The sequence below is a fragment of the Columba livia genome, chromosome 7 (assembly GCF_036013475.1).
Source record: "Columba livia isolate bColLiv1 breed racing homer chromosome 7, bColLiv1.pat.W.v2, whole genome shotgun sequence".
Lineage (NCBI taxonomy): Eukaryota > Metazoa > Chordata > Aves > Columbiformes > Columbidae > Columba > Columba livia.
In genome coordinates, this window is record NC_088608.1 from 13,937,321 (window position 1) to 14,081,499 (window position 144,179).

At 37.3% G+C, this 144,179-nt stretch overlaps 1 long non-coding RNA gene across 1 annotated transcript; it reads left to right on the forward strand.

The window, feature by feature from the left end:
• The first annotated feature begins 13,136 nt into the window (after positions 1–13,136).
• Positions 13,137–114,524, forward strand: LOC110366121 (uncharacterized). Its single transcript, XR_010473908.1, has 3 exons — positions 13,137–14,098; positions 17,027–17,157; positions 114,397–114,524. It is a non-coding gene; the product is annotated as an uncharacterized LOC110366121 (long non-coding RNA).
• Positions 114,525–144,179: the final 29,655 nt, after the last annotated feature.

Below are 144,179 nucleotides of genomic sequence, written 5' to 3' on the forward strand. Positions count from 1 at the left end.
TTGTCTTGTAGGGGTATAAATGTAATTACTTCAAAATTGTATCTACTTTTGAACATTTATTTGAAACCTTAGTATACACTGTTCCTCTTTTTAAGTGATGCATTTTTATTCTTTTAATTAATTTTTATTGCTACTATTTGCTTAATTTTAAGAGTCACTCTAAAACCAAATTAAAAATAAAAGTGATGCATTAAAAAATGAAACAAAACACACAAAAAACCCACAAAAAAATTAAAAAAAACCAAACAAACAAAAACAACAATCAGCCAAAAAAAAACAAACCAAACCAAAGCAAAAAACAAACCAAAACAAAACAAACAATGAAACAAACAAAACAAAACCAAACCAGAAACAAATACTGCATACCTCTGTGTAAACAGGAAACTGAAGGTAGACAACATGCCCACATGATTGCAACATTAACAACTAAAGCTCCCGCTTTTTTCTGTAGTTTCACAAAGATCCTTGCTGATTCTTAAAGGTTTTACACACCTCCTGTCTACACTGACACTTGACAGAAGTTCAGATTCTTCATGGAGATGTTGCCCATGGAATATATTGTATGATGAAGAAAATGCTCCAGAATTCCCATGTGCACTAGTGGGACCTAGTCCTCAGTGGTTATAATGGTCACTTGGCATTGCCTTTTGCAGGCAGCTGTGAGCATATACTACCTGAGCTGCAGAGGAGCCTGTATGAGCCCATCAACAGTGTAGCCAGCACTACCTCAACTCTGTGCTCAGAATAGTAATTTGTTTTGCACAGCCTTCTGGCTTAGCTTTTGGAGCTGTCTTCTGACCAGGTGGCCAAGTAAAGCCATGTTCCCCTTGTGCAACCACAAACTCACAGACAAGGTTTTCAGACCAAGGTTTAGTGCAGCATCTTTCCTCATCAACCTCTACTTCATTTGGAAGAATGAAACTAACCAAACTCCAGTGTCTTGAAGTCATATTCTGCCCTTTGATTCAAAATCTTAGAGAGGTAAACTCTCAGCTCTGTAATTAAAACTCCTTAGTCGCTGGTAGGAGTCAAATAGGCAATTCCCATATGAGCAACATGTTGTTAATATTAATGTTTAATTCTTTGTGCATATATCTGCACATAAGTAGAAACATTCTTGTTTACTTTCTTGCTCTATCACAGTTCATCTTGTATTATTTCTCTTCTTTGTAGTTTGGAACAATCCATCTTCTAATGAAGAGTCAAAGACAGCATGTCTGAAGCAACCAAGCACTCACTATGAATCTCAAACACCAAGTCAATAGTTCACTGGAATCTGCTGCTTGGAAATCTTCCTTGCAAAAAATGACTTTTGTTGCTAGTGCGCAGCAGTGCATAACATCCAGTGTGAAGGATGTAGGCAAACTGCTGATGTCATATCAACAGTAACAGACACTAAGATCACTTGGAAGCTGGTTAACCTTAGGCGAGATGGTTGGATCTTCACAATATTTGTAAAAGAGCACAGAGCTTGCATACTGGCCAAAATGATCACTGGTGCAGTGACTGTAACTGATACTGTCTAACAAGTGCCCTTGTTGAAAAATAAAAGACTGTGTGACCCAGCACCTCTCTGACAGACATGATATTCCAACAATCCACATCAATCTCCAGTTAAGATTTATTGTCACAACTGACTGACTTGTAGTAAGACACAGGCTTGGAAACACTATGTGTTGCATCTTCCATTGAAATTACTCTATTTTGAAGAGTGGTAACTGTCACTCCACTAATTGTAATAAAAGCCAAGAATACAAAGATTTACAAACATATTGCTTTATTGCTACTGCAACAATGCTTTTGTAATCAACAAAAAACCTACACTGTAAATGTATTTTATACTTTTCCAGGTAGAAGGTTTTATAACATTTTATAAATGTCGAGAAAGGTGGGGGAACACAAGCAGGGGGGAAAAGCTGGAGGAAGTCTGGTCTATTTCTTTATTTTTGTCTCTTGACAACTGCATTCAAGAGATCAGAGTGATATTTGTGAATAAATGGCATGACTTCAAAACTAATAAATTCCTCTGAGAAGGAGAATTGAAGAGGCTTGAGCAATTTGGTGCTAGAGAGGAGGCATTGTAATTGTGAAACAAACAAAAACAGCTTCTGGGCTGTGCTTTAACATGTAGACTCGGGAGCTAAAAAGATATATTTTTGATAAAGTATTTCTGAAGCAGCTTAGGTGGGTGCTTGAAGCAGATTCTGGCTTACACAGTGGTGCTCACTCTTTCTCCAGCAATAGTTCGTCCAGAAGGACATCGATAGTCACTGTCGCCAGAGAAATTAAGAAACTGCAGAATCGTGGTAGCACCTACTTGCTAGGCAAGCCACTGATGAAGAACCCCTGCCAGCAGCATGCAGAGTGCACTGGAAAAATTCTGACTCATCAATGTGCCTTTGCTGTGGTTCTGCAGTCGTTAATACTGAACATCCTGGATCCACCAACACAGCATTTTAAATTTGCTTCAAGCATACATGTATTGTTGCCTTTCTGCTGAGTTTAGGGTGTGGTTTCACATTACAGTGTCCCTGATGCTACTGCAGGCAGTCACCAGAATATGCTTTACTTCTCTGCCCCCCCGTCTGCATTCCCCCCTACCCTCTGGAAACAGTGGTCCTACACTGATGTCATACTTGGCAGTGGGAGTGAGCTGCTGACAAAAGATGGAGGAGCAGAGCTATTATTTTAGCAGCAGCCTCTTGGTACTATGAGGTTACTGTAATGTGAAACTGGATTCTTAGCCAGAATATTTGCCTTTGGGACTATGCGTCTGCTCAAGCAATTAAAGTTAGAGTGCTGCAGGCAGGCAGAATCTGATGCAGTGTGAAGCCTGATGCAACAAGTTCACCCATCTGAGTATTTTTAAACAAACTTGAACTAGCAGTGTGGCTGATATCAGTTCACATAGCTGTGACATTTTTGAAGCTATGTTACGAGATCGAAAACTGAATTTACTGTATCATCGAACCAGAGCCTTAGGCACAATGCCTCTCGAGGCTGCTTATCAGCTGGTGGACCTTATGCATATCCCATTGCCCAAGGCAGAGCCTTAAAACCTCTGGATTATTAGAAGAGAAAGAAATAACATAAGCAGAAATGTTTCATATTTAGGTAGCAGAAAGCTTTCTGAAATGACCACTGCTCTTAGTATTAACCTATTCTTAGCATCAGCCTCCACATGTTAGCTGCTGGTGGATACATCTCTAATTATATACCCTTAACTTAGCTACACTAAAGCAGCTCTGAGACATCACAGCAACTAATTAACATCTTTATTCTGCCCTTTTACAATAGAGGCATTGTCGTTTCTGCTCAGGTCTAAAAGAAACTAATTTTTGAGAAAAGTTTGTTATTCCAGTCCATTTAAATGTTGCTTTGATTCGGGTTCTAGAATGACTGTTCTTTGTCCCTTACAGTAGACTCAATTCCTATTTTTATTTTTTTAGTGGGGCAAAATACCTATTACTACAGTTTCCCTCCAGATAAAACATGGGGTCTCAACTGTGCTATGTATTCCTTGCCTTTCCTTAACTCTTGATCTGCTTGATTTCAGCTGGAGCTTATCACAACACTGTGAATATTTCTATTTGAAAGGTGGAAGAGTTTGTCTTGAGTAAATCTGTAATAAATTTGCTACTTACTTAAGCCCATTTAAAGCCAACAAAAAGTATGTATACACCCAGAAAGGTACAGAGTTTCTTCAATGCTTTGCAAGCATGTTTTATTCAGACATATGATCTAGGCAGAATTTAGCATAAGCTTCTCTCATTGTGGGCTATTTTTCTCCGGATTAGCTGCTCATAAGAAGTGCAAACACTGGCAGCTACCACAGGACAGGTGGCAATCGTTTATGTGGCCACATCACTCTTGCTTTTTTGATGGATGTGTGACTGTCATTCATTTTTCTGACAGACATCCATTTATCCATCAATTTATCTATTACTGCCCATGATTACAAGCACGCGTCTTACTAAAGAACCTGAGCAAATACCTGTATGAACAAATTCCACTCTTCTTGCATTGCTGTAGAAATATGTTGGAAGGAAGTTTCATACAGGTGAAAAGCAATTCAGGGCCTAAAATTTTGGTCTTTATGGTCTGGATCTTAGATTCTGCTTTCAGTAATTAAAGTTATCCCAAATTTTGAGATGGCCTGCAGAAATGAGGTAGTAAGTTGAGCCACTTCTCTGTCTACAGATTTTTCCTCACTGACCCTTGCCCATCTTCTTGCAATTTCTGGGAAAAAGCAACAAACTGGTGATAGCTAGTAATTAAAGTAGCTAAATTTGAACACATGACAGAAGGAAACTTGAATGCTTTCACTTTGTTAGCTTACAATTTAGTGCTTAAGGATAGTGTCCTGTGTTTGTAGAAAAGCAGATCTTGCAGCCGAAAAGTTAAATCCTACTGTTTGGGATTTTTTCCTCTGAGCATGTTCTTATTCAGCACCATGGTGACAAGCTTTCCTGATCCTCAGAATAAATCCTAACAGGGAAGGGGCAATATACCTTTCTCTTTGCTTTACATACTTCCAGGAACCCTCTGAACTGTAAAACCTTTCTATGCCTGCACATCAAAGCTGATTTGCATTTTCCGTGTATGTTGCCTTGTTATAATCTGTATCTGTTCCTTTACCTTGCAGTGGGCTCTCAGCCACATTAAGACATATTCGAAAACCGGTGAGAAAAAAAGAAAAAAGGAGTTAGGTTTATGTATTTAAAAGAGAACTGCTCTTATTATCTCTTTAGGCCAAAATAACAATGTTAATATCTGAGATCCCAAGAGGAGCTAACTGACCTGAAACTGCCAGCCTTGTTCACACGTTCAAACAGACACAGCCTCATTTTCTTTACTTCTGGAGTAGGTACTACTCAGTATGCAAAAGCATGAAGCAGCATAACACAGTATGAATAGACATGGGCTTAGACTCTGCTGTTTGTACTCGTGATGATTAATATTGTACCAGAGCTGTGTGAAAAATGGATTTCTTTGTTTGTCAGCCAACAAAGTAAACAAATGGGAAAAAAATTGGTGACTGAGTAAATATTCAATTCCAGGCATTTAATTTTTTTTGGTCTTCACTTTATTTATTTTTAAAAGCAAAATTTGTCTGAAGACAATTCGAAAAGAAACATATCAAAGTATTCTAGGTAGAAAAAGACAAAAGGAAAGGGCTTGCTTTCTTTGTGAACTCAGTTTACTCAGGCAGTCTGTTGAAATTCTTTTTAATTCATGTGTTAAACTGCAATTATCTTGTGTTTTTTGTGTCTTACTGTTCTACAGCCTTTGCACTGCTAAGAGCCTTGCCTCTGCAGTGTCGCAGCCTGCCAGTCCCGGAGGCTCTTATTGACAGCTGCCCCAGGCTGCCCTCCCCAGGCCTGAGCTTTTGGCCACCCCAGGCAGAGCGCATTGGCCAATGGCACCTGCCCCAGCAGTTGTGTCTTGCAATGAGAGCCGAGTGCATCACCAGCACCTTCTGGTCGAATTTTTCCTTAAAACTAACTCTCACTGTTACAGTCAATGTGTGCCATCAGTTATGGACTCTGCTAGTAACTGTCTCAGCATCCTTTCTGCCATGCCGTGTTTCTGAAATCTTGTGACTGAAATATTATGACAGTTTAAAGTCCCTTTTACCCAGACTCTGAGTGCTTCTAAATGTGATGGGTATGTGTGGGGAAATATTTGCTTCAAATGTAGCATTACTTACCTTTTGAAAAAACAAATTAACAAAGAGCTTCCCATCTCCAACCCACATAACTTTTACCTTTTGGGCTCACACAGTTTGGTTCAAAATTATTTTACAAGCTTCCTTAAAAGCAACTTAACTCACTTTGCAAAATACTAAATAATAAACCATGAAGAAAGATTAAAAATAGAATTGAAGATTTGGGGCATAGGAAAAATGGTTGCCCTGACAATACTGCTTACAAATATAGGTGAATAGGTCTTGGGTCACGATCATCCTTCCTCCTTGCTTTATTTCACAGCTCAGTGCACTACGTCTTGTGATCTCACTGGTGTGAGGTGGCCATTTAAGGGTGATTTCAAACACTGTGTGCAGTTCTGAATATATCACAATTAACAAAACACCTGCTCCAAACAACTGTGCTAATCTGCTAGACACATCCAATGAACATCTTAGGCAATCCTTAACAGCTCTTGTGTTTTTAGCTGGCAGTATGTAATCTGCTGATTGTAAATTTGTCTTTGCTGGGCAATATAAGAGACAATGAGCTGCTATTCACCTTGAAAGCAATCTGCTTACAACTCCTGCCATAACCTTGGTCCGTGGGCTGCTAGGGCTTCAAGTGTGCATTTTGAGGTGGAGGGAGGACTCTCTTTAGCTTTGGAAAAAAACATTTGTGGTTTGTCTGGTCAGTTGCAAAACATAATCTGTATTAACTGGTACACTAACATAATTCAACAAGCAGTATTTTCCACTGAGAGAAGATACTGGATCCTGATAGATTCTGATCTGTGGAAGACACTGCAAGAACCAACAATAAAATAAATAACCAGAAACAGCAGGTGGAGTCATTGTGAAAGGGCTATTACCTTGTCTAGCACACTACTTCTAATCCTCTGCAATATTTGACCCAGTTTGCACAACCATATAAGATGTACCTTGTAACTCCTTCTCCAGTACTGCTTTTTGTAGCTTTCTTGGAGCCAACAGAAAAGAGTGCGAGCTATGGTTTTCTATGCATGAGATGTTATGCACGATGATGATAAACACTTTGCACATTTTCACTTCCTTTCTCATAACTTTGTATCTCATAGTGTTAACAGAACAGGTTTGACCTGCTTGTGTTTATCTGTTTTGTTATTTGTGGGTTTGCTTTATCTGTGTCATCCCTCCGAATTGAAACATTGACTTGGTGCTTCTTGTTACCTCAGATAAAATCTTCATTATTGCAAAATGAATTTCATTCTGCAGTGTTAAAAATTCATAGCTGTCTACATGCATAAGCACATAAGCACCAGACACCGCTCCTGCTGCTACTTCATAAGGCTTCATTGCATGGAGGAGCAAACACAAGGCACAGCTGATGACACAGGATCACAGGACTCTCTTAAGACTTCCTCCAGTCACCTGCTTCTTGACAAAAAATATCTTCCCTTTCTTTCTGAACACCCCAGGGCAGGGACCTGTTGTTGAACAGATCTGCATTTGGTGCCTTCAACATTCAAATGCTTTGTTTTCACTGTTCTTTACCTGTTCTTTATCGCCACCTGCCCCTCCTTGCCCCCCACCCTGCTTTGCAATGCAGTAGCCTTAGTTCTTGATGATGACGGGGCATGGAAATGACAGTGCATGGTCGGTGACTACTTGAGATACCATTTAATCGCTGATCTTTAGCTTATATGCTCTGCCTCCACACATTTACCCTCATTGATGTGACAGAACACCACTCCAGGTTTTCTGAAAGCCACTGCCCCATTTTCTAGAGGACAAAGGATGCTGAGAGTGCCTTTGTGGGAGGTTGGACCCAGACACTTGCAGTTCTTATCTTATTGCCATTCTCCTGTCCAGTGGTGTCATGCAATGGAAGGTCTTACAGGATCTTCTTCACTGCCTTGGCACTTCTTGAGCACCATGGTTGCTCTTGTTAAGGAAGGACAACAATGGTGCACACATTCAGGTACACTTAGCTTTGTTGTAACTATCAAGGTGAAGAAGACATGGAGGATGAATCATACCAGACAGTAACATAAGCATACACCTGAAGCCCCCCTGCATGCTCATCCAGCTTGCACTGAAATCTGGACCACTCAGGCCTTTAACCATGCTCATTTCTTCATCCCAGTTCAGTTATTGACCCTTCCTGCCCGTGGTATCCATGGACATCTCTGCTCTTCCCTCAAGAGAAAAGCTGTATTGCCACAAGAGTTGTGTAATAATCATGCTTATATGCAAACACTATAACCCAAGGTTGTAATTACGCTGCTGAGATTTTAAGGTTTCAGTGAGCACAAAACTCAGGTATTTCTACCTCAAAGGTAGAGGCTCCCACCAGCTGAACTGAAGAGCTGTTCTGGGAGATTTTAGTCCTCTAGGACTTTGTGGGCCACATAGAACAGCTACGACTTCATTTAGGAGAAGGTACCAAAATCCATACATACTATCCTACTCTTCCATAATTCTCACAACACTATTTATTCCATAGCACCTTCACTCCCTGGAATTCCCTATATATGCATTCTCCCCTACTCATTTAAAGTGCTCCTGGATATTATTATCATTGCCCACCAGGCTGAGGGATTTACTAAATGCATCATCCTTGAAACAGGCTGCCTTTTTTTTAAATTTTAATTTTTTTTTTTACCCTTGAGAAGTCAGCAAAAACACTTAATTTCTGCACCACAGAATATATTGTTCCAAAACTTTGCACCCTGCTGATGGGATAGCTGATGTCTCCATCTTACTCCTCTTCTAGTGCTCTCTTCAGAGTCTTTCTCATCTGCTTTTCCTTGCAGAACAGACTTGACAAAAAATTACAGCCTGCATCATCAATCAGTTGAGAGCTCAATGCAAAATAATATGGTCCCAAGTGTGTGAGAGATATTTCCATTCAAAATAAAAAAAGTGTATAATTTTAATACGGGGATTATATACTGAACTTGCAACACCCGTTCTTTATTAAAAAAATAAAGCATATACAATTAATTTTGGCAATAATGGCAAGTTGTCTTCTATAACAATCAGGTTTAATTGTTCATTCTGACACGCTCCAGCATTCTATTAAACACAGATTACTCAGGACTGAATAAATGAATACAAAGTAAGTCAGCCCACTGCTCTGCACACATCAGTGGAAATAATGAATTACATCATTTCATGAAAATTCATAAAGGGCCAGGGAAGGTCAAGAGCTTGTTATAATTTCATGTTGACCATTTGTGCGCCAGTTTTATAGAGCAGAATATGTTCTGGAAATGCCATATTTCTTGTATGAGAGGTCATTTTAATTTTTATACTGGATTTTTTTTTTTCTAAATGAGAATTTTGTATAATTCAGGTGGCAGGATATTTGATTTTAAATGTTTTAAAATTCTACAGCCATATTCTTATTTGCTAAGACATACTTAAAAAGTGATTTTTTGTTGTTGCTCGTTAGTGTGTGATTGATTTTGCTGGTGAACACACAGCAGGAGACATATATCCACCAGCAGAGGGAGTGTGTTGTTGGTGAGGTTTTTTTTTTTTTGTGAGTTGCTTTTGTGTGTGTGCATTTTGTTTTGTTTTCATTATTCTTGCAGAACCTTCAGATCTCTACTGGTAGGAGGACTCTATTTGCTAGATACTAGCGTGCAGTGACAGCAAGATGAAATCCTTGCACTGCTGGTTTCAAATTTACATATATACAAAAACTTATTTGAAAAAATAGCAAAGTTTGTTAGGTTTGTGCTTTAACAGATTTGATTAGTTTGTAAGAAAAAGCACATAAGGATACTGTGCACGTTACTGCCTTATGTACTAATAAACCCTGTGCAGCTATTACGTGGGTAATGTTCTGTAAAAGCACACAGTATATAAATGATTCACATGAACGGTGTTCAGTTTACTAATCCCATCAACCTTCTTGTTCAGTCCAAGGAACAAACTCACGTTTCCCGTAATATCCCAAGTCTATAATTGAATAGATAAAATGTACTTTTCCCTTTACTCATTTTTTGACATTTTTGGAAGTCTATGCATTTGAAAGTTGTTAAATTCCTGGGAAGTGGAAAAGAAGCTGCTACTAATGGTGTTAATGGTCCCCAAAGAAATATTTACCCTCTAGTGCATTTAGGAAAGTATTGAGAGCTCTAGAATACACTATGTAAGATTTTCATCAGGCTGAATGCAGGTCATTCAGATAACCATTTAAAAATGCATATCAAATAAAATTAAGAGCTCAAACTGTTGCTTTGCACAGGAATATGACTGTAAATTACAACAGAATTATCAGTACTATTTAGGTCTGTACACACAGGAGTTGATCCAAAGTCTCTTGAAATCATCAAAGCTCTTTACTGGCAATGGAAGCCCTAATACCAAACCCCTACTTATCTGGGGAAATCCCAGTCCTTTGTGCATTATTTTTACCATTTATATTTCAACACGCTGTGGCCCTACACTGACAGCCTACTCTCCCTTTCTCAGCTTCCCACTGTATGCACACATGGTACCAGACAATTGGGCATGGATTGACTCTGAAGCTTTCATCAAATAGTCTCTCAGTTCCGTGGGGAGAATGCCCAGTAGTATATGCCAGCATGAGAAAGGATGTTCACTGTGCCCTACAGCAAGAGATCATCTCCTCCCCAAAGGAAACACAAGGCTGCACATTTTTGTAGCACAGATATCGCTTTAAAATGTGGCCACATGCATTTCAGGGTCTGTGGCTCTCTAGAACAGATGGGGCAGTGTCACGATTTCTCTTATCTTATCCCCGTACATTCTCTTTGCCTGTATAGGCCACCAACAAATCTGTCAAGGTTTAAAGCAAGACTACAATAAACTGTGGCAGATGCTCTCTGTTACCCCCTTAGATTGAAAAGATCATAAGGAAGATAAGGAGGAAAGAAGAGAGAATTAGACTTCAAGTTGGAAGGGTTTTAAAAGGCTTTACTTACGCTACTAATAAATAGATAAAATATACAAAATATACAAAACCAATCTTGTATGCCTGATATGGAGTTGGCATCACTCCAGCGGCGGTAGAGCTATGAGCTGGCTTGGCTCCAGCAGCTGCGGGGCAGGCACCCAGAAGTCATGGGCAGGACTTCACAGCAAACCAGAAACTGCATTCAGGGTTGCAGGGCCTCGAGCCTAGCATCACAGACATGGGTGACAGGGTCCTCTCCGGATGCCGGCCATGGTCGAAGAGAGCAAGACCCTCATGACCTCTGCTCTTATATAGGGGGTATGATGATTATGGGATTAAATACTCGGTCAGGTTTAGTCACCTGTCCTGTCCGCCTCTCCTGTAAACATGTCCCATGATCAGTTAACTTTGGTTACTACAGTAATAAATCTAAACATTTAATTACTATTAAACATTTAGCTTCTTCAGCATTCCATTGGTCATCTTATCAGCTCTGAGCACAGTGTTCGAGAAAAAAAAAAGTGCAGCTAACTTCAGGAAAGCGCAGTTATTGAGAAGAATTTAGGTGAAAGGAAAATTCACTGAAAGAGAAACTGGTCTTGTTTTTAACAAAACCAGCACAGGCAGCTTCATGGCCCAACGAAAGGAGCACAGGCTCAGCAAAGTTACAAGAAAATGTGTTTGGGTGAAGGGGACTGGGACTATCACACAACTATAGTAGGTAATTCTCAGGTATCTCAGGTCTGAATAATTTCCTACTATTGGGGTTTAAGAGAAGGCTTGAAGGAAAACTGTGTAGCATCTGCCTAAAATGGGAGGTCTCTGAAACATTCTTCTGAAGCATCTGTCTACTGATAGGCCACGTAACACACAGGTGTGTGTCCTGATGACAATACCAATGCTTTAAAGGGAAGCTGCGCCAGATGTGGAGCTGAAATTCACTTAGGCCAAGTTTCATACCACTAGGCTAGTAAAGACATCACTGTCTCTTTTACTTTCTTTGCTAAAGTTTGTCTAATGCCTCCAGAGATGCCAGTAAGTGCATGAAGGGTTTCTTCAGAAAGTTATGCCAATGTTCAGGATGCAAACTGATGATAATTGCAATTTTTCCTGTAAGCTGTTTCCTCTTCTGTATCTGCCACTAGCCACTATGAGCACCCATCTGCAGGTTGTCTGAGGACCCTGACTTTGGGATATAGCAAACACTGCTTCAAACTCTATAATCCTATCTATTCCAGAAGGCTGTTTCTTTCACCCTGGACCAGAGCAAATCTTGAAGCAACTCAAAACTGGATTAATCAAACAGAAAACAAGCACAATGTTGTGCCACGACAAAAACAAACAAACAAAAAAACACACCACACGTACAAGTGATCAAAAGGCACTTCTGCAGTACAGGATCCTGAATCCAAGTTATGTTTCTCCTCCCTCATACACTATATCATGTATTCTTTCATTAATTATGATCTCACATTGTGTAATCTTAAAGTGATTAATTACTTCATTCATACACAGTGGGCACACAAGCTCCAGTCATTAGCAATGCCATGTGTTCAGTTCATGCCACAAATCTTTAAATAGAGTTTTGGTCTGCACATAATGCTGGTGTCTTCTGTAGTATCTTGTACAGACGTTTGGAAGTCCTTTCATGGAAGACAGGCATACTGCTCATTAATTTTCTAGCTGTTTATCAGTCATACTGTCAGGTCCCCATTATTTCAATTGCATGACTACAATAATTAGTGTCTTTAGACCTCCTTAGCCTTGCTCCAGGCTATGGTGCTGACTTCTGTGGGGTTTAAAGGTTATTCCATATGAATGTGTGGTTATTTATCTCCTAGGTGTTGTATTTTTAATCTTTAGTGAGGGTTTTCTACCTGCTTTAAACCAACTTACAAAAAATAACATGCATCTCAGAGGCACCAGAGCTTCCAGCTGAGGAAGCTAAGTAGGAATCATCTCACATTATTATATTCAGATTCATTAGCTGGATGGCCTGGTAGCAGTGAAGCAAATCACAGAATACCTGGACGAGTAGAATGTCAGTTTGCTAACTATGCTTGACTGATGCTCAGAATCTATCTCTTCATTTTTCATAATGTCTCACCTTCATTCACAAACTGAACAGATGTCTACTACAAAATGCACACCAAGACACTGACAGCAAACCAAGAAGATTACATCAGGTTGAACATATATCCATTAAAAATTCCAACCCTTACCTCTACTCATTAATTATCAACTTTAACATCCTCATAATCCGAACTCATATTACAAGCTTCAGAACTTGTCCCTGCAAAACACTGTGAACATTACAGCATATTGAGTATTCAGCCATTATAAATTCCTTATCATGAGTATTGCCATGAGAGTATCTCCTTTGCGGGAACAGCAAGATCAGGTGATTGCTTAACACATGCCCCCCCGCAGCTGCTCCCATCACCTCCCTCGTGCAGGACAGTCCTTCCAAGTGGCGTAGACCCCAGAAACCTCTGAGCGCTGCCTTCTCAAGTCATCACCTGCATCCCACCGTCTCCCAGGGCCACCGCAGCCACGGCATCAGCATCTCCCCGAAGGCTGCAGGTGTCCTGCATTTCCTCAGTTTCAGAGTTAAGGACCCAAGGGCTCAGCCCGCCCCTGACAAGCTTCCTGGGAGCACAAAGCCCGGGACACCCCACAGCATCCGCGGGTGTCACGGCCCGGGGCGCGGCTCACGGCCCCGTCCCTGCTCGTCTCCATCGCCCTCCCACCTGGGAGCCCACACGGTCCCCCCGAGCTCCGCTTCCCGCCTCTCCGCAAGCACAGCGCCGCCACGAGTTCCCAGACTCGAGGCTCCTTCTGGCGTCTAAATGAACTTTTAATTACCGACGCGGGTGTTCAGAGAAAAAAAAAAAAAACAAACTGAGCACACTCTTCGTGAGGCGCCCTTCTTCCCCGCCCAGGGTCTCTTTCGTCCATACGTCCTCGGCTATCCTTGCTGTCGCTGCGCGTTACACTCGGCACCTCCCCAGCCCGTCGGCGAGGCGAACGGGCCGGAACGGCGTCCGCCGGCCGCTCTGCGCTGCCCCCTGCTCCGGGCGGGCTGCGGCCCCCGGGCTGTCCCTGCTCCGCGGGGCTGGCCCGCGGGCCGCACCCGCGCGCAGGGCACCTCGCGCACGGAGCGCGACCGCGCAGCGGCACGCGGACTCCCCTGCGCGCGCCGGGCCGTTGCCAACGGCTGGAAGCGGCCGTTGGGGGCACGCGGCGGCTCCCAGCCCCCGCCACAGCCCCGCAGCGCGGCTGGGCACCAGCGGGACCGGCACCACGGGGTTCGTTCCTGAAAAACGTTTCTCACAAATATTCGTAACGAGCCCTGGGGCTGGGTACTGCACCGGCTCCCTGCCCGTTCTGTTCGAAGCTACGCTGGGCATCTTCATGTTGGAATGATTTTTTTAGGCTTTGCCGGTTCTGTAGCAAACCTTGCTGGCCTACTGCTGAGCAGAAGATAGTATTAATGACCTAAAGTAGGTTTGCTTTCCTAACTAGTATTTATTTTAAATGCTTTGTTATTACCACGGGAAAAAAAAAAAAAAAAAAAAAAAAAGAGAGAGAGAAGATTTATAAAAATCAACCACCTGAAATTAAAGCTTATAAATTTGATTAAAAACATAGGCGGGAGTGAACTTATGCACTTCTGTGGAAGAGGTAGTCTACAAAAGAGCAGTGGGAGACTTAATCTCCTAAAAGCTGCTATCCAGCTCTAGACAAGCACTTGAAATGCTTCCAGAAGTCGCCTGAGTGCTGTGGGTGTTTTCCATTGTCAGGGATAAACCAGCAAGACACTGACATGAAGTGGTTTACTGCTGTAATTATGGCCAGTGCACTGTTCCATTTAATTTTCCTTTATGATCAAAAGACAAAAAGCAGCTATAAAAATGAAAAAGAAAAGAAAACTGAACTAGAACCACCAGCCTTGCAGGGTTTTGAATCCTTGTGACATGCCTCCTGACTGTAAATTGCAAGATAGGAAATATCTAAAGGGTTTGATAGATTATTTAACTGGCTTGTGTTTTCTGTGAAACAAGCTGAAAACATACGGGGAGAGTCCTTTCCTCAGTTTCTTCACTTTTAAGTTTCTGACTGGCCTACGTGAGTTCCAAAGAAAATAAAACAATTTCTGTCTAAGCATGTACCAAATAAATTTGTTGGAGTTCGATTCTCCAGTGAACATCAGAATTTACTATTGTAAACATACAGTGGTGAAAAAACAAGGAGGGGGTAACTTGTAAATTATATCGAAGCAGGTTCATAATTATCTTCAATATGTCATTCTAAACATGGCACATGAGGAGGCAGGGTAGAGAAAAGCTGAGTATCTCATTAGATTCTGGACTGGAAATGGACTCTTCAAACCTCTTTATGAACCTGCTCTCTCTAAACAATAAATTTTGATGATTAAAGTTATGGCAGCTCATCTCTGATTTTTGTTTATCCTCAAATACAAGAACTCTGCTTATTTATATATAGATTGATTTTGCAACCTAATTGTGCTGATGAGATGACATACTAAAATTCTACCTAATAAGTGCACCATTTGATTGCATGTGTTTTAACCCTAGTTAACCACGCTTTGTCTAATTAAGTAATTGGGTTATTTACATAAAGTGTTGAAATCTAAATGCTGTTCTTCAGCATGATATAATTTTGTACACCTAAGTTGTCAGAACACTCGTATTACTTTGTTCTTGAAAAATTAAAAAAGGTTTTCAGCATCTGCAGCAAAAATAAAATGTATTTGAAATGCATAAAAATATTATAAAAAACAGGACTATTCAATGAATAAAAATCCAAGCAGGAGGTGCAAGATTTTCAGACAGTAATCCTAAGTGCAGCTGGGAAACTGTATGAAAGGTTAACAGGGGATGAAAGCGGTCTATATAAGAACAATCTGTGTGAGAAAGTAGTCAGGAAAGCATTTATGGTTAGCCCCTTTATACAAAGGCAATGACACTATAATTGTATGTTACTGAAAAGCATACTGTCATGGCAGAAATAAGGACAATAAAAAAGTGGTGCTTCATTTGTCATTAAAACATAGGAATCCTGTTTTACCCAGGGGAATATCACCTGGTTCCAGAGCCTGACTCTGTTTCTGTTGAAATTAAAAGCAAAGCTGCCATTAATATTGATAATATAAGGCAGTAGGCTAGTGAACATAAAAGCCAGTGCTCTACACATGTATTTAAAAGGTGTAAGTTCAAACTGAAACTCTTTCTTCGTATTCCTCCTTCCTTTTGAAATACAGCAGTGTGAGAACCCAGATGAAAACTACTCTGAATTCTGTGAGTGCAGGATACAGAAATGAAATTACTTGGCTGCAGAAAATATTGGAAAAAAGCAGAGGTTTCAGCCCCACAAAATGCTGTAGCAATTTGACTAAAATAGATTCCAGAGCTGAGATGGGCCTGTTTGAAACTATGCTTTGCAAAATCAAACTCTCAACCAATAGTGTTTACAGTTTATGCAGTAATTGTTTTGCTTTACATAGCACTGGAGGAAAAAACACCTGGAATTCTCCTCTATTACATATACTGTATTATGCTGGTTCTTACAGTATGGAAGCACACAGAATGAAAATACAAAGAAGGGCAACAAAAATGGTCCACAGAAATGAGAGATATATGAGCTAACATGTAGGGAGCTAAACTAATATATGACTGGGAGAAGAGCAGCCTCAGGGGAGACATCATCAAAGTCTATAAATACCTTCTACAGTCTATAAACACATTCAAGGTAACCATAAAAATAAAGGATAGAAATATAAAGCCTCAGAAGATGGCACGACAAAGATCAATAAGGTAAAGCTAGAGAGGGAAGAAGTTTAAGGTAAAACATTGGGCAACAGATGAACTTCAAATAGGCCTGGTAATTAGATGCTGTCCCTACTGATAGTCCAGAGCAAGGCTGAAGTCATGGCCATTATATTTTATAATAGATGCACCTCTGAATTTCAGGATGACTAAAAACAGAATGGGCCTTTTTGAACCAATGTCTAGACAAAGAATTAATAACATGGGTTTGTTTTTAAATGCAAGATAAATATATTTCTTTTATACAGAAATCCATTATGGAGTGCATGAAGTGACAAAAGAAACAGGTTATTTTTAAGAGCTTTTCAAGATGAGCAACAGAGTGCTTACCTTCCTGCCCAGATGTATCGGAGGGGCACTGTCATACTCATTCTCACCTCTTCATGTTTCTACTTCTGGGTTTTGGTGGGCAGGCTGAATCCCCAGCCTGTAAAGATAAAGCTTACGAAGAATCTGAGAGAAGCCCTAATCCTATTGAAGTCAGTAGCAAAACTTTGGTTACAGCAGATACAGGATTTCACCCTATGGTTTGTATTTCTGTGAAGGTACTAATTAATTTTGCTATAATATTTGCCTTTTTAGGGCATGAGTTTGTAGAAACCTGTAGGAGAGCTTCTTTGCTGCTGTACCAAGATGAGAGACAACAAACAAGCCCAATCTTCCTTGGATTTCAGTGGCAAAGGATGAGGTGTATGGCTCTGTCCTAAGCAAGAGTAAGTGAAATACAGACAAGAAACTTCTCCTTTCCCTGTCTTTCCACGAGACACAGATACATGAACCAAGTCTGTGATACTGAAAAATATATATTTTACATATAATCAAGGTCCTTCCACTTTCCTTTCTATTTGCTGAGGTAATTTACTGGTATCCTCCAGAAGCTGGCAGTTGTCTGTACTTCTTTCAGGAGTTGAGACTCCTCAGGAATATGTACAAGCTACCTTTGAACTAGGTTATGCTGGATTCCATATAATAGTTTGACAATGACATACATTGGTTTCTGACTTGTGCATAGAGCCGCTATCGATTCACAGGCTGCGGCTGCTCATAATCTCAACAAGAAACAAACAATAAAAATTTATTGTAATAATAACTGATGGAGTTACTGAACACAGGCATTCCCCACTGAGTTCAATTTGAGATATCAGTGCATGTACACTGTTAAAATCTTAAAATTAAGAACGACATGTCTCAAATTGGTAAGCCAAATCAATGGACTAGTTTGACTGAGTTGATCTTAATCTGCTTCCCAAGTTCACTCAGCTAGTATTTGGCAGAAATATAAACTCTGTAACTACCAAGCACTAGAATAGGTTCACCTACTTTCTCCTGATAACCAAAGGACAACTGCAAAAATGCTATCAGCTGAAAGTTGGAAGGAGATTTAAAAAGAGAAAAGTAGCAATTTCCAGTAGTGAAAACAAAGTTTGTGAGTAGTAGAAATGAGAGTAAGATCAAAGTTGGAAGAGAAATAAGAAAGCAGGAGACACAGTCAGAGATGACAGGAGATAAAATATATGAGTCATTGAGCAACAGAAATGTAGCTATTTTAAATTCTGCACTGTGATAAAAGGAAGGGTTCTATTCTGACTAACCTTTTTATTCTTTTCTCAAATTACACGTCAGAATGCAAATATTTATGTATGCATCAGTATTGCAATCTTCAATATTATTTTCAGAAGAAACATTCCCTTCTGAAAATGAAGGTTAATAATAACACTTTATGATTCTGACTGAAGAACTTCAGTTTAGACAGTTGGGAAACATCAGAAGCTTGGTAACTTCAGCTTCTTCCCAGCCAAAAATAGAGTTCTGTACCGGTCATAACTGGTCAAGATCAATGGTCAAATTTTGCTTATAGTAAGCATCAGTCACAAAGAATTAGGGAGAGAACAGGTTGCCAGAATGCAGTCAAAGTAATTCTAAAGTTGATTCTGCTGGGATTTGGTTCTTCTCAGTTTAATAACAATTCTTTAATTTCTGTTTTGCTAAAACACTGACATAATAATTGACACAGTAAATTATGGAAGTCAGCATTTAGCAACAAATTAGGAAAAACTGTCTCTTCTGAGAGTGGTTCTGCCTTTGCCTCAGATTAGGGACTCATGAGAGTCACCTATTCCAGATTACTTTTTTAGGCTTCTTCCCATTTGGACCAAAAGGATATGATTTAGAAGTGAAGGACTAGTCTCAAATACCAACATAATAAGAGGGAAGTTGCTTACCCAGCTAGTACCTTACTTTAAATTCTGCTTCTGTTTTGGATGCATTCCTAGCTGTAGGGAACTCTTAAATTGCCAGGATTAACAATCCTAAACTCTGAACTGTTACAGTATTCCATTCTTAAAAACAAAATGAAAAGGAAAGATGATACTGGTCCAGGTAACAGTTTGATGTTTAGTACACTTCTCCAGCGTGTGGTAATATGGACATTTTATGAAGACTTAGCAACAAATACAATAGATCCATGTTAAAGAATGGCAAAAACTTCAGACATCTCCTCTATGCTTCCAAGTGCTCACGAGTTAGAGGAAGCTGGTAATGCATATCAAAAACTGTGAATGAACAATGTGTGACACTTCAAAGCAATATGTTCATGTAACAAACTTGGCCTGGGTTTGGATATTGGTGTGTATTAAGGCCAGAAGTCCACACAATTTATTTCTTCAGCGTATTTTGTGTCTGGAGGTTTCTCTACTTGGTCTTTTGTCAAAAAAGAGTGGAACTATTGGGCAACAATTAGAAAAACACAGCAATATGACTTGGAGTAATAATATAATCATGACTTCTTTAAATGAGTGATCAAGTGAAGCAGTACTGTTGTACCAAACCACATATATTTGAAAGATTTAGTTGTGAAGTTATTAACTCCATCTTGTATGAAAGGTCCACTAACCTTGGTAAGGTGTAACCTTGTAATGAAATCAGAAACAAGAATCAGTTGTCATGGTTTCTAGTGTTATAGCAACATTTTAATAGAACTGCAGAGATAAAACAATTGAATACAGAAATTTAAATTACCTTCTTAAACAGTGACACTGGTAAAAAGAATGCAGTAGGTATAAGCATTGGAAAATAGTCTCCTGCTAAAAAAAATTATTTTTTTTCTGTCATATATCTGTCAATAATTCATGTCTTAATGTGAATGTTTCTGTATTGTTTACATCAGTAAACTTAAAAAAACCCTATCCATATTATGTGTCAAAATTGAAAGAAAAATTTTGGTCTTTGTAAACATGACCATATTTCAATTTTCTCAAATACAACAAACTAGTTAAATTGTTCCATGTACCCTTTTGAAGAATGGAATCTTTGTCAAAAAGCTCCCTTGATTTCTAAAAAACACAATGAAATTTATTTCTTATCAGTCAATTTTTTCTTACAAAAAATCTATTATTGGTCTGATCACATAGCATTTTTAGAGCCACTGCTTCTAGCCAAGTGGAAAATAGGGCCTGGTTTTGTTTGTAAGCTGTAGTCCAATTTCAGGATGTTTCCAAAATGGGGAGTTGTGTGGGTTTTTTTGTGTGTGTTTTTTTTTTTTTTTTTCTTTCCAGTTTCACTGCCTCTTTTCAGGCTTCTTTCTCAGAAGGCTGAAGATAAGCAAATTGCCAGTGAAATCAGCTTTGCTGAGCCAGGGTCCCTGGTTGATCTGGAATTAACATCGCAGGGAAATTATTTTTCTATTACCAGTTTTGAGGTGCCCTTCTAGTTCCCCTTGCATCTAATCTAGCTAATGTCATGCTAGATAACTAATACCAACTCAAGACTATATAAAGCAGTTTATCAGAGAGACATATAAAACTCAGACCTACAGAAGTATATGGTAAGCTCATCTGTCCAAGTCCACATGTCTTAGGGAAGTAAATATTTATGACAGTTAGACCTAAGAAGTTATTCTACAATAAAATAAAGCAAAATCGTTGTATAACCTTTTGAAGCATTCTAATAACCTTGTCTCTCAAGGCAGTTTGATCACTTCAGAAATACTCTTTAAATCCTTTCCATTCCACCTTTATCTGCTTTATGATTAAAACATTTTCAGAGGTTTTGGTGATGGATCCAAAGTTTCCTCATCTTTATAAGTAAGTCGATACTTGCAAAGATACAGAATTAATGCAAGTTACAATCCCAATACAGATCAGTACTTCTAAAAAACTGAGCACATTTACATACTCAGTGTTCCTTCATGAAGCTGATAAATTAAAATATGCTGAGAGCCATCCAAGGGTTTTATACTTAGGGAAGAATGTGGCTTGACTTGTAATTGTTCTTTACACTTCTATAATCAGTACTGAGAGAAAAACACAGCTGAGAAACACAATTGTGTTGAACATATTATACCTCTTTTGCCCTCACCATATGGAAGCATAAGTTCAGAAAAAAAGCACTGTGTCTGATTATGTCAGATTCAGCCCAGGAGGATACTTTGGCTCAAAACCCGTCTGTGCTAGTGACATGAAACAAGAAGAAAGTGTTGCAGAAAATTGAGAAAAAAAAAGAGGGATTATATTGGCTCATTTAAATAAAAATGCCCGATTTGTGAAAAAACAAACAAAACAAAGCACAAAAATACAAAACCAAAAAGGTACATAAATCAGGGGGAAAGTACAAATTTGAAAACTGTAGTGTGCGGGAGAAAAATCTGTTAAAAATCTTTTTGAGAGATTATTCTCTGTCCTGTCTAGACCCTTAGTTTCCAGCAGGCTCAGAAACAGTCAGCTATGAAAGTCAGTAACCTGGGAAGCATGACAGACTAGGTGGCATGGAATGTTAGATGTCTGCAGAGTCAATCAGCTCATGAATCAGCTCATGCATACTCAGTCTGGGTTTCCAAAGAGTCAAAGAAGCCTTGTACAGTTTGAGCCTTCAACCAAGATGTCAAGAATCCTTCAGAAATAAGCAGTGGCTAAGGCCACCTACAAGACACTGGGATCTGAAGTACAGGGAGCCTCACAACTCCTACAGGAAAATGGGCAGCCTGGGGTCATGGGGATGCAAGCAAGCATCCCTGAGACCCCATGAGGCAAACGAAGATCTTAGCCTTTGACTCTGTCAGATCTGATTTTTCCAGCACAATACTCTTTCTGTCAGCCAGCTCCTGAGGTACTTTTGTGTGATGCAAAGCATAGTAGCAAAGCAGATCAGAGATCCCTGATGTAGCTCCAAATAAGCTGACATATCTTGGATGATAAAATATCATGCAGAGAAATTAATTTGGCTTCCTGAAGCAATAGAGACATATCAACATGGCACTGTGTGTTGACTAAGTAAGTCTGTCTCTGAAGTGCTTAATCTTAGCACTCTAGTGGGTGATTCTTTTCTTTTTCCTTTTAAAACCAGGGTTATCTGGAAGCTGGGCTCCTTCTCTACACAGAGGGTGAATATTTAAAGAAATTTTTCTTGTCCTGCTTGATTTCAAATGTGAAGCTAAATTTATAATTGAATGAAGCTACTGTAGTGTTTCCCATGGTTTGGTTGTTGGCATCCTAATGAAGTCACACAAGACCCACTCTCACTTTCCAGAAGAGCTGAAATTGTGAAGTCTAGATTTTCTTAGCTCTTTACGTGTGACTTCGTTTTATTGTCAAACTTTTATGACTCCCCCAGTATTATTTGTCAACTGAGATATAGGGTTTTTTTCTTTTTTTCCACTTTAGTGTGAAAGCACAGAGCCTTTTCACTCATACTGCTGTAACACTAGCTCGATGCTAAATGTGTTTGCTCCTAGTAAAGAAAGGTGGGAGAAGAGAGGAAAGTAAAAAAAACAGTTTGCATTTTGTGATATTTTTTGCTCTCTAGTGTTATGCCTATCCCTCAAATACAGAAAAACAGAGGTCCTCCGTTAAGAGACAGCTTCATTTATTAAGTGATTAAAGTGTGCAACAAGTATTGCTCACAAAAAAAGAATGAAGTTTTGCAAATCTTGACCTCTGCTGAAAGAGGTTGTAAAAGAAAAAATGAAATGTACAATGAGAAATATGGAGTGAGTCTGTGGGTATATTTGCGCATGAAGGGTTTGTCCAGAAGTCCCGGATGTACATTCATCTGGAAATCCCAGTTGAACACGTGAATTTCTCCAATTTTGCCTGAGCAAATTTCCCAAGTACACAACAAAAATTATTTCAAGAGACCTTGTTCTGAAAAATCACACCACCTGTAGTTTTCTTGAATTTGAGAGTCTAATAGGAGATACACTTATAGTTTTTAATACTTATTTGGGTTGGTACACCCTTCTCCCAGGAAAAATAAACAAGATTCCTTTACACATGAAGCTGAAATGCAGTGTTGATGTCTGTATTTTACTTTGATGAGTAGTTCTAAGTGTTAGATTTAACATTTTGTGTGGTTACTTCAGAGGAGTATGTGTATACTTTCCACTATTTCTCAAGTGTGTGACTCTGCAAGATTGCACTCTGAATATGTTTTTCACTAAGTTGCATATTTTAACAGATATATAGTAGGGCTATTGTGTTGTGAAAAGTGTATTTTTGGTTCCTACCTTTGTTGGATTTGTTTGCCAAATGCAACATGTAAGTGGTAAAGTCTTCAGTTAAAAAGCTAACTAACCAAAATACAGGTTGGTGTGGACTGACTGAATTGTGATTTTCAAATTTATTAGATAAGGTAATCTGAAAAACAATCTTTTTATTTCTGAAACATGTAAAACTGTTCTATTTCAAAGCAGACGAAAAATTTCAATTTTTAAAACATTTAAATTAATTAAAATAGTGATTTCTAATTTTCCCTGCATATAATTATTTTCCATTTAAAAAAATGAAAATGTTCTGAATATAAGACGACATCTTTTATTTTGGGTCAGAAAGTCACTTGGCCTTCTTGGAAAAGTCATTGTTTTTTTCTTTTATTTTTGGCAGAAAAATATTTTCGTTTTTCATCATCCTGGCTCAACCTATGAACTTTTCTGTTAATATTCCAAGCTTCCCAGAACTGGCACTAAGTTAACCACTATTAGGCCACCTCTAGTCCTCATTTACCATTGTAGTGATGAGACTGGTTTGAGAATTGTGGCACTGTGACTGCTGAATGATTTTTTTTTTTTTTTTTTACATTTCCTTACCCTGTACACTACTTAAGCTAGGAGATATTGTAAATTTGGACCTTCAAAGTTTTGCTTGCACTCACTGGGAGTATAAAATTGATATAAAAGAGAATAATTCTGGGACTGAAAATGCAAGCATGATTAACGTGTTTGGCACAATTTAGGGTAGTTAACATACATATTAATGTGTGGCAAAAAAAAAATACATTTTACATTATGTCAGCAGCTCTGGAAGATGAGGCTTCATTTCATTGAGTAAAATATCACTGTCCTAGCCAGGAGGAATATGCTATTGCATTTCTATAGTTCTGAGTTGCTTCTCTAATTTCTGTTGTGATTTTTGCACATTCAGATGATTTCTTGAACTTTTCATAATTAGATTGGTAGGAGGAGAAAGGATCTTTGTTGTGATACACTTCTTATTACCAACACAATAATTAACAGGAGAGATTTTCTGCCTTTTAAGCTTCCTCATTAGTTGTTGGGAGGGTGAAGGAGCACTGTACAACAAATCCTTCTTCTCCCATTTCTGGCAATAAAGTCCATGGTTGTTTCTTTTCGTGGTTTGTTGTCAAAAAAGTACATGATTCTCCTCCCAAGATTCCATATGCTGTCGTCATTTCCTCCACAAGAGGTGTGCACGCAGTGTAAGTTAATAGAATGGCATCAATATAGAAACAATGCAGTAAGATTTAATGGAATCATATTACAGCTAACCATACACTTATCATCCTAACCAGTTTTGTTCTCTAAAACCTTTTTTTACACTGATGGTAATAGAAATTTTATACAATAATAGGTTTTACAGTCAACTGTTAGGGTCCACCTGCTAAGATTTGAGAAGGTACTAAGGCTCTAGCCAAATTATCTTTAGCAAACAGAAGTCATTAGTGTCTTGGTAAAAGGATTTTCTCCGTCTATGTGTGATTGCATGTGTATTTATGGATATACATTTACTATGAATAAAATATAAAGTGAAACCCCAACTGTAAAAAACTAATTGCATCATTTAGAATATTGAAGGACTAAGAGAAGAAGAAAAACCCACAAACACAAACACACCAACAATGTTTACACATCGTTTCAGCTGCAGCTTGTAAATAACAAGAATGACTAAAATTCAGCAAAATGCCAACTGGTTATTTACACTAAATAGAATGCAGAAACATATGCATTTAACTCCTCCCCTGAAAATACCCTTTTCAGCCCATTAGCTCATGTAGGAGATTTTATTGGGTAATCATACATAATAATATTTCACCTTCCTTTTCTTCTCTCTTCAGTCCCATCTCATTACTTTCTCATTATGTGTTACTGAACATTTGTTTATAAGGTCATTGTAAGGAGGTGCCATGTATCTTCTGCCTGTTTGATGAGGTACATTATTAAACACTGAAAATAGTAAAAGCTATTAACTATGACAATTTTCCTAAATGCCCCTTAGAAGAGTTCCATGTCTGGCAATACCAGATTTTACACTGATGCCTCTATGACTTGAGTCTATTTTACATTACATTAGAGAATGTTTGTAACATTTCATCCTTGGTTTGCAACAAGCTCAATCTCTATGGTACTGCTCCTTTGCAGGCTACTGAATAAGGTTGTGGGGAAGGTAATAAGAATGTGCTGAGCCTATGCCAGAAGTCCCACTACTTGTTCAATTATGTTCTCTGTCTGCTGTCATAGCTCGATCTCCATCACACTATTTTAGGAAAACAAACAAACAAACAACAACAACAAAAAACCAAACAACAAAACACTCCTAATATTATATGGAAGGTTCATGTAGCTTTCTGAATGCGATCTGCCTTCTGAATCCAGAACAATAAGCAAGTTCTGCTGTGAAAACAATCAACTTTTGAGTACGAACAACTGTAAGATACCACACTCTGTTGTCCCTTCAGTTCCAATGAGCTCAGTGCAATTGCACTGACATAACTGAGAGGAGAATTCAGTCCCCTAAACTTCTTAGCTCAAACCCCAAGCAGTGATTCCCCAAAAGTAAAAGCCAATGATACCAACCAGTGATCTTTGGTCCTTTCCAGTTTGGTAGGGTAGCTTTTTGCCAAAACTGAGGAATGCAATTTTGGCATGTTTTCAATTGAAAAAAACCCCATAGCTCTCTGACTGATTATTTCAAGAGTGGTGAAAAGGTGTGTAACACTCAGGCCAGTTGTGCACTTTCAAATATCTCCATTTGACTTCTAGTTTTAAAATCAGGTTGAAAGCAACAACTGTAGCTAAACACTCCTGTGACTGTCTAAGCCTTTTAGCATTGAAACATTTCTGAAGGATTTTATATTTGCAAGAGGGAAACATAGCATAGAATTACAGAATTCTGGCTACAGAAGTCTTGATAGACAAATCAAAAATTGGATTTTCCATTTACTTTTATCCCAAAAGAAAGAACAGTATTACTTCAGGTCTCTATCAAGTTTTTTATGATGATTGTTGTACAATTGATTCCCACAGCAACCCAATAAACTTGGTGTCATTGGAACAAAAACAATACTCTTTCCCTGAGAAAGTTAATTTAAAATGTACTTTCTAACATGTCTTTTATTTTTCCTAGACTTCCTAGTTTTTAGGTTTTTGTTTTGTTTTGTTTTTTTTCTTCTTCAGTTCATGATCTAGGTAGCATTGGTAGCATTTCATTGTTGATTTTTATTCAGGAACATTTCAAATTGTAGCATTATTGTCAAGTCTTTTCTCATACCATTCAGTTGCAATCTCCTTTCCAGTATCTCTTCAGCAGCTGAGGTGAAACATTATTTCAAAGTCATTTCAAAGTCTGAGGCCCACAGGTTAGCCTGCATGGATACTTTTTGAAAGCGATTGAAACAGGCGGTTCCAAAAATCAGTTGGATCGCATTGCACCATGGAGGTCCCCACCTCTCAGTGTTTATGAAGATAGCATGTTAACTTCCAGATTGCCTCACTTAGGTGACTAACTCTAATTTCTTGATTTTGGACATATGGCCTGAAGTTCTACAAATCCATTAAATATGCCCTTTGCAAAGGACTTTATTCTGAAAAGAATCCTAAACACTAAAAGAAGCAAGGCATGAGTTTGGCAGAAAGCCCCATTATGAAGAAAGGCCAAAGGAAGATGAGGGATCTTCTTATTGAAATATGGCAAAAAAATAATTTATAGCGTCAGTAGAAACAAGGTCAGGCATCATAGGAGGATTACAGAGATGAGCATGGTCACCTTATTAACAGACATAGACGAAGCTGAGACATTTAATACTTCTCCTTGGTCTTCAACACCAAAGATGGACTTGGGGCCCCCATAGCCCTGGGTTAGAGAACCATGTATGTGTGAACAATAAACTCCAAATCGATTCAGAACTTGCGCGGGATTTGCTACTCCAGCTAGATCCCTGCAAGCCGATGGGGCCTGATGGGATTCTTCCGGGATGCTTAAAGAGCTGGCTGACATCATAGCGAGACCTCTCTCCGTGATTTTTCAATGCTCCTGTGAATCTGGAGAGGTCCCAGATGACTGGAGGCTGGAAAACGTTGTCCAAATCTACAAGAAGGGCAAAAAAGATGACACTGGCAACTGTCAACCTCACTTCTGTTCCTGGCAAAAACCTGGAGAATCTGGGATTTATTGGAAAACATCTGAATGACAACACAGTCATTGGTGCCAGCCAACACAGGTTCATGAGGAGAAAGTCTTGCTTAACAAGCTTAATTTTGTTCTATGACAAGGTTACCTGCCTAGTTGACAAAGGGAAGCCTGTACATGTGATCTTTTTGGATTTCAGTAAAGCCTTTGGTACTGTCTCTCACAGTATTCTCCTGGACAAGATGTCCAGCATACAGCTGGATAAACACACAATGCAGTGGGTGAGCAATTGGCTGATGGGCCAGCATTCTGTTTGACAGCAAGTTGAACATGTGCTAACAGTGTGCTCTGGAAGCCAAGAGGGCCAACTGTGTCCTGGGTTGCCTCAAGCACAGCATTGCCAGCCAGGCAAGGGAGGTGATTATCCCACTCTACTCCGTACTGGTGCAGCTTCACCTGGAGCACTGTGTGCAGTTCTGGGCACCACAGTATAAAAAAAGATACAAAGCTATTGGACAGTGTCCAGAAGAGGGCCATGAAGTTGGGAAAGGGTTTGGAGATGAAGCTGTATGAAGAGTGACTAAAGTCACTTGGTTTGTTCAGCCTGGAGAAGAGGACAGTAAGGGGAGACCTCATCATGGTCTACAGCTTCCTCACAAGGGTAGGAGGAAGGGTAGGCACCGAGTTCTCCTCTCTGGTGACCAATGACAGAATCCAAGGCAATGGCAGGAAGATGTGCAAAGGGAAGTTTAGGTTGGACATTAGGAAAATGTTCTTCACCCAGAGGGTGAACAAGCTCCCCAGGGAGGTAGTCACGGCCTCAAGCTTGTCAGTATTCAAGAAGAGACTGGGCAATGCCCTCAGACACATGGTGTGAACTGTAGGGTTGTCATATGCAGGAGTTGGACTCAGTGATCCTTGTGGGTTCCTTCCAATTCAGGACATTCTGTGATTCTATGGCACATTTAAATGAAACTAAGGAAGTTCTTGACAGCCTTGCCAAAGCATTAATGAGAATGGGAATTTTGACTTTCATGCCATCACCTAATATCCTAATTATGCAACAGCAGCAGCTGGCATATCAAGATGAATTCATAAAGAATATGCATTCTCTTTTGGAGGAAATCTTTGGTTGTTGTTTGGTCATCTTAGTTTGTAACTTTCTGGGATGATTGTATACAATTTTTGAATAGTCCTTGAATGAGATAGTTCAGGATGCTCTGTTGCTGATAGTAAGTCGATAGTTGATTTCACCATGTATTCACGTGTAGGACAGGATGTGTTATTTCACTTACATTTTAGCTCCCATACTTCAATTTGGAAAAACAGATGGAAAAATCAATAAAGGAGGAAGACAAATTCTCTTTACACATAATTAATTTAGTGGAGATACATCTACAATTTTTTTTTTTTTTTTTCCTCTGGTCTGTGTTGAAATTCAGCATTTGAAATTACCTAGTCAAGTCATTGAAGTGGATTCTCTAATAGTAGTGGTGATGAGCATCACTGCAGAACTGAAAAATGTGCCTGAACCATTTTCCAGCCTGCTTGTTGAGAGTTAGGGTAAGGAGAAAATAAAGTCAGATGGGATCTCAGATTGTGTAGGCTGTAGTACTGTGACCATGAATCTTGAGCTGTTTCTGTCTGGATATGCATAAAACTCTGTGTCCTGAATAATCAATCTGTGATTTACAGTGATCTTGCCAGTATTTCATTCTTAGAAGCTTTCAAAGCAGAATGAGCTTAAACAAAATTCATAGCACCTGTTACATGCTTTTCTTTCATTGGTTCTAGCAGCTCTTTTCAAAACTGAGAAGTTGGTCCATTTTCTACGAGGCTAAACTAAAGACTTAATTCAAGTTACAGAAGTTAAGGTGTAACAGCACAACAAATATTAAGTGATGTGGAGACTATTCCCAATCCTATTAGTTTACATGGTATTATATAAATGTAAATACTTGACTTAATTTACTTTAAGGAATCCTTGTTCAGTATAGGCATGTTCTTTGCAAACTAAGCTGGAGAGGGTACCGTTGGTCTTGGACTAAAATATAGTCATAGACTATATATCCAGATGAAACTATGGAATACAAGTAGAACACAAAAGCAGGGCTGCTACTCCCTTAACTCACTATGACCCTGTTCTCTATGATTTCAGACAGAATATGAGTTCTGTTCAGAGGCAACACACTATGGGGCAATCTGCAATCTCTGCGTTATTCCTAAAAGAGCCTTCATTTTGTATTAGTGTTTTTGCTTTTGTCAATATTCTTGTGCCTTTGAGAGCTAACGGGGAGACTTTTGGACTTGAACAGGGTTTGGATCAGAAATTTTGGAGATAGAGATTGTGTACTATTGTAGAAAGTACTTCTGGCTGTGTGCACATAGACAATCAGAGCCTGGAAAAAAAGATATGGTGGTGGTCTGTTTTTAGGGTTGATTGTATTCAGAAGTATTTTAGTGCCTTAGTCTAGAGCAATTCCTTCTATCCAAGGAAATGACTCTTTAAAGATTTTAAAGAGGACTGTTTTCTTTTTTCAACATAAACAAGATGATTTTCTGCTTCAAAATATGGGCCTCTTCTTTGTGCAAAGGAAAACTCTGCTAGATTTTTCCATGAACTGGTTATAAAACTGATTCCTTATTAGGTCTGTGTTGCCTTATTGCAGTGATTTGCTGAAGCTTTGCATAACGGTGACAATTTCGACTAACAGAATGGGGATATCTTAGTCATACTGGTCATTATTTCCTGGTAAGAATTTTTGCTCTCTTTCTCTTATTACCTTGACCAGATAAGCAATATTCAGAATATTTTTGAGTCACATCTGTCACAAAAAGAAATAAAAGACTTGGCCAATCACAATCTTCAGCACAGTTCAAAGAAAAATGTATCTGAATTCCTCTTTCCCTGATACTGAAAAAAATGCAAGAGGTGGGAAACACCGTCTTCATTCAGTGTTCAGATACTCTTCTGAACCAAGGCTTTGGGCACCTGTAAACCCTAACTACACACACAGCATGTGCTCACAACCACTCTGCTGTTCCTGTATCATATGCCAACATAAGGAGCACATCCCAAATCCTCTGGACACATATCCTGTTCTCAAACCACATGTGCAGTACATGCAGAGAACAATAGGTGCTGCTTCTTGCTGCAAACCACATGCAAGTAGGTGTCCATCTGGCAAATTCAGGACAGAAAGGTATCACTTTTCTAGGCAATGGGAACTCTGATAGAATGGCAGAGAAATTTTTAAACAGCCTCTGGGAGAACAGAGAGGTCAGCAAAATAGCAGAACAATATTGTACTTTAAAACTGTCTTGCACCTCTGGGAAAGAGAGTTGTATGAGCTGTTGAATGTGTTACATTACATAAAGATCAAGAAGACTTATGTTTCATGACATAGTAAGGACTCAGAAAAAATATCTTGTCTATTCAGATCTGATATTCTCCCTGGCATGCACTTTTACTTCTGTTTCATAATGAGACAAAGAAGTTGTCCTTGAAGGATTTCACTATTAATACATGACAGTCTAAATGAACTATATCTGTCTCATATCTGTCTGGAACCTGTACAAGTCCACAAAGGGTTATAAAATGTTTTGGAAAATGAGAGACAGATGACTGATTGGCTAGCGACTATTTTGACAGTTCCTATTAGACTATACAAACACAGCTTGTGATTTAGCCTATCAGGTTGGTACTGCCCTGTGGAAAGGGGAAGTGAATGAACGAGGAAACACTAGCACTCAATTTGAAAAAAATCTGAATATTAGGTGCACCTTCAGGGAACTGTATCAAGACTGTAATAGTTAAAAACGCCCTCTCAGGAATTTTCACTCACAAAGAACTTGGCCTTTTCTTATAGGCAGATGATTTTTCCCCTCTTGATCTGAGAAGATCCAAAAACTAGAAAAAAAAACACAGTGAACTGAGAATGATTCAGGTATAGATGAGTTTTTAAAACCTTTATCAATAGTATTTGAAACAAAGCTTACGATACAGAGGAAAAAACTGGGGATGGCAGCTGCTGAAAGTAAATAACTGAGATGGGACAGATGATTTGTTCTGCCTTATGAATGTCCTTGATGGTTGCCATCAGATAAATTGAGTGTTGGCATAATTAAGCATCCCGGACTTCAAGTTTTGCAAGAACATATTCTGTTACAGAAAGAACTGATTTCTTTCACACGGGAATCATTATGAGACAAATATCAAGGTTCCCTCCTAGGTCTGCTCTTTCTCCAGGCAGTGCAACAGTTTTGTCTTTCTTATAGGAAGGTCAGAACTGCAGCAAAGATGTGTTGGACGGTTGCTTCACTGCATCATACAATGTGCAATTCTACTCTGAATGCGCTTCACCAAGTTGTAAAAACCAAAAGGAAACATTCAGGGGTTGGAAAGATCTTTTGCAGCCTTCTTCATTCCACATCATCAGCATTTCCCCTCCATAGAGAAATTGTCATAGCTGGTAATAATTATTAATAATAGCAGTAGCACTACTAATGAAAGATATCTGTCATCATAAAACTTAATAAATTAATATGGTTCCATAAACTTAATACTTTATCATTGTATGTACTTTGCTTCTTGAAAGTTCATTTTTTCATGCTATTTTTTTCACTGTGTGTCAAATAATAGAAGTGGGAACCACTAAAAACATGGTTTTTAATACTGTTCTATATAAGTTCTTCCCGTTTTTAATTAAGATGAAGCCCTCTGACGCTCTCTTGTGCACTCACTCTTTGCTTGTGCACACAGTACAAACAGTACTAAGAGTTTTTCATTCTGTCTCTCTGCATAGAATGTTACTTCTCAAATTAGACATGTTAATCATTCTCTAACAGCCCTGTCTTTCAGTTGGCTCAAAAGAGAGCCAAGGCAATGAGATCAGACATAACTATATACCTGCAAAGAACACAATAAGCACTATATGCAAATGAAAAACGCTGATTCACTGCTAACTTTATTTCATATAAACTTGGTAGCCTTAATTGACTTAACTTTTATAATGTCTTTCATAAAGAATGGAAGACTGCATAGCCATTGGTAACGCAGATTATGGTTCTTTAGTGGTCAAAGAAAAGTCTAATGATGCAGATACTAGACCTTTAATTTACTTACTTGAAGATGTGTGGATATTTGCTAGGGCAAAAGAAAAACTGGGGGAAAGATCTGTTCCAGGTTTTTTTTTTTTTTTTTTTTAAAAAAAGCCAAAAAGCCCAAATACGTGATTATGGCAATTATATGTGTTAAATCTAATTTACATTCCTGCATAATTATAGTGTATATATAGGGAGAGAAAGGATTCACTGTGCGTTTTAAGAACAACTATGTCACGAGCAATGAGAAAATATTGACAGGCAAAAATGTCAGTGCTTTTTTTAAAGCAGAATTACAATTTTGCAAGATGATGGGAATTTAGCAGATGCGCTGTGTTAGTGACTAGAACATTTGATACTGTGACATGAGCTCTTGCTTGAAAGATTAATTCCATATTGGCTTCAATTGGAACATTGTGCAGACTGATACTCTGTTTAAAGTCCAAATAGCAGGAAAAATAAAGTAGATGAAAATGGCAATATATCAAACTTCAAAGAAGTGTTTATGAAATAGTGAAGTTGTGAATGGGAAGACTGGTCTGATCTGGCAATAAATAAAGTATTAAAAAGTGCATTGGTCCCATCCTCCAGTGTAATCACTGTGAACTTGGAACACAAAGGAACTTGCCACTTGGCAGGATAATGCTGTAAAAAAAATTAGACTTAATTTTGAAGTAGCCCAAGTATGCAGGTGCAAGTCCAAGAGTGCCCATACATACCAGTAGTAAATATGTTTGTAAGTGCATTTTGCACAAGGCTACACATTGGCTTCTTACATAAAAGAAAGCACAGTGAAAGCATTATTCAGAAAAAACACTTGCACAGAGAGAGCGTGAATCTGAAGAAGAGTTGTCGTTGTTCCTAGGCCTTTTCTTGTTCCCCGATTTGGGTAGACAGCCATCCCTATTTAAGGTGGTGAAACTAAGGCAAAAAAAAAAAAAAAAAAAATCTGTAAAATAGCACATTCATAAAGCTACATTCACCCATAACCAGGAATGCAACTCCACTTTCTCCTTTTACTACATTAAGGCTTTCTTCCCATCTTGCCAACATTTTCAATGTTTACTTTTTTACAGAAGTACAAAAGTAATTTTTTTTGCTCTACAGCATTCACTTTTCTTCAATGGCTGGCAAAGCTTAATAACCACCTTTCTTTTTCATAGAAGTAAATTGCTTCAGCTGTGCAAGTTATTGACGTTTATAAGAACAATCATGTTCAGTAGGCTTTATCTGTGGATTTCAGAGCAACCAAACAATGAACTGAACGTGACTTTTATTCGTTTTATTTTTAGGGGCTGTGTCAAATGAAGGATGGGGAAATTCAGTAATTTGAGCAATTCATTAATCTTTACTAGGAGTTCTCTGCCATAGTCTCCAAGAAACACACTCTCTCTGGATTTGTTACTCAGAAAGTCTGATTTAAGTGTGCTTTGGCTTATTCTCCTGCACTTTACCTTTTGCTGTATTTCTTTGATGTTTCTTTATTCTCTTATAACTCTGATGTATTGTGTGCCTCAAGAAATCCAGAGAGAGATGCACACTTGTCTCTGATGGTATATGACAATGCCGCCTCACAAACTTCAGGCTGTTACAGAAAGCATATATTTCTGCAAATGTAAATGAAGAGTTCTATAGCTACCATTTTGGTTTCTGACTTGTTCAGTGGTATCATGTTTGTTGACTGTGGGTACATGTATTTCTATGGCAATGAGTTACTTTCTCCAAATGAATGCAGATAAACTTTTTTAAAGTAACTTCTGTAACTGTTGACAGGTGTATATGCTGCTCCAAACCACCCTTCCCTCACAAAAGTCCTGGCAGCTAAGACCCTGGGTGAGAAATGCTTTGCATTCATGTATTTCCACTAGTGGGTGTTTAATCACCCCTTCTTTTTCTCTTGGATTTATGTTCTATGGTAATCAAAGCAGTAAAGCATAGAGACAAGGATATTTCAGTTTTCAGTCAGACTAAAGAGCTTCACAGCCCCTTTATTTATAGAAAGGGCAACCTCTGCACTTCTTTGAAACAAGTCTCAGCTGCTTATTCTGTTTTTGTGGTTTTGTGTGAGTGAGCAATTCTAGTCAAGACTGCAGTGCTTGATTCTGATTAATACTCTCGTATACTGATATCTACTCTAAAGTGGAATGATGTAAAAAGGCAGTAGGAAAAATATTACTTTGGTCCAGTGGAACTATGTCAGCATATTGATGCATGTGAGAACAAACTCAGATCCCTAGGTTTTTCAGTTATAACTGAAAAGTGATGGGAGTGCCAAGACATGATTAGTTGGAGACCACATAGGAAAAACTTCAGTGAATCAAGACAGAGATTCAACTAGCTCTGTAATGTGTTGCAAATACTTTCTAAGCCCACAGATACCTGACCTCTTTAACAGAAAAGGACCATTAGGGGAAAAGTCAATGGTCAACCTAAGTTATACATTTGAGTACAAGGGCATGGGGTTGGAGACTCCTGCAGTTTACAGCATGCACAGGAATACCTTTTATATTTTTCCTAATAAACCCTACAAATGTCTTTAATACTCCTTAGAAAATTCTATACATTGGTCCCTACTGGTGTTCAAAGAGTGTGATAACTAGGTGCCATTTTACAGAAAGGTACCAGAAAGATTGCAATAGGCAGAGATAGGCAAATCTGCTTTCTAATAAAAACTGAATACAGCTGGTGTCTGTTTACTCTAAATGCATTTTATTTTCCTGCAAGAAAAAGGAACCCTTTGACTGTTCTTGTTCTCTACAGAAGCCACCACAGTGTTAATGAAGTTTGTTAGCTGTTGATGCTCTTGGAACTTTTTTATGGTGGGTGTTGGGTGGGATGTGAACAGAGGCAGTTTTGTAGAACACAGTCCAGTAAAGCCTAAAATTTGGGAAACTGCTCAAAGATTAAAACTTTCATGTATTTTACATAAATATTTACCTGTTAGGCTATAGATCACAACCACTTCTCTCCTTCCTCAGGAATCTGACATCCCACATGTATCTCAGATAGTCTGCAGTAGAGCCTACAATGTCATTCAAGCAGTGTTCAGCTGGCTGAGTAGCACTAAAATGTGTGCTTGATTTGCCCATGCCTAAAAAACAGCCTTATTCATTGCAATCAATGCTACACCAAGCATAAAAAAATCATCTATGTGTCTCTGGCTTTTATTGCTATTCTTATCTGATAACAGAGGTAACTTGGATGCAAGTTCTTTTGAGTAAATACTTCTTACACCATCATCTAATAGTGTGGATATTCATATTAATACTAATACAAAGGGGATCTACTGGTCAAAAAAACTGTAACTGAGGAGAATAAACTAGAATTCTTTAGTTTTTAGGGTTATTTTGGAAAAGTTAAGTCAGTGTTCCAAATCTGTCTGGTTTGACAATACAGAGATCCCTTGGAACAAGAACACCAACTTTACCATAGACTGCTTTGCTGGAGAAGCTCAGTTCCATCACACAAGGAACACTTGAGACAGTGGAGTTGAAGCACAGTCTCCACAGACAATTAATTCTGCAGCATCTCAGACTGCCAATATCAGTATGTCCAATTAGATCCATCTGCACAGAGATTTCAACACATGCCCTCAGGCAAGCAGATTAGCACCATACCATCATTTTCTCAGGCAGCAGCCATGAGTAGTGTTTTTAGCTATGAGTGAACCAGTTTCTGCCATGTAGATCCCCTGAGGTTTAGATGATCCACAGAGATTTTTGTTGTCCTGGCCTCAGTTTTTCTAAAAAAAAGTCACTGTTGAATTTCTGCATGGAGAAGGAACAACAAGCTATTTTTTTCACCAGAGTGACATCCAGTGCAATACAGTTTAGGCTAGCTATTAAGAAACGGAGAAGGTGGGCTCATGTGCCTGTTCTCAAGACTTTCTGCATTTAACACTAAACTTGTTAAAGCACAGCAGTAGAGTTCCTGGAATGGAAGCCCTATTATGTACAGAAGCCTAATCTGTCTTACACTTGCTCCAGGTAATGAATGTTTTGGTTTTGTATCACTTTCAGTGCAACTTTTGAATTGGGTACTGATGTGTCCAATTCTGTAAAAGACATACTTGAGGACTTGGGCAGGTATAGAAATTTCAGGAACCTGAGGACATTCCAAATTTAGATGTAGGACAGGAATCATCCCAAATAACTGTGCCCATCTGGAAGACAACCATTAACTAAGGTAGTTGTGTGCACAAGCACAGGCACATTGCAAGAAGAGCCAGAGGCCACAAATGCAATTGCAAAAGCAAGTTTTATTTTAGTTACCTCTCTACTGAGGGATATATCAAAGCCGCACCTAAATTCCCAGGCAGAGGAGACATAAGCGGGGATGCAGGCGCTGGTAAATTTAGCCCTGCTGGAAGATCGCTAAGCCGGCTGCGCTCACCTGTATTTCAAGGCTTAGAGCAGACACAGCCTCTTGCTGTGCTCTGTTCTTTCTCAAAACAAAGCAGGAATCTCAGACATGATAAGGTACCGTAGGGTTTCTATCAGGCCTATTGTCTAACACAGAGGTTCTGCTTATCAAGAACACAAGGTCAGTAAAACAATTAGTGTGATGCATGTGCTTTCTTTATACCCCAGCTGCAGGTCACTTGAGTGTGTTTACCTTTCTCCTCATCACCCAATCTTCTGCAATTCCCATACAGTAGTCATCTGTCCTTTTGTAGCCAAAGGATAGAGAATCTGGCACTCCAGAACTCAAGTTCATCCCTTCCTAAGATAGTTGTGGGAAGAATTGCTCCTTGGGAGTTTCTGTTTGTATGTGTAAATGACAACAAGAGCCATAGCTCATAAAATATGCTTTTATATGGCTAAAGTTTGATTCGATGAATGTCATACCTAAAATCTGCCTCTGGGTGCCAAGGTTCTTTGCAAAGACAGTCCAAGTTTGCATACTAAGATAACGAAATATTTGTTTCCTGATGCACGTGGTATAGTTACATTGCTTAAGCCTGTTTTGAACTACTGTAGAAGTTTGCAGCCATTTTGTGTTCTGTTCATCTGCAAGTTCAGAGTATTCTCAGTCACTCTGTTTTTAATCTTCTTTGCTGCCCTTTAAAAGTGGAAGTAAAACCTAGCATTGAAGCAATGTGCTTTTGTCTGAGCGAAGAGCAGATTCATCCCTTCCCTAAAACACAGGAGATGAGTTCAGTTAAGGGTTCATTACTGCTTCCATATGCGAGCATGGCAAAAATAGTGGGAGGCAACAAGAGCATGAGAGAAAAAATAGGGAAGAAGAGACTAGGATAAAAGAATAGGATAGGAGTGGCAGTGGAGAAATGCTGATTAACTGACTGGTTTTGTCACAATCACTCAGATATATCTGCTCGTCTGGGTTTCTTGGGAAGAGTTTCAATAAACACCTAAAGTATTGTGGATTACTGTCCCACCAAAATGCATTTTGTCTTGTATAATAAAAGCTTTCTGAATTATTTTGGACAGTATTCCTCTCTGTAAGCATGGCTCAGTAAATACTACCCAGTTTAAATCTACACAGATGTCCTGGAAATGGGAAATCAAATGGTGTTCTTTCTAAATCCTTATTACCACAAACAATTATTTTATAAAAGATAGCCAAATTAATCAACTGATAATTCTGATGGGATGTGACAGCCAGCAAACGACAAAACAGCATTTTTTCTGCGGTTCTGAAAGCAGAAAAACTTTGGTAATTGGAAGAGCCAACAAATGTTTAGTCCAATTAACTCGGAGAGCACATTCACTGAGCAATAAGGTGTTACACTTACCTAGTGTTATGTCTAGTTTTCCTAACTTCGTGTTTTTTCTGGCCGTAACCGGAAGAAGCAGCGGTTTAACTTAACCTTCACTTGAAAACCTGTTTCTGTTATGTGACACATGGTTGTGGTCCTTGGGCTAGACATTAAGAGAATGCCTCATAGTCTGTTTTTAGTAAGAGGATCTGAGAAGCCATTAATAAACTGAGACACAGAACAAAATGCTAGTAAAAGCAGAACTTTTTCCAAAGTTATTCACAGTTAGCCATTGGAGGTTATGATATATTTTTCTGGAATAGTATGCGGATACTGTCTTATTATCAATGAGATTATGGCTAATGTGCATACCATACAGTAATGAGCTAATGTCGGTACCACACCTCTCACTGTTAGACTCTCTTGGTACTCATCTTTGGCCAAAATTGTTTCTGTGGAAACCACTTACTAGTTCTTTAAAAGGGAGAAAAAAAATGGCTATTGTCATTTATATCTCTGTGAAAAGCTGATTTAAATTAGTCCATCCAAGTTAGTTCTTCCAGCTTGGCACTGTTCTCACTGTAGGAGGTGTAGAGTTTCAGTAGCACACATCTGTTTGTAGATATGTGCCTAAAGCACCCCATGGTTCCAGTACTTGTATAGGACTATGCAGATAAATATAATGTATCAGTTGTCTTACTAAAATAATGGACTTCCTTTCTCCTATTCTGAAACCCTTCTGATTTCACCTAGATCTCTTTTTGTTTCTTGTCCTGATGCTACGTTTCCAGACCAGAGCTTTGTGTGTTTATTCACTGGTTTGCTTTCACATTTGAATCAGTGCTGACCAACATCTTCTTTCTCCACATTTGTTCTTACTTGATTAGAGATTCTTCCAAATACTTGACCAATACTTTACCAAAGACAAATAGGTGTTTTCTTGTTTGTTGGTGGCTTTTTTCTCCCCCCTCAGTTTACAGTTTTCTATTCTGTGCTTGAACTTGACCTCTTTATTCTGTGGTGTTGTTTTTTTTTGTTTGTTTTTTTTTTTTTTTTTCCTGTTTTCCTCTATTCCTCTTTTTCCTCTTTGCTGCCTCCTGTCTGAATGGACTTTGTTAGCTGTGGAGATGATATTTTTTTAAAAGACAGATTTAAGACCTGTTGATTTGATTGTGATAGAGACACCAAAATTATTCTGACTGTCTTCTTATTTCTATGCACCAACAGATACATAGGCTAGCATGGTATTCTCCTATAAGGTTGACTATGGGCTGATGCTCTGTTATCAAGGATGTTTAGCATGCTGTAAGATGGGATACAAAAATTTGTTCACATGTAAAGACCACTTTCTACAGAAGAGATAGGATTGGCCCTTTCAAAAAACTGTGGCACCCAGAAGAAAATAATTCTGTATTGAATTTATGCTCTGAGTATGTGACACTTGGGAATAATACAAGCCCACCTCAGATTAGGTAGTAATGAAAAATAATTGGACTCAGAGTTCATATGGATAATTTCTGTTATAAACATTTCTTGTTGCTTTCCATATTTCCACTTCTATACTACTTGTCTTCCCTGTGGATGTATTTTCTGTATTGGGAATTGGGTGAAAGCATTGTGTTTATGTCCAGTTGATGCATAAAGAAGTGACACCATATGGAAACAGCAAAACCTGAAACTAGCATGTTATCTAAACAAGGCATGAGCTAATGACTTTTCCAGTATCTCTAGTACACTCTTCACACTTTTAGATAGCGTAATTTACACTGAAAAAGATACAGTGGCACTGAGAATTACAGCATTGGGGTTGTCAGTTAAATGCCTGCCTGAGTATTTAGAACTTGTATTATATTTGCTGCTCCTTGCTGTCTGATTGGCATTCCAATGCTTTTTCATTTTGTGTTTACTTCAGCATGACCTGATGGGATAACAGAATTAGAAACAATCAGTCAAGCTACTCTGGTCAAAAGCAGGCAAAAAGAGCAGAGAAGATGATTGTAGTTCCTCCCACCAAAAAGAGGAGGAAAAAAAAAAGCTATGCAATGGCTGAAAGTCTCTCTTCAAAATTAAAGCCTAGCTGTACACATATACACATATAACACGTACAACTGTCTTCTTTGTTTCTGCCTTTTTTTTTTTTTTTGACAGCATTACTTTTTCTAACTGAAAGACTGCATCTGCCTAAAATTATTTATTGGTAAACACCTGAATATAATTTACTCTCTTACTTAGCACTCCTGGATCCACTCTTCTTAAAAGCCAGCAGATTAATGCAAATCCTTATCAGCTGTGTTCTGCTTATTGCAAGTACTACCCAGTCACAAAACAAAGGAACATGACTAGTTTCATGTGATCATAGCAGACCCCTTAGAGGAAAGAACGTATAAAAAGGTAAAGAAATATTAATAAACATTTTTAGTAGTTTGATTCATTTTTGATATTATGTTAGAATAAGAAGTAGACAATGGTAGGTGGGAAGAGATGTAGGATACTTTTGCTGTATTAAACGTTAACTCTAGGAAGTAGTTTTGGTGGTGGTGAGTTTTTTTGTTTGTAGTTTTTTTTTTTTTGTTGTTTTTTTTTTTTTGTTTTTTTTTAGTTAGGTCAGGTTTGGAGCTTGAATTTATAAATCAATTTTCTCTATATTCCTGTTTATTTTGTTAAGCCACAGGTGCTTTTTATCTTGTAGATCTGTCTTTAGAAGACTAGGGAATAAATTCAGCTTAGGTTTTCAGTCTTAAAGCTGTGTATATTTAAGTTAAGAGACCCTAATTTTAGTTTGGCTGGGGTTTTGGTGTTCAGATACAACAAACAGCTATTACTGAAATATAGTGGGAGTCTGTTAATGGAATTTTTCTGATGGAGTGTTTCTTTAGTGTTTGGCTGCTTCCTGCAAATGGCTTGAAAAACGAAGAGAGGCACAACAGAATCTGTGCAGTTAGGCTCAAATAATTTCTTTAAGTGTATGTGAGAGAGGAAGACAGTATTAAGCATTATAAAACCCAACTGCTCTCACTTGGAGGAGAAGTGTCTCTGAAAGGGGAAGAATAGTTGATTGGCTCTTTATGAACTTTGATCTAAAGTTATTTTTCATTAGCTTGTACCTGTCTAAATTGTTCTTTACGTGGCAGAAATGCCTAGCATGTGCAGACTGATAATAGTAATTTAAAACTATGCAGACATTCTAAAAAGATGGTGGTGTAGCTCTGTTGGTTGCTGTCATGGAGGCACCCCAAAGTTAGTTTTAGGTGGACAACAAGTTTCAAAACAAACTTTATTCTGGCTGGAAAAGCTCAACCAAAAAACTGACCAAAACAGGGTTTATACAATTAGTTAGGACTTCAACAACATAAAATACAGGTTTGGATATCAGTTGAGGAGATTATTGGGGTGCAGCAAAATGATAATAATGAGGATCCACAGTGTGCATACACACACTCTCATAAGAAGCACACCAGAGCCCTCTGGCTCCATGGTACTCACTCATCTGGGTTAGGCAAGGACTCATGCTCACCTGGTTAGGCAAGGACTTATTCAAGGATATATCCAGTAAATTATCACTCACCCAAATGAGGAGGTAAGGTGCTCCCAATCCCAGGAAGTTTCCTTAGACAGTATTCTAATCTAAGGCTGGGCTCTGGCTCAGCTGACCTGCTGCTCCAAGAAGACCACACAAAAGGAGTCTTTGGCAGGAACCCCATTTTATAGTCTGATCAGATTTGGCTGTGGGTATTCCAGAAGCTTCTCAGCTTCCCTGTCAACCAACTCCGGGTCCCACAAAAGAGCCATTAACTGCCCCATTTAAAGCTCCAGATCTCAGAGGGGCATGTGCAACTGCCACACCAGTTCTCAGCGAGGAGGGAAGTGCAACTGCCACAGTTGAAGTTTTACTAATAATGCAAGGCTTTTGTATGAGAGGTCTTTTAGATTAGTAAAAATGAGATCAAGGTTTTGATGAGAGTTACTTGAGAAAACAGCTTTTGGAGGGATATTTAATATTTTTAGTACTCAAATTGAAAACAAAACAAATCAGAGGATCGGAAGGGCTTTCTTTTTTTTTTCTGCTAGAAGTGTTTGTATTAGTAGTTGTGGTTCTAAAAATATTTAAGAGTTAAAGAGACTCTATTTTGTGCAAAGAATAAAAACATAAGTAAATGGCTAATGCATACTATATTTCATGCCTTCTGATGTGGAGACACCAGAAGCATGATAATATCAGCCAGTCTGTGCTATATACAAGTTCAAATGGTTTCAAGGGTATCAGTGCTCTCTTAAAAATACTTATTCAGTGAAAGAGTCACATTTTGACTGTAGAGATTAGAAATGGAAGGAGAAAAAGATATTATTATTATTAATTATTTGCAGTGTGCCCAAAACACAAACAGCTTATTTCTTGTTCTTCCTATCGTTAGCTGTACTCCACAAAGGGCAGATAAAGTTGCCAGACAATCTGAATTTCTCAGCTACTATGCGTATGAAGTAGGATTGGGTAGGAACAGAAGAAAAAGCAATAGAAGTGGTGTAGCTGATTACTATTAAATATTTTCACTGTGTAGGGACCTGGAAGGTTCTAATGTTTTTCACTGCCAAGCCAAGGTTCTGTTTGTGAGTACCAGAAAAATGGGATCCTCTCTGGATGCTGTCATGCAAGAACTTTCTTCAGTAAGCTTATCTATTTTCTGGTCAAGAGTTGACCAAGAACAAGGAAAATGAAATTATTGGGAGAAGAAGCAAAAAGCTTTGCAGAACTAATAGCTATGCAACATGTTCTTTAAGGTTATGTAGTTGCACCTTCTACATTTCCATACATTCAGTCATAAAACTCTGTCTATTTAGTTGGGCTTGTCATGATTTCTTTTACCATTTTACTTGTGACCTCACAGCTTTTATATTTTATGTAGATATAATCTGCAACACTTGACCTTATTTAAACATCAGTGCAGTTTGTCAGGCAGAGTTTACTATCCACTATTTTGATTTGATCCTTAAGCATAAATTAAGTCATTATTTGGTTTGGGGAAGTAGCTGAAGTCTGCTTGTTTTCAGAGTACCTGCTTCAGAGTTCAGACCATTTAATGTTTTTCTTGGGCATGAAACCTATATCAATATGAGGACTCTGACCCCAGATAACTGAAGGAGTGGTAAACTCCCTTATTGATTACCCTGTCTCCAAACAGAACACCTTCATAACCTTCCTTAACTGATGTCAGTGAAAATTATTAAGACGTATATTCTTGCCAACTCTTTCCTACCTATTTTCTGTATGTCTTTTTGTTTTTATTTGTATCAGAGTTTACAAAGATTTTTCTCTTTTAGTAAACTGCATTATATGAAAAACAGTTTGAAAACAGTATGGAAACAGTATGAAAAACAGTTTTGAGGGATTCACTCATGCTTCTTTAAGCCAATTTTCACCTTTTGCTCTGTTGTTGGAAATACTTCTGTGTTTTGCAAATGTGTAAATAAAATGGGCATTATTGGACATTTACACCTAAGCCTGTACTCAGATGAAGAGATACACTTCATTCCTCAGTGCTTTGTGACATTAGGCAGCCTGAATTAATGAAGAATTGGTTAGTTTAAGGACCCTTCAGACTCCATGATAAAGATATGAGGTAACTGAGAACTTATAATTATAATCAAAGGAAGTCTGACCAGATTCCTACTACACTGGTTTGATTGTTCTGGATCGGGTGTTGGAACAAAAAAAATTATTCCTCTAGCTAATTTCATAAAGAAGGGAATAAACTTGTTAGTGAAAACACAGCATGAAGACAGATGCTTCAGGGAAATAGGAACGGTATTTTAAGGGGTATCGTTTGAGAAATAAGTTTAAGTAATAACTTCGGTCATTGTGGTTTAGACTAAAAAAAATGAGGTTTATCTGTATCTGTATCTTTACCTGAAACTGGATATTTCAACTGCTGATACTCAGATGGGATCAACAGGTTTGGAGGACAGTGACAAAGTTTGTCAACTGTAAAATGTTTCTCACAGAATCTGTGCACGGAATCTGTGGAGAGAACTTATTGACTTACAATTATCTATTCTATGCATAGTTTTTCTCTAAATTGAAAAAGGCTGAGTTCCACATACAGTATATCAGGATGTTCTTACAAAAACATTGTTCTGGAAAAAAAAAATCAGCTTTTATATCAGAATTCAAAAGCTTACTAATTAGCATTTATACAACATTGTTATAATTCATGTTGTTTATCTGGTTCCTGACTGGATGATGATATAAAAACTTGTGTCACATACTGTGTAATTTATAAATGCATAATTTCATGATTTACGTCAGAAAAAATATTGGAAATTCTAATTTTGGGGGAATATTTTGGGTTTTCACCAGAAAAAATTATGTATGTTACTTATAACTATTTGATAAAATTGAGTTTACTCTTCACACGTGAAGTTAAGATAATTTCTTTTTATTTCTCTCAGACTTGGTGATTGAAAGGCATTTTCACACCCTGTGTTTTTGTTTACATGTTCATACATTTTGGAAGTTGTGATACTACTTTAGAATCCTAAAATAAAGTTCTGTAGAAGACTTGCTGAAGCTTCCTTAAAGCTAAAGCTACCACATGTTACAGACATGTCTAATCTGCTTTTACACAGATGGTAGAAATCTCTAAGCCTGCCTAAGACAATTTATTCCAGTTTTGCCTATTTTTCCAGTTACAGCCTATTTCCTAGTTTAATCTGTCAGATATTTTAACATACATGTAAAGATGACGATACTTTTAAGTATTGTCAGTACCTAGAAGGACAGAGATATTGGATTATGTTTTTTCCTGAACCTGGATTAATCAAGCATCTTTCAAAGTCCTGGTTAGGGAAAACAAGTAAATTAAAATAATAAGAAATATGATCATAGCATAGGTACACACCTAGCTTTCGAATATCTATCTAAGATTGTGCCACTACAGAAAAACATTTTGCTACACATATGTGTTATGTTTCTTGGTGAAAACAGAAGGAATGCATTTGTTCATTTCTTCTTCTGCAAGATCGTCTGAAACCAACAGATTTCACTGCAGAACAGACTACATTAAAAAGACTGACTATGTATTTGGTTATACAGTTATTTAAAGTAATTACATAATATGTAAGTATTATTATCTTTGGAGGCTCAGTGTGTTTATTCAGAATTTTTCTGCATCTCTGATGCTACATTATCTTCCCTAATTAGAAAAGAACATATTTACCTATCATGTTTTATGGGGTTATAAATGAAGCTGTGTTAGTAATAAGATGCAACCTCATTACAGCTAGACTGTGCCCATGTGTATCCCAGCCAAGCAGAGGAGCATAAGGAACCTGGCTTGCCAATTTCTCAGCCCATGTACTTCTTGGATGCTGGCAAACTAAAGTCTCGTGCACTTCTTCTACTGGATGTTTCAAAAAGATGGACCCAAAATGCTGTGTGTTGTAGGGCTGAGTTGGGTCCATCTTTTTTGAAACACCCTGTGTTTTGCAGACAGACAAGAATTAGACAACACTAGGTGAAACTCAATTGTACCTTTAGGTTATGGTGTCTCTGCCCTGAGAAGAAGGTCAGAATACAGAGAGAATGTCTTGTTGCTTGTTTCTGGTTTATGTAGTATGGGTAAATGACACATCAAAGAGTCTAAGTCTTAATGAAAATATGCGAGTTGTCAGTATCAGTAAGTAAAAACCAAAACAAACAAAAATGCCACCAAAAAAACCCAGCTATTTGAGGAAGAAAATAGGGGAATTTTATGGTTTACTCTTCAACCTAATTGCAATTGTTATAAAGCCAGTTGATATTTTAAATAATGAGTGAAATTCCAATTGATATATTTACCCTGACTGTCAGAACTACTAACAACAGCTTGAACATAGATGGAGTTTTCACTCTGTTTCATGTAACACCTGCTGCAGATGAAAAAAATGAAAACCAGCAAGGGCTTCTTAGATGAAGGTCAGGGTGGTTGCTGGACCTTCAGTAGTTCAAGATGAAGAGAGGTTGGGTACTTTTGCATATCGGAAGTGCCCTGTTAATCACCGAGAAGAATGGCCTTCATAACTTGAACAGAAACTCTGAGCTGACTGTGAGCTTGTATTTTGTTTTAAATCCATCTAGCTAAAGAAAGGCACAAGACTATTGAATAGACCCAAAATTATCAAATTAGATTTCTTCTAAGTGCATGAGAGGACTTGCTTGTTCTCATGAAGAGAATTAAGAATAGTTCTTTTGTGTCAGCAAAAGCAATGATAGATGGGGGAACAGTCAAGGCCTGATGGTGTACATTATTTCTTAAGTCCTCTGTAATGAAAGAAAAAGAACATTTCTGAATTTGCATTGGAACTGGGTAGCAACAAAGTTATCTAGCTTCATTTCTTTCACCTTACAATAATGACATTCACAACATTCAATAGCATAGTCATATATTGCTTCTCGAGTAGCATTAGTAAAAACTAACACCATGTCTAGAGATCTGCTTGTTTGGTTTTATTCAGTTATAAGTATGTATAAAACCAGACATACCTAGTCAAATCAGAGGTCTGCCTGACATGATTTCCTGTGACAGTGGTCCAAATAGATGGTCATGGGAATTTACAAGAGCAGGAAAAGTATATGCAGTAAGTATTACATACCCTAGCCTACAATCATAGTACATCATGGGCAGGGCTGTGTGTATTTTGGTGTTCATGTGTGTCTTCCAATCCTTCCATGGTTAACACAATACTGCTATGCAGTTTTTCAGGCTTGAATAAGGCTCCATTATTATGGTGCTACCTTAGCCCTAGATTCCTGTATGTGTAGGACACCTTCCTATTTTTTGTAACTGGAGAAGAAATTTCCTATCTTCAAATCCTCAACTTATTTGATATCAGAGGCAATTCCAGTCTTTCTAAGGCAGAAGACTGGAATATGACACTGAGAAGACCAAAGATGGGAAAGAAGGAAATTGAGAAGCCTAAGCAGAACAAGGCTGTTTATAAGAGTTTTGCTTATAGGCACAAAATGATCATATCATCAAGTGACAAGACTTCCATACAGGGTAATTTGCACAAAGAATGGAATGGTGAGTGCTCTAAATAAAACTATTAATTTATTCTACTAGGTCTCCAGTACTCCAAGTAAATGCATTTTAAATTGAGATCTCTTAAAAATATTATATTTATAATTACAGTAAGGAATTTGTTTCAAATTACATGGTCATCCTTTTCAATAAAGTGCCACTTGCAAAATTCATGAACAACTTCTTGCATGCTTGTTGCTAACTTGTTTCTGATTTTTACTGCTGAAATACAAATTAGCTTCTACTAGGCCAAAGCTGTCTGAATACTTGGATTAATTTGGTGCTCTGTCTTGTCTGAAATAATGGTATTCAGCAATTCCACAAGTTGGCCAGCAAGACTGGAATGAATATGCAATTTGCTATACATTGCAAATAACAGTATGGTGAGGAGGAGTAACTGGGAATAACACAATTGGTTAACTTTATTTTAATTTTCAAAATTCACTGAATAATTAGAGCAGCAGTTTAAAAATATTTGCTCAAATGTGATTTCCTGAGAAATGAGACAAAATACTAAATCTAGAACTTCCTTTCTTGTATAGTAACTGCAACTAAAATAATCTAGAGATCTGCATAGTTAACAGGATAGATCTATTTAAATAAATGGGAAATTTTCTATTGCTTTAAGTGAACAGTAGGTTTGGCCCAAGAAAGCAATATTTTTATGTAATATTAAGAAAGCAAAACACATTGTTATACACAGATGCACATCTGATCAAAGCTACAAAGCTATCAAACAAGCAAGATCCCATATGTGCATGCATGCATACATACACATACATACATGTATTGCATTGTGCTGAGCTTCTGATTGCCTACAACGACAGTAAGCCCAACCCTTTCCAGTTCTGGTGGTCATTTGGCCAAAAGTTCACAGCTGAGAAGTCTCCACTGCCAACAGTGGGCACCTGAGTGTCACTGCTGGCAGCTGCAACCTCAGCTGTGACAGCAGGGAAGGGAGCGATCTCTAGATGAACAGGTGCCAAGGTCCTTAGGGATTTAGGCTGTGGCTCAGCAGAACACTTTCATATATTTTCTTTATTTTAAGGAACTCTACTGCTCAGAAATTGGGTTAAGCTTACTTAATCAGTGTGACTTTATTCGAGTGAAATTGCTGTTGGCATAAAGTCTGGATATGGTTCAGTGGATAGCCTCTGCACAGGACTGTAGGAATGAGATCATCCTGTTGGGACAGAAGAGAAAGAGGATAGCTGTATAAAATCTGCTTTTGTCATCAGTTTGCCTTCATGGTCAGATGTTTGTGCCTCAGCCCACTTCACTTAGTATTATGGATGTAACCAACAGAGTTTTTCAGTGCTCTGAAGAGAGGTTTGGGGTTTTGTTTTGTTTTGTTTTTGTCCCAGATTAATCAAATTCTTTTTACCTCTTGTTGACTTTTGTAGTTGTCACAGTAATGCATGTAAGGTGATCAGCTGCTTTAGAGAACTCATGCTATGACTGTATTGCTATGTAAGAATAGATTGGTGAGATGGAGAGATGACAGAAATATTTTGTTGTAATGTTTTCAGCTGTCTTGTTTGCTGTCACTGACTGTGGTTGGGCAGCAGCCTGTCAAGTCATGTGATGTGTTTGTTAAGGTATTGAATCACAACAGCTCCTGATGTGTTCTGTAACTAAATGACACAGCTGTGTTCTAGGCGAGTCTTTTTTCCAGTCCATGAATTATTAACCAGTGTCATTTTGTTTCATCTTAACTAAGGGAAAATAGAATTTACAGGTGAAAGTTTTACTTTTAGATTCAGTGTGGTTTCTGCCTTTCTTCAGTTGTGACCTGGCAGACACCTCTGAGATGATGCAGTCCCTGTGCAGTCATAAATAATTTGTGGTAGTTTTGCCCTTTTTCTTTTTTGTTACAGTCCATATATGGAATGATCTTGTTAAGTCTTAATAGGGAATATAACCAGGAAAATGTTTGGTTTTTTTTTTAATTTGAGAAAGTAATACTGAAGCTTCCTTTATTTATCAATCCTAAAGGAAACAAACTAACACAAATGTACTGCACTTCTAAAAGATTAACAAGTAAGGATTTTTTTCTTTTCTTTCTTTTATTTTTTTTCTTCCTAGCTTGAGAGATAGAAATAGCCAGAATGAAGTTGAAGCTTGAGCCGTTAGAGTCTAAAGACCCACATGAAGCTGAGTTTCTGACACTGATTGTTTTGGAAAAAAAAAAAAATCAGAATATATGTAAACCTGCAATAATTAATGACCACATAGGATTAGTTCTAGTTTTGTTCTTATTATTAGTTTGAATGTGTTTGATTTTTTTCAAGTTTCCTTTCCTCGCTGGAAGAGAATAATCTCCCATATATCTCATATATAAATATATCTAAAGGTCTTATTTCAATGAGCTGGAAATCAGGAAGAAGTTACAGAAAATAATTTGAATGTTCTTCTGAGTGATGCAGAGGGCTGGTAGGTGCGATGTTTCTTTGAAGTTATAAGCTCTGTAGAAGCGCTATTGTCCTTTGAGCTTTACTTTATTTCTTGGTCCGTGGAAGAGAGAAAGTTGTTTGCTATGAAATAGAGTTGAAGTGTATGGTGCCATGACAAGTGCTTAGCTAGTCTTTTTTTTGTCTGTAACGGAATTCAAAATGTATCGGAAATGTGATAGAGAATAGATAACATACATGTGATATATCCATAAACACTTAAAGCTCCATCATTGTGGCTTACAAAAGCCACATTGTTGCCTTACAGTGATTGGTTCATAATATAAATATCTTTTTTTTGTTTTAACACAAAAACATAGTTGCTTTTATTTACTTGTTTAATTTTGCCCATATATTTCACTGTAGTCAACAAAATTGGGTTGACAGGAAGCAGCTTTGCAGCCAGCTGTTGGCAATCAGTAGATGTTTTTCAAGACACAGAAAAGCATAAAGGGTGTTTATTGCCAGAGCATTCACTGTTGAATTTGTTTGGTCAATACTACTACTTTTTGTTTTCATTTTTAATCAATGTTTTGACTGGAAAATTATATTGACGTAGTTAAGTGAGCTAGTCATTGGGAGGCCTGGATTCCTCCCTGATTTCAGCAAATCATGTGATTACTGTTAAATCAATTCATCCATGCCTGATAAAACAGGCAATACCTGTTATTATGTTCATCTGAAACTTGCTGTTTTGTATTTATTTTAATAAGGAGCCTAGATAAGAGTTATGATTGAAACTTCTCTGGGTGATTCCACTGGTTTTTAAACTTGTTAGGTTTCCAGCATCCAAATTTCTTATAGCTGCACAGTTGGGAATAGTTCAGAGGCTGCTGTCTTATTTTTGCTGAGGACCAAAAAGGTGCAAAACAAAATCACTGTCCATAACCTACAGAGTATAGATACAGACTGGGTGTGTTTTTCATTACATTCCTCTGGTAAAGAGTCTGCCTGAAATCCAGAGGAGGATAAAACAGGGAAAGAAGCTATGCACTCAGATTTCAGTGGAGGATTCTTGTTAATAACAATGCTATTTTTTGAAGTATTGTATTGTCATGTAAGTCTTATTATAATAAGCTGCAAGCTTTCCACATGATTCAGATTTTTCACATGTTAAAATAATTATCTTTGCAGGTTTTGACTAGATACAATGAGTTAAGAAATTAAAACATAACATACCTGAATTCAGAACTGAAATTGCGTGTGGAATGAAATTTGCATCTCTCTGACTGTATTGAAGTCAGGACAAGACTTGCAGTTTAATACAATTGATTTGGCTTAAAAGAACAGGGAAATGACTTTTCTTTTCATGACTACTATAAAGGAGAACTGGGAGAAATGTTCAATTTTTCAAATTATATTTTCATTAAATTTAGCAACAAAAAATAAGAACATTTTATGGAAAATGTTAAGTTTTCATTTCTTCCACTGTTGCATAAAGCAATTTTAGGGATGGATAATGTGGGATGAATAAGTAGGTTAATGAAAAGAGTGGGAAAAGAGAGTAAAAAACCCTTCTATTGCATGGTAGAGAGCAAGGCTTGTGCTTCAGTGTGAAAATAACATACTGTTCAGTAACCTGTTATAATTTTAAATACTGCTTAAACTACTTCAGTGGCCTTGTTCCAAGCACATTAGTTTAGTCTAAAAGTCATGAATGCTTCTGGGAATGTGGCTTCATTTCAGTATAACGGGATTATTCTAAGGAAATATGTGGAGAACTACATGAAAAATTGCTTATAATTTTCCATGTAAAATTATGAGATTTCTAATAACATACCCAAGTATTCAATTTGTCTGAACAAGATTTGTAGTGTCTTTCCCTTAGTAAGAAATACTTCTGAGCTCCTGTGTGCATATTGCATACATGCATAATACTTAAAGAGCACAGGGTAGATGAGTCTTATTGCTCTCACATACGTGTACTTCCTGACGGTCAGCCTTAGGCTCAAAGAATGTGGTCTGAACTGATCTAATTTAGAAGATTGCTTTTCTTTGCTTTATCATTTATACTTTTCCATTAAGGAAATTTAGAGATGGTTAGTGATGGGCTCATTGTCCTGTGAGAAGTAATGAAGAAAGCTATAGAATTCAGAAAATGCCTTGAAATTCAGAACTGCCCATCAAATCAGGTAGCCATACTTGAGCCAGCTACTTTAAATATATATTTAACTTACAGAGAGCATGTTCATTTGGTCCTTTAAACTGACAGCTTTGTATCTGTGTTATTCAACTAAAGGATTAGAGCTCTTTTAAAGAGAGGAGATAAGATTATACTCTTAAAATGTTCGATTACTCTAGCACACAAAAATCCACGTTCTAGTAAGTCTAACAAGGGTAATTATATAAATATAATTCCTGTACTGAACAATTAATGATATACATGATTATTCTTTGACGTATCAGGCCCCTGTCTGTCAGAAGTAACATGTCAGTATTTCTTTTTACACCCATTTTAGCAATCGTACTTTCTTATGTAAGCACACATATTTCATTCTCATTTGTGTTACAAATACATATGTACATTTTAAAATAAGTGGACAAAAATTAAATACTTCACAAAATGTGTGTTCTGTTTAGAGCTCAGCTTGACAAATAGAACAATTACACTTTTGTTCAGATCACTTTTTTTTTTTTTTTTTTCTGTCTCTAATATGCCAGCACAACACTGGGGCACACTTGTGTTACAGTCCCTATGATCATATACTTGAATGAAAATTAAAAGCTGCTTCAATTAAGAGCAGATTTTATATAAGTACTAGAACGCAGTATTAATCTGTAGAACAATACTGCTCATATTTGAGGAAATATGGTGAACTATATGTAAGAAACATTGATTTGAGAAATGTTAATCTGACAAACCCCTGATACCCTGGCTGTTCCCATGACCCAAGCAGAAAGAGAAGAACAAAGCCATATGGGTTGCCATAATGCACACTTTTAGAATAGTTGTTCTTTGCTGTTGTATCAATCAGGTCACTGTTAATACGAGTCAATAATACAAATAAGAACATGTAGTAAATCTAATTTATTGTTAAAATGAGTTCATTTCAGTCACTGTTGAACTGATCAATATACTTTTTTCGCCAACAAAATACCCTTTCATTCCTGTGATGTATTAAACCAGGGATTACCTGGAAACCCTGCTTTTTTCTTCAGGGAAAACAGAGACCTATCAAGAAATGCAGATTTCCATAGAAAACATAAGGACTCCTAATGAACTGAATGAGGCATGTTAGAAGACTCTTATTACCTGTGATATTTATTTATTGTCACTTCAAAATCAGACTATGCTGTGAAAAAATGAATTTTCTTCCTAAATGAAGTTACTATTTATGGCATAGTTTTCCTGCACAGTGTATTTTTATAACAAAGCTCTTGAGGATGAAGGGTTGCAACTTTCATCAAAACAAGAAAATAGCAGAGACAGACACAAGTAACATTCTTGAAAGCTTGAAGAATGCAGGTGCTAATTATACTTTACTTAATGCATACGAAAGAGCCTAAAAATCCATTAACAGACAGAGAACTTCATTTTCACTTACAATCTTCTCTGAAAGGAAACTATGTGTAAAGAGAACTGCTAAGAGGTCTCCTGGGATCAAATTTTTGATGGTTTATTGATTTCATTCGATGCTTTTAGAAACATTAAAAGTCACCTTTCTTTTGTCATTCAGTCTTAGGGAGTAAATTGAACATTATGATCATGTAGGTCATTGAGTATTTTTTACAGTAGTTTATTCAAGTAAATGGAACAACGTGCTTCTACTAACTGACTGGCAAGATTAGGATATCAGAGGGGAAGAAAGATAGCTAAAGAGAAACAAAGCTCCAATTTGCTTTGTAATAGGCTGCTCTTGAAGAGCAAAAGATTCAATTACTGAAGAAGGTGAAGTGTCTAAAGGGGCTGTGGATTTGATATTTGTGTCTTTGTGAAAGTCCGTGTCTAAAATGAATCCTTACAGAAAATATCACAATTTTTTTTTTCCTGTGCTAGAGGATCAGAAAGCCAAAAAAAAAAAAAAAAAAAAGAACGAAAAACAAACACCTCATTCTTTCATCACATCAAGGCAAATAACTGCTAAAACCATGTTCAATGTAAGGCCTTAAACAAAGAGATTATTCGGAGAAAATGAGAGCAAATACCAACAGAAAAATTGTCTTTCTCCTAGGAAGAACTCCAGTATACGTAGTATTCAATAAAGCTTAAGACAACTGCTCAATTAAGACGTCTTTAGTTAAAAAGCAACACATCTGGATGCAGGATGTTGTGGTTTGATTTTTACATTTTCCCTCTCTCATGAAGCAGGAAAATAAATACTTTTTTGTTTATTAGTAAGCATCTTGTTACCCAAAAGCAAAAAGTGTGTTCTAAAAGGCCACAGAAATTATTTCTCTGTTCTCTTTTTAGTACCTGGCAGCAAATCAGTAACAAACACTCTGTTTTCACATGCCATGAGCTTTAATGTTACACTGAAGTACAGCACTCACAGTAGGAACTTGCTTTTGGTGCAATCCAAAGCATTTTACTAAATATTAAGTCAGCTAGTTCCCATCAACTGTATCTCTCTCTGTTTCACCACTCTGATTTAAGGGCCTTAAGGCAGCACAGTGAAATGACTCCCCCTTTATCTGAGTTTAAGCAGGGGGCATGTACTGTCATCTGCATTACCAGCTACAGACTTGATCTTCATCTGCAGTCTGATAAGTTATTTTCTCTGCTCGTCACCTTTTCCAGTCGAAAAGACTCTGGGGTTACTAGAGCTGTTAGATACCACATTTAGGTTAGCAAGCTGTTTAATGACACGTTGAATTCATGCAGTCTAACCCACCAATGAGCAGGAGCCATAGTTTCACTTCATGGCTTTAAAAAGATGGATTCAAATAATGTTATAGCAGTTAATTGGTCCTCACATCTGTTTATGAGTGTTTCTTATTTCTGAGTGAGTCAATAGGGTGTCTGGTGGCTTTTACTTGAAAACGGTGCAAACAAAGTCAATTTTTCTTGATAATTCTTAAAAAAAATTCTACTTTATTTGGGTTTTTTATTAAAACATAAACAATTTCTAGATTTAAAAATAGGTAGGTACAAATTTACCATGCCTATATTCAACTCATTTAAAACTTAGAAGTGTTTTATAAGATAATGTAGGAACATAAGGATATTAATGGAACTCTGTACAGAAATGTTGGTTAGAAGGTACCTCTGGAGGTCTGTAGCCCAGAATCCTGCTTGACGATCAATGACAGTGAAGATCAGCTCAGCTATGGCTTTGTGTGTCAGCCCTGAAAACCTCCAGTGATGCACTAGGCACAACTTTTCTCTATGACAAGCAATGCACCACCCTCCTCTTGAAGATGACAGATGCATTGGAATTAACATCCTCTCTCCAACAGAGACTGTTACCAGATGTCTAAAAAAGAACAACAGTGGGGCAAACACATCTCAGAATACTCTTCCAGCTGCAGACACGAAAAGTCTTAATGAAGTGCTCTATAAATGTTTTTGATGGTTTTCTTTATTTCTTTCTTGACGTGTTGGGGGGAAGGGAATAATTTTTCTCCTGCCAATATTAAATATTATTATAAGCATATTTCAAATATTCATTAGATAAAGACCCTGACTTTCAGGCACTGAAAATGGAAGATAACGATATCAATAATATTTCAATGAAAAAAATGACATGTAGACCTACTGCCTCTGCAGAAGTCAAACAACTGAATAGTGTATTTTTTTTTTTCTTGAAATTTTTCTGTAGCTGGGGATGGGAGAGAAAGGAAACAACCATTCTGTCATACAAGACTTTCTTGCTTTCCATTTGCTATCTGAAGCCATTCTACTGAAGATTATTGTTCTTGCTTCCAGACTCTGTCATGGAATATACACTGCTTTGAGCCAAATCTCTTATCACTCCTGTTTTCCACTTCTGCTTTGGAGAAAAATATAACTCAGACTTGCTTTTTTTTTGCCCTGTCCAGACTGGCCCAATCTGCAGTTCTACATCTGACTCTTCCAAATGTGGGAGTTTAGCAGTGACTCATAATCAGTTTACTTACCAGTAATTGAAGATCTCATGCAAATTCTCCAGCATACGTTGTCACCTTGAATTAAACTGCTCAAACTCAGTTCTAGGAACTTGCGTTATGATTCATTAATTCATTTGTTCTATTCAATTGACCAGTGATTTAAGTATGTCACTCTACAAAGTTAAGTAATAGTGTTATATAACACTGATATGCTAGGACTTTTCTAAATGTTCTAAGGACTTTTTAACTCCAAATTTTGTTATTAGTAACTTCTGCAAGAACTAACAGGACAACAGAAACTTCCTTGTTTGATGGCAGGACTTGCTATTTTTAGGTTCTATTTTTTTTATTAAAGATCAGTACTGGAAGTTTTAAGCAGATAATGTAGCAAGGAATTAAAATCCATATGTTTATAGTTTCTTTATCTTTGCCAGGTGATCTGGGCTCATAAAAAGAGAATTTCTCAAACAAAACAAAAAAATAATGTCACACTACTAGTTGAAACAGGACTCATTTTCTCTATTTTAGTCAAAAATTCCATATATGTGAAATTAAGTTTTAAAGCCTGTTCTTGTCCTCTGTCATCCTGACACCCACTGCCTTTCAGTTTTAACTAGAGGAGCTAGCAGGTGACATACCACTTACTGCAAGTTTCATCATCTTGTGGCCGTGTCAGTTGCTGGTGTCACTGGGAAATTGCTACTAGCTTGATGGAGATTATTTTTGTTTTACTTCTTTTTATGTTCCTGGCTGTGTTCTCCGCATTTCCTCCTTTTCCTTAAGGGGATCATGGTGGAGAAATAGTTGGTGTGATAAATCGATCAGCAGGGTACCATAGCAGCATTAAACTATCCATCCATCAGGACTGCAGTGCATTTGAGCAAGTAGATGCTGGTTGGCTGATATCTCAAAACCATTTCAAGTGATGGAGAGGCTTTCACCTCTGAATTCCAGCCTCTGCCACATTAAAAATCTTTCTGACTTTAAATTGTTTCAATATATATAGAAATAGTAAATAATAGGATAAAAGATTTGTTCTCTGGGGGACAGTTCTATGAAACACAACAAACTCCGTTTGTATTGACTGTTAAAAAAAGTACCATCCATTTTTATTGTAAAGAGGTCACAGAGGACTAAGAGTAACAGATGAAAAGATCTCTTCTAGTAATACGTCAATCCAGTTTCTTTGGCTATTGAGTGTAGAATGGATTAAAATTCTTGGGTACTGCAGGAGTTGTTTTTTCACCTCCCTGTTCTGTATACATTGTCTAATGACAAGCTGCCAAGAAGAGATATTGAGTTGTAACTATAGTTACAATAATTGCATGAATATTACAGGAGATGTGTCTAAAAATCTGCTAGGTGCAGCACAAGCCTTTATGTGGACTTTTGCTGTTGTTTGTGTTCCCTGAGAACAGCAACAGTTGAGGAGGGGTTATATATATATATCTTCCACACCTGTGCTATCTTACTGATTTCACTGTTCCTCCCTAAATACTTAAAGTGTGACTTTTTGAATACTAATTTCTTGAGGCCTTTGTGCTCTTTTGAACACTACTCTTTAAAAAGGAATGTCCCATTCCAGATGTTAGACTCCAGTTTGTGTTGCAGATTTTGCAGGACTTTAGTTATAAAGAAACTGTTCAGCATAATAGGCTTGGTAATGTAAAACTGGAAAGAAAAATAAAAAAAAAAGTCTTCCTTAACAGAAGAAAAAATGACTGAAATCAAACTGAAATTCAAAAGACGCTGTATAATAAAGATGAGACTTTTCAATAACAGACCAGAAAATGAATGAGAAGTCTTTCCCCTAAATAAAAGTCTTGATAGTGCTGACCTGCAAGGTGTCTCATACTTCCAACAAAGGAGATGAATATAAGCCTATTCTGAGCTCGTCAGAACAAATTCTACCAGCAGTGGTCCTACTGCATGTGGTGTCTGGAAAATTCAATGATTCAAAGCACACTGATAAGAGAAGACAACTGATGATCCATAGAAGTTTTGCCTGGTGACCTTGCCCTGTACGGTGAGGACACACTTTAGAACAAGCGCAGATTCAAAAAAGCAACATTAGCCTCCTCCATAACCTTATACTTGAAAATTATATAATTCAATGATATAACTACTACTGGCTGCTGCAGAAACTATTTTAAGGATTTGTTAGATATTTAGGCAAGTGTTCTTTGCATCTTTAAAATCTTTAATGTAACTTACCTGTTACAACTTTGTATCTCTTGCCTCTCTTCAAGGTAGGACTGTGCATGTGGAAACAGAATAAATTTTTTTGTTAGTAGAAACTTTCATCCTGAAAACTCCCATGGTAGAATTCTTCATTTCGTCTTGTTGTTGTTAATAAATGCATCCACAATATATGGCTCTCAGAGGAGGGCCCCAATCTAGTCTGTGACCAAATCATTGGGTAAAACTTCTTACACCTACTAAGGATATAGTTCTGATTGTGCCCATTTTCTTGGTAATAACACAAAAATTATATTTCATACTTGTAACAGAGGCAAATGAGATTAAAACAGTTAATTGAAGGGGTTTGGGTTTTTTTTTGCCAGAAGGCAATAAATGGTATGGGTACAGCAAATCTCTTGTATCGCAAATGAGCCAGCTTGTAGTATGAGGTGTTATTTTAGAGAAAGATTAATTGAAATATATGTGAGGTTAAAAAGAAAGTGCATGTACATTTTAATGAAGTCTATTTTCCTTAAGGAAAAATCTTGCCATAATGATCTAAGATGTGAGACCCCTGATCAATTTTTTTTTTTTTTCTCATACCCTAACATAATGTTCAATGTTAAATTACATTGCATCTTTGTTTTAACACTGCAAAATATTCTGTAATGACATCAAAGGGTCTATCTGTGCTACAATTTGTTATCACAAATAAGCCTTCATTCATACAGGCTTAGGACTAATAATCATTCATTTGTAAAGGGGTTTATTTCAAGCAAACAATGTATCCAGTAGAACAAACTGAAGAACAGCTAAAGACTTACTGTACAGCTGAAGTCTAATGCATTAGCACAAACTCGCAGGCATGTTACTGTTGAATATGAAAGAGAAAATTAGAAAAGCCTACAGGATAAATCAAAATCTGTTAATCAGATTGTATGGCTGGTTTCTGGTTTATTGTGCATGAGGCATACATTTAATCCTCTTGCAAATGAGGCTGTTCATTTCCAACTTTTTCATTCTGGGATGGGCCAAGATTATTTCTGGGGCAAAATTCCTTGTCTAGTGAGGTTTACCATGGGAGAGTAAAGGGGAAATTCACCTAATGATAACTACAACACTTCAAGTGTAATTGAGATGATGCTATAAAACATTGAAAATGGCACAAAAAGCTAAGTCACTCAATACTGGAGAAAGGCCAGTAACTTGGAAAAACTGGGAATAAAATATCTTACCAGAAAGCTATTCTGAATGTCAAAAAAACTCAAGAAATTATATTGGCTTAATTTGCACCTACCTCATTAGCATCTGAGCTAAAATTCATGCTCTCATTAAAGTTCCTTTGCATCACTGTGTTAACACAAACACGTTCTACAGCCATGTCTCTTTGCCAAAAGAAGTCTGATATCAGAATTCAAGAATTGGTGGCAATTCTGGACTTGGTATAGACCATTAAAACTCAAAGCCGTCTTTGTAGTCATGTAAATCCACTCTAGGGTGAGGAAATATCATCAGCCCTGAAATACCAAGAAGGCATGAAATTGCTCCTTATACCACTAGTACTAATTACAGCTTTGCAGAGCCAAATTCAACTCTGTGTTCACTCTCAGATTTTGTCAAGAAGCACAGAATGATGTGACTTAAAATAAGGTTGTCCTGTTCATAACCGTAACAAAAGGTGAATTGTAAATGTCTGTGTGTTTTCTGAGAAGTGACAAGGGTGATTAAAGATTTCATGCACAGACTGGGTTTCATGCACAGCTTAATATATGTAATGAAAAAAGATAAATTTATTGAATGAACACCACAGTGAAATGATAGCAAAATAAATTATCATTAAGCTACTAATTGTTGTAACAAAAAAGGGGACATCATTCCTTAAACAGAGCTTGAAAAGAAGAAAACAAAACAAAAATTGAAAAAAAGTTTTCTGAAAACTGTTTTAGTACAGACTGCTTCCAGTGTGCTCATTTTCATTAGCAGCATTCCCAGGTGCTTTCTTATGCTTTTCAGATGGGCATTTGACATAACCAGCTTTATCAAGCATGACATCTCTTTGGAGTCTCTAATATTCCTTACAGATGGTGTGTTTGAATATGAACCACTTTGTCAAACATGGCACTTGCTCACAAGGTTCCTGAGATGTATTAGAGACTCCTGGTCCTGTATATGGGGCCTGTGAAGTTCATACTGCTCAAACCCTCCTAACAAGGAGGGTTTCCATGTTCACAAGACTTACAGGTTTTGGTCTAATTGAATACCCCACTGCTTCATTTGCTGATCTGCCTTTGGATGCCAGAAGAATATTTAATTGATGATTTTAAAAAATAAAACCTCCCACTTGAAATGAATTTCTACTTCAAAGACTGCTTTTGGTCTAGATTTTAAATCTAAATTGTAATTAAGCAGACTTGGTCCAAATTTTAGCTATGGTGACAGTCTCCTATGGTCTTACCATGCCTTTTCTGTTCTTTAAAGAGGAAAACCTGCCTTTGAGAGGTTTTCCAAGTCCTTGTGGTTATGCAGCAGTCATAAAGTTTGAAAGTTGGTTTCCTGTCTCTAAAAAAGAAAATTATAGTCACTAAAGCTATTCTCTCTTCTTCAGCATATAACCCTAGCTCAGAAATATCCCTCTTACAGCTTTCGAGTTATCTTTTACAGATGTAAGAGAAGTGTTAAAACCCCAGGTTTTTACTAATCAAAGGTCTGGGTTTTTTTTTTCTCTTTTCTCAACCTTAATATAATCATGTTACTGCAATGCAGTGTAGGACAAATTCCTGTGGACCTGTTTTTCCCCAAATAAGCCTATCAGAAATGATTGTTTCAATGTCTATTGATCTTTCTGTTGATTGCCATTCCAAAGTTTCTTTTGAGAGGGTTTGTATATAGGGCATACTAGTCCAACGGATCCCCATCTAAGAATCTTATGTTAGAGATATGCGAGAACACAAGTATCTTCACTGAAGTGAGAAAACAAATAGCCTGAATAATGACTTCTGCTAATCACAGGACAAGTGATGAAATTCTTCTAGAATTATGCGATTTCCTGTACCTTAAATAAGCTCAAAACATAGACATTACACTTACAAGCTCCTGCATTTGATTTTGTTATTGCTTAGAAGAGTAGGTGTCTGTGTAGCACTTTAAAAGCAACATGAAATGCCTTGTAAAGATTTACGCTTCAGTGAAGTCAGACATACCAAGGTTAAAAAGCACATCCTTATCTCCCTGGTCTGACATTGCAACATCATTGCTGAGTTCAGTTGGATGTCTGCTAGTTACGGATATAACTAAGTTTAGAATAATATTGGTTTAGAATTCATTTCTACATTCAGGACTAAAAATTTTCAGAGATAGAGTGACACTATGTGAAACTTGGGACACAGAGACTTCCAGTCTTTGGTTTGAATTTTTGATAACAGCCTTAAAAATTTAGAATCTCTATAGAGTAAAATTTATCATGACCTTTGACAGTACTGTTGTAGGTACATCTAGTGACCTTAAACCTGAAAAGTAAAGTCAGATCCTGAGGATGAGTAAATAGAATACGTATTTGTATTTGTATCACAGCAACAGTGATTTTATTTATTTCCAGATTAGCCACAATATATGTTTTGACCTATGATCTAATAAATTTATATCCTTTTTCTGGATCGCTGCTGATGGTAGAATTATTTGAAACTGTCAAACGTGTTATTGAAGGAGACGTCTCTCTCTGTTCATTATACACAAACCCTATTATTTACCAAGAGGTGGTTCAGGTTTTCTTTGGGGTTTTTGTGTTTTTATTCTCAACATGTTCATATCAGCTCTTGCTAATTTTTCTGGGACTACTGAGCTTATTCTCTTTCTCAGCCTTTATCCACTTTCATAGACATGCATCATGTTTTCTAGTCTTCTGGGCCTTATTCCTTCTCTTTGTCATGACAAAAAGAAAGATGTAAAAGTGTCTTGTTATGAGGACAAAGCAGAAAAATTATGTCTGTCAAATGAAGGCTGATATTTCTGAGAAGCAGAGGTGACTGTCTGCATGACATATTCTTGTACTTAGTGTGATCCCAAATTTTGGAACTGGTGAATGCTCACTAAACAGTGTATGTACATACATTTTTCTGGGAAAACTTAGAGAAGCAAACCAGACTAGTGTTCCTCATTACAAGAAAGACGAAGCAAAATTACCGAGCTGCTGAGTCTTCAAGGCTAATAAACCCAAACATCTAAATGTGACTTCATGATCCTGCAACCGTGTCACTTTGTGTGCAGTTTTTTACTTTAGCCTTTAAAATACCAGCCATACGCTGGCAGCAAACAGACTTTCCCCTCATTTTGGTGACAGAGGTTTTCTTTGTTAAGCTATTGCTCTGGTTAACCGTAAGAGGTATTGTTCATTCTCCCACAGCTGCTGGATTGCTTGTGTGTTCTTCTAAGGTTCTCTTATTACTTTTATCCTTCATATTTAGAGAAAGTTATGTCCATGGAATGTGTGTAGTCCCTGCTGCTTCTTATCTGTCAGCTTAAAATATATTTTAAACCTTTTTCATTTCAGTCAGAAAAGGCTCCCAATTTCTAAATGACCACCCCGCCAGGCTTTGAGGGAAAAATTCGATCAGTCAGCTATATCCATGAGCCATGTCTCCAGCAACACCTCATTTACAGTGAGACTCTAAGCAGACTGTGCTTCCAGCCATATCCATTCAAACATGACCTTATTTGAAACCATATAAATCACAAATGTCCCCTTGAGGCTTCTCAGGTTCTTGGTGTACAGTGGGGCCTTTATTTGTTTTGGCTTCCTCTAGATGAACATCTCTAAACACACTATGGTTGGGACTATGCCCTGAAAATTCAGGCACAGGTCTGAGGTTTTTTTTGGGTTAATTTCTAGGGAGGATTGAAGATGTAGTTCAAGGAAAACACAATCTCCTAGGAATTATTTAAGTATATTTAAGTCCAGTTAGTTTTATCGTAAAACAAGAGCGGACTTCTGGAGGTTTTTCTTACATGGAACATGAAAAGCAACTAAATTAAATAGGGTGACTGTGTCTCCCACAGGATATAGTGCAGTAGGGTTTTCTGAGGGGAAAAAAACAGCTTTCCTGTGAGGCTGCCTTACTGTGAAGCTTTATAAGTACTAACGTGCATTTACAGATATTTGCAAACTGATCTCCAGTTTCAGTTGAAACACCACCTGGTCTCACTTTTTTATAGTTAGGGTATGTTTATCCATGTTTTACCAGAAAGTTAGTTGATTAGCTGGGAGAAAAAAAAAAGAGGCAATAATTTTTAAAGCTTTTAAAATGTCTTTGAACATCACAGTAAAATTTCCTTCTGTGTGAAACTACATGAATATCATTGTAGTTTGTATAAAAATAGAACTTCTCATCATATTTTCTGTCACTTGGAGCAAAGAAAAAGAAGTCACATAAAAAGTGGTTCTATCTTCCCTTGTAGTCTCTTTTATGCCTTTCTTACCAATGGGAAAAGTTCAACTGTCTCAAATCTGTTCATGAGATCTTTTTTTTTTTTAAGGCTAAAATTGCATTTTCTAACCAAGTTGAGCTTTTAGAACTATCAACAGTCCAGCTTTGGCATATGTTTCATTAGTCCGTAGACTTCATACAGTTCAAGGATCTGTTCGTTCTGAAAACATGGACAGTTAACTGCATTTTCTTCAAAGATAGTGTCATCATATGAAAGCTACTGGGAATATAATTTGTGATAATTACAATAGATTAATTACCTATTAACACTTCATAAACATATTTAGTAGTTTGCCATTAAAACTAAAATTATGCTGAAACTCCTGTGACAAAGTTCTGCTTATTGTTAATGATTTCTGTCCATGTCCAATCTGCAATGGTCGCCGTTACTGTTTTATCCTGACAGAAATCAATGGTTTGCAGTTTAAAACTACTCATTTCCTTCAAGAATTCATCCTTTAGCCACTTGATAAACCTGCAGTCAAGACTTGTATCTTAGCATCAGACTGTGTAGTGTATTCTTCAGTTCCCAGTATAGTTTCAGAACATTTTGCGGCTCATGTGCATGTCAGAAAGTAATTCACTCTTTTCAGCAATACTTTGTCTCTTTCAAGTTATCAAGAGTAATCGTATGTATTTTATCAGTAATGGAATAAAACAGAACTCAAAACACAAAAAGAGCTTTCCTATTTTTATTCTGACATTTGTAGTTGAATTTTCCAAAGGAATTCAGGAGTTCAGAGCCAATGCCTAGTTAGGAATCTGGATTCTGAATCTCCTTTTAACACTCAGTGGATATTAACTATCAATTATTTGTGCTTTTATTTATTTTTTTTAAATTATCTATTGGTTTATTCAAAAACTCCCAGACAGCAGATAAAATCTAACCAATGACACACACAACTGGTAAAACAAAATGCTAAAACCTAGGCTTTCTACTGAATGACACTGTTAACTCAGTGAGGTTTGACAGACTTCAGTAGAAATTGCATTAGTAAAATATTTATAGAAGTGCAAACCTGCTAAGTAACTGTAGTTGTATTCATATGCATAAATCGTCTCCTGCCCTCTTTTATTCCATCTTTATGTTTAAGATCTTTGAAGACAGGATAACATTTTTTAGAATTGTTCAAGACTTCTTGACATATAATCGTAGAAAGAGAGAGTAATCCTTAAAAGTGGCTGAGAAAAGAGGCAGTTTTAATAAGCATAAATAAATAATGTCAGTTGAAGAAAAACTTAACAGTTGATCACATTTGATTAATTCTAATAATAAATAAGTAGCTAGAAATAAACCTATTTTAAGTTTCTTACATATCTATTCTTCTTTATTTTTTGTGCATCTGTACTTGCTGTTTTAGATGCTCTGTTGGAAAAGCAAACAACCCCTCCACATCCTGATTTTTAATTTTTTTTTCTGTATATATATTATATGCCTATATCTATGTATACATATTCAAGGATTTACTTAATAGTTCTACAGTTTCAAACACGCTGGTTGAAACTCTGAAACACTGAAATCTGGTAGCTGACTGTGAGCTGAATTTATAGTGTGATGAACTGATGATGAATTATATTATTCTAGATGTTAACTAAGTCATGCACTTCATGATCTTACCATATGACTAGTAACAAAAAAAACCTGATACACGATCCTCCTGGGAGGATGAGAGGAGATATTCATGAGAGGGCAGAGAGACCTGGTCAGATGAGGTTCTTGGGGACTTGGCAGTGCCAGTTAATGGTTGGACTCAATGATGTTAAAGGCCTTCTCCAACCAAAACAAGTATATGCTTTCATGATTTCAATCTGCACTGTGACTTGTACAATTAAGTCTTTTATACCTGGTGCATTGTATAGTGCCTCAGACAGGTCCTCTCTGCTGTCAGTGGGAGGGAGTAGACCTTTGCCTGTAAATGGCTAAGATGCTCTTTGCTTTCTTCTGTAAGTACCATAATCTTGAGTGTGTTGCAGCATTTGCAGCAGAATGTCTCCTTGCTGATTTTCCTGCCCAGGCTGGAGTTGACAGAACGATTTTTGACTTTTTATCCTCAATTAAATGTGATGGTGTGGACTTTTAGTTCGCATTAAATGGCACTTTCATCCAAGCCAACGTTGGTTTACACCAAATATGGATTGGGTCCATCATTTCTTTTGATTTCTAGTTTTCTGCTAACAACACAGAAAACTATTTTTCTTTTCATTTCTTAAGGAATATGACACAGTCTACATTGCAGTCCTCAAAACTAATGTTCTGCCTTTAGCTTAAGGGAAAACACAACCTTGAGAAAAGTCCTTTAAAAAAAAAATAAATGTCCTGTAGTATTATCTCATCTCCTTAGCTGTTCAGAAAGCTTTTCCTGCAGCTAACGTTCTTTTCAATTTTTATCCTGAACTTGTAGTTCAGACGTAAAATGAAAATGAAGCACATTTTTTGCCTGTGATCTTCACTATATTTACATGACTTACATGTAACAAATTATTTCTGTCCCCCCCCCCCCCCCCATATCAATAACGTTACATCATGGTGCTGGCACACTGGAGAAGGGGGAAAAAAAATTAAATTCTGAAGTTCCTAGCCAACTGTTTTTTTAAGCAAATATTAAGCTCATTGGGACTTGGCTTAAAAGAATTACATATATTTAATTTATTAATAGTGTACGTTTAAAATAAGCTTTTTGTCCCATGTCTTTATTGTGACTCAGATTGCAAATTTCTGGAGTGCTTATTTTTTATACAGCACCTACCAGAGTAAGAACATAAAACTTTACCTAACCCTGTACACTGTTACTAGCTACTACTAGTTGCTCTTTGGAGAACATAGCAATATAGTAACAATGTAATGCTCCCACAACTGGAGCTTGTAGTAACTGTAGTAGTGCACACAAGAGAGAAAAAGTCCTTCTTCCATTTTTTGAGATCAGTATCCACAGGCTCAGTGTTTTGTTGTTTGGGATTTTTTCATCCTGTGTAGGTCCAAGGTCTCTCAATTTAAAGGATAAGTCAATTGGGAGTCAGTAGAGAAAACACAGCATATGCTCCAAGTGCTCACAATGCCTTAAGCTGTAATTGGTAGGAATTAGATCATTTTATTCCCACATATAAATTCTGTATGGATCAATCCTAGACTATGAGTTAGACTCCCTGCTGAGCCACTTCATAGCTCTTGATTAGTTATAGGTATTACAATAATTGGATCTGTTAATACCTACCTTTCCAGAGAGGTGTTAGCTAAACCTGTTCATTAAAATAATGACCACAGAAGAAAAGAGAATGTAAAGATATGCATAATGTTTCAAGATGTTGGAATTATAATTCTTTCTAACACTGTGTTCAGAAACTCAAGAATACTACAGCAGCTACTTAACAGTTAACTTGCACTATTAATTGTGTTCAGAAAATATATCTTCCTGGCAAATGAAAGGACGGAATCAAGAATTTTTGTGCAACACTACGTATTTTTATTACCCATATTCACTCAAGCAACAACTCTACTTGGAAAATATTAATGTTCAGATGCCAGTTGACAAAAGCAGAGGGACTCATTAAATTAGAAGTATTGTGACAAACTGTAGAATCTTGTGTTTTTGCTCTAGGGAGCTAATCCAGTAAAACATTTAAGAAACTGCTTAATTTTAAGCATAGAAGTACTCCCCAGAGAAGTTATAAAGCAGATGCTAAATTGTTTTCCTGACTGGAGCATACAGTTGGTCAAAATTTGTTCTTCTGTGTATTTCTTTTGCTTTGCTTTATAGGAAGATGCTAAGATTAAACCAAGTCCTTTAGAAGGTCATTATGCATGCTAACTGTTCATACCATGGTATGAAATATTATCATGCATAATATAAATATGAGTATTTCAGTATCACCAAGAGATCTAATAAAAAAATTACTGTTCCATGTATGGTGCTCACATAAAGAAAACTTCATGACTAGTCTCTGAACATTTTAAGATAATGTCCTTATTCTGTAGTTCTGGGAAGTTACTAAATCTGTTTGATAGAATTGCATGGTCTTTTTTAGTACCTGGAGCTCTTTGGCTTCAGGGAAGCCTGGTGTGATGCAGAAAGCTGTCTGAAGACTGTGCAGTACAGGAATATGTCCATGAATATGGTGAGGGACATTAGTTCATGTGACGGAGGTTCCAGGCCTCAAAGTTTGCTATGTGAGGTGCAGATTGGAACATCACCAACATTTCTATTCATATACATGTTCAGAGCTTATGTTTCCCTTCATAATACTACTGTTTGTTGGCCTATGCAATCTCCAATTGTTAAAAAGATCAGCTAGTGAAAATAAGAAAAAAACCAAACAAACTGAGAACTCCCTTTCACAAACTCTCATTTTTCCTTATGTTCAAATTCTTATGTACCATTTCCGCTTTGTCTAAACAATGTTTTCATCACCACACCAAAGTAAGATCTCAGTAATATCTTATTTTCTTGCACATTTCTGTTCAAATGAGAGAATGACACAGTGGGAATATTTGGCATATCACTGTATTTGAAGGGACAAAAGTAATAATCCATCTGTCTCTGTGTTGGATATTCTTCCTGTGCTATTTTCAATAAATATTGATCTATCTTTTACTAATCAATAAGAAATCATAGTGAAGCTGTTCAAAACAGCTGCAGAAAAAAAAAAAAAAAGTTTTTAAAGCAAGTTGATTGATTGCACATTACTGCTGTGCTCCTTTGTCAGAAATCCTCTTGGCCATCATTCAGGGAATTGAATTGGGAGAACTATAGTGTAACTCCAGCCACAAGTCTGAGTCTGTTGAGGATGAATCAGGGCTGTCACCAAACTTCACTTTAACCATTTTCTGCTATGCAGAGCTCCTGTGAAGCATTAGTACAGCCCTCAAATGACTATAATTTGCAATCTTGGTTGGCAAAGGAATATAAATATTCTGTGACATGTTAAAGTTAATACAGTTTTTTAACTGTTCTTTTTCTCCTTCAAGTACAGGTAAAGAAATACTTAATATGCCAAAATTTCTAGTCTGTAGATCATTAGACCTTTTCTTGTGTTGACAGATTCCAAGGGCTTGTTCCAAGAACAAAGCCCAGGTATTCTTCGTCTTTTAAACAAGGCATGGTATAAGTGCTTCTTTTTTTCTGTCTATCATTCGCCCTCCAGAATTACTGGGAATATATGTAAGAACCTAGCACTTTGTAAGACTGAACACTGCTAGTTTATGATCTTTTGCCTCCTTGTGAAGCAAGCTGATTGGCAGCAAATTCAGGGATGCATGCTGTCCTCAAGCCTCAACAAACCTGGAGGCCTTCCTGCAGGTGGTAAACAGTGCCCGTTCCCACTTAATTCCAGATTGAATAATTCGCCATCAAATGAAACACAGTATGTCATGTGCGAGGCAGCTCATTGAAGCCTCATAGTTGCCGCAATTGAGAATATCAGCTCAGTTTGCATTTTCTCTAGCTGTTTGGGAGACAACACAAATGAATTCTGGAATTTCTGGATAGTTACATCTTGCATCTTGTAATGTTTTAACAGCAGAGTGATGGTGCAGTGCGGATAAGTGAGCTACCAGGAGAGTTATACAGAACCAATCTCTACTGTACACAAAATTATAGAATCATAGAAACACAGAATATTTTGGATTGAAAGGCACCTTTAAAGGTCATCTAGTCCAACCCCACCTTACAATGAGCAGGGACATCTTCAACTACATCAGGTTGCTTAGAGCCCCATCCAATCTGACCTTGAATGTTTCCAGAGTTGGGGCATTTATTATCTCTCTAGGCAACTTGTGCCAGTGTTTCACAACCCTCATTGTAAATAATTTCTTCCTTATATCTAGTCTTGGATCTACACTATTTTAGTTTAAAACCATTAACCCTTGTCCTTCATAACAGGGTTACTAAAAAGTCTGTCCTCATCTTCCTTATAAGCCCCATTTACATATTGAGATACTGCAATAAGGTCTCCCCAGAGCCTTCTCTTCTCCAGGCTGAACAACCTCAACTCTCTCAGTCTTTCCTCATGGGAGAGGTGTTCTGTCCCGCTGATCATTTCTGTGGCCCTCCTCTGCATCTGCTCCAACAGGTCCAAGTCTTTCCTGTGCTGAGGACTCCAGAGCTGGACTCAGTACTCCAGGTAAGGTGTCACCAGAGCAGAGTAGAGGGACAGAATCACCTCCCTCACCCTGTTGGCTGCACTTCCTTTGATGCAGCCCAGGATCTATTTGATGCTGTGAGTGCACATTGTTGGCTCATGTCCAGTGTTTTATCCATCACTACTCCTAAGTCCTTCTCCACAGGGCTGCTCTCAGTCCTTTCCTCCCCCAGCCTGTATTGATACTGGGGGTTGCCCTTACATGGGTACAGGACCTTTCACTTGGACTTGTTAAACACCATGAAGTTCACATGGTCCCACTTCTTGAGCTTGTCCAGGTCTCTGGTTGGCATCCCATCCCTCAAGAGTGTCAACTGCACCACTCAGCTTGCTGTTATCTGCAAACTTGCTGAGGGTGCACTCAGTCCCACTACGTCATTGATGAAGATACTAGACAATACTGATCCCAGTATGGACCCCTGAGAGACACCACTCGTCACTGATCTCTATCCAGAGGTTGAGCTGTTGACCATTAGTCTCTGGATGCAACTATCTAACAAATTCCTTATCAATCAGATAGTCCATTCATCAAATCAATGTCTCTCCAATTTAGACAGAAGAATATTGTGAGGGATTGTGTCAAAGGCCTTACAGAAGTCCAGATAGATGGCATCTGTAGCTGTTCCATTGTCCGCTGATGTAGTTGCTCCATCATAGAAGTTGGTCAGACAAGACTTGCCTTTGGTGAAACCATGCTGGTTGTGTCGAGTCACCTCCCTGTCCCCCATGTGCTTTAGCATAGCTTCTAAGAGGGTCTGTTCCATGGTCTTCCCAAGCACAGAGGTAAGATTGACAGGTCAGTAGCTCCCAGGGTCCTCCTTTCTACCCTTTTTAAAAATGGGTGCAGTTTTTCCCATTTTCCAGTCACCAAGGTCTGCATCTTACTCCATGACTTTTCAAATATCATGGAGAGTGGCTTGGTAATTGCATCAGCCTGTTCCCTCAGGACCCTGGGGTGTAGGTTGTAGTCTAGTGTATTAGCATGTCTAGGGAAACAAGAATCACCCTCCTATTGCTTATATGTCAGGGCAGTGGGATGCCTACTGCTATTGCTTTCACTTCTCCAAACAGAAGGTGTGATGCATGAGTTGTGAGTATTCTTTTGGGAGGAGTATGGAGAGTCATGCTTTCCGGTAACCCAGCTGCTAAAATCTGAGGGTTATCTCCTTCACTTGTTTTGCAACTAGCATTTCTTTTTCCACCTGCCTCTTACAGACAGAAATATTGTCACAAGCACCCCTCTTCTTAAGCTGTAGATTCATCCTGTTCCTTGCACAGTTCTGAGAGTTCTGACTTATATCTGACAGGATAAAACCTGTATGTTTTTAATAATACCAGGATGACTTTTCTACAATGTACTTTCTTTCTCTCTTTTCCCTTCCAGTTAGGTTGAATATTTAACATATCACAATCTGGTTAAGGATAAATTGAAAAATAATAATAATTAAAAAAAAAAACAAAAACAAACAAAAAAAACCAAACAAACGGCTACATCACAGTGATAGGGAGGTTTTTAGAGTACTTCTCTAGTACTAGTATTTTGAGCTATACTAGTATACTAGTATTTTGAGCTGTTTTTCTGTTAGAGAATCCAGATTGTAGGAAAGCTTCAGCTGAGTACTTAGGCAAAAGTGGTTTGCACCTAAAACTGCTGGACAGCTGAAGCCCAAGTATTCTGTCACTAGATTCAAAATGAATGAGCTGTTGAAAATCACCATGCTGGCATAAACAGAAAGTCTGGCTTTGGGTTTCAAAACTACTCTCAAGGAAAAAAGGAGCATCAGAGATGCTCGGGAGTTATTAATAGCACTAAACAGCCAATACTTGTTTTCTGTTGTATGGAGTGTGTAGAGTTTGTTCAGCAGTACGAACAGCAAAAAACAGTCCACTTCTTGGAAAGGAGAATTTCACACATTTAAACATCAAATTTTGAATTATTTCAGGTTAATGCTGAAATTATGCACTTTTGCTTCTGCATGTTGTTCAGTCACTACCAAAGATGATATAAGATTGCAGAATTCTCAGATGTGTGTGCAAAAACACATATGCATACGCACTCGTGTTCACTAAGCTGAAATATTCAACTCACTTCATGGTTTTATTTATTCACTGTAGTCTATGTAGTGCAGTCTAAAATGAAGTTCGCTAGATCTATAGATCATACAGAAAAACCCGTGCTTTTATATTTCATGTCTGTAATCCTGTAGGTTTCCTTTTTACTTGGATACTGTGATGAAGAATAGCCTACAAATAAGAGAGCAACTTTTTAACCTCCTGGATGTTCTTGCTTCCAGAGAGCTATTAACTCCTGTCCAATTGCTTCAAATAGGCATATCGTATCAACTAGGACACTTTATTAACACTAGTAGCATCCTTTTAGTACTTCTGCTAAAAGGTTCTCTGTAAGGAGCTGTAACTGCCCAAGTCACATTGCTAAAGGAGGTCAAAAGAGGCCCCACTGTTACAATCCTGAGGTGTTTCCCTAGTTTATATTTCACCTTTCCAAGCCTACTTTAAGACTAATCTATGGTATTTTCTTAAAATGTTGAAAGTGTTTCTTGGATGTCTGTTTTAAAAGAGTACGTATTTTTTTTTTTCTTTTTTTTTTTTTCCCCACTTAGAGTTAGTTCTGCTAGTTCAGTTAAATCCTTCTTCAGGTGTCCATGCTTCTCCAGCCTTTTCAAAACAGTTTCAATATCACTAACTATGACTATTTATTAGACATTAGAATTAACATTACATGTTGAACTTCAGCACCATTTATAATATAAAGACTCTTAAATTAGCAGTGCTGGATGGAAAGGGATGAGACATTTTTGGTAACACATAGTAGATTTATTTTCAGTTTTTAAGAAAATAAATACAAAGGACATATTTATCTTGGTAAGCATGCTGTAAGGCAAATGGTATTGTGCTGAGATGTTTCTTATTTCAGTCTAAAGGTGCACTTTGTTTAATTTGCATTTTAAAGGCTTATACTGTGCTTTTGAAGCAGCATGGAAAATGGAGTTTGTAACAGTGAGCAACTGATTGACAATGTGATATCATTCTGCCATTTGCACATCACTTAAAGGGTTCAGAGCTTCAAAATCACTTTAAGATGTGAAGTTTTAAAAATTGATTTTGTCATGTTTTAAACTGAAGAGAAGAAAAACACTCCTTTTTAACAAGCATCTTCAATGTGCTCAAAGATAGGTTTGTCTGTATTCTGTCTCATGACTTGCACACAACAGAGTTATGCAGAAGGATATACAGAGGCTGGCGGGGAATGACAAGACAAAAGGCTTATAGCAATTAAGGTAGGGCAGGATGAGAGCTGGATTAGATTTTTAGCAACTATGGCTTCAGAGGTAGTAAAGGAATTCATGCTCTCTTTGAAACACGGGCGAAGAAACTAGAATAGCACAGAAAAGTAATGGAAAAAGAGTAGTTTATATGAGAAAGTGTAGCCATGTCTCCATCTCTCTCTCTCTCTTTTTTTTTTTTCCTCTCCAGATAAATACAACAAAATTATGCATTACAGTGCGACAATATTGGAATAATTAAAATCTGTCTTTAAAGCAGATATAAGTAGCAAAAATAGGTTATTTTCTTTTTATAAATAAATACTCGTACCTCATCAGAATGCATACTTAAAAGTAAATTCTGGGATTATTCATTTCTCTCTTATAAGACAACCTAGTTGGCCAGATTTTTGGTACTGTTTTATGATGTTTCTCCTGGAACACATTATCACCTTTTGTTTGGATTTCAGTAGTTCTCTGAGATTGTAACTAAAATAAGGTCTTTCTTGCCTTAAGTGCTATACAAATACAATAAGAGACACTCCAGATCCACAGAAATGACATTGAAAAAGCTTAAAAAATCTGATTTAAAAACCAAAAATACCCATAATGTGGACAGTTTTTTCTTCTAGGGGAAAAAAAATTAATAATTTGTTTAGTAGATCAATTAAAAAAAAGTTGTGTTGTTCTTTTTTGTACTAAAAATGGTTTCATCTATCATGCTTTTCTTCCCTTCACTTAGGGGATAAGGGGTTTGTTTCAAATTAGTAATCTTCTTTGTGACTTTGCCTTATTAGCAGACTTCCTCCTCCATTAGAAGTCGTATCTGAGAGTCTTGTCTACAACCTAAAAGACACAGGAAGCTACGTAAAACCAAAAACAGCCTCCATGAAGCCTTGAAACTCTTTCTGTCAGCTTCCTGCTGAATCAAAACGGCTTGGATTATCTTGGCCCTGGAGGCTGTGTCCAAAGACGATTACAAGTCGAGCTTGTAGTATTTGACAAAAGTATTACTTTTCATGCAGGAAGCGTCTCAGCAGATTTCTAGGTCTGATGTACAGGATAAAGCAGTTATAGACCAGCAGGAGTGTGTGCTTTGTTCTTGACAGCTGCAATTCTCTAGGTTGCTATGTCTCTTTGATACAACTCGTTATCCATCTAGTTATAGAGTCTGGAAGGTTTGTGTATAAAGGAACTGTGTAATGCCCCAAGGATTAATCTTTCAGGGTATAATGAAATCATGTAGCACAGTGGGAAAGTGGTACTGGGAAGCTGGGATCTCTTTGTTATGTGGTAAGGACTCAGTGTGGCAGGACGTAGGAGAAACTATGGCCACAGGTATCCCATGATCATTAAAAATCTTCCACTTTTTACCACAGGCAGGAAAATTAACCATAGTGTTCTGGCCAAATTTCAATTTCAGTAACTGCAGTAAATTTTGTTTTAATTCCTTTTGAAGTATCAGGTGATTCATTAGTCATTTTCACTCCTGTAGTAATGATAGAGAGACAAGTAATATTTTTATAACAACAAAATTATTGTACATTAGCCTTCTTCTGTGCTTCAGTTCTTATCTCATAAGATGAGCTTTGGAGAGTCACTGCTAGGAAAGAATGACCTCCTGTGGCCTCTAACATGAGTGGGATAGGATCTAATAATCACATGGGGCAAGTTCTTCCTTGCAAGGAAAATCCTTCTGACAAAACACATTTTCATATTGAATTTAGGCCTTAAGTGAAGACTATACAGTGGAATCCAGGATATTTATTATATGTTAACCATTTTCAATCATTTTATTGCATAAAATATTGGGCTGGTTCTCTCTGATGTAAATTCGGATAACTCGTGAAGTGCACATTGAGTTTTTACTGTGTGAGAAGTAAACCTTGACTGTATGTACTTTATGGAGAGGATTAATGTAGGGTGGTGTCTAGTTAAATCAATGGAGATGATCTGGGGGATCTTGGTTGAATCAATATAATTTGATGCAGGCTATTACGTAATGCCTTATTGACAAAATTTTCTGTCTTCACATGGTTAGATGTGTATTTTAGGTCCCCAGTTCCACACGCAATGAGTAATTGTGTATCTAACAAAATATGGCACATTGCTTACTCTCTGCAAGACACATTTATTCTTCCCTCTCCTTTTGATGAGTTTTGCTGGGATTATACACTTGAAATATCATTCCCTGAAGCTGAGTTTCTGTTCACATCCTTTAGTCCAGTTTTGAAATTCACACACTTTTTTCCTTTGGGAGGTATGAATCTGGCAGTGTAAGGAGTGACAGAAGAAAGTATCCATGAGTTCTTTTTCCTCTTGTTCTAAATATAATAAAGCAATGAAGAAAAACAATGCAATAGAGGCCTAGTATTTGCAGCTTCTTAAAAATGTGTTCATATAACATCTTAATACTTTTCAAAGTTAATCTTGAAAGACAAAATAGATATCTACTGCTTATAGAAACCAAACCCCTGCTTATAGAAAGGTGTCCAGATCAGAGAGGAGAGTATTGTCCCCAGCTACTTAAGCCCCTACTGCCCATGTCATATTGTCTCTGAAAAAAACATTATACGTCTTCAAAATCTCAAAGCTTTCCTCATTCTGACCTATTTTTATTCCCACCCTTCATTTTCACAAGAATGTATAATGAAAAAAAAAAACCAAAAAAAAAAAAACTAACCACTTTTTAATTAAAAAGAAATAAAAAGACAAAAAAATAGTACTGTGGTAGTGGAAGATTAGCTTTTCCCTTTTCATTTAATTGATAATCCTGAAGGTACTAAATTGAATCAATAACAATTCAGTTACTTTACATTTTCTAGAACTATTCTGATTTACACCAGAAGACAATCCTGAATAATTTATAATACATGTATTTTAACAGCAGAAGCAAACATATTCTAAGCAGTATACTTAATAAATACGAAAGAGGTTTTTGCAGATCCTATGCTATAGCTTCTGCAGAATTGTTTTAAGAACCTAAAGTTTTGCATTTTTTTGATCTATTTTATGTATGGGAGCCTGCTAATAAGTTATTAGGAGAGGGATTATTTTACTTTATCCAGCATAGTGTAGACATACCAAACAGTGAACAGCTGAAGTGATATGAAGTGTTCCACCCCTTAGTTCTTGCTCTAACTCAACTGCAGTATGAACCATAACAATCAGTGGTATGTAATGCTGCAGTCACAAAGGGCTAAACTGATAGAAAGAACAGTTTTCCACAAATAACTGTGCAAAATACATTCAATATCACCCAAGATATTATTTGTTAGCTTTCATTCTCTTCTGTTTTATGATTTTCATTGATTTCTCTTGTACTTCTGTATTCCTCACGTACTCTTCAGAAGTAATGAACTTAATGTTATTATTTCTAACACTCATGCAAGTCCACAGATTTTCCACAGAATTTCTCTTTCATACCTGGGAAATACTTTCCTGCACCTAGCCTTTTGGGTGTCTTTTTAAACAAGACTGGCTTTGTCAGCAGTCAGGAACAGGATGCTGACTAAAGCTATCCCATGAATCTTATTTCCCATTTGGGATTGCCTATAGGTTTGCGGATTTTTGCAAGACCATTCAAGTTGCAGGCTTTCCTTCCACTGCTGGGAAAGAAAGCATATGTATGCCTCTAGGTAGAAGTCTGATGGAATACACGGGGAGGAGGGGTTAATCACGTCAGCAGAAATACATATGACTTCTTCTAAGGGCTTGAATTTTCAGTGGCATTTGCTGATTTAATCAGCAAATATGCAGGTTGAAAATTACAGTTCAGTTCCTTTAGTCAATAAGTGGAAAGAACTGCATGATTCTTCTTTGTTTATAGAACACACGCTATTTGTTCTCTTTTATGAATTGATCAGGGGGTTTGGCCTCTTGCCAAGAAGGAAAAAGCCTGTGCATCCTTGAAGTAGGGAACAACAGCCAGTGGTTCTCAGGGGTATAACAATTTATCCTTCTTCCCAAATTCATCCATTTCTTTTTGTCTCTTGGCAGCATCGTACAATCTAATTTCAGCTCCCTCTACAAAAGAATTTGCCATTCCACTTTTCTGTTACTTACAGCAGATATGTAACTCCATTCACATACAGCATGTGAGAGATTCATAAATGATATTGTCAATGTCTCTGTTATTACTGGAACAATTTGGAGGATGTCAGAAAACTGTCAAATCTTATGGAATCAAACTCTTCCAAATAAATAAGGAGCAGAAGCTGCTTATGAATGATTAAATACAGTTCATCAGCAACACTAGCCAAGGAAAAGAAATAACATCTCTTTGCTGTCTCAGCCATTCATGACTGCATGAAAAAGATATTTATTTCCAGCAAGTAGGATGAAGACATTTCTGCCAATGGAAAAGTCCTCTATTGTCTCTTGTAAATGCAGTGCCTTACCTACCAAATAGTACTGTGGTTTGTGAAAAATATTTAGGCAACTGCAGACAAGCCATCCAAGTACAACTGGGTGCATATCAAGTCATTCTGGCACCCAATATTTGTTCAATTAGTTGACATCCTGAAGCTCTCCTCCTTACCAGTCAAAAACTTTTATGAAGTTTTCTAGCTGGGGGCAGCTGCTGGCATTGACCTTCCTGTTTTTGCTTCCAGTTTGTACTTCCTCCTCAGAAGTGCTAGGAATGAGTGATTCCCAAGATGAATGTGTCCTCCTCTCGCACTCATCCCTACAAAATTAACAAAAAAATGTGTAGGTGTGTGTATGTATACATATATGTAAAGAACCACCGAGTGTGGACAAATCACACACATAAATTTTACATACTAAATACAAATATCTCAAAAAGGCCTATATTTATTGACAGAACAAATTTTCATGTGTTAGTATTTGCATGCGTTTGTTGAAAAGAACTACCTTTCAGATAATGCTTGCTTTATTGGTGCTTCCTTGGTATTTGGCTGGGAAAGAAACCAAAACAACCTCCAAAACCACCATGATCAGTTTCTTGTGTTGAATGTGACTGAAGTTGTCTTGAATATTTAAATGTGGCTTATTCTTTCATCCAAAACCCAGATATGTCATAGGACTATAAAGGCAGCGCCTTGCTGGCCACTGGAACACCTTGTGACCTTCTTAGTCTAAGGAGAAGTTTTGTAACTGGTTTACTTGTTTGAGAGTTCCTTATTTCACCTAACACACAGGACCCAACTTAGTCAGCTGAGTCAATTTAGAAGGTCAAGGTTACTCTACAGGTGTTGGAAAAAATATAGGTTATTCAAAGCATACAGCAAAGTTCCCACTGAGTCATTCTCTGAACTGACTCTGTGACTGAGTCATTTCTAATTTGACTGCCTTGTATTCAATATGTTCTGTAGTTGATTTATTGACAATGTGAGACAGTTTGCAAAAGTGTATGCATCTCTAGTTGCTCCTGTGCATGTTAGATATGGAGGTTTAAATTATTTCTGGCATAGTCTCGTGTCAGCAAAGGCAAAAATTGTCCCAAATCCACTTTGTAAATTGCTCTAGACCTGTATACATTTTTTAAGAGACCTGATGGCAGACTGGAACCTGAAATTATAGTGAGATCAAGGCGTTAGGCATTTAAGTTCTTCTCTCTCACATTTAATCCCACATTCTCATTAGGAGTAGAATAATTAGTGATAATGATAATAATAAAAAATAGTATTATGTGTGTATATAACTCAAGGCCATTAAACCATACATGGCCACTTTTATCCCCATTATGAATATGTCTAATCTTTATGAAATTCCTGGGAAGAGGATGAAAAATCAAGAGACAGTTGTGTTTGTTTGCAAGCAAGTACAGAAAAAAAGAACAAGAAGATCTGAAAAAATAAATGAGGTTGCAAAAGTTACTTATAACAAGGTACACACTGAAACTACAGTGAAGGGTCTCATGAGTCAGTTTGCAGAAAACACCTCACAGTCAGGGTCAGTGCACTTTTATATTTGTAAGTAGTTTAAAATATGTCTATAACATCCTTTGAATAAATCAAGGATTGTCAGCTTAATCTTTTGGCCAACTGACACCAAGTGTAGGCAGCACATATTATTATAACCTGCTACCAGACCCTTTTTCTTTAATGAGGAAATCCTAAACTGATGTCAGTTGCCTGATGTCCAGAGCCAGAATTTTGTATTTCTGAGCTTTCTCATTGGATTCCTCTGTGAACATTATGGTTGTATTTCTTATGCCTGTAGCAAGAGAACTGTTTTCATTCACAAACATAAGATTAATTCATTTTCTGTTGTTGTCAGAGGGAAGCCCTTTGTATCCTGTACATCTGAATTTCCTGACTATATCAGATGTAAACTACGTTCTTTTTATTACATTGACCATCAAAAACCTGGTTGACAACTATCACCCTAGATTGGGGACCAAGTCTGATCAATAGTATTGGTAATTCATCCTTACCTCTTTCTTTCTATGGCCCAGGAGCAACCTACCAGGCATTTATTCTCATTTTACAAGAATCAGAAAATGATGCCAGTATGCCAACATGGCTCATTATCTTCTCACTTACTGGCATCATGGAAACCTTTGCCACACTTGTAGATTATGTTGTTCACCAGAAAATATAACAAGTCATTGATTGGAATAGAATCTATTATTCTTGAAAAAATATTGACTTATATCTGTTAGAGAATTATTTGGAGATTCTGTAATCTTCATAACACAAAACAATACTATTCTTGGTGAACAAAGAAAAGTAGTATGTGCAAGATAACCCTGAAAATCCTTGGTTTTAATGATACAACAACTTACTTCCAAGCTGGACAGGGCCTTAATTTCCTCTTTGTCTCTTTTTCTCCCCAGCATTTTTTTTTTTTTTTTTTTTTTTATTCCTTCTCCTTTAAAGCCTGAGGAGAAGGAGCTATATCAGGGCTAGAACTTTTTAACTGCTTTATCTTGATAGTCACAGAGCCATATCTACTGGGCTTCTTCAGAATACTTGTGCTGTGGAGAGGATAAATTATAACTCGTCATTTTTTGATAGACTGGAAGAATCTGTTGCACAGGAACACAGAAGTAAGAAACTTTCAGGGGCAGAGATCCACAGAGCTTTTGCTGGAAGAATTTTTTAAATGTTCCTTCTTTTATCTAATACAATCTTAGAAACTGAAAAGAAATATGCAACATGGCTTGACTGCCCATATCACAATCTAAGCATTTCATCTTTGGCAAGAAAATATTAGATTTTCATGATATAGTAATTTTTTATTAACTCTGACATAGAAAAGAGACTAATACTGCTGATCAATTCTAATTCAAGCCTAGGCTTCTGCTGGATTTTAAACATCTGTGCCAGGTATCAATGATGATACCACAGCTTTTGAGCATCAACAAAAAATGTTTAAGATCTTGTTTTCCGCCAGTTGTCAACTGCCTCGTAGTGAAAACGTACAACTATCTCAGAACATGCAGTTAAGCCTTCTGTTTCAAACCTGAGAGTCAATTTCTTTCACCCTTGAGAATCTCTCTGGCATATATGTCTGTTATCTTTAGTCTTATCTGCATGTCACAGAAAAATTGTATTTGCACTGGAGTAGTTAATTTCTGGTAAATTTGGAAAATGAATTGAGACAAAAAATTTAAGAAACTTTACTGAATTGTAGAAGGATTCTAGCAAGGGTTAATGCTGTTTAGTGAGTAGCAATTTAATCAGAATGTATAATTCCACTCTAAAAATGTCTTTATGGGGGTTTAATTTGTATTAATACCTTTCTGCAGACAATGTCTTAAAAATAGAGATGGCTCATAGCACCCATGATATCTGAGCACTGTACAATTCCTGTGCAATATGGTGAAATGCTATCATTATAATTTTCAGACATGGTAACAAGGCACAGAGGATCCTATTTACAAAGATATTGGTGCATTCAGTGATGACAATAGGGTGTCATTATAACTATTTCCAAAAGAGTATTTTCTGTCTATTTCCAATGTTTGTCCTACCTCCACTCCTGACTCACATGATTTTCCTGTCTGTGACCTGAGGCTTCCTCAGCACATGCATAGGAGGTAACTGGAAACCCAGAGACTTTTAGTAACATAATATAGATAAAAGATTTGTTCAAGCCATTTAAATTATTGAACATGGAGATAACTATATATACTATGGTATTGTCCACCACCAAATATCCTGATGTCAGTTCTTTAAAGTCCTAGTTCAGTGATGTTAACTGGGGTATATGTTAACATTGCCTATGGTATCTTAACCACTATTTTGGATGCAAAGAACTAATTATTGTCTTCTTTAGGACTACATCCAGTCTTTATCTCACTGTACTCAAGTTATGCAAGTATGTGTTTCAGGGATTTTAAACTGCTATAGGTGTTCCTGTCATCAAGCTAGGGCTCTGTCCACTGAAACACCTTTCTACTTGAAGTAGAATTTATATCTACTAGATAATTAAAGATTTTGGGGAGGTATTGAGGAAGTAGTGAAATCTAGAAGAAAGCAATGGAAACAGATATTCTCCAACTTCTTTTTTTCTTTTTAACAATCACCTTCTCAAAGCTGCTCATAGTTCAGTGCACAGAAGTATCTTTACAGAAAAGGTCTATAATCACTAGCTTAGTATGAATATGGAAGATTTTTTATTTTTCCTGAAAGCTTTGAATGTGGCAGTCGTAACAGATTAATTGATGTTGGAAGCACATTTTACTCTCTTTACATTAAACTGATTGTGGGTCATCATTTTTTTTGAAAAAAAAATATGACTGCTCTTTGGCCTCAGGAACAAACAATGAATCCCTTATGTAAAGGATTCACAACTAAAGAAGTACATAAACTGCCTGGCATTGGAATCTAGGGTTTATTTGGTTTCTGTTTGTTGCATATTTCCAAATTGTTTGTTTGTTTGTTTGTTTGTTTTTCCGCATCAGGGAAGACCAGGCTCTGCTTTGTATTCAGGACTTGGCTGTTCCACCTCCCCATCTCAAACACAGAAAGCTGAACTGCCTGTTAGCAGCCCAGTTGACAACACAGGCCATCAGATAGACCTATAAATGGTAAAAGATAATTAACAGGAGATGGTTTAACAAAATTCATTTCAGACAAGTCTAAGCAGTGACATTTAAAAGTGGTAGACATTAAGATAAAATCAACTGCATGTATTAGCTATAGAATTAGTCATTAACATTTAAATGTAGCCAGGAGGCAGGAGTGAGAAGATGTCCTGCTGGCAGGATCTACAGGACATATATAATCCTCAAGAGAGAAAGCTGTTAATTGACAGGAACGTAAGACAGACTAAGGGGACTGGGAATGAAAATCATCCCCAACTGATGTTCACAGGCAGATCTGCAAGACAGCACTTTGCAGTAATGTAAGAACTGCTTTAGCTGTATGGCTAAGCTTTTGCTGCATGACTGCTGCATGCTGTCATTTCAGCTGTTGGTATCATCTAGATGATGTGCAGGTGGGGAATGCTTCCTTATAGAAGTTACTCAGGGAAACAAAAAGGAATACATATGTGCCTTCACAATCTGTGCTTTCATCTCCATTTTTTCTTGTTTAGGAATCCTTTGGGCATATCCTCCTCATTTACTTGCCCATGCTACTGCTTTTACAAAAAGGTCACATGAGCTTCCACATTCCTACTCTTTAAGCATCCTAATAGTTGCAAAAGGACTGCAGAATGTTTTATGACATAAAGCATTCAGTTTTATACAAATTTGTTAATTTAAGAAAATAAAGAGCCACTAGATCTTCTTGACTTGATAGTATAGCTGTGTTTCTAGGCTGACAATTTACATCCCTTTGGTGTATCAATGCTAGTATACATAAGGTACATTAAGATCTTTGAAGAAAAAACATTGTAACAGTAAATATCACACCTGGTAGAGACAAGGCCATGTGCCTAAAACAGTAAGGAGTCTGCTTTTGACAAACTTTTTCAAACACACACATTAATTCTATTTTCTGTCAAGAGATGTTTGTCTGTATTAGAAGCTAGTGTTGGGGGCTTATTCTGATTTCAGTTAATTCAGAATGTAATGAGTTCATTAACTTTTTAGACAGCAGGGTAATATAGCCTTGAAATTAGACTGACGTGTAATTTTGTGATGATAAATTTATCACAGAATCTAGAGCCAAAAATTACTTTTTATGGCTTGCTAAAACTGATATGTACATTAGTTGAATAATGCTAAGAGAATAGAACAATTGATATAGGAAGGGTGAAATGTAAATGAAGTGCTTCATTTAAAATATTTTGTTAATATTTACTTTGTAGATCTGCAGAGAAAAATGACACACATTTGAAACAGCATTTAATCTTAACACATCCATCAGTGAATTCTTTTTTTTTTTTTTCCTTATCACTTCTTCCATACCTATTAATTCTGAAGTTTAGCAGATTAATCCAGCGTGAACATCCATTTGATAACTGGTTATCAAAGTTAATATTTAAGCAGAGCATGCTGGTTTACAGATGTGCTTTTGTGAACTACAAAATGAATATAATTGTAGAGTGGTAAACCATGTTAACTGAGCCTCTGAGCAAAATCTGTCTCTGCTGGGAATGAAAGAGTGTTTCATTTGCTAATACTAAAACTTACTGGTTGGGTCTTGAAAAGCAGAAGTGATGATCCTTCAAATCTTAACTTCCCAGAATCGGGAACTTTAATTATTTTTTCTCACAACATAGAAGACTAATGGCTGAAGGTCCTAAAATATGCAACAAAAATTGATTTGACTAGATGTTTCTTCAATTGTTTTAATTGTAACTGGGTTGGTGCAGCTGGATATGTCTTTCTGTTTCCCTCCCAACTCAGCCTCAAATCCAGTGTATAGCAGAAACAAGAACCTGAAACATCTGCTGTTGTTATTCTTTTTTTTTTTTTTTCTTGTGACAATAATTTTTATATATTCCTCTTTTATTCCTGAGTTGGAGCTAATAGTCCCCATTTGTTCTCCTTGCCAAGTGAGTCAGCAATACAACTCTGCATTTCTAAGTAAGGTCATAAAGAAAAAAAAAACACTGTGAGTCCTTTAAATATTTTGTGAAACTTTAAATATTTTGTGAAGCACTTGCTAATACAGATGATTTTTGGCTGCTTTAAAATATTTTCAATGCAATCAACATAAATTTGTGGTATTTCTTTGAGTTATATTTATAGAACACTTTTTTTTCAAAATGTTTGTCCAATTTAGCAGCTTAGCATTATTGCTTATATTTTCAAACCAGTGAGGGATGTACATAGAGGCCAAATGACCTGCTGGAGGTGAGAAGGAAAAAATATGGGATGTCTGGAAGTAGACCTCAATTTCCTTACTCCTATTTCTGTATTTTTTTTTACTGAATACCATTTTTGTGTGTATGAAAAATGTGTTGGAAAAATAAGGCTGTTTTCCTCCTAGTCTGATTTCTTTAGGTATGTGTAGCAAACACTGATTCTTTTCGAATTGCAGCAGATGATATAAGGAAACAGTAATTAAATGAATAATATACACGGAAAGCTAGACTAATTATGGTATGTTCCCTGGCAATTGCTGAGCAGTGGAAAAGAATGCAAGATGTAGATAAGCATTTTTTTTTAATAAAAAGAAGACAGGTTTATTAGTTTAGAGAGAAGCATAAAACAAACACTATGCAAAACTAATTCTTTATTAACTACTTTTTCAGTATGCCTATAGCCATCTTCCAAGATGGTTTATAAAAAAGCTAAAGTCTAATTCAGTGCTGCCATAAGGATCTCTTGTGCTTAAGTGGGCTCTCAGTGCAGAAGTTACTATAAAAATACTCTAGAAAATGGATGTTTATGCACTTCAGCGGAGATAGGTGTCCAGGTCTCAACTGATGCAAATCACTGCAGTTCTGAGGACATCAATGGAGATAGACTCGTTTACAGTACCTGGTTGTTCGGCACATGGTGTACACTCTGTGGACTATACAGGCCATGTCCCTTCTCATAAAATGTACTGGACACATAAAGATCTAGATCTTAAACAATAAATCAGCTCTTGGACCAGTAGGAAATAGATCATTATGTATCTCTCAGTCTAGACTCTAGTTTTAATCAGCTGCTTTACAGTACATCATATCTGTTATCCTGACAAGGCCCACTTGTCATCTTTTTTGACATTGTTCAGAAATTGATATGGTAGTTTAGAGATGCCAAGAGCAGCAAGCTCCTCAGTGTGACAGAAGAGGTCATATATGGATTGCACTGGCTTTGAGATACAAATGACTGCAGTGAATAAATGGTTTTGTGATAAAATGATGGGATTTAAGTATGTCATTCCTGTGAGTAAAATGCAGATTGAGAAAAATGTAAAGTAAAGGTGTTTTTGTTCTAAATATGCCAAACAATTTAGAAAATAATTTTTTTAGAGCAGGGTTTTGTCATCTTTTAAGACTCGTCTGTCAGTATTGGTAACCTCACACATCCTTACGGGGTAGTTAATTGAGTGATCTAGAAACAGTGCTACATATCGTCAGAGTCTCAAAAACTCTGCTCATCACCAAAATATCTGGTGGCTATACCCAACAAAAATATACAATGCTAACTCTATACTAATATTTGAGAGACATTACAATGTTGGCTAAAAGGACTGATTGTGACAGGAATTTAAAAACTTCTATGGGTTATGCTGGCATTCTGCAGTCCCATCAAAACGATGGTCCTATTGTTTTAGGTAGAGAGAATGTAATAGCAGTTGAGACAAATAATTTCCTTCTTTCTGTTGTTGCCCTTCAAAAGCCCACTGGCTTTGCTTTACAAAATAGAAAGCAAGCAAAAAAGCTTACTTGTAGTACTGCATTTTCTTCCTTAGTTTGTTTGTGCAGAGAAATGAATAAAGTCTCAATCCTGAGTTATATCATATTGCAGATACTTTCACAGTATCACAGTATCACAGTATGTTTGGGATTGGAAGGGACCTCAATAGATCATCTAGTCCAATCCCCCTGCTGGAGCAGGAACGCCTAGGTGAGGTCGCATAGGAACATGTCCAGGTGGGTTTTGAATGTCTCCAGAGAAGGAGACTCCACAACCCCCTGGGCAGCCTGTTCCAGTGCTCTGTCACCCTTACTGAGAAGAAGTTTCTTCTCAAATTTAAGTTGAAATTTCATGCTTGGAGTATGTCCATAAAGAACACTTTAAGTTGACTATATTAGAAGCATATACTAAAAACTGGTGCACGTGATATTTTTCTAAAGTAGTCAAGCATCAGAATTCCTGATCAGCAAGAGATTTCCTGGTTCTTAAAATGTTAGTTTCGTTGTGTCTTAGCACCAAAACAAATGGAGACTAAATGAAAAATATATCTGATTTTTTCATTAGAAAAATGGAGAATGTTAGAAAAAAATGCACTGTCTTTTTCAAAGTATCTTAGTACAGAAATTACAAAATATATACCATTACTCTTTACATCCTTGGCTCTACAACTTTAAATGTTTTGTTCAAAAATTCCCTATAAATTTTCTACAAAGATAGATTAAAACACTGTAGAAAGAGTTATTATTTCATTAACATTTTCTAATGGAAAACTGCTCCATTAGAAAACATGTAAGTACTTCTACTATTTTGTTTCACTTTTCTGCTTTTTGACTTGAGTAGTTCAAATATCAGGCATTTGACAGTCAGACAAAGTAATTATACAGGCTGTGATCTCTCTATATGAAAGAAGTCTCCGATTCTCTTTCTCATTAGTTTTTAGAAGTAGGTTATTATTGCATCTGCTTTGCAGTTAAGCTTGTAGGCAGGGTCAAACATTCTACAGCCACAAACTAGAATAAAATTACTATTTCTAAACTGATGTGAAGCAGGCCCCTTAGAATGTAGTGAGGGAGGGGTTTATGTTGCATAAGTAGTCTCATATACTATCCTATTAATAATTCCAGCTGAGGCTACCTTATTTACTACTACATTACTTAATGACAAGTTCATAAAGTACACAAATATATCCCAAAGTGGTCAAAAAAATACTCCTTAGCACACATATGCAAGACTGTAAGAAAATATCTACAGTTGCAGGAAATAGCTTCAGCAGCAGTCATGACGCAGTGATGGAAAGTCAAAATGCTTAATAGTCCTTAAATATCCTTTGCAAGAATATTGTGATGATGGACTTCTGGCACTTGGCATATACTGCAGAAGGCTAAGTACCAGCATCAATTTTGAAAATGATCCTTGGGAACAAAAGACATTATGATTCTAGATTATGCCTTTTTTATTGCATAACCATGGAAAATGTATTTTTCAGTGCACTTCAGGACAATAATATATTTAGTCAGTCCAGTTCAGAGACTTTTTTATTTATTAAGTTATTATTACCCTGATGGGACTTGGTGCATGTTTTGTTTTTTTTTTTTTTGTTTTTTTTTTTTTTTTTTTTTTCTTTTTTATGTGTAGCTACCAGATTTAGTGTGTAGTAGAAATTATTTTATGATGTTTAGAATTCTGTTTAGTCTTGACATTTTTTTTTTTAATATTTCTTAACTGTGAACACTTACGGAAAACAAGATTCTACCATAGCTGAGTTATATTGAAGTCAGACAGAACAATGAAATGAGAAACCTGAAACATTTTAAAATTTAATTTTAAAATATAGATGCATTTCTTAAAAAAATACATGACATGACTTTGAAGTCAGGAACATAGGAATAAATGGGGAGTTTAAGCAAATGTAATTTATCTCCAGATCGAAATTTTCAAGAATGGAAGTTTTTTAGGTGCCAAATGACACAGTATATCCAGACAAGCTTTAATAATCATAAACAAAAGGAGAAGAGAGGAGAAGAGAAGAAGTGGAAAAAGAGGCAACTCAGGCAAAACTTCTATCCTGTTTTGGTTAAAGTATGCTTCTGGATGGAAGGTGAAACTTCTGATCTCATTTATTTAAAGTGTAAAGTTTCCTGAGATTCAGATCCTCTGTATTTTCCCAACCTGTCTGCATGCTGCCATCGTATACTAAAACGTGCTCCTGCATTTCAGTGCTCTAGCAGAAGCTCAGTGCTTCCATGTCTGGACACTGTGAGAGCAAATGATTTCCAGTAAGGCACAAGGGAGGCAGGAAAACAATGCCAAGTCAAGAAAAAAAGAAAAAAGTAATATATTTTCTAGCTAGTCTTGTTCAGTGTGTGTGTTTTCTGTCATGTTATTCAACCAGTTCTCAACATCCTTTTTATAAAAAATTCGTAGGCAAGATCTGCTACCCTGTTCTGCTGTTTAAGCAGGCAGCTCAGACCATGACAAGCCCAAGACCTGGATTTCCCAAAGTCCCGTCATAGTCATGGTCTAGGCCACATTGGTTTCCTACCCTAGTGTCCATAAATATCTGTTTGGCAGAATATTCCTGTAGCTGAGTGCTCTAACTGCTTTGTCTGTGCAATGCATAACACAATAGGAATATATGCCTGGTTTGGGTTATCCTAATACTGTGGTGCCTGTAACTTTTGCAAATTTTCTATTTTAAAGAGAGCTGCTATCCTTAAACATAAGACAGTAAGAATACTGCCACACCTAAATACCTTTGAAGATCAGGGTCTTCAAAGATTTCCACTGATAGCTCAAGTGACTTAAGTTCTTAATCCTTAGGATACTTTTGAGAATTTAATTTAAGCTTTGTTATCACAAATGGAAAATTTCACAACTGGTTATTAAAACTGGGGTCTAATGCTATGACTTAGGCCAAAGGCTGAGTTTATATAAGCATCAAGAGAATTTTTGAAATTACGTTCTTTTGTAATTTATGAAAATGGTTTCAAGCTTCCACATCAAGTAGACACCTTGGAAAATATCATTAATCTATTATTTGACAAATTTATAAGGGACTGACTGCCTGTGCCTCCTTACATCTAACATACCTCTACAATGTATTCTCTTAAAACCAAAGCAAAAAGCTGGGATGTTACTATTTGAACACCATGACATGATGAGCAGTTCACTGGCTAAAGTTTGCGTCTCACAACTCATCCAATAAATACGTGTTTTGGGAGAAGAGAACACTACCAAAGCACAGAAATCACATTAGTTCTAGCATGTTTGTTTCAGCTCACATGAATTCTTGCCTATTCTTGGCAGATCATTTTCAAGAGAAGTTAGGCTTCACTGCTGTTATATTTCCAGCTTTAACTAATTTTTCATTGTTCAGACAGTTAAACCTTCAGAGCTTCAGCAGAGCTGCAACTAACAGGTATCTTGGGATACTGTGAATCCAAATGTTGACATTTTGTAACAAAGCTTGTTAGAGCATTTGCCAGGAAACTAAATTCTGTAGCATTTTAAACTAGCTGACTGCTCTTAAACACCTTTGGCAGTTACATTATTCCTTGCAAACATTTTCAGAGTTGGATGGGGATCATACTGCAGTGGCCAGACAATCTGTCCACTGAACACTCTTGTTTTGAAGATGCTGGATAGCTGTCTTCACTCTCCATTTGCTAACAGTCGAGTACATGGGTGACTGAGTAGATTTCTTAGTGCCAATTAAAGTGACTGGAATTCATATAGCTAGAACTGAATGAAATAATCTGAATGACACTATGGCAGCGTTTTGCACTTCCTTGGCATTTTTCATTTCAGAATCTTAAAATAATTGATAGGTTCACCTGAAGTAATTTCCAAGAGTATATTGTTAGTATTCTGAACAGGAAAGAATACATTCTTATTCATATTTTACTAGCATCCACATCTAATATGGTTCTTGTCACAGCTGAGGCTCTGCAAACCATGAAAAAGTCACAGTCCAAGTTTGCTATCAATTAATGTATTTGATGAAGACAAACACATGCTTTTAGGATAAGAATGCATTTGAATATCTGTCAATCAAAACTGTTCAGAATATAATTTACAACTCAGGGAAATACCTGGTATCTTGATACAGGTTTTCATGCAAACTAATGTTTAGTTTTGGGTTTTTTAATATAGAAAATTGTTAATTGTCAAAGTTTTCAGGAAGAAGCAGAAAACTGAAACACACGAAGATTCCCATTGATTTGGGAGCTCCCTCAGCTAAAATGAAATATTTCAATATTGAAGTGGAGGTTTGGAGGAAAGAATGTGTGCTTGCAAATGATATCTGTTTCATTTATTCAACACACATTTCACTTAATTTCACACAATTAAGTTCACTCATGTTTATTCTTTTAGCTTAACTTAAGTGTGAGGGACCTCTGGAGGTCATTTAGGCCAATCTCCTGCTAACTCAGGAACATATAATAAGTTAAATCAGTTTACTCAGGGATCAGCTTGTGCTTTTCTTGTGGAAGGACCCACGTTATTAAACAATGAACCAGATCCAAAGCAAACCTGTACAGATAAATACACTGTAGGATATAAATCCTTTTTTAGTGGGGTTTTAATTTCTCTACATTCAGATAGTCCTGATGGAAACTATATATAGCACTTGACAGACATATAGGGCAGCAATAGGTGAAAGCAAGATGGTACTGAACAGCTATAGATAGTAATCATAGTCCAATAACAGCCACCTTAATTTTAGAGCTTAAACTGAAATGTTTTATACAAGGTATTTTTCAAGGAATTGTTGTCTTCTGTTCATTACTTTTGCAGTTTTCAATCCAGCCATTAAAAAAATGATATGTCCATGACTCTCAATTTTTTTTTTTTTTTTTTCATTTCTGTGGTGGGTGGTCTTTTAGAAGTTTCATCCATTCTGAAAGAGATTATCCTTATTGTCAAATCCATGGTGTTTATTGTTCCTTTCTTCAGACGTGACCTCTGTAGTGTTCTGTTTTTCATAGGTGAAACTTCTTAGCACTCAACCTCGGTACTCAAAAATAGTGGTTTCCAATAATTGCTTTTGCAATCTTTAATTCCATGAACTTTGGGTGGTTTTGGTAAATTGATATTAAAGAAGGAAACAGAAGACAACTACAGAATGCATGGCAACATTTAAAATAAAAATGTACAACAACAAACTAACAGAGAGATCAGGCTGGCTGATCTAAAAATATCTTTCATCTATCTGTTATTTTTTTCAAAAATAATAGACACTTTTTATTCACTATCAAGTGTTTGGATGATAATAAAAATGGGGAATAAGAACGCTTGAAGTGACAAAACATTCGTCCCTGGCTGGTAATTACCCACGGTCAGATGGAACAGAAAAATTTACATGTTATGGGTAAAGAAACCATTACTTTCTTATTTGGAGTTAATGGAAGTGCATAAAGGTTCTGAGCACTAAAACACTAATTTATTGATGTCTTGTAGTACAAATTCCCTTTCTGGTTATATAAAACATGTTTACATGCTGATTATTCATAAAACCTTTTCTCTTTGCCCATAGTTTCTAATAAAAATTAGGATTATGTTATTCATTGGTCTGAAATCACATAAGTCTGGAGTGGGTTATTTTGTTCATTGGGCTGGAGTCCCCTGAACTGTAAAGTGGATTATGTAGCTCACTGGACTGGAAGCACTGCATTGGGTTGCTGAATCCTGCTACTCTCCGAGCTCTAGGCAGAACCCTGGGTTTCTGTCATAGAAACCCACTCTTCTTTGTTCAATAAATTCAATCTTTAGCCACTTCTAACTAATTAAGAGAAGTCCTGTTTAATCTGGACAAGAATGAATACACCTGTATATCAGTAAATATTATCTGATTGAAGTCGGAAGTACTTTAGAACTTGCTAATAATTTGAATTTATGTGAAAAATCCAATCAGTTATTCAGAGGTTGGAGTTCTCCAATTAAGTCTTCCTTTCATCTGGCTATGTAGCTGGTTAGATTAAGTACATGTCTGTGGCACATAAACCCTTAAAGAATGTTGTAATTATTTGCACTCCAGTAGGACCTTAAGGACCTGTTGTGGCAGACTTTGTACAAAAGGAGACTGATTTGTAATCCTTTCCTGCCCCCAAGAAAATACAAGCAGAATGACTGAGAAGATGTGATAGAGAAAGAATTGACTAAGGACAATATTTTCCCGACGTCATTATGAGACTTCCAGGTTAAACTCTGTCAGAAGACATACTGTATTTAATTATAATTCAGCTAGGTTTTTTTTTTTTTTTTTTTTTTTAATGCAATACTGTAAATAATTCAGTTCATAAGTAAATAAGTTCAGTTTTTAACTAGAGTAAATATATTGAGGTGGAGTAGTGAAGTGAGGTGAAAAGAAGAGGAAAAAAAAAACAACAGCCTTTCAACTTTCAGCATCGGAATGTGACAAGAAAGGATTGCAGAGAGAATGCTGGGACGCTGATCCTAAAGGAGTGATCATTGATATAAAAGTGATGAGAGTAATTCGGTCAAAGTGGCTGGGATACCACCAGATATTATTTTATGAAATACAAGGGTTTATGTCTAATGGATGTATGACTTATTTCTTACTGAAATACTGTTGGGAAGACAGCACTTGGTGATCACGAAGAACTGCATAATGCATTAAACAGAGTCTTCTTCTTCTTTTTTTTTTTTTTTTAATTTTTTTTTTTTTTAATTGAATTATATTTTAAAAGGAAACCTCAATATTCCAGAGAAACATCTGGAGACAGAGTTTAAATACCCATCCTTATCTATTTCTTCTTAACACAGTAACATAATTTGAACAAAACCCCACCTTGCAGTGATATCTGTCTCTCAGCATATGCAAACATCCACAGAAGTGGAAGAATCTATGAGTCAGCTTAATTCTTTTTTTACAGGGTCTGCTATGACCAAGGGTAAACAACATCTGTAAATTCTAATGCTTATGTAGACAAACAAATACATAATTGGATTTGTTCAAGTCAGTGGAACCTGATAAAATTTACCCTGAAGTGCTTAAGGAATTAAAAGCAATCTCTGAAGTTTTACAGAGAATTCATGAAGCATGGGTGGAGGCCCAGAGCTATGCAAACAGCTTAAGAAAAAGAAAAGGGAGCAACAATATTACAAAGAGGGAGATGCTTAATAAAATTACAAAAGACATTGAACTAAGAGTATAGTGTCATGGGATATAACAGTGCATTCTGGGAAATATTAGCATGCAGCTTTCTACAATTCAAAGCACGCAAAGCAGATGAAGCCATGCACTGTTTGAAAGTCAACTGATGAGTCTGTTGCAGGGGACTGATTTTAGCTTTCTGCTTGCTGCAGAACAATGTTTAGATTTCTTAAAGAGAAACGTGATATTAAAGAGTTTGGTGGTGGGTTTGCTCTATTATTTACTGCATGGGGGAGATATACCAAACCAAGTATCGCTTACCTTCTTTCCAGGCACGTGTATTCATTCATGAAGCAAACCTTCAGGCATCTTCTCTCCCTGAGGACTGTTCGCTTCAGGGCTGTGTTTTGAAACTCCAGAGGCAAACTCTCAGGCAACGCGTATATCTGTCATGATGCAAACATGTTCAGGGTTCTTCTACCCCTGATAACCTTTTGCTACAGAGCCTGTACTTAGAGCTCCGAAGACAAACTTTCAGGGGAGACCTGTAACTGCATGCAAAGTAGGCTTTCAGGAAGCAAAATTTTCAGGAAAATAATTTAATGGATTGAAATAACAAAAGGGCTGGCTCAAGCTTGTCACCTACACAGAGGTCTGCCCAAGCATAAATTGCAAACTTTTATATCTTTACAGACCACTCACACCAAGATGCAGTCCAATAGCAAAATTTCACCACCAGGTCCCTTGCTCCCCATTGAACCCTTTTTCCCTGACTCCATGGGGGCCTTTGTTTTGTTCAGCTGTAGACATTGTTTTAGGTCTATATCCTTGAAGGTGTAATTTTGTCTGGATAAATCCTTTCTTCTCAGTGAAGTGCAAACAGGCCCTGCACTGCAGATGTTTGCAACGTCTCTACGTTAGTCTTGGATCATTGTTTTCTCAGTCAGTTCAATTTTTCCCAGCAAAAGGCAAGCTGACTTTATCTTGTAAATATTTTGTGCAGTCTGCAATTGCCCTGTGTAAAATTTTAGCAAATCTAGTCTAACAAGCAATATGAATCAAGGAGTATATTAAAAATCATACAACCTTATATTCCCAAATAATCCATTACATTCAGTATGCATCTACTTAAGCTAAATGGCTAACATTGAACTTAAATTAGGCTCATCCACTGACCTGTGAGTAGCAAAACCATTGCCATACAGCTCACTTGCTAAATGCAGGGAGAGCTCAAAGTGGGCTCATCCAGGCTGTCATATTTATAGAATTAAGTGGTTGACTCGTAGTCAAACTGCATGCAGTAGGAAAAGTCTGCATGCGACTCCCTGCACCCACAAGCCACTGGTGTTCAGTGTGCTGTTCTGCTTCCCTGTGGGTCTCCTGGAAGGAGTTCTTGGCCTGGCTGTGGCTCAGACCTTTACTTCCTCTGGAGCCGGGACGAAACTGCTGCTTGTTTGGCTGGGCGCGGGTTGAGTGCATACACCACAGAGTCTCCTAGTGGCCTTAAGATCTGTGGCAAGTTTGTAGCTTGACGATAGCTCTGAGTTGACTCTATGCAACAGGACATTGCAAGCCCGGTCGTTTGTGGTGTCTTTGTAAATATTCGGTTGGCTGCCAAAGCAGTACTATGCTAATCATACTCATAAGAAAAGCTGTTGTCTACCACCATATAGGAAATAATTCACGTGTTTAATAGGCATCTATTTTAGAAATTCTGAGATGTTCACCTGGAGCTGATTGATAGGACCTAGAAGACACCAATACCTTTCCACTTTGTCAATTGGAATGTTGACAGGATAACTGATAGCACTTGCATTGATCTCATAAATCCTGGTTAGGTACCTCATAGAGATGAAAAACCTGTTTGAGAACTATATCACCCTTGGCTAAATACAATAAATTGTATTGTATGTATGACTTGCAGTAGAACTGAGGAAGAAAATGTAGAAACAGTATGTTCAGGCTACAATAGCCTGAAGGTTTGCTGAGGTGATCTGATATAACGTTACAAATAGGAGCTCTACTGGGGCTATTGCTGGACCAGCTCTGGTTGAACATAGAGATTTTTCTACCACTTGTCAATGAACTTCAGGATGAGGTCCCTGCACAGGAGCCTGAGTGTAAGCGAGCACTTCCTTGTTTTTCTCCTCCCACCCCAGCACTGAGATATCCTTGCCTAAAACATCAGTCATTCAAGACTGAAGCCAGAATGACAAGCAGCATGGAGATTGAACAGAACAGCAAGGACATTGAGTTTAGTTACGTTTCCTCAGATTTAGAGTTCACATCCTAAGGTACTAGATATTACTCTCAGTTACAACAAACATCAAAATAAACAGTGACTCAACCTGATAGTGGTTTTCAGCAACTGTATGTGGTGTTTGAAGTACATATCTGAAGGCCTCTTGCAACGATGTTTAGATGCCTCTCCAGTGTTACTCTAATAAACAGTCCAATAATTTATCTTTTAGAATATTAAACAATATAAGTTTTATCAAGGAAAAAACTGACAAGCTGGAATACAACAATTTGCATGAGCTATTTCCTATTGTACAACCAGCCTGCTAATACTGCCTACAATGATTGAAGTGACAGATGATAACTTTTTGTTCTGTTCAGTTTCTTAGAGAACAAGAAATATGCAAAACCAGCTTCAGTATTTGCAGTGTAAAAGCTTTTTTCCAGTTATGCATATAGAATATAATGACTTTTTCCTCCTACTGCCAGACATAAATACTGCAAAATACAGGAAACTGATTTATTAACCTTTCCCTTTAAACTAACTTTAAAAAAAAAATAAAATAAAAATAAAACAAAAGAGAGACAAATTAGGTCTGTAAGAGTATGGAGCATGTACAAGACTTGCCCCTTCTTGTGCTGCCAGTAGTTACCCTCACAGTCCACTTTTAAGCTAGTAATATGGTTTCATTGCTTTTCTTTAGGCCCTTTTCCTTTCCAATGATTATTTTCTGTCTTTGGAGCTAATTTTTCTTTTCCTCATTTACATAAATGGGAGTGCTGCTGAGGATAACTTGTCAAGACAAAGAAGTTACATTTTACAGAAAACATTGAAGATTCTGGAGAAAAGGATATAAATTTACAAGAAATAAATTGACAACTTCCAGTTTTCTAAGATCAAAAATCCTAATAAATGAGTGAGTTGCAGAGGAGTAAAATAAAGTCCTTGCTGTCAGGAAGGTGATTCTGATGTGAGCATAATTTCAAACTAAAGTTTTCCAGGAGGCACTGCCAAGTGCAGTGTCTTGTCTCTTTCTGCGTTCTTGTTGCTTATTCTTTTCTTTTCAACTCTTTATATGTTACTGATAACTTCTCAGTGCAGCTTCACAAATGCATTTGGGTACACGTAGTTGCTGCAGCGCCCATGAAGAGGTTTGTCATGGGCAACAGAATTCCTGTGAAGGGTCTCCATTTTAACCTCCCAACAGATAATAGTGTGTGGATAGGAAAGAATGTTATTAATAGAAAATTCAGTTTGGAAGTTTTATGCAGCCAGTGATACAGTGGATGAGCCCAATAGCTGATTTAAAATAGATGAATCCACTTTGAAATCACTGCTGCTTTAAAATTAAATCTACCATTTTGAAACAGCCTGTAAAATGTCATTAGGTTCTACAAACTATAGATGATTTTGAACTTAATAAAAGGAAAAATCAATTAGTAAATCCATTTTGATGAAGATGATTTAATCACTACATTGGAAGTTAATGGTTGCTTTGTGAGTGCTGTTGATACAGTTACATTAAATTTATTAAAAAAAAAAAATGGACAGTACAAACCAGTATTAAATGTACATACACACTTAGTGTTTCAGAAGGATTGGTTTCTGAAAGACAGTTGGGAGGAATGAGGAGGAAGAGAGTGAATGAAAACAGGATACACAGTAGAAGGCTATGATGATACACAGTTGATGGCTATGATTCTGTAGTCTGGGAAGAAGACAACTATAAGCCCATCACTGTTCAATGTGGCAATAGACAACAGAGAGCAAATAAAAAGAGACAAAGGATGTATTAATATAACTTTTAACTTAAGAAGCATAAAATTGCTAAGGGAAGTTGAAAAGTGTCACAGAAACTTTAGCTGAGTTGAGAAAAAGCAGAAAAAATGTATCAGTGATCACTTCTTTGTGAACCTTTAAAATTTGTTACCAATGCGGGGAAAAGCAAGTATGTTATTCATACTTATAAATCATATGCATATATACAAACCAACATCATACAATATGACAGTGATTTTATTTTTCCAGATTATTTTTAACGAAGTATCATGTATGTTACAAAGCATCATGCAATTCTTAAGCATTCTCAATTTAAAATCGATAATCCCTAATAATTTGAAATCTAGAGTCTTAAAAGAACATGTTCAGTTCTGAAATTTGGTGTATTATAGAATGTGTGAAAAAGGAATGTGACAGGGCAATGTTATGGCACTTCTAAAAGTGACAGGTACATAAACCCAAATAAGTGTTGGAAAATTAACTCAACATTGATGGTAGTCAAACTAGTAGATCAGTTACTAGAGTCCACCAGCAGGATTTTGTGGAAAGTATATCTTCTCAAAATAACTTTAAAAACTCGTGCATGACTTGAAGGTATATAATCTCATATGTCTTCAAGAAAATCTTAAATCATCAACTTGTATGTACCAGAAAGTGAAGAAAAAGTGTATCTGAATAGATCTTTCTATTGTGTCAATGTACTAGTGAATGCTTTAGGAAGACTCTCTGACTTAATTTTTCATGAACTTCATTAACATCAAACTTTCTGTTGCAAGTGTACTGAAATTCAGTCAATAAATTTGCTCATTGAAATATTTTGTCTATAACCATCATTCTTAAAATAGGTCAATAACAGTCAAATTCCAAAGGTAAGCAGGAAAGAATGAAGACTTCCATTCTCATTTGTATCCTAAAATATGATACTCCATAGCAACTCACAGCGGGAAACTCAGTAAAATTTATATAAAGCATATTAATGCAAATTGTCAGAACATACCTCATTGCAAAAGTTGCCACGTAAAGGGAAACAAGTTCCTCTAATTAAATCTAAAACCTTTACAGCTGTGAAACTATAAATTGTTATCTATATTAGTGGTAGCTGTAGAATTTAATCTAAATTGAAGTATTATGTTTTTTTCATCCTCCTACATAAAGACTTACATGAAATTAGAACATACTTTTTAACTTCTTCCGTATGAGTACTGACTCTAAGATGTCAGCATGCTCTTCCCAGAAGAAATGCTTATTAGGTTTATGCTCATTAAATAGTCTCTTTCGTCTTTCCGTTTTGTGTTTTGTGGGGTTTTTTTGTTGTTGTTGGTTGGTTGGTTGGTTTTTTTTGCAAGTAGTTTGATTTTTAGTGAGCAAGGGGAAAGGCACAAAGTTTTAATTTCGTGTGTCTGATGCTTCTGTAACAATAAACAACAGGGTCTGAGAAGTGCTGTGCTGATCAACTGCATCTGATGCTCCACTCTGGCTGGAGGAGGTAACTAGTCACAGTTCCTTGTGCCATATATGTCGTCAGAAGATCCCTGAAAGATAGCTGCACCTATGAACATGGGTTTGAAACCTCATGAGATAGATTTTTATCAGTTCAGAGAAAAGTATTCAGCAATTTTAGTGGATAGGTATATGTTTCTTAAAAATAAAAAGGTCCAAGAAAGTGGAAAGAATAATTTTCACAACCTAAAAATTTGACTTCTGATTAATATGTCACATTAACTTTGGATTTACATCATTAAACCATAAAAGGGCAGAGGGTCTCATGGGCTCGTCCCAAGGGCAGGACAGAATCTTAGACATTGTTACTTTCATTCAGGCCTTCTGTGTCAAAAGCATAAGGAAAATCCCAGTTTACAGTAAGATAACTAGCCAGCACTTCCCACACTTCTAGCCTAGTAACATATAATTGGATTTCCCTTTAGCAAGTTCATTATGCGTTTTTGTTTTTCACTATCTTTTTTTTTTTTTTTTCAGTTATATTGCTGTTTAGTAGTCTGGTTTCTAGTGTTTGTTTTGTGTGTGTGTTTTGTTTTGTTGTTTGTGTTTTTTTGTCATTGTTTGGCTTTGTTGTTGTTTGTGAAAGTATTGAGTTTTGTTTGTTTTTTTAATTTCTGCCCTCTGAGAGAATCACTTTTCTAACAGTGAGAACTGTGAAAAAGAAAGAATTTACAGAGACTTTCAGAATTCACATTGAGGTCTGCTTAATCCAAAATCAGCTAAATTTCATATTTATGGTGATAAGGAGGAGGAATACATTTATAGAGTTAATATAGTTATAAGCCTCTCAGCTCCAGTATTTTGACTATGTAAGTTTGATTTGCAGTGTGTTCTGACATCGTGCTGTATAGATCCAGAGGTGATTGATACAAACCCCTAAGATACTGGTCTGCCCTGAACATTTTTCATACAATCATCTGTTGTATGTTCTCTAAGCAGCAGCCTTTTAGCTGAGGCATTTAAATCTGGTGTTTTGTGGATATTGTATGTTTCGATACATTCTTGCAGGAATAGGAACCCCAACACAGAAATATAGGACACTTGTTCAAAGATGAAAACGACACTTTTGTGCCTCATTGTATATGCCAAGGTTTTCAGTTGGAGCTTTTCTAGCAAAAATGAAGTTAGACTGTGACATTGGAGCTATCACACTCTATTAGAGACCTGCTTTGAGAAGTGGGGATTTCTGGAGTGATTTGGAATCCTTCGGTACAGACATCAATGCAAATTTCCAGTGTTTGTTGACATATGACTGTGTGTGATGGCTGCTGCTGCTGCTGACATGTATTATCTGGATGTTTATAAACAAGTCAAAGCAAAAGAAAATATCACTGTGGTGCGAGAAGCCTGCAGAGAAGATAAGGTATGAGGGCAGAAAGGTACAGGTCTGTGATGAATAATGTCTTTATTCAGTTCTTAGAGAGGGCACAGGTTGCATAACCTCATTTTGTACCTCTTCTCAAACTGCAAATCAAATCCTTTTTTTCTGTAAGACTGTAAAGCAGAGCTGGGGCTGGGCTTTTGTTATGCTTATGTGCAGTACTTAGAACTCACAATAACCCAATCCTAACTGAAGTGTCCAAGTACTATGAATAATAATCAAACCATAACAGCAGGAGGTACCTAATGAACAGAATTAATGTATCTCTTGTTCCAATTTACTAAGATTAGTAAACTTGTTATTCTCCTAGTGATAAATACCTGGCACTGATATCTTCACCGCTGGAGGATCTTTTGATTACTTCTTTTCAATGCTATTTCTTTTTTTTTTTTTCCTCAAATGAGCTGCTAGACATTAATAGCTATGCCCAAAGTCAGGTTCTTGTGTGCCATTCCTGATTGATCTGTCATGAAATTAACTTGGCAGCTTCACAAGTATTTTCATTTCTTGGTAATCAGTATCAACATTGGAAAGAGTACAACAAATAAGTGTTTCTTTCACAGGAAATCAAGGCAATGTGTTAGCTTCCATTACAGGCTCTTATTCAGACTGTGTCTTCCTATAGGCAGAGATGGACTGATGTGATTTGTTTTGATGTTAAAGGACCAGATGTGTTTTTATGTTGTGTTTGGTTGGTTGGTTGGTTGGTTGTTTTTTTTAACCTACTGCTAAAATCCCAGTTTTTGTCAGGCTTTTTTGTGTGTGTGACCTGAACTAAGTCATTTAACTTTTTTCAGTGTTTTCCTGTTCATGAATACGAAATAATACAAACATTCTTTTAAATGCTTTTTCTGGGTTACAGATATCACAGTAAGAATATTTCCTAGCACAGTATTGTCAGTTAAAGAGATGACACTGAACAAGAGTATTCCAGTTAAGGAACCATATTAGACCAATAAAGTATGAATTCAAATATTTTTTTCTACTTGCAGCTGTGCACCCTTGAAAACGCATTTCTTTTGGAATACTGCACAGACTCAGTACCTCAGAAACATTTTGCATGTTAGATCTCACTAGCTTTAAAAAATGCGATTTCAAGTGGTGTGGGATCATAGGGCCACTAAGATGCTCTAAAGGGGAGGGGAGGAGCTGGATGTTAACCTGGAGAAGGGAAAGCTAAGAGTGGGGAAATCTACTTGCGGTTTTCACTACCTGAAGGGAGTAACAGAGAAGATTGAACCAGACTTTTGGAGGTATAAAATGAAAGTACAAGAGACAATGGAAAGGAAACCTCGATTAGTTAACAGGAAAAAAAAAAAAAAATAATCACCATAGAACAATCAATCATGGAACAAAGGCCCAGAGAAGTGACAAGGGATCAGACCCAGCCAGCATGGGTTTAGGAGGGGCAGGTCCTGTCTGACCAACTTGATCTCCTTTTATGATCAGGTGACCCACCTGGCGGATGAGGGGAAAGCTGTCTCCCATAATATACTCCTGCAAAAGCTGGTAGCCCGTGGCTTGGACAAGTGTACTCTCTGCTGGGTTAAGAACTGGCTGGAGGGCTGGGCCCAGAGAGTGCTGGTGAATGGGGCTGCATCCAGCTGGCGGCCAGTCACTAATGGTGTCCCCCAGGGGTCAGTGTTGGGTCCAGTCCTGTTTAACATCTTTATTGATGATTTAGATGAGGGGATTGAGACCATCACCAGCAAATTTGCTGATGACACCAGGTTGGGAGGGAGTGTCGACCTGCTGGAAGGCAGGAGGGCTCTGCAGAGGGATCTGGATAGACTGGAAAAATGGGCTGATTCCAATGGGATGAAGTTCAACAAGGCCAAGTGCCGGGTCCTGCACTTTGACCACAACAACCCCCTGCAGTGCTACAGGCTGGGCACAGAGTGGCTGGAGAGCAGTCAGGCAGAAAGGGACCCAGGGGTACTAATTGACAGGAAGCTCAACATGAGCCAACAGTGTGCCCAGGTGGCCAAGAAGGCCAATGGTATCCTGTCCTGTATCAAAAATAGCATGGTCAGCAGGATGAGGGAAGTGATCCTTCCTCTGTACTCTGCATTGGTGAGGCCACACCTGGAGTATTGTGTTCAGTACTGTGCCCCTCAGCTCAGGAAAGATATTGAAGTGCTGGAGCGGGTCCAGAGAAGAGCAACAAGACTGGTGGAGGCACTTGAACACAAGACCTATGGGCAGAGGCTGAGGGAGCTGGGGTTGTTTAGTTTAGAGAAGAGGAGGCTTAGAGGTGACCTCATCACTCTCTATAACTACCTGAAGGGAAGTTATAGCCAGGTGGGGACTGGTCTCTTCTCCCAGGCAGTTAGCAATAGGACAAGGGGGCATGGGCTTAAACTCTGCCAGGGGAAATTTAGGCTGGATATTAGAAAGAAATTCTTTACAGAGAGAACGGTCAGGCATTGGAATGTCCTGCCCAGGGAGGTGGTGGACTCACCATCCCTGGAGGTTTTTAAACTGAGATTGGACATGGCACTTAGTGCCATGATCTAGTAAATGGACTGAAGTTGGACCAAGGGTTGGACTTGATCTCTGAGGTCTTTTCCAACCCAGTCGATTCTGTGATTTCCATCCTTGGAGATTTCTGAAGCTTGTCTGGAAAAGCCTACACAATCCAATCTTCCTTCTTGGTTAACTCTGCTTTGAAAAGGGAATTGAACCAGACAAGTTCCAACTCTCCCTTCCGCCTTACATTATTCTATGACTACAAACAGGAAAGTCTGGAGAGAGTTGAGCTGTGTGTGCTTATTATAACATACTGCCTATAATGTTACATAAAAAATGAAGTTTGCATGAGAAAGTATACTAAGTAAATTGACAAATGCTGGATGAAATTCTGTTTTTCCCAAAGGTACAGATGTATATCAGATTTTTAATATTTCTTTATCTTTTTTTTCTTACCCTTAAAGCCTTGTCTTCATGTAGATGTCATTGTGCAGTATGTGTGGGCAGGAATTTATAGTGTGGTAGTGTTTTGCCCTGTCTTCCTCCATACACGTACCTCAGGCTTTTATTCATGAAGAAGGACAATTTACACTGGCAGATTTGATCAGATTGTTTCACTTAGTTGTCTGGCCTACTGCTTCTGCAGTCGGGTGAGCTGCTCAGGAAGAAATTCCTGCTCTCCTGCAGTTTATAGCCCAGTGCTTTAAGGCCAGCCAACATGCCTTACACCAATGGATTGGGCAGTTAGATGATTTATGAACTGGTTCGCATACTGCTCACTTGTCTTTGAGATGGGGCTGGAGTAGGATTACTTTAGCTTTCCTTAGTAAATTCCACAGGCTTGCAGAATGGCTTTGTGCACTGCAAGATTCATTTACTACATCACAACTTTTCTGTGGGGATTAAGGCTAATATTTCCTACTTTCAGAAGCAAAATTTTAAAACTATGGATATACGTTAGTGTTTGCTTATATGGGATACTGCATTATTAACTATACAAAGAGAAAATAATTAGCTGTGTAATCACTGCAGTCACTCAGAATTCACCTGTAAATTGCTATCTGACGAATCTTCACAAAAACACCTGCTCATCAGAATTTCATAGTGGGGTACTACTTCCAAGTATTTATCTTGACATAGATTGAATTTCTCAATGCATTCTACTATAAGATCTACTAGTAAGCATAAGCTTCCTGATGGGAATTTTCTACCTGGGTTTTGTCTCAAGTTTCCAAGATAAGACAGAAAAATAATAATGATAATTGGTTTTTCATACTTTCATCAGAAAAATACAAACTAAGTCAGATTTATAAGTTCCCCAGAAAGGACAGAAACTATTCATATTTAGAAACAACAACAAAACATGTTTCCAAACAGTTCTGGAAGTATTTTGTGTATGTCACTGAACTGGAAGAAGACTGAAATGGTTGTTCACAAAGCGATAAAAATAGTTTGATGCATTTCTTTTAGTATCTTGGTTAATTTATGACCTAAGGTTTTGTTCATGGTTTCCCAGAAACTTGTCTAGTTTGTGTGGCAATTGCATTTCTACCTTGTCCTAGACTGAAGATCTTTAATCAAAAGGACTTAAAACACATGGATTTGATTCAGTAGAATATGGGTAAATATAAAGGTAATTTCTTATTTTTCTGCTTTGCATGGAGAACAATCACTGTGTAATCACTGAGGCTTCTTATTAATAATCTAATAATTACTGTATTAGTTTCATAACTTTTGCACAAAGTTATGTATGCCTAGATTAAGGATTTAAAAAACCATAGCTCCACTGGAATTCATAAATTAGTTTCTTTACAAATCAAGATTTGCATTATACTGGAGTCAAAATAAATTCTAATGCAAAGATTCATAAACTAACATTAGTCAGAGCTGGTTAGTATTGCTGATACCTGAGGGCAAACCAGTCTTACACCAGGAATTATTATATCTACACTGACATAAACCAGTTCCAGAAATAATGCATATTCCAAACTCAAAGTTGTGCTGTTTCTGGACTGGGTGCTTTGTTTTTTGGGCCAGTGGCAGCAATGACTACAATAAAAATAAAGGTATCAGCATAGTCCAGTTTCTGAAAGGTCTCTGACTCTTTCAGTAACTTTGTTATTTGTGCCAGGATGTTAGATCAAATCCACCACGTAAAATGGGTCTCACACTTGTCATTTAATTGAACAAATTCTAGCTACCTAGCCCAAAACAGGGTGAGGTTTGGTCCAGTGGCAGAAATAGGATAGATGGTGGTTCAGACATAGGCTTCAGAAACTAGAGAAATTACACAGAGAGTAGTAGGGCTTATGGTGTGCTGAATTGCATTCAGCTTTTAGGAATAGTCTAGAGAATTTAATTGTGGCTTCAAGGAATCAGCTTGTTCTATACGCAGTTTGACTGCGGTTATTTACATTGTTTTAAAGCCTGCGAGGGAAAATCTTAGTGATTACACTGGGGCTGGGATGACTCCTGTGCAGAAGACCATACACTCATGTCAGTAGAGATTTCTTCCATAATCCTGGGTGCAGTGAAATATCAGTGCCTGTTGATGAAATGCTGGCTGTGGAATCTGTGGGCTTAGGTGCTGGATACTCTTCTGATTAAAAAAACAAGATAGATGAAAGACGCTAGAGAAAAAATTAATGTTCTTTACACTTGATTAACTGCTTAATATTCCTAATGTGCTCAAGGTACTGGAAACACTAGGAGGGGAAACCCAGACAACTCAGTAAAGTGAAAGTCAGTAAGGCCAGTTTTTAATTAAATTTAAATTAAAAAGAGAGAGGAAATTAAAGTATCTATCACACTGAAAAAAATCAAAGCAGATTCAACTCCTTAAAAAAAAAAAAAAAGAAAACCTCAATTGAAAACTAACAATCTAGCTTTAAGGAATCTACAGAGAATTTATTGTTACAGCAAAGGAGTTTTCATGATCATATGAAGCCAAAAATCATTTTAATAATTTGGTTCTTGTGCTGTTAAAATAATTAGTAAACATATAAACATGTAGTTTAAAATTTAAAGTAATTTAAAAAGTTTAATTCTTATGAGATTCTGTAACTTTACCCAAGAAAACTGACAATACAGTCGGGCCAAAAACTCAAGGTAAAAGTGCTTTTACCAAGTTTAAAATCCAATCATTGTTAGCGATACCATACTATGTGTTGCTTGGGTAGAAGGGCATTATAATTAATATTTGTGTGATCAGTGGATCCATCTGCTACATTTGCAGATGCTGAAACTACTTTAGAAGGTGGCTGACAAAGAGGAAAGAAAAGCATGTGCATAAAGACAATTCGATCTTTCCTTCAGTCCAGCATACAGAATCAATACAAGTGGTACGTGCTATTTCAGCTACAAGTAGGTCCCTCTTTATATATAATATTTAACCAAGGGAGTTTCCGATATTGTCACTTAACTGAAGTACTTCAGACATTTGCTCATGAACTGTAGGTTAAATCAGAATTAAGATAACTTTTTTTAAAGAAAAAAATTGTGAATTATAAAGGGTTTGAATAATAATCATAACAAAAAATACCTCCCATCTGAATCCATATACCTTATTTTCTTAATTTGATACTTCTAGCATTTTTTTTATATCCATGTTACCACTAATAAAATTTAAAAGCTAATTAACATGGGCATTCCTAGTTCATTGAATTAGGTGAAAGAATAGTCCTGCAATAGGACTGTACTCCCTGTATAAAAGAATGAAGCAATTTGAAGTAGTTTCCTGTGTGTATCATAAAAGTTTCCTGATAAGAAGATCAGCTCTACTGCAGATTTGTTAACTGATCTCCATAAATCTGAATTTGCTTTGCTGAGTCAATCTGATCTGATTAATGGAATATAGCATCATCAACTTAACCAACTAAATTTGAAAGCTACCCTTAGTATTTTTATATGGTGATTGTTTAAGTTTCTTTGAACTGAAGAAGGTCTACTGGAATTTTCTTGTTCCATTGTTCGCTTGGGCTCATATCGTCTTGAAATGTATAATGGGATGGTTCGTCTGCTCTATCAAAAATGATGTACTTAAATTCCATTCAGTGAGACACCAAAATAACTGAACAAATTTTATACATGTTAGAGGAAGGGTGAAAAGTGGAAGATCAGAAGAATGCCCAGTCATCTGTATCACACATTAAAAATTCTCCCCGCGCTTTCATACTTTTGTTTGTTTGTTTTTTGTTTTCTTTTTTTTTTTGATTGATCCTAAAATGAATCCAGTTCTGGCCTCAGCCAATTAAATTAATTTTCATTCTTAACTATCCAGGAATCACTCTCCATCTCCATGATAAAAGCCATCTTCATTACACGCAGACATTGCATTACTACTACTGGTAGACATAAAACATCGTGGCAATATCACTATTGTTATGGCTGATAAAACAAGACACTGGTCTCAGGTACTTAAAACTGTAAAATTATTGCCCTTTAGGCTGAGGTTTCTCACACTTGTTTTTTAATGAAGAGGTGATGTCCTTTTTTTGAAAAGCTTTATGAAATCCCAATTGGGCATTTTGTTAGATATTCAAAGACAAAACACAGACTCAAGTATTCCTCCCAACTTAAAAACAAACAAACAAGATTTTTATTTGTGTTTGAATGTGTATCTATATACTTTTTCTTTTCAGTTCTGAAGATATACCAAAAATACTTTCAAAAGTACCAGAATATCTTCATAAAAATCTTTTGACCATCTCTAGCAGAGAATATACAAAACACTGCTATTTCTTTATCTACATATCTCTGAGCTCATGTGGGGATGGAGAGAAAAACTCAAGAGATTTCCCTGTAAAACTCACTCCTCTCATTTTGGCTACAATACTCTTACCAGTAGGTCTGACCAGTTCTCATGATGCAAGTATGTTTGTAACCTCAGACCTACCAATTGCTTCCAATTTGCCATTTTCCTTGTCTCACTGCATTCATTGTTACCGTCTATCACCAGATTTGTAATCAAATCTTGAGCAGCTATTTTTATTCTGGCTACAGCTTCTGGAGTCAGGTTATTTCTATGGAAGATTTATCCATCACTTCTGAGTTTCTAGCCCTCATTAACACCTTGCAAATACAACTTTCCGTAACAGAATCAACATGAAAAATGGCTTTTATCTATCTGTTGACAATTTCAGAATCACCTAAGACTGCTAATGGTTATGTATCCTACCTCAACTGTTAAATTTTTCATTTTCGCTACAGAATCTTTGATCTCAGGCGTTTTGGTCATGATTGTTTTATTTAGTAACATTGGTGTGGGTAGTCGTATGTAAATTCTCTGAGATATTAATGATAAGCACACTCTTCATCCAGACCAAAGCATGTACATACAGACTATTCTTATGATTTAAAGTGACAATTCAATAACTTTTTAGTTTTTATTCACTGCTGTGCTCTATTATTCGGTCCATTTATTGCTGCTTGACCATTTGAACTATTCAGTAAAACGAAAGTGCACAAATAAAAACCTTCATTTTGCAAGTTTCTGGAAATGAGGAACATAACGTATCTTAAGAGAACATGATGGATGAAAAGGAATTTACCCAGAATATTGAATGTCAGAACAAAACATCCAAATTTCAGCTGCCACAACACACAAAGGAAATATTTCTTGCAAGAATAGTTGTTTCTGAGGGAAAAACAAAAACAAAAAAACAAACAAACAACAACAAAAACCAAACCAACTTCTTTAGTTTTATTGAAATTTTCAGGAGAAATACATTCCTTTCCTGCCCTCATCTAATTAAAATTACTTAAAGAAACATAGTCAGATATTTCTGCCTTGGGTAACTCAATGATTCTATAGTTAAAAATAAAAGACATTGATTTTCTCACAGAAATGTAAAATCCTATCCTAGAAGATACCCTAACATTGGTTTATAGACATGGACTCAAGAACTCCTAGCCCATAGAACTCGGTGTCTGTAGAGACATGGCTTACAAGCAATACTACTATATAAAGCACTTAAAAGATGGCTTTGCACTTAAGGTTAATTGGAGAAATAGCCTGACATTTACAGGAGTAATGCTGGACTGCATCTTAGTTGTGTTTGTCTTTCCCTTGTGTTTCTAGAACAGCCAGATATTCACATGGATTTTTTATTTTAAAAAGGAAGAACACAAGGCAGAAATTGTATTTGCAGTGTATGCTGATTCCAACATTATTCTTTAGGAGGAAAACAACAGCATTTGATTATGAGAGAAGTTACTCCATAAACTTCACACAAATCACAAAAGTTAGATCTTCAAGAAAGGGACTTGAACTAGATGAAATGCAAACCATTTTAACCTTCTTAGGCTGACAATTTTTCTTTAAATTCAGGTTTAAAATGAAGTAAGGACTTCAGTTTGTAACGCAGACTAAGCCCATTACTGGCTACACACTTACTGTAGTGCAGGCACGTAAACATAGCAAGTATCAACATCTTTATTGTTTTTTCCTGGGGAAGGACTTGCGAGCAGCTGGAAAAAGAAGAGAGAGGAAGAGTAGATTAAAAATTATATCAAAACTCTATGAGACAGAATTTGAACCAGTGTAAATTAAACTCTCTTGGGGCAAGTAGAGTCCTGCTGTTTTAAAACCATCTGAGGTTCTTCCACCTTATCAGTGGCCTGAAATTCCAGTAGCATTTAAGAAGTCAAAATAAGTGATATTTCCACTGAGTTGCTCCGGTCTAAGCCCTACAACTACCATTATAGTTACTACTTTCCTCATGGCTAAGAAAGTATGGAGATGCTCTGAGAAGACACAAAAATGTGCCTAGTGCTTAAAAGAGAATAGTTATTGGTGATGACTTTCTTGCCTGAAACTGTGGTACAGCTGTTGATGGACTAGCCAGAGAAGTCAGTCAAATGTTCTATTGAATGTCAGCCACTACTCAAAGGGTAAACTGGTCAATTTACCCTCTCTTTTTGTTTGTCAGGAAAACGGAAATTCAATGTGTTTGTGCTAAATACAGTGGAAAAACAAGAGAGGTGGAACAAGCAAAATTCATCTAAGATCTTGATATGACCAAAAGACATTAACAAGATGCAGCGTAGCTAAACAGTGGGAACTCCAGATCTAGAACTGAAGGATGGCTGCTTTATTTCTGATCAGTCTTGCAGTGTCCTTCTTTCTTTTATCCAGCCTGCAGAAACACTGCCAGCCTGGTTCTCCACTGTACAGCTTTATTTTTCCACCAACATGATTTCAAAAATAAACCTGCAGTAATCTAGTGAGTAATCAGGCCCAGAATCAGCAATGAGCCTTTATGCTGACAGCACCATGTGAGTGTTAGTAGTGTTGCCTTTCCTTATGGCTAAATTGGCCATAGTTTACAGATACTTCTATACCATTCAGTCCTATTAAGCTTTGGAGATGGTATGCTTTGTGGGCTTTGTGGAAAACCTGTTCTAAGGCAAAACACACTGCTGAAGAGTAAATGAGTTTTTGAACTCTTATATCTGTGCAACTCTGCCAATAACTCAGTTGGATGGCAGCCTACAGGTGCCTTAGTAATAAGTTGAGTAACTTTGTGGTTATCTAGCAAAATCACAACTGCATTCACCTGTCAAGGATGGTCATTAGTGGCAGTTTTTTGGTTCTTCCAAATCTGATCTTTAGTGCACCTAGACATTTATGAGCAGGTGGTTTTGGTGGAGCAGATGTATTGCAGAAAAAAAAGATGAAGGTATGGCATAGATTTACTATTTGTTTAACAGTGTATCCTCAGCTAATGAAAGTACAGAGTTCTCATAATAGGAAGGCAGCTGTCATCCATTTTTGAGGAAAAAAAAAAACCTCAAACCCTTGCAATCTTTTTTATCTTTGGTAAAGGGAAGGCTGTGGAGAAAATATTGATTAGCTGAGCATCTTTTTCTCAAAATATCTTTTCTTCTCCCCTTAGGCAAAAGTACAGTCCAATTACTACAAGCAGTGGGTGAGAAACATTGCTGGAAAATGCTCAGTTGTGCAATTTTCATATGTTTCCTGCAGTTCTTGTTTCATAAGAGTGGCTCCTCTTCCAGAGTGTTGTGTGGTCATTTAGAAACAGCTCAGGACAGTCTGGGAACAGTGTCGGTGAAATGAACTCCATCCCAAGATAATAAGTCAAACTGATGGTCTGTGCTTGAACACTAAATGAACAAAATGCCTCAAAGGGTGCTGCCCATTTCTGGTTACTCGTTCCTCCTGCATATAGAAAACCCAAGGAAAACAAACAGAAAAAGATACAAGCACAAAAAAATGCAAATTCTGTAGGCATCTGCTAAGCCCTTTGGTTTGTGTCCCTAAAAACTAAAAAGAGTTGCCAGTTCCGTCAATGTTACTTCAGTGGTATGTAGTAGGATAAGTAAAATGTCCCTGCATCCCACTCTTTTATACACTTTGTGTGCAGATGAATGACATGCAGTGGTATTTCAAAATCAACTTATACTTATCTGTGTCATTAAACATAACTGAACAGAAGTCGCCCTCATCAGTGAATACTCTTCAGCATAAGAAGTGTAGTAACATTTACTGTCTCCAGACACTTTTAAACTACTGTTGTTTAAGCATGTCTCTGCAAACTAAACAAGAAAACATTGTATTTGATAAAATAATAATCCAAGCACCACTGAAGGTCAACTAAAAGCTTCTGATTGACACTGTTGGGATTGGATTCAACCCCTGATGTACTGCGCCAGGCATTTTAAGGGACCATTTATCTTGGGCAATTATAACAAAGCTTATACTGCTCCCAACTCTGCCTTCCCCGTTGAAAGTCATAGCAGATCAAAACTTTAAGACTTCAAAGAAACCCTCTCCTGGATTGCTTTTGCAGCTCCCTATTTTGCTTGACTTATCGTTATTAAAAATTTCACTCCAGTCTCCATTCACATTGATCTGAGCTGCTGCTGCTGCTGGAATGACTGACAAGCTCAGAACAACAGATGACAAAACCAAGAAGAAAAGCAAGTCAGCATGAAACTTCCTGGAGGCCAGCACTAGTGAGGAACAGGAGCATAGAAAAGAAGTCAGGTGTACAGTGGATGTTAATGTGGGAGACAGTCCCTATTTCTTTTAAGAACAATATCTACAGAGGAGAATGGGAATATTGAGGAGTCTGGTTATGAATACACTTAAACAGGTTTTCATGAAGTTACTCCTGCTAAATTAGGGAAAGTTCTATAAGCTCAGAGACATTTAAGTTCTTTGAACTCTTCCAAATATTTGCTACATTTGACTCATTGTGCAGGATTCAATAAAATATCTGCTGAAAGGCTTTAATGAATCTATAGCTGTATTTATCCCAAACCCACCACTAAAAGCAGCAATAATAAGAGGATCTGAAGGTAGTCTGCAGGACCCAGCCAACAGAGCAACATTTATTTTGGTTCTTAGGATTATGATCTGTTTTTCTTGAATACAACTGGGCTTACACAAGTACCCTAAAATCCTTAAAAGCTAATTTCTTGGAATCCACAGACCCTTTCTAACTACTTTAAAAGTTTTGCTTTCAAAGCTCACAAACCTTACCTGAACAAAGAGCAACAAGCAAACCCTTCATAAAAGTGATTTATTTTATAAACAATGCTTTAAAATTTGAGGAAATTACTTAATTAAGAAATGTTTCACAGAAGATATTTATTGCTGCTAACCAAGATTTTAATTTTGAAGGTGAATATCTTGTTGTTGTTTAAATATGTAACTTCTATAATCATTTGCAAAAAAATATTTACTTATAAAGCATTCTCTACCTACTTGAAAGTTTATATAAAAAATTTTCTGCATATTTTGTTATCAGCAATTGCCTGATATTGTGAATATTGAGATGTTGGAGGTAAAATGTAGAAAGTTTATAGATAATCCTTAATTGTTTTCTGGAATAACAAGCTATTTGAATTTTTAAAATATGGAGATTAGCTGGAAAATGACTAATTATCTGGTAATGCTTAGGCAACATTTTACCAAAATGATAAGGACAGGCTTTACTTCACCACAGCAATTGTTTCTTTGAAGTCTTTTTTTTTTTTTCTTTAAGACTTTAAGAGCTATTTCAGTTTGAAAGACTATTTATAGAGCAAAGGACTATAATAAAATTGAAGCATGAGTTATTTTGAAACATTATTTCACATCCTATTTTTAACCCTGATTGATCTAAAAGGATGTCACAGGAAATGGCACTGAAAAAAAAGTAAAATTAAACTCCAGCTTCAAAAATAATACAATAATTTTCTCTTAATAAGGTCCAAACCAATGACAAATTTGATGTATTGGCAACTGCATATTCAAGACCTGATGATGCGAATGCTACCATTTCAAAGGCACTGAGCTGTCTAGGAGATCACAGTACTGATAACTAAATCCATCAACCTCCACAGAGATGTGCTTAAGGGCATAGAGAAACTCTGTGACCAACACTTCATCTGAGAGCAGGATCTTTAAGTGGCTCTAAATGGCAGAAGATGAAAGTACCTGTGTATTTTGTATCACCAGTCTCTGGCACTGTTTCGGGTTCATCCTGGCTGACAGCCAAGCACCTGCACAGGCTGGTGCTGGTCCCTCACACCCCCTGATGTAGAGAGGAGAGACTGGATTTCATGGTGGGTTGTTATCTGTCACTCTTAATAAAGCCAAACCTTTGGCCAAAGCTCTGGTGAAGTTGAATGTTGAAGTTGTTCAAGCTTTTCCAGAGCACTGTTGAGTTTTGAAGCTCCTCCTTTCATTAAAGCAATGAAAAGAAACATAGAGCTGTTATCTGTCTTTGCTGAGATTCTAACATCCTCCTTTGGTCTGAAACAAACAAGTTTTTCCCATCTAATAACTTAGCCTTAAGAATTCTGTGCTTGGCTTTGTATTTTAAACAATTACTTTCTATTTTGAGTTAGATGATCACTCATAAGTTCAAGGTCAGTATTACATACAAAATTAACTTCATCCATCTCTGCAAATAATGACCTCTGGATCAGTATTATTCATTAGACCACAGTGTAACAGAGAATAATTCTATATCCCTTTGACACTACAGGAAGAATTTTAGTATCTAAACCAGTGTGAGTGAGGCAGTTGTGTCTCTGTGGGTGGGCATGACCCTCTGCAGTTCATGTGTCTGTACGCAATAATTAATAATACCTACTGTGTAGGTAATTGTCTAAAACTGAATAGTGGCACATGAGAACCTATTATATTTAAACCTTAGAAAGCTGGTAAGATATTTCCTCTTTACGTCTTCCTCAAACATACCTCATCCAAACTATGCTTCTTAACATTGAATAAATTATATTGGATCACTGACAATGCTGTGTCATTGATTCACTGATTCAGCATGAGCAAATCGGTCACTTTCTAAAGCAGGATCTTCTCTTCTTACAACATCAAGTTTTTTTCTTGGAAGGTCTCTCATTTATGTACTAATCAAAAGCAATTGTTATTTCCTTGTCAGAAGGAGAGAAGGTGCTTTAGAGGTGATCCATCTGTTGTTTCCTTTATTTCTACTGTTATTTTCCGTTATATACAGTAGCCACTCCTACCTACATAATAAAGTCAGCATAATGAAATCACACGTTTGTTTCTGAATAATGCAAGATCCCAGTGGTATTTAGGGTGAAGTTTTTCCTTCTTCTTCTCCTCACTTCACAATAACCTCAAAGAAACAGAGTCTGTTGACTGCATCTGCAAAGTTCTATTAGCTACAGCATGTTAGGCGTACAGGTGTTAGCATGTGGCAAGTTTGAATAACATTTGCTTTAAAATTGGTTCTGTGAAGTCTAGTAAAATGGAGCAATATTGGTCTAATAGGTTTGCTCTTTTATGGATCAAGTCAAATGGTGCACAGAATGTTTTTATTCTCGCTAGCTAAATGTATCTACTTATGTAATGGCCAGACTATTGCAATGGGAATACTAATGATAGTAAACAGACAGGGCACTCTATTTCAAATCAAATGGGCTCAGAGATTACTCATTTTATTTTAGAATAACAAATGGACTTGTCAAAAATAAACAGAAGGAAACCATAAAAATGAAACACCTGCTATTTCTTTTTCACAGATGTGGCTGCATATGGGCAGACATACTTAAATATAAAATACTTGAATTATTATACAGGAAATTAATCGCTCTGCAGTATCAAACATCAAACAAAACTAATAAGAAAATTACGAAAGCTCTGAAATCTGTACCCACTAGCACAGTTCCAATGAAGATTTTACCATTGGTACCCACATTATTGTTTTCCTAAGGATTTTTACAAAATATTGTCTTTAAATATTGTCTGAAGAATTTAGGAGATGGCTTCTCTGAGCTTTTGACATTAGATTAAGATACTAAAAGTTTTGGTTTTTCTTTTGATCCTAGAATCAGACAGATCTGGATAAACAGTGGGTATTTATTGATTCTTCAGTTCCCTGCAAGAATATGTAGGTTCTATTTAGTTCATAATGAACCGGTAACTATTTCATATATATCAGCCGACTGTATATAGAATTATGAATAATTAAATAGTCCAAAATTTAGGGTCTCTGAATTTAGTTCTCTTTTCTGTCATCATATGGTATGTGGCTTCTGACATTTATATATCTACAGGTAAAATCCTAGTTCTGCAAAACTGTAGTGGGATTTTGTCTATAGCTTCAATGAGATTTCACTGTTTATCTTGTTTGCCACTTAGAGAGTGCCACTCAACTCCCTATCACATATTTGGTTTTGTTTTTTCATAGGTGAATATACAGTACCTAGGAGAATTCTTCACAATGACTCCTGTTTCTGCTAGGGTAAGTTAATAATATAATCTCAAAAAGATCCTTCTTAGTGGCTAGAAAAACAGAATAGTCTCTCATAAAACTTAGAAAATTTTGCTTATGCAAAAGGCTTTTATAATTGTTATTATTACAGTCCTGATGGATTGCAGAAAGCTAATATGATAAGATAGGATTTCATGCAGTTTATATTAATTGAGAAATATTCAGCTATAAGTGTATTTCACATGTAATTTGGAAATTATTAATTATGCACGAAAACAAAGCTGTAATTTGCCTGTTCTCTGCACTTTAGGGATGTGGCTAGTTCCAAATGTAGTACAACACTCAGAGAAGAGTGAGATTTTCTTTGAAGGGTAAAAGAGTCAAAGAACCAAAGAGCAAGAGCGACAGGGCAACTGTGAAAGTTATCTGAATTATGAGGAGAGAAACTATCACCACACAGAAGTAAATACATCACAGCATAATAGAGAGTGGAACAAGTCATCCTTGTAGGTGTTTGGGAATCTTTATCAGGAATTCTTCAGGCAGTTTCCTACTGGCTATAGTTAATGCAAAATGGAGCTAAAAGAGTGTGGAAGACTGGGTGTATTTTCTTCCCTGGCAGCTTTTTTCTCTGTTTTCTTACCTTGGCTTATATGGCATTCCATGTCATCCTCCACGAGATGAAAGTGGCAGTAGACACTGAAGCAAGAGGCTGTGAGTGTGAAGTGCACTATACAGTGAAAGAGCTGTCCAGTTACAGGAATGTGTATTCGTTGACTGACCTGATTCCCCTGGTGTATACCATGCATGAGGTCTGTTGTTGGAGATAAGAGGTTATTTGCTGGGTGTATTTTCTGCTACTTTCTTCTTTTGACACCGAAAATTACCCTGTTGCTTTCAGAGCTCTCTGGCAGAAATTACTCTTTTCTCTCTATGCATCTTGTTTTCTGTGCATTTGTTATATAAAGGTTCTCATTTGTGTTTGAAAACAGGTCTCTCTGAAAAAGTGTTTGTAATGACTAAGATGAAGAGTGAGAATGGGTGGAAAAACATGGAAGGTGCATATAAATGGCTTATAATTTGAGTGTGCTGACCTGCTTGAATGTATGTCCCAGTAAAGTGCCGCTAGCTGAAGTGCTGAAACTAAGTTCTGCATGTCCCTAGTGCTTCTCACTGTGAAAATTGGCTTCTAAGATATCTATTTTGAAACAGATGACGAATTGTGACTAAACATGTTTATAGGCATAAATATCTTCTTTAATTCAGAAAAATAATGATTCCAGAGACTTGAGGAAGCCTTGGGATTCTTGAGTGATTCTTGCATTTTTTTTTTTTATTTCTCCTGGTGCTGGTCCAAAGAATAGTTAACTCAATAAGAAATATTATTTACTTCTCCAAATTAACTTGCAAATACTAAGCCACATTCAGGCCTGTAATAGTTCGGTAGTAAATAATTTACAGATTCAGAGCTCTTCTATGTCTGTGGAATTTGCTTCATTAACTTCAATGGACTTTGCTGACAGTGCATGTAAAGAGGTTGATAGGTTAAGAGCACAGCAGTAGTAAAAGTTTAGCTAAACCCTAGGTTTGACTGGGTGTGTTGATATATTTTTGCCTCAATGGTTTACCTATTATATTTCACCTACAGCTTACGATGGCTGTGACATAACTGGAAGTACAAAAGCAAAACAATGTTAGCCTGCTTAGCAAAAGTGTTTGATTGTCTGCTAGAACTGCCTTTGATAAAGTTGATAAAAATGTGGAAAGTTCAGCTGTGAATAAAGAATACTGCTAGATGCACATCTGCAAAGACTTTGGTCAAGTAATGAGCAATAAAATACTCCAAGTGATGGGCAAGATATTTAACCAAATATGGTTAGGGAACATTTGGAATAATTAATATGTGAAGCTGTCAGAACCCTGAAAGCACTAATAAGCCTTAATCACTCTGACCAGCCTCGCTTAGGGCCTCCAGCCACAACCATAAGCTCAAAAACAGTCTGGGACTGTCAGACTGGTTTCTGTGCCTGGTCATGCATCCTGCTCATCATGACTTTCCCACACACGGGCTGGTGTCAGGGCCCTGCCTTGCCATCAGAAGGCTGTGTCTGGTGCTGGTTGCCCTTACTGGGTCTCATGCAGACTCCCAACCCACAGGTTGACTACTTTGTCTTGTCCTGACTCTCTGGAGGTGCCTGACGCCCTGGTCTCAGGACTGCTAGCTCTGAGATTCTCCTTAGTTCCTGGCCCTTATGGTGACCTGACAAAAGGAAACAAAATAGAAAATACATAAGAGGTGGGGTTTTGAAGCTGCTTTTCTAAAATATGAATATGTCCTTAACTGACAAAACTAAATGGAGAAGGAAGATATGAATCTAGATTGTGAAATGGTTTTATTGCATATCTTGAGACAAATCACTGATTTGTTGTTTGTATAACAGTAAAGTAATGCTAATTCAGGTGTGCTGGCATTTTTTGGGAACCAGTAGTTTGTTACAACTATTTCAGGCCCGCAACTCAATGAGACAACACTACTTTCTATCAAAATAATACGTATTTTATTTGCTATATTTAATATGATTAACTAACAGGTAGTTGCTCAATTGTCTTGTTCATGTTTTTACTCATATCTAGATGTTGCCAAAATAGGCAAAAGCCCTTAATTGACTTTGGGAGGTGTTAAACTCCCAATATAATTGACTTAGTACTCATGAAGAAAATTCTGGTAGCATGTTTGGCCTTGCTAATTAAAAATATTAGGCTGATATTCTTATGAGAGCTCCTCTTAAAGAGGAAGGAGGCACAATGTCACATGATATTGGTGAGCATATTCATTAATAGCAACAGAAATCCAGGTTTCCTCCTACAGACAGTTGTAGTTAATTATTAGTATTTGTTAGCCATGGTTAGCCATTTTTAATAATCAGATTGTAATTATTTTACATGCCTGAGTTTAAAACTTTTGAGTTGAGATGATACTTCTTGAAACTGTCATACTATACCCTTAAGATGCAGAAGTCAAAGACAAGACCAGCATGGAAAATTAAAATAATAAAAGACCATTCAACATAACAGAGCAGTGAATTCCATTCAAATGCGATATGTAGTACAGATTCCTTCAAACTTCTGGGAATATGAGCAGCACAGCAGTGTGAACTGACATTGCTGGTACTTATTGACTTTGAATGGATGCAGAACTGGACACGTTTCTACATTGTAATTTTAGATTAGTTAAGACTTTGGGAGAATGCTTTGTTTAATTCCTGCTCTGCATCTGGGAAGCTCCTCAGTAAGTATTTTTGAGGATCTTAGACTAAAACATTAACATTAATTGTGCATAAAATTATCAGTGTTTGCTTTTTGCTCAGGCATAGCTTGGTCAATAAAGTTTGAAAGCAGAAAAGTTAGGTTAGCATTCAGCTGGGAAACTGCAGGAGACTGATAATAGGGCTAAGGAGAGGAAACATATAATCTGGGACCTGAGTCCAAAACAGTAAAAATCAACCCAAATATGACTTTTCTTTTTTTAATTGGTGCTAGTTGGGTGTTAAAATGTTAAACCATCACATTTTAGAACCTGGACATCTCTAAAGATCAGTGTGCAGTTTTGGTGCCAGGAGAGACTGCTTACCCCCTGCTGTTTTCAGATGCAAGTACAAGGGATCAATATTTCATGGTCTCTGAAGTTGAGGGTATAGCATGAGCTAAAGGACAATGAAACATCATACTTTGCCAGCTCCTTCTTGAAGGATACAGGTTATATTGGTGAGGTTTAAAAGGCTAAAGTCTAAAAAAATGCTTGGGCCTCCTTACTCATTGTTGCAATCCTCTAGCAGTTCCTTGATAACCATTACTTTTTTGGGTACTCTGAATATATGTTGCTCTTATGCATTGGGTGTTCTCCACCCACATCAGACTCCCCCAACTGGTGTACAGACCTTGGACATTCATGTGTTTTGTAGTCCCTGTGAGCCCAGTAGTTCAAAAGATTGTCAACAGTATGTCCCCTCCATATCAGGCTCCTCACATGAAATGACATCACCATTAGGGGATGTAAGTTAGAATATTTCTGTTCATGCACACTGAAGTCAGAGGTGAGATTTATTAGGGGTGAGTACTAATCCTCTTGGCTTCTCTCTTGGATTGTAGAACATAATCTTCATTTTTCTCTGGGCATAAGTTCTCTGAATCCCTTTAAATAAATCCAAGATTTGATACAGAATGAACATGCAGATTCATGTGAGTTAGTAGAGGTAATAACAGTAGTACAGCCACTGTCAGGGGGCAAGCTAATAACTTGAAGGTGGAGCTAAGGACCCTAATAGATTTGTCCAGTGCAGTCTGAACTCTAAACCACAACATCTTCTGTTTATTTGTTGTGCTGGTGCAACTCCAGTTACACTCAGCTGCAAAAACTACTTTAATTTCATTACAGACACATGCTGAAGTGTCCAGACAGAAAACTGCTCTCATGTTTTAAATGAATAGAATATCCTTATTTGAGATAAATAGCTCTTTATAAACAGCTTTTAATATGGATAACTTCCTTTCATTCTATCTGGTGAGTTTTGTTTGTTTGTTTGTGTTCCTGTACTCTACTGTTTTCAGAAATTTAATTCTCCATGTCAGTTTCCTCCTAGGCTTGGTCAACTGGGAACATTCAAGGCCAGGCTGGATGGGGCTTCGAGTAACTTAATCTAGTTGAAGATGTCCCTGCTTATTGCAGTGGGGTTGGACTAGGTGACCTTTAAAGGTCCCTTCCAACCCAAACTATTCTATGATTCCATGAACAGAGCTACCAATCAGTTTAGTAAAAATACATGGCACAAAATTGAGTTTAGAAGCTCTGGAGAGTAGAATATTTCATTAACAGTGCATTCTCTAGAGTCAAAATACACCCCTGTGAAAAGAACCTATTTAAGGCCTCATAATTAAGTCTTGCAAAAGAGTTTCTCTCTTAAAGAAACCAAAATGTAGCAAATATTAGTGTAAGGTCAGAAACAAGGAAGAAATTATAAACTCTTACATCACCTCTACTATTCTTTTTCATGTCTTTTTGCAGCTCTTCTCTGCCAAATCAATTGTACTAAGTACTTCTCTGTTTATTTCTCTATCGACCTACACTGAGCATGCCTCATGTTCAGAACTTAGGAGTAAAAATTTAAGTAGACACTGCTCAGAGTAAACTTGCATTGAATTATTATTATTTTTTTTTTCCAAAGTCAGTGATAGGTTTACTGTCTCAGGTTGGAAGGACCCAGCTTCGCTTCTTCCTGTGTCTGTTGCATGAAGATGTAAGACTGGTTTACAAAAATTTCTGTAATTTTTGTGAGGAATGAGGGATATTAGAATAAGAAATTTCTTTGGACCTATAACACTGAGATGTATTTTTGGCTCTGAAAGGGGGGAGGCTGGTCAAGAGGAGTACAGGAATTCTGTGAGGTTATGCAGGGAGAAAATTAGAAGGGCCAAAGCCCAACTAGAGCTGAGCTTGGCCACCACTGTGAAAGGCAACAAGAAATGTTTCTGCAAATATATTAGCAACAAGAGGAGAACTAAGGAGAATCTCCATCTCCTGATGGATGCAGAGGGAAACATAGTGACAGGAGATGAGGGAAAGGCTGAAGTACTAAATGCCTTGTTCGCCTCAGTCTTTAATAGTCAAAACAGTTGTGCTCCAGGTACCCAGCCCCCTGAGGCAGAAGACAGGGATGGGGAGCAAAATGAAGCCCAAATAATCCAAGAGAAATTGTTAGTGACCACTTGGACACGCACAAATCTATAAGGCCAGATGGGAAACACCCAGTGCTGAGGGAGCTGGCGGAGGTGATCACTAAACCACTTACCATTATCTCTCAGCAATCTTGTCTAACTGGGAAGGTCCCAGTTGACTGGAAGTTGGCTAACGTGATCTACACGAAGGGCTGGAAGGAGGATCTGGGGAACACCAGACATGTCAGTCTAACCTCAGTGCCAGGGAAGGTCATGGAGCAGATGATCTTGAGTAACATCACATGGCACATACAAGAGAACTGTATGATCGGGCCCAGTCAGCATGGGTTTATGAAAGGCAGGTCCTGCTTGGCCAACTTGATCTCCTTCTACAACAAGGTGACCCACCTAGTAGACAAGGGAAAGACTCTGGATATGGTGTACTTAGCCATCAGTAAAGCCTTTTACACTGTATCCCACAGAAGTCTCCTGGAGAAGCTGGCAGCTCATGGCCTGGATGGGTATATTCTGTGATGGATAAAGAACTGGATGGATGACCAGGCCCAAAGAGTTTTGGTGAACGGAGCCAAATCCAGTTGGCAGCCAGTCATGAGTGGTGTTCCCCAGGGCTCAGTATTGGGGCCAGTTCTGTTTAATCTTTATCAATGATCTGGATGAGGTGATTGAGTGCACCCTTAATAAGTTTGCAGATGACACCAAATCAGGTGTGAGTGTTGACCTGCTGGAGGGTTGGGAGGCCATACAGAAGGATCTGGACTGGCTGGATCATTGGGCTGAGGCTGACAGTATGAGCTTTAACAAGGTCAAGTGCCAGGTCCTGCAATTTGGTCATAACAACCCCAGGCAGTGCTACAGGCTCAGGGGAGAGTAGCTGGAAAGCTGCCTGGCAGAGAGGGATTTGGGGGTTTTGATTGACAGCCAGTTGAATATGAGCCAGCAGTGTGCCCAGGTGGCCAAAAAGGCCAACAGCATCCTGGCTTGTATCAGGAAGGCCAGCAGGACTAAAGAGGTGATTGTCCCACTGTACTTGGTGGTGGTGAGGCCGCACCTTGAATACTGTTCTCAGTTTTGGGCTCCTCGTCATAAGAATGACATTGAAATACTAGAGAGAGTGCCAAGGAGGGCAATGAAGCTGGTGAGGGGCCTGGAGCACAAGGGTGATGACAAGTCTGTTTTCGTTTTTTAAATACTTTCCTATTATTTTAAGAAGATTCAGAACAGCTGGTCATGAATGTTTTGAGAGCATATCAAACCCAGAATCTCTTTGACAGATAATTTGAAACCTGACAGACCTAACAAATCTTATTAGTCTTCTTATGAAACCAGGGATGTAAATTCAATGTAGGCGAAACATGATGACGTTGATTTGTGGAGTGCCTTGGAATGTTAAGATACTGTATGCCAGAACAGTTTAAAAGGACATTTTTCTTCCCTATTTGGTTATGGAAGAGCTTGTAGCTTAGAGGTAAGATAGGAGTCAAGGCAGCAAGCATTTTTCTTTCCTACTCTGTGCAACAGGAAACAAATTAAAGTCAGGAGAAGGGAAAATGTTCTAATAGATAATCGAACAGTAAATTAAATATCTATATAAAAAAGGAGGACCACAAGTTCCATTAGTAACACCTAAAGCAACATTTGCATTTAATCATCATTATTATATTAATTTGACACTCTTCTGCAGCTGTAAGCACAGAGTAGCTTAAAACAAACAAACAAACCTCACTGGAAAAAATATTAAATGATACAATACTTTTAAAGTAGAAAATACAGCTTTTGCTACTGGCTCAAAATTGTCCACTTTTAAGACAAGGAAACAAGTGGCAGAATCAGTTTTATGTTTATCAGTTTAAGAGGCTGGTCTTCAGCAGATTCATTTGGCTCTTCTCATGAGGTCCAAGTGCAGCACTGAAAACTACTATTGCATCTTGGGACAGATGGCCTCTATATAAACAGGTGGTACTAGTGGAGGGGAGACAAATCCTTTACTTCCATAGTTGGGGCTGGTGATGTTTGCTTAGCACAGAAGACATGGGAGTTTACTTCACGCCTTTGCCATTGCAGGTAAGTTCTTTTGTGTTTCAAAATCTATTCATATCAGGTAGATCAGAAAATTGCTTCATTTTGAGAATAATAAAGATTTTTAACAGAATATATCTGAGATACTGAGCAGCTATAGTACTTGGCATGTAGCAGCTACACCAAATACGACTAAAACAAGATAAAAAAATCCCCAAATGAAAGCCTCTAAAAATTACATCCTGATGAAGTTTCTACTGGAGTCACATTGATAACCTTTAGGGAGGACAAGACAACGCCTAAACCTAATGAATTTTCTTGCTTGCATGTTAGAGGTGCTATTTCATGCTTTTTATCCAATGGAGGACATAATTCTTGTTTATGTTCACAAAAGTGATCTGCCCTTGATAGAGTTATTTCAGCTTTATACCAGTACAAGAGCAATGTCAAGCCCAGTGAACCAGTGTTTACTCAATTAGAGCCAGGGAAATATCCACACAGTCACAAATCAAATACTCAAGTCCTTTCTTGCTCTGCTAATGGTCATATAGTGCTACTCCCATACAGTTAAATCCTTGAGATCCCAGGCAGGAGTTATTAATTCCTGACGTCATGTCTATACATATATATGCAAACACATGTCTCTGCATATATGTGTATTGATGTACATATATGCATGTATGTACATAAACATGCATATCCTCATATGATACCTTTTTATTACAAGACATTTTTTTCAAGTATTCTCAAATGCAAGAACCAATTTGAAGAAAACATTTATGTGAGGCAGACCTACATACCACTGCTATGTTTTCCTAGCTTTCCTTTTTAGTATCTGATTGTGTATGAAGCTACACATACCAATATCTCCAATTTCACATGCAAATATCTCTGTATGTTGGGTTACATGGTCTGCAGATGTATTCACTAGGCTAAGGTAAACTGGTAAAGCAATTCAGTTGTTCAATTAATTGGCTGTTGTGCAGTCGAAGCAACGATGCGTGTACCATGTGGTGATGATATATACCAAGCTGGACCACAAATCTGTGCATGAAAGTTTGAAATTGGACAGATATCGCTGAAGATATTGCTAGTCTTTTCACTTTTCTCTCTCAAAAAGACTACTTTTGTCAAAATTGGGCAAAACCAACTCTTAGGGTTTTGTTTGTTCATTTAAATAAAAGAGATGTAGTTTTGTTTGACTTGCAATTTAGAAGGCTTTCGTAACTACATTTTTGACAACACATCACAAACTAACTCCTGTTTCAGAGTGAGTAGTGTGTCACAACCTAATGGAATTATTAAGCTCTGGTTTTAATGTATAGAAGGCTCAGAAAGTCCAGCCATTGCTGTGACTGGCTGCACTAGCCTCACCTTTGGCTTTGGAGTTTCTGAAATGTTTGCTGGCTAGCAGCTGCTTATTACAGCATTTTTTTTTTCCTCCAAAAAATTAGTAACAACATATACCATCCCCCAAAACACATCTTAAAATGTCAGGTCCCAGAAGAGGTTTGTGGCAGTTGCACACCCTCCCCTCTCCATGGTGAGATCGGAATCTTTAAATAGGGCAGTTGATGGCTCTTTAGCAACTTTTGTGCTCCTCTGTGCTTCTCCTCACGCATCTTGGTAGGTGCTGACAGTCCTGTCCCACCACTCTGGGGCATGGTGACTCCTCACACACGCCTCCTTCAGCTGGGGGACCAGGAGGGGCTCAATGGGGCCCCTGCTGAAGTCCCACATTGAGTGGTCTTTTCAGAGCAGTGGGTGTGTGAACAGAGCCTTCCCCTTAGACACGGGATGTCATCCAAGGACACTTCATGGGACTGAGAGCCCTCATCTTCTCCTTGGTGAATGGTTTTTCTTCCCCCCCAGCAAGTGATTATTTCTTCTGGGTGCCCTGGAGTGAAAGATGCCTCTTCTTCTGAGTAAGTGCATGCACACTGTGGATCATTGGTCTTGTGTAGTCATATGGTAATAATATCCCCAACTGGTATATCAAACCTGCAGATTATTTAATGCTGCCGCAGTGCTGATTGATTTTGGATTATACCACCACCACCACGCTTGCATTGGTTTCTGTCATTTGGTTTCAGCCTGTTTGGTTTTGGTTTCAGTTCCCAAATTAAAGTTGGTTTAAGCTTATTTGCTTGGAGTCATTTTGGAGTGCCTCCATGACAAGGATCTAATAAAACTACAGAGTAACCTGGTACAGTGAGAATGATAGCCATTAGTTCAGCTCTGAATATCAGAAGACATTTAGCCAAGTGTACTTGCTGGCTGTTGAATTTGGTTTGACACAGACCCATTTTTTTTAAAGATTGACAGTTAAAAACTAGGCTCTTTACAGTCTGTAAACTGTGATTTTATACCCAGCAGTGATTTGAAAAACTAATGCTAATGCAGATTTATAATAACAACCTTTTTGAGTGAACATCCCCATTAGCTGACCTATTTTCAGGACCTCTCTTGTAATACTAAAAGTTGCCCCCATCTTTTTTTAATTTAACACTTTTTTTTTCCTTTTGCCTTTTTGCCATTGCTATTTTCAACAGAAAAATTCCTAATTATCCTGGCTACTCAGTCCCTTCTACTTTTAATGGTTTCTTTATCCATCATTATAGTGTGATCACACTAATGATAGTTTCTCATACCTCTGTGGTGTAATTAATGTAATATTGCAGGCTGAAAAACATCATTTCCAAAAAGCCTCTTAACTTTTATATGTTAATTTGCAGCTATCAAATAATGTGCATACACTGTGGAACACAGGAGCTGCCATAAGAGAGCATAGTAGTGGTCCATCTACTGTGATATCCTATCTCAGACCACAGCCAATTGCATATATTTCAAAAGAAAATATAATTTCCCCATTGGCCATAAGAATAAAAATAACTGAATACCACTGCCTTACCCATGGGAGAAGTTTGTTGTGATTGCATTTAACGGTTGTAACATATCATCCACACCATTCACTTCCAGTACAAAACCCTCCTAAATGCACTGATGTCTGGGGCATTTTGGAGATAAAGAGAAGTGATGGGGAAGATTAATATATCTCATTAAAACAGTGATATGCCTCTGCAGTCAGTCTGAATGTAACATCCAGAGCAGTATCGGAACTTGCACTCTTCTGTCTTTGCTTTGAATTATTCTTATTTTACATGGAGTCATCCCTACCCTCTGGCCTGCCCAAGTACTCTCCTAATAGAAGACCGGGATGTCCACATCCCATGGTGTTTTGCACATCTCTCACTACATTCCCCAGTTATGATCTCTGGCCTGCACTTTCTCTTTGTGTGATTCAGGATGTGTAATGACAAGATTCACCTTGCTCTGACTAACCAGGTGTTTGTGACTGATTTTAAAGGCCAATCTGTTAATTGGAATGGGGGTGGGAAAGCAGAGTGAAGTGTGATTGTGTCTCCAATCTTGCATCTCCATGCAATGTAGAAGATTTACCTACAGGTGTTAATAAATTCCCACTTTAGAGGTGTGCCACAGTATAGAGCCCTCTATAGTATGAAATTAACTTTATTTTCAAAAGATTTTTGCTGATAATTCATTGAATAATATTCACCTGGGATATATACACCTTGTTGGTGTTCCTTCAAGGCTGTCAAGATTAAAATACAGACCACCTGCATTGTCTGGTCAGCTCAGAGAGTAGAGGAAAAAATGTATTTCAGATTTTTAAGCCTTAATATTGTTACTGTCTAATGCTAGGGCAGACTTTCACAATCCCTTCCCACTATAAATCTTCCAAATGCCTATAAAATTTTCCCTCAAGTTCCCAGCTGAATTACCAGAACTCTAATTTCTCTGTTGATATTAATGTGGCTCTAATTTTGTGGCAGCTGGTGGGAGATTTAAACCATTACAGTATCATCTTAAAGCTAAAGTGTGTCTGTGGAGTGGCATTTGCCAAATAAGTGCCATATAACCAGCACACAAAGAATTTTATTAAAACTATTCCTAGGCTCACACCATCTGTTTGGAAGGAAGACAAAATTCATTGAGCAAAGTGACCCAATCAAACAAACTGATGTGCAGAATGTTATAGTAAAAACAAAGCAAAGCAAATGCAGAATGACAAATTCTGGGTTGTTCTCTCTTGCTCTGTATTGGTTTAGTTAGTCATTTGGGGCTGATTTAACACAGCTCTGCTCTGAGAAAAAGTTGGCCCAGTGGGTCAGTTCTTGGGAGACAGTCTAATTCTGCCTTTGTTACTGTCTTAGTCAGCAAATTTAGACTATTGTGTTTTTTTCAACATATATGTCACTTTGTTTACTCCAGGATGCACAACAAACATCTAGTAAAAGAGTTCCCAGTCAGCATGATGATCTTGGTTGAAACTGTAATATTTGAGGACATATTCTTCATCTTCCAGTCAAAAATTCAGAAGTGTTTCTTAACAGCAGAGGCTTCCTGGTCTACTGCTGAAAGAGTACTTGGGGAAATACACACCTCTCCTTGTGAAATGTTAACACCCCGTGGCCCTGCAAACACGACTTGCCCAGGGAGTCTCTTCTTCCTGGTTTCTTAAGTAAACTTCAGAGTTTTGTTTCTTTCCTAGAAGTAGCTTCCACTGGAAATTTCTGCGAGTGGAGAGAAATCCCAGGCAGCTAAATGACTGTTGAGCTTGAACTTCCTTACAAATTGCAGCCTTCCTCTGAGTCTGGAGCTAGCTTTGGTCTCCATCTAGCAGGCTGATCTGTATTAAAATCCAGTAGCCCAGAGAAAGATGTGTAGAGACTTGCTTTACAGTATTGTTTTTAGATTAAAAAAGGCAAGATGGGGAAAAAAAAAATCACTCTGATTGGGTTTTGCAGCCAAAACATCTTTCAGATTCTTTCACTCAGATATTGAGTAAATGCTTGGTTTGGTTGCTTATCCAAATATCACGTGTTTGATGGCCAAGAAAACTCACCAAAATGAGCTTTAAATTATAGTGATAAGAAAACTGCTCAGATGGTAGCTTCACATGGAAATGTTTTAGATGTAAAATACCATACACTGTCCTGTATCTAAAAACCCAAACTTTGTACTGTACAACAGAGAGCCCTGTAATATTTACAAGATTTAGCTCACCATCTGCACATGGAGGAAGGAAGTATAAACCCCCCTTTACAGAAAAAGAAGTCTTAGGGAAGGTAACTAATCAACTTGAAATCACACAGGAGGTGTCTTGACGGAGTGCATATTTGAAAAGCTCAGGTTGTCTACAGATAGAATTAGTCCTGGGAATTCAATCAATTTTTCTTTCATCACATTTAATTTCCGTAGAAACACAGCAAGATAAGTCAGGCATTTGGACTTTTCATTTGGTGATTTCAAGTTGGGAAATCCTCTTTTGCTTAATACTGGTGACTTTCCTCAGTGAAGATTCTAGTCTTGGAATTTTAGTGTGAGATAGGAGCTATCTTTCACTTTAAGACCCAGTAATAGACTCCCTCTTCTTTCCCCGTCTCCCAAATCCTTGCCTAAGGACTTAGCCAGAGGAAGAAACCTCTCAGGTGAGTCCCTAGGGACACTTGCCTCCTGTAGCTGGGGCTAACTTTGTCTGTATCATCTTCTTTCTTGAGAACTGATGACTTGATAAATGGAAGGACTTCATGACTTCTGCCAACAAGGACAAAAACAACAGCAGCAGTGATTGGGAAGGAGAAAAGGGTGGGAAATACTTCCAAAGTGCTACTACTTCTGCTACTGTAAATGTGGAGCATGATATATGTGGTAATTTGTGCTTTGTTTTCCCAGCTATTTCATTACACATCTACTGTTTTCAGATATACGCAGGAGCCAAGTACTATGGAATGTTTTAAAATGAGAAGTGATGCACTCTCCTTTCCCAGCTCAGTCAACTGAAAAGACCAAATTCCTTGACTGTAAGGGCAAAATGATAGATATGATGGAATGGACATAATTCAAGATGTGAACAGTGAAGCAAAACACCTGCTCATAAATACATCTCTGGGATGAACTTCTGCAGAAATTAGCCCTGTTTCAGGGGTGAGGAGCTATTCACATGCATTTTCTGCTGTTAAAGTTGGCATCGAAACATTTTCTGTTTCTTTAACATGTGAATTGCAGAAATGAATTTTCTAAATGAAAGATTTCCACCACTAAATCCTTTTAAGTGTGTCCTAGTTCCCAGAAGACAGGTTGGAAATTGCTCCCAGGCAACAGACACTTATTTCAATGTGTAATATTCAGTGAACCTTTCAAGATATCCTTAATAATAAAACCCCTGTGTGTGGACATGAGACTAATATAGGTGATTTATTGATTACATTTCCTCTGAAATATGATCTGGATTGGTTAACTCAGTGCTCTTGTGAAACCTGAGAAATGCAAACTATAGAGGGGTGATTAGTGAAGAAGAACAGAAACACCTTCTTCAGCAAATTAACAGGTGTTTGAATCCTATTCTGTAAGCAAGCAGCAGAAGTAATGATTTAAATTCCCAGTCAGCTTGCATTTCTGCTGCAAAACAGGAGAATAGCCACAATTTTGGTGGTGAAAAAGAAGTTAAGCTTATTAAGAATGGATGTTTTATAATACATTATACACTTGTGACCATTGCTTACCTCTCCAGTACTAAATCATACAGGTTTTTATTTTAATAAGGTTACTGGAGGTGAATCTCAGCCTGGGGGGTATGAGATAGCCTGTTGACTTTGCATCCTTTTTATCCCAGTCTACATTTTTCTGAAGACTGTCACGTTGTTTTGCTGGAAAATTCTAAACATTAAAATTCTTAACTTAGAGGTGGCAGCCTATCTTGAGATTGGAATGCACTTAGTTCCTATGACTTTAATCGTAAAGTGGGCTTTTATCTTGCTGTTGAGGGGAAAATAGTCTTTTGGAAAGTGTCACCTTAAAATGAAAGTCAGTGGACCTGGGAAGCAATTTTGAGTAATTAAAGGAAATGGAGAAAGGTTTGCAAACTATTTTGAATCCTCTAGGAAAATGACAGAAGCCAGTGGAAGACAGGTGTTTGCATGTTACCATTTTGTAAGATGGTCTGTTTAAGGTGATCTTGGTTCTGTCCAGAACTTGTTTTATGATGGTTTGAACACACTGGAGTTTTTTCATATTCAGAATATCAGTTTACTGACTACCCTGAGCATGTCCCTAATCTGTGCATATCCAAGTTCTAAACTTGATTTTCACAATGAGTTATTGGGTACCTGAGGAACCTTTCCGGACTGCTATTCCCTCATCTACACAATTCAATGAACTTCAAAAGACTGTTTTGGGGATTAGTCAGGCAATGTGTATTTGCACAGTCTATCTCAATGCTGCAGTTAAATGATTTGAACCTAAAGTGTATGAATACACAGCTATATTACCAACATATCACCATTACCTTGATACATAAATGAACATTACAGAGCTTCAAAATAAACAGCAAAACTACATTTATTATAACACTCTGTGCAATGCATAACAGATTAAATATAACTTCATGTTCTCTATATTTCTTCTATATGGAGATTTTTTTTTGGCAAATACTGCTGTAGTCATACAAGTTACTATCCTGTGTGCTCCCAACTTCATTATATTTGATGGTACAGTGACAACTAAGAGCAAATTGTATTGACAGAACCTTCTTGAACATAATTACTCAAAAAAAAAAGCCATCCTGAATCAATTAATAGTGTAACTCAACTTTAATTTTGAGTCACTCCAGCATTCAGAAAAGCAATCAATCTTGTGGCATGGAGCCAACTGTTGTACAGCCGACCAGATGAGCAGTCATTGGCATAAGGAATTCAATTATTTATATCACATTAACATCAAGAGAATGGATTTCAATGGGAACAGCGGTCTCAATAAAAAGGCCAAGTTTAAACCTTGTGCACTTACATCAAGACAGTTTGTATTGCCAGCAGTGTCCAAGAGAGAAAGTTATATCCAGATGCCTTTATTTTTCAAACCTAATTAATCAGGTATGCATTCACAACCATGTGTGCCAGGAGTGAAGACTACAGTAAAAGCAGTGGGGATTCCCACCATCCTTCCTCATTGTCTCATGGCAGGTGGAAGTCAGAGCCTCTCTTAATATCCAAATCATGAAGAACTTCATTACTATGGTGTGCACTCTATAAAAATAAAGAGCAGAAGATAGGAACCTTTCCATTTTTCCCTCTTACCTTTCTCACAGTCCCTTAGGACAGTCATAATATATATTGATATAATGTGACATAGATTACTATGCTGTCATATTGTGCAATGCTGCCTAGTTGATAAGAGGCTATATGTCTTCTCCAGGCAAATAATGATCATCCCCAAGAATGCAACAGAGGATACTTCCCATAATCTTATTTTTCCCAATGCATTTCAACACTTTTTGCTTAAAATTTTATGTTTGTCAAATGAACTTAATGTTAGCGGCTCCTTAAAATAGCTTGTGGGCCTCAGTGTTGAGGAAGTAGCAATAATATAGCAGGCTAGATCACACCAGAAAAGTATTTCAGATATTTTTTTTCAAGTCTGAATTATGCTTTTTCACATATCTCCTGGTTATTCATTTTTAACATGACCCTCAGGTCAAGACTTCTATAATTTAATTTCATTTTGAATGTTTCACCTTTAATATGTATCTAGAAAGCCTTCATGAGAGGTTCATTATGTAACTGCTCCTGGTTATAAATGCTCATTTCCATCACTGAAGTCCTGAAAGCTTATAAGGTGGTAGCATTTCACAGTTTTTTCCTGCACAAGGTAATAATATGTCTTTCTGAAAAAAAGGAATCTTTGAGTGCCAGTGAATACATATGGCCAGATATTGACAGATATTAGTTATTAAAATGCCTATTGTGAGTTTTAAGTAGCAATAAATACATTAAAAGAAAATAATTAATGATTATTAGTTGTGATTACAAACAGCCTAGCAAATCGTTGTCCTCTGTCCTCCTGTCTGTTTACCACACTTCAGTTTTAATTTTCATGGGTGTAGGCCCCCCCGCCCTGTAATGTATGACTCAGCCCAGTCTTTGGAAAATTATCTCAGGAACACAGGATTACACTTCATTGAGCAGTAAGGGATTATGAATATCTTGCCAAAATAGGTACTTCAAAGTTTCATTACAGTTTGTTGTGGTATTATCCTTTTTTATAATCAATACTGTATAACAATGTGTATACACACATATATTAAGCTGTGCAAAATACTTACATTCATGCTGGAGTGGCTGTCAAGTAAACAGTATTTATCATTCCCCTTTTATAATCCTGTCCTCTAAGGAGAGAGCATGAGAGTAGCTTTCCTTGCCCCATTTCCTAGATGACTATGGTAACTGTAGTCCAGTCATTTTTGGTGCTAGTCTTAAATGAAATTATTTGGGTTATTCACGTGTATTAACACATCTGCTGTGTCTGAAGAGAGAGATTAATTCTCTAATTAAAGTCTAAATGAGTTTTGGTTTTTTTTTTCATTGACTTCTGCAGTGGCAGGATAAAATCCTGTGATTAGGTATATGTGATATAGTAGAGGACAGTCTTACTCATAGGTGTTTCCGAACCCTTGTGTGGTCAATAGGGTGATCCAGCAAGCAGGTAAATACCTTTTTAAAACAGGCAGTAATTTTCCCTCATTTTCTTTTTTTTTTTCCCCTTCATCCACCATGAACACCGAGCTGTTGTGCCTAATCTCTACAAAAGAAAGAATATTTTTTTATCAAAACTAGCTAACATTTGGAACATAATGCAGAAAAATGTTCTCTGCATTTTATTGTGTTTTTCTAGTTAGTTTAGGTTTCCCAAAGTTTTGAAATAATTTTTCATTTCACAAAATAGCCTATGAATTTTTATTATCAAGCTGTGTATTTTTATCTTTCTCCCTGTTAAAAAAAAAACAACAAAAACACAAACACCAACAACACCTCAACCCTCCTCTCTCCCCCAACAAACAAAAAAACCTTGGTTCTGTTATTCACTTTGTTTTATACAAATACTTTCATTGTATGGCTAAACAGAAAAGCAGAACTGACTAAGGATCAGCTTTTCTGGAACACTCTCAACCTATAAATGAAACAAATTCTCAACAAAAAGACTCTTTCCAAATATTGATTTTTTTACATTCACCTCCCTCTTTTACTATTGTAGTCCTAAATTAGCTCTTAATCAAACCAGTTCAGAAGGTTTTCCTTCACACAGCACCCTGCAGGAATGAGAAACACATCTCAGTAGTGAGAGCAACTAGTTTCCTGCTTAACTTTTGCCCTATCTGCTGAAATCTACTTGACCCAAGTTTAAAGCCATGAAGAAATGTTTGTAGTAGTGGAACAAGATAAAGTGTAACAAGGAATTAATATAATGGAGTTTAACACAGCAAGCAGAAATTTCCACAAAGCATTAGAACTAGAAAAACTATACTTAAAAGAAAAACACATTCCTCCATTAATTATATCTGCCAGAATTTAACACATGCTTAAATATCCCTATTGCCTTTTTTCCCTTGTAGTGATAATCAAGAAATTAAAAAAAAAATAAATAAAAGCTTCAAAAATATTTGCAGTGTTATTAGGACGAACAGTAATGCATTGCATGTCACTCTTTGGCATACAGTTAACAGGGAAACAAGTTTTTCGAAGATGTCAAACTAAGCTAGGAGAGAGGATAGGCAAGACACGACTCCAGCTTCTAAAATAAAGAAAAAACCAAACCAAATCAACAAAAAAAACACAAATAAAACCCACAAACAAAAACACCAAACAAACAACAACAACAAAACACCTACTGACACTCAAGCTGTCTAAATAAGAGGCTGCAGAAAATGTTAGGTGTGTTCACCCTTCACTTGAGCTTTTCCCTTCTCCAGTCATTTTCTGACATCTGCCCTTTGCCTGCTGTTTAGAAACTGAAAATCAAATTCATGGTATATCTCTCTAAAAGAGCCTCCCTATCTCACTGCAACACCGAACCAGACTATTGAGAAGCTAAAAACAGTGTTTCTATATTTTTGTTTCTGCTGGTATAAATTCCATGTAAAAATACAATGCTATCATACCACCAACTGACTTTTGCCCCACTTATATCTGTTTTATCTTCCCACATGTGAGGTTTTTTCCAGTTGGGCCTTCTTAATTGTTCTTTTAGTCTTATTCTCCTCTAATCTTTAGTTTGTCTCTTTTTCTGTTATACTTTTTATTTGAAAGAGATTAGTTTTCCCTGTTCACCATGTACCCAAACTCACTTCATGTAGTATGTGTGCTATTTCATATCTACTACTCCACAGATCTATACAGTGTTGTTTGATGGCAATGACCACAGAGTCTTTTGTGATTCTGCTTTGTGTCCTGTCTTCCTTTAGTCAACTGCTTTGTCATTAGCAATATAGGAATAGCTGTATCCAGCTAATGAAGTGTTAACTGTGTTTATTGTATCATAACAACAACAAAAACCAAACAACAAAAAACGTAAGAGGAAAAAACCCTAAAGTACCAGATATAGCACATTCTGAAGCTACAGAAAGATGAGCACAGGTAGGAATGGGGTAAAAGTACTTCATTGGGAAAGATAGTTTAGCAGATAGGAGTGAGCTCTGAGGTTCAGTAATGATATAAGTCTGGTCCATTAAGTCCTACAGAGTCTTAAGGAGAACCTGCTGAAAACCTCAAACATTTCCCATCTTGCTCCTGCATAACTTGGTGGTTGACCACTTCTTGCTGAAAGATCCTTATTCCTTCTTCCTTGCCTTTCAAAGACTACAGTCCATTTCCTCTTGCTTTCACTTGCCCTTTCTTCTCCATGACACCTCATCACTGAATGGTAGAGATCATTCAAGAAGCACTGCCAACTGCAACAGTCTGTAATCAATTAACCTCTTCAAAAGGTCAGGTAATTCAGTATTTAATATCTCATGTGGAGTTTACTACAAGACACTTTCAACAAAGCAACAAGGTCATGACTTTTTCATTCTGAAACATGAGTTAATTTTCTATTAATTTGCTTTTATTGCACTTTTTTAGGAATCAATATGAGAACTTTTAAATTATAAGCAGAATTAAAAAAAAAATAAAAGGGAATGATAGTATTGTCCGTGTAGTGTTGTGCATTAGAAAGCAAAGGGAGTTTGATTTCAAAGGAAATTTAAAATGAAGAGAAAAGTTAAGGAACAATCTCACAATTATAGGCTGTGAATTTTCCTCAGCAGGTGGTGTTTGTTTGGTCTTTTTGTTTGTTTGTTGTTTTGTTTTTAATTAAGGCAAGTTTTAATGGCTCTTTTGCAATTTTACACTATGTACAAGCATAGCAATTCCTTTTAACATTCAGTTTCCTGGAGACAGCAGGTTAAGGTCTGCACCAAAGCTAAGGATGCCTTACTCTGTACCCTATTCCTTCAAACCAAGTATTATAGGGTCAGTTCAATTCAATGCCAACTCTCAGCATGGGGCTTCTAGTAGCTTATTTTTTCTGTGACTAAGCTCTCCATCCAGGTTACATAAAACCTCATTCCTTCTAGAATTTCTAGTATCCATAAAGCTCTAGTAATAGAAAATGAGGCAATGCTTCATTCCAATTTCTCAGTACCATACGGAGGATCCTTTAATTTCCTCTTCTGGGAAGAGAAATAAACTGCAGGACTTTCCTATGCTTTTTCTTTACAACAAAACCTGCCAGAAGTCCACAGATAAGTGAAACCTAAGTAGCCTTCATCACTTCTGGGGCTTGAATTTTTAATGTATTGCAGGTGTCCTCTAGCATCCCTATGCTTTCAAAAAGCTCCCCTGCTCTTCCTGACTTGCAAGAACATAAGCTCCAAAAAAACAAACCAAAAACAAAGCAAGGCCTAACTAAACAAAAATATTCCCTTCCCTCTTTTTTTTTTTCCCCAGATGCTAACATGAATGTCTTCCCTTTTAAGATGGCGCTCATATAAGTGCGGTTACATCCATGAAAGAAATCAGAAGAAAATTAAAGCAGTTGAATATGAAGCACCTTTCCTGACTTCCATACAGTGGGGTAGTTCAAGCCTGTATCTGGCAGAAATTAAGTTAGGGGCCCAATCAGCAGAATGTAGAGGCAGGAAACCCTGATCTGGGGCTGTAACCAGATAGATGTTTGCTGTAAAAGAGGAGGGAAACCAGACTGTGCTGGGAATGGAGGCAAAGCTTTGTTTGTACAGATCGCTCTTTCTGTAGGCTGGGACCCTAAGTGGTTGTCGTAGGAAACTATTTTATACAAATAGAAGTATCTATTTAGCAGAGAAGAAATTAAATGAAGTTTGGTTAAAATGGGTGGAGAAGAACCAAGATACAATAGCAGGAAAACTGCCTTGAGGTTAATGTTGGTACCCACAGGTTACTAATCATGAAAGTAGGAGGGAAGAGCTGGTAAAAAAAGCAAGACATATAGGTTGATACTTTTTCATACATTTATAGACATCTCAGTCTCACTAGTCACATGTTTTTCGAACATGCCAGATGAAAAATGTAATTGAACATTTTGCTTTCAGTTATTCTTGAGTAAGTCCAAAGTCTTCTCAGTTATCCAGTGGAGTTACTGCAGATTTACTTCCAGCCAGATGGCAGCAGAATTTGCTTAATTTGTTCATGAAGCGATGTACAAGCACCTGTCACCCCTTGCTTTCTCTTGCAACCTCAGCAATGGAGGAAAGTGCTGGTGCTGGATAATGGAGAAAGGTTCAGAGTAAACCTTTTTCGTTACTAACTACCGGGAAAACAGTCTTCAATTATTCACTAAGTCTAAAGGGATAGAACAATTTTGAAAGGCTATTTTTATACAACTGGAGAAAAGCAGTTTTCTCTCAGAAAACAAAAAATAAAACCAGAGTAATTTCCCCAACTATGTCCTGTAAAATGCACTGTGAAATTGGGCAGAGGAGTGAACACTGTGTAACCTCTGGCCTGACTTCCCTTTTAGCGACAGACTTTGCCAACAGAGGTAGACAGGAAAGCAGCGCCATTTGCAAATCTGGAAACAGCAGTCACTAATTTTACTGGGATTCTGCAAAGGTGTAGATCACAAAATTACAGAATGGTTGAGGTGGAAATGGTCTTCTATAGGTTATTGTGTCCAAGCCTCAGTGCTGGGTTATCTAGAACTGGTTGCCCAGGGCCATATCAAGGATGGAGTTCCCACAACCTCTCTGGGAAACCTGTGCCAATGCTCAGTCACACTCACAGTAAAAAAGCGTTTCCGTGTGTGAGGTGTGATATGTGATTCAGGAATTGCACTGGTTGAAGGACGCTTGCACCTTGCCAAGAAGAGCAAAAACTCCAGGGCAGGGACTCCAAGTGTTTGGTTTCACTTATTTGCTTTGGGACAGCTTATGGGACCCTGAGCATGTCATTTACAGCCTCCATCTTGGTCCTAATTGGGGATGATAATTCCTTTCACTCATCATTTGTTAATTTATAGTGAGTTACTGAGTTCACAATGACAGGTGCCAGGGTGTGGCTTCATATGCACAGTGGATCTCTGATCTGTTGTTACAGGTACTGAAGGCAGAACAAGAATTAATAGACCTTACGTTTTCCTAAAACATCTAGATGTCTCCTCTTATATTCTGAACACTCTTCAATCATTGACTCACACCTAAACAGCCTCAGTGTCCTCTGTGTTGCTCTAAAAACCATTTCAAATTTACCTGAAAAGGGTATTGTGTATACATGCGACACATAGAGACTAAGAGAAAAGACCTTTCTAGGTTGGAACTTGGGTGGTGAATTGCAGAAGTGCTGGAGTCTTTGCTAGCTAATGCAGAAGAACAATTAGGAGTTGGAAGAGAGATGGTATCAACTCTGAAGCTGGGTGAGAATAGGGGAATAAACCTCACCCTGCCAAGAGCAAAGCTAATTTGCTTCAGTGAGGATGATCTAAAATAAAGTAGTCAGCATGGGGGGAAAGATAGCAGGAGACACAAATGAAATAAGAAAATGTGACTGACTGTTTTAGGAGTTGGTTCTTTGCCTCTCAGAATGGTCTGGACATTTATGAGTTTAATAGATGACCTCTGGAACCTCTAATCCCCTTTTCCTCATTTATTTACTCATTCTCTGCTTTGCTCTATTCCTCATCTAGTAGTCACAACACCCAGTTATGAATATATGCCGATTACACTGAGATGTAAATTATTTTTCAAGGTGGTGTGAAGTGATTAAAAAACAACTTGGTCATTTGTTTTAAAATTTTATTTTAATTAAGTTATTCTTATCTTGAATTCCCATACAATCCAATTACCTGTGCAAATTTTAATGCATTCTCTAAATGTAAGCTTTCTCCTTCTTACTATTATTAAAAACAGTTATTAGTTTCATAAACCTTAGCACATAATTAGAAAAAAAGTATCATATCCCTGCTGACTCATCAGCTTCTGCATTGGTGTTATTATGGCATTAAAAAACAGAGTTTTAAGTATTTACCAAATATCTATAAATACTGCCTGTCGGTGATACCCATTTGTGTGAACAAACATACTGTTACTCTTGAAAACACTTGTAATGAATGCTTACCTCATTAATAACAGGAACTGGTAAAACTTGGCACTTTTGATCTTCAGCAGTTCACAGGAGGCTCTAAGCCTTGTTTCCCGGGGAAATGAAGCTCAGACTTTTTGCTGTCTGTTTAATCAGCTAGATGGAAAAGAGGGCACCTATCTGTGTACTAGTGAGCAGGAAACTGCACTGCGATCTCAAGTGGTTGTAGACGCTGACGCATTCAGATGCAATGTGGATTTTCTGTGCCTGAGCCACAGAAAAAGCTTAGGTTGGAGCCTAGACCTTTGAAGGCTGAGTCCCTGCAACAGTCCCTGCCATTTCTGAGCTCTGTTGTCTGTCTAGGACTTGTCTAACTTGGGGTATGTTTTGGAGTGTTCAAAACCTTCCTTCCAGAAGCGGACAACTGTGTGTAACCCAACTTGTCACAGCTTTGCAAAAGGTCAGGACATGTATGTGGGAGAAAAAGATTGCAGGATGCTCTGCAAAGCAGGCCAGTCCTGCCATACTGTCAGAGCTTTTTATGCCAAAGGTAGTAAATGAGACACGATTCCAAGGTCAAATCAATATTTGGTAGGTCCAATGTTCACATACTACTTTGTTTTTCCTTTCTATCCTGCTTTAGCAAAATGGACAAGTGATCATAGTAGCTATTCTATTCACTATTCCATGTAAGCCTCCAGGCATACATCTACCCATTTAGTAAATGAGAGAGAGTTTACATGTCTTCTGCTGAGTAGTAAAACATCCAAAACTAATGAAGACAAAGTGAACACACAGACAATAACCAGAAGATAACAACTGTGTAAATTTCATGGCCATACTTCCACTCAGGGGGTGTTTGTATACTCATGGTCTCTGATGAGTTTGGCTCAAATCACACCAAAAAGCTAAGATTAGAGCTTCTGTAAAGTCTGAACTTGAAAAGAGCTAAGATTAGAGCTTCTGTAAAGTCTGAACGTGAAGATTAAAGATTCTTGTGTAACATACTCCAGAAATATGTTGCAGTGTTATAATTTCAGGACTTTCTGAACCTACATTTCACTTCATGACTATTTCAGACCCCTGAGTTCACTGTCTGATATTAGACCTTCTATCTTTTTTAGTATTTTAGGGCTGAATATCACTTGAGGTTATTGTGAATCTGCATACTTAACAGTTTTCCCTTTGAGAATATAGAATAGGTTGTATCTAGGGAAAAGCTAGCCTTCTAAAAACATTTTGTGTGTTTACTTCTGCAGAAGAAATGGTGCTTTTGAAAAACACATCAATGGGATTTCAAAAGTCTAGAGGCAGCTTGCCATACACAGAATATAATGTAACACATACTTAAATTTTCAGACTCTCTGACTGGGTCACAACCTGGTTCTTTCAAACAATACTACTGAGGTAGGGGGACTCCTGTCAGATTCTTCCAACAAGCCCTCCTTTCATCTCAGTTGAAAGCCTTTTCCTATCCTTTTCTCTTAATAATCTTCAATAAAGGGGTCCATATCTCATGCCATTTTTTTTTTCCCTTCCCATTTGTATTTCTGCATGACTTCCCAGTGTAACTATACTGTAAACACTCCAGAAACAACTTCAGCATGAATAGCTCATAGCCCTGTAGAGCTTGTCCAAACCCACTGCATTCAGATAGCATTAGTGCCTGTATAAAGCACAAGCCACTTGTCTCTGGAGAAAGGCATAAGACCACTAAGCCTCACGTCTTCCTGATGTCAGAAGTGTACAGCAAAACCAGTGCCTCAGTTCAGCCCGTCTAACCTGAGCCCTGCCTGAGCCCTTGTCACTCCAGGCTTCCTCTATAGTTTTTGGAGAGAGGCAGATGGTCTCACATGCTCCCTGCATCTGAAGGATCCCTTATTAGTTGTTTCAGCATTTTAGTGCAGGCCACAGAGTTCTTTTCACAGCGACCCAACATTCCTTCTCTTACTTCATCATCTGTACCACGAGGTTTTACATTGATTTGCTGTCATGGTTTTCTTTTTTAGATGACCTCAGCCTCATTGTTAGTTCTCAGGCTCTCTCACTATGGCTTTAGAGGCTCCAGGTTGTTTATTGACGTGTATGTTGAGGTTTTCTTCCCTCCTGCCTAGTACCTGATCAACGCAATCAATAAATAAGTGCTGTTATTATATTTCCAAACTCTTTGAGGATCTGTTACAGAGAAGGTATTGCCTGCTTAATTGATGAAAGCAAAGCTAAAAAGAGAGTGTTTGGCTACCCATATAGACACTTGAGAAGTAGAAAGAGACTTATCCCCCCCTTTCTCATGACCTTGAAGTATGACTTGAAAGGGTTCTATTCTGTTGCTCACTGGCAACCTTTTGCATTAGAGACTTCTGACTTATCTACATCCACAGATGCACTGCTGTACTCCAAGTTGGCAGGGTAAGCAAACTACAATATCCTCTGCATTGTTTTCTCTTCAATACTCTTTTATTTGCCATCAAAAGTTTGAGATTACTTGTCTAGTTATACGTTCTTTGAAAAGAGCTGAAATTCTTGCAAAAATTATACAATTAAAGAGCCACACACAGCTAAATTATTGCTTAGTATTGTAGGAATTAGGAGTTCAAAAGTACCTGATTTGCATCATTTATAATTGCAACAGCCAGCTTATATTTTTTCTTGTGTCATACTTGACTTCTTAGGCTTTCAGAAGACCTTGATCACTCTGAATATAATCCCACCAAAGCTTTTTCTTTATAAATCTATGGATTTTAGATCCACTCTGAAGTGTAATTAACTTGGGAAAAAGCCCACTCACCTGATTGACATTTCTTAGCTAGTACAGCAGAAACTTGTTATATATGTAGTCTGATTCTTTTATTGTATCTGTGGCATTACTCAGTGCCTCAGATCTGGACTCAATTCTCAGTCATTTAGCTTAGATTTCCCATCTTAACTTGGCAAGTGCTTTGCCAATGTGCTATTAAGATATTTTGTAGGTACAGACATGGGGTAAACCAAGCCTAACCTAACTTTACTGACCCCAATAATTTACCTCGTGTGAAATTGCCTCAGAGTAGAATGGGTAGGTTAAGGGGATTTCATTACAATATCTCAGTGATGCAGATTGCCCAGACCTACCTTCTCAATATTTTCTTAAAGACTGAACTTACTGTGACAGTGATCTCTTGGGAATACTGAACTTTAAGCCTGTGGCAGCTGAAATCTATCAGGTTGCTCATGGGCGTAAGTATTTCTGTGGGATCATGGTCCTTGGCAGGTGTTGGCAGGGTTACTTAATGGAGATTTATAGCAGGGACCCCTGGAGGCCACATTAATTTTCCTCATGAAGTGTAGGAGGCAACATTGTAGCTTATATTTTTCTGTATGAAATGTTATTGATTAATAAAATTTGTCCTTCCAAAGCTCCAAAAGGCTGTCAGAAAAGTAGTGTTACATTTATTTTTAGATTGTTTTCCTAAGGAAATATGGCTTCTTTGATCATGCCGTATGCATGAGTGTGTGCGAAACAATATGTGTATAACTGCTCAAATGTCTGGTTTTGTCTGTCTCCCGTCATAATCTTGAACTGACTGGGAAATTTCAACCACATTTTTGACAGAAGTACAGAGGTCACAGGGAAATAATTTTCTACAGTGTGGAAATAGAAAGGTAGGTAAAAACAAGAGAGTCATTTAATTTCCTTCCATGAGATGGAGGCTGTAGCATGAGCTCATTGTTTATTAGACATCTGAGAGTGCACATTGTTCAAACTGATGGCATAGATCCATATGAAGGCAAGTTTCTTTCTTTCTACTTGTCCCAAATCTACTGTTATTAGCCACAGCTCTGTCGTTCTTTCACTCTTCCAAGGACCATATGATCTCCTGGAGTCTTTTCTTTCACTAACAGGTTACACTTCTCCTTTAATAACAATTTGCACCTAAGAGTTGAAAGGTCCCTGGATAGGGCATGAACATCAGGATTATTGAATTCGGCTTGGCCATGAAACTGCTGGCAGATCATAAGCAAAGGACTTCTTTCTATACGTCTGTTCCATTTTCATACTTCATTGTTTAGAATATTGTCTCTTTAGAAAGAGGGAAACTCTTCACTCTGTAGACAGAATAATCTGGCTCTGCCTGATTTAGGTTCCTTGTGTGCTCCAAAAATGACTTAAGGACATTTTTCTATTTGGCCAAGGGATTTTTTTTTTTTAATAAATTGAGAGAGTACTTTATAATTTCCACCTTTCATCATTCCTGTTTGCTATACAGCTGGAAAGGTTTACATGAATTGGAATGGGAGTGGATCTTCCTTTTGCACTTAAGCAGTTTTTTCCCCCGCTCACTGTAACTGCAAAATGCTACAGCTAAAATTAAAACATGCCTCCAGTGGGTTCCAGGAGCATATAAACTGATCAAAATACGTATTCTGAAAGGCATGAAAGCACACAGCTTAAAGACTTTTGTTAGATTCTTAGTAATATTTAAGCATTTTCAGATATGTGTGCTGTTCTTTACCACATTTTCCTGGTGGAACACCCCGAAGAGTGGACTTTATAGGGCTAAACTTACCAGCCTCTACACACAATAGTGAGCCTTCCCCACAGCAGAGTAGATACCTTGTGCCTTCTAATGCAGCCAGCTAAAGCAGAGTTTATGGAAAGAAACAGACTGAACGTCTTAAATCTGAACTGTTACAGGTGAACTGAGAATATAACTTAGAAGCAGTGACCCCAGAATGCTTCTCTGTTCTAACATACATTATTTTTCTTCAGAGGCTGAATGGGAAAATGTAAAAATAGAGGTGCTTCAAATGAGAAAATGAGATGTCACTCTTGATATGAAAGCTAATGTATAATGGAATTTCTGTCTCGCAATACATTGATATTTTTACACTTGATTCTGAGTCAGGAAAAAATAAAAGTGAAATAGTAAATTTTTTCATAGGTATAAAAAGTAATATGAAAATGTGGAGTTTGGAAATGTCAAAATGGTTTGCTTCATTTCATGCTGATAATAATATTCTCACCATACTGTGCTGCTCTACTCTATAGGAGTGGTAGTTCAACATCACTCACATGTTCTTTATTAAAGACTTATCTCAAGCTTCTCTGCAAAGAACTTCAGTCTTTCATTTAGCTAAAGTACCACAGGACCTGCTGTTCCCAGCTGTGACTGATCAGTTACTCAGATGCTAATATTCCCTTGATTTCTTGATCCCCAGGGGAAAAAATAATTCTTTAAAAATATTTTTTCCTGGGAAAAATACTCAGGTATTAGGAAAGACATGGAATAAACAGAATTTTCTTAACCAATCTTACTTAGCTTGGGCAAATATTCAAAATACAGCCACACTGCCTGTTTGTCCTCTTTGACACAGTGGAAATGTGGTTCTTTTCTCATGGATCATGGGGCCATTTATGCCCTCCAGCTGGGCTGCAATACCTTTCTCTTGATGTATTTGTTAATGAAGAAGATTCATCACCTCTAGTGTGACCTGAAGTTTGCTGAAAAACACAGCCCCTGCACATTTGTTTGAACTTGCAGGTTGTTTTTCTTCATTTTGATTTGCAGTTTTCTGCAAACATTTCCTGTAAACACCTACATCACTGAGCTTCCTTAGTAAAACAAATAAACAAATAAAGCAAATAAAGTATGCAAACCAATGAATTTGCCTCAGCCAGAGATGATTAAGAAAAATAAAAATTTCTGTTTGAGTCTTTCTAGATCACACACAAAAATTACCACGTTGCTTATATTTGCAACTGCTTCATGTTCCCTACAAATGGCCAGCACCACATCAATGCCAGTCATTACTGTTTATGCACCAGTGTCTTCTCTGAAAACAAATGTGTGTTGTATTTTTTTTTCTTTCTTCTGCAAACTCCAAAGAACTCTCACACTGGCAAGATGATAATTTCATTCAGCACTCAGAAGACAGTATTTTATCCCCTGTGCTACATTATGGGTGACAATGTTGTTTCCATTTAGAAAAGCGATGCAAGCTGATGAGAATGGGTGCTCTTAAAAACAAAACAAACAAACAAACAAACAAAAAAAACCCCACAAAAACAACAGCAACAAAAAAAACCCCAGAAAAATAAAAAAACTTCTTGTATAAAATCTGTAGAACAGAAACTGGCTAATTTTCAGAAGTAACTTGAACTTCATTTCAGAAGTACTTGAACTGCTTCTCTTAAGCACTGTGGCAGCTGCATACCTGGTGACCTTAAGTAATATTTGCTTTGCAGTACAGTTCAGTCAAACATGTAGAAATAAAAATTTCCATGCCTTGGATAAAAAGCAACATATTAACCGCTTTATACAGCACCTCTTATTTTTTGCATGATACTGAGGAAAACCCTAAAAAGACATAGAAATAGATATTTTAGGATCAAGTTCTTAATCAATATCCTGTGATAGTTTAGTATTAGCAGCTGCACAGAAATACAATGATGTGATAGTTTGGGCACTTCAAATTATTGAAAGTAATTTTGAGCATCTGGCCTTGATCTTTCTTACCCAGCAATTAATTTAATTAGAAGTAGACCTGTCATGATCTTTCTTATTGATTGTATTTTAAAGCAGT